Genomic DNA, 140,890 nt, shown 5'->3' with positions numbered 1-140,890 from the left:
AAAACAAATTAGACCCCATTACGCAAATTAGATCCCCATTTGTCTCTTTTTCTCTCTCTCCTGGAGCCACTTGGGCGCGGTTTGAACAGTACCCCCCCCGCCTGCCCCCCCCTCAAAACAGGGAGGAAACAGCAGCAACCTGTGTAATTTAGGCGCTCCAGAGCCTCCGCCTCATTTAAATGAACTCTTTGGAGTAAGAGGCAGTTTCGGGGGGCAGCTGTGGAGCGTCGAGAGGGCTTTGCCAGGTAGCTGCTGCCGCTGGGGGCTGTTTGCTGTCGTGAGGGGCGAGAGTGGCAGACAGAAGCAGGAATCGGACGGAGAAGGTAGATCTGCAGGACTTGGCCCTGCCGACGGGCCCTGGAGCGCAGGGCACTGGGTTGCTGCTAGATGGTGCAGCTGGGAGGTGTTTCCCCTGCCCCATTCTGCATGCTGAAGGATGCTTTCCAGAAAGGCAAATTAACTCCCTCTCCCTCCTGCACAGTCTGTGCGGCTCTCTCCGGGCCCCTCTCCTCCCTGCTCCCCTGAGGCACGCGGGGCTGGCAGGGCTGGGGCCTTTTCAACCAGCCATGGGCAATTCCCAAACTCGGGCGACGCACGGACATTAGAAACAGAGGCCTGGATTCTGCTTCCAGTTGTGCCAGCTTTAGTCCAGAGTAATCCTGCTGACTGAAGTGGAATCACTCCTGATTTGCACCAGTGTAACCCCATTTTCCTCAGTGGAGTCACTCCTGAACGGAACCCAGGAGTCCTGGCTCCCGCCCCCCTGCTCTAAGCCCTAGAGAGAATCCTGGCTCCTTGGCAAATGCTAATGCAAATCAGGAAAAAGAAGGGGAAAGACTCCAATCTTTGAGGGGGCAGGGGCATTGGGGTGCAGGGGAGCGGTTGTAGGGGGCCACCTGGGAACAGATAGTTAAGGGGAGGTTTCCTTGGCTTCCTCATCTATTTGCTATGGGGAGCTGTTGAAAATTTAGGCTCATTCACATTATTTCTGAGCCATTTCACTCGTCCTCTTACACTACCCAGCACATCAACTCAGAAATGGGATTTGTAAAAGAAAAAAAACATTTGAACCCCGTCTCCCCCCCCCCCCGATCCCTACTGTCACTTTGTTATTAACATTCTGAGCTGTTTGCATTACATTGGTAACTAGAGGCCTCAACTGAGACATGGCCCAATTGTTCTGGGTGATACACAGACCCCGACGGAGATCAGGGCCCCCGTCGTGCCAGGTGCTGCCCAGACCCCGACCGAGATCAGGGCCCCGTTGTGCCAGGCGCTGCCCAGACCCCGACTGAGATCAGGGCCCCCATCGTGCCAGGTGATGCCCAGACCCCGACCGAGATCAGGGCCCTGTCGTGCCGGGTGCTGCCCAGACTCCGACCGAGATCAGGGCCCCATCATGCCGGGTGCTTCCCAGACTCCGACCGAGATCAGGGCCCCCATCGTGCCGGGTGCTGCCCAGACCCCAACGGAGATCAGGGCCCCGTCGTGCCGGGTGCTGCCCAGACCCCGACCGAGATCAGGGCCCCATTGTGCCGGGCGCTGCCCAGACCCCGACGGAGATCAGGGCCCCGTCGTGCCGGGTGCTGCCCAGACTCCGACCGAGATCAGGGCCCCATTGTGCCGGGCGCTGCCCAGACCCCGACTGAGATCAGGGCCCCGTTGTGACAATGCTGCACAGACACAGCCTTGCCCCTGGAGTTTACAGTCTAAATAGACAAGCAGGGAGCATAGTAGGGCCTTGCCCAAGGTCACACACCAGGCCAATGGCAGAGCCAGGAATAGGATGCAGGTCTCCCAAGTCTCATGCCAGGGAGACTAACTTGGCACACAGCTGGCCGGATGCCCTGTGACACTGCACGCACAGAGCTGGGCCTGGAACGAGTGATTTGACTCTACCGACTGTTCTGATTGGCCTGGAAAGGAGAGAGCGAGCTCTCAGACCTGTCTGCTTCTCCCAGCTAGAGATCGTACTTGGAGGTCGTGCGAAAAGCGTCCTTGCAGGAAATGGGGCCTCTGACTAGGTGACAGCATGTGAGTGTGAATGTCCCTGCATCAGGCTGAACCACAGCGACGCAGGCATCTGAACTAAGCAACCTTCTCTTTGACGGATTGGAATAGTCCCCTACTGCCACCTCCACCACGCTGCCGCAGGATATACTGGAGCAAAGGACAATCTGTCATCCTATTTTCTGATGTGTTTCATATACGTATTTAATATATTTTGCTGTTCTGCAATATATTAGACTGAATTCCTTTGCCATAAAAAATCCTCAGACGTGCTCATCACTGGTTTGGAAAATTACATTAGCAATATATATTCCATCTGTGTAGCAAGTTAGGCTATTATAAATTTATCCCCCTAATAAATTTAATTCTTGAAACTTTGAGTGGGAATCAAAGAGGAGGTTTCACAGGGGAAAGGGTCATTTCAATTCCAGCTGAACTCTGAACCCTAAGCTGATAAATATTAAAAGGCCTCTCAATTTGCTAATAAAGGGAATCGATTACTGTTCACTGGCTTAATTCTATAGGAATTAATTGCTTTCCTCAGCGCAAAAAAAAGTTTTGAAGGATTTTTATCTCCATTTTAAATTAGTTCATTAAAAGCCAACTTTTATTATTTATTGGTTTAATTTCCAAATATTGCTGAGATATCAGGCTGGACCCAGGAATCCCAGCTCCGCGTGGAAATGTGATGATTTTATTAACCCAAAGTAATTAATTAAAGATGAAGAGAACTTGTTTTTCCTGATTGGAGGATGGCTTTTTAAGGCAGCATCAGTAAAGGTCTTTATGACTCAGCAGAGTCACTTCTCCAGCATTCCCTGCGAAAGGCTGGACCGTCTCCCTATTTCAAAGCCTCTGTTGAGATCTGGAGCCTGATGTGAGATGCCTTGGATGTGATTTTCAGACGTGCTGACATAGCAAAGTCTCAAGTTTCCCACCAGGGCCAGCTCATCTCGAGGGGAATCCCTCTGGGGCAGGGGTGTCTTTGTCGCTGCTACTACCATCCTGACACTAATAATGAGAGTGCTAATGATGGGGGGCAGCACGGCCCTAGCCTAGGAGTCTGGACAGCTGGCTTCTGTCCCCAGCTCTGCCTGTGTCCTTGTGGGAAATGGGGTTAGCCTGGGATCGCGGCATGCGGAGGGGGAAGATCTATGTGCTTCTCTTACTGCTGGACCCAGCGGAGAGCCCGGAGCTGTGCTAACAAGAGAGCCCGCGATGGACCAGGCTGCTGCTTCACTGAGTGGGTTGCGGGCTGGTATCCTGAGCATGCTCAGCCTCCGGCCCAGCCAGCTCGTGCTTGTCTAGAAGTCGGGCCCTGCCAGATTCACAGTCCATTTTGGTCAAGTTCATGGTCGTAGGATTTTTAAAATGGCAAATTTCTTGATTTCAGCCATTTAAATCTGAAGTTTCACGGTGTTGTAATGGATGGGGTCCTGACCCAAAAAGGAGTTGTGGAGGTGCGGGGGGGGGTTCTCAAGAACATAAGAGTGGCCAGACTGGGTCAGACCAAAGGTCCATCCAGCCCAGTGTCCTGTCTACCGCCAGTGCCCAATGGCAGGTGAGGTTCTTGTAGGAGGGGTTGCGGTACGGCTACCCTCCCTCTGCGCTGCTGCTGGCGGCGACGCTGCCTTCAGAGCGGGGCAGCCGGAGGGGGGCGGCTGCGGGGCAGGAGCCCAGCTCGGAAGGCAGAGCCGCTGCCAGCACCAAGGCAGAAGGAAGGAAGGCAGGGTCTGGTATCGCCACCCTTACTTCTGGGCTGCGGCCTGCAGAGCTGGGCCCTCAGTCAGCAGCCGCCGACACTCTCCGAAGGCAGCAGGGGTGCTGAGCTCTGGGCAGAAGGGGTTTGGCAGGGTTTGTGGGGCTCCCCCACATGCGCTTTAGAAGCCAGCAGGCAACCGGGTCTCCAGAGGCTTTCCTCAGGCAGCCGGCATTCCCTGGATGTAGATATTATAACCCAGCTCCTTCCCTTCTCCCCGAAGGGATCGAATGGTGGGTTGATGAGATGCAGGCTTTATTACCAGCAGCTTCCCTGCCTGTGATTGATGGGGTGGTGACGGCTCCCAGGCTGGGCCTGCTCTTCAAGGAAGCTGCGCTTTTGTCGATGCAGCTCATTGCAAAGGAGACACAGGAGCCACCTGGCGGGATAGATGCCTGAGCTTGCCCTGTCCCCCACCCGGCCTTTCCCTGCGTCAGCCAGCCGAGAGGTGCCTTTGGAACAGGATGCTGAGAGCAGCTGATTGGAAGTGACAAACCGCTCAATGCCCAGATGGAAATGGCTCCTCATCAAAGCGGCCTGGTTAGCAGAGATCAATGGTAGTGCGGTGGGGCAGCAGAGGAACTGAGGATGAGGAAATTGGAAAAAAGGAGGGGGGGGATTATCCGCACTGCTCCCACTGCAGTTCTCCCTGCAGCTCCGAGGCCGCACCTCTCTCCTGGGAGGCGTCAGCTGAACTGCCCCCGAGAGCTCACACAGGCTCTGGGATAGAGCAGGGACTTGCACCCCCATCTCCTGAGTCCCAGGGCCTCAATCACAAACCCAGACTAACACGGCTGCTACTCTAAAACCACCTCTGTTAGCCCTTCCTGGGACTCTGAAAACTTTGTCATTGGATCAGGACAGAATTAAGGGCGGCATCAAATGGACTCTCAGACAAACTGTTCTCAGGCCTGTTGTTTCCACAGCTCTGTCCCAGAGATTCGTGGATTTGTAGGACTGAGCTGGGTCTAGGAGCTCCAGGACATGATGCCTGGTGCAACACCATCAGCTGTGGTCCCTCTGGCTGGCGCAATAGCCCTCAGCAGACCCTGCGCGTCTCATGAGGATGGTAACGTCCCCAGTCAGCAACACACATGGACACACCCGTAACTTTCTGCACACGAAACCCTAGCAATGTCGGGCTGGAAGAGACCTGTAGAGGCCAGGTCATCTAGGCTTTCCCACTTGCTGAGGCAGGACCAAGTAAACCTGGATCATCCCTGACAGGTGTTTGTCCAGCCTGCTCCTAAAAACCTCCAGTGACAGGGCACCACAACCCCCTAGGTAACCAATTCCGGTGCTTAGTTAGCCTTAGAGTTTGAATGTTTCTCCTAGTATCTACCCTAAATCTCGCTCACTGCCAACTAAGTCAAGTTTGTCTTCTCCTAGCCTTGCTGGACGTGAAGAGCGATTGCTCACTATCCTGTTTATGACAATCTTGTCCACCTCTGAAGACTGATGTTACGTCCCCCTTTCAGCCTCCCCTTCTCTAGACTAAACATGACCCAGGCTTTTAATATTTCTTCAGAGGTCAGGTTTTCTAAACCGCGGATCAGTTTTGTTCCTCTCCTCTGACACTCCAATTTGTCCCCGTCTATCTTAGAGCACAGTGCCCAGAAGTGGACACAGGTCTCCAGTGCCGAGCAGAGTGGGACAATTACTTCCCATGTCTTAGATACAACGTTCCTGCCCCTACAGCAGCACTTGGGTCCTGCTGGCTTCAGTGGGAGGCATGGTCCCGAATGCTTTGCTGAGATCCAACCCACATCTGTGTGGGAGTCCACCTCAGGTGCATAGTACCAGGCCGTTACGGTGTGTCAGGACAGCTAGTGGAGGTCTCTTTCTTTGCCAACGTACTCGGCGCGTTTTATGAGTCCAGCGCGCTGCGGGGAGCTCCTTGCCAGGCTGCAGGGAGACTGGCAGAGAAATCTCTTGGGAAATAGCCCACATCTCATGCACCGTCCCCTCCATTGTATATTTACCGACTAGCCCCTGCGGGAACCAGAAATTCTCACATGGACCAGGACTGTCTGAGAGAAGCCCCAGAGGCTCCAGGAATCATAGAATCATAGAATATCAGGGTTGGAAGGGACCTCAGGAGGTCATCTAGTCCAACCCCGTGCTCAAAGCAGGACCAATCCCCAACTAAATCATCCCAGCCAGGGCTTTGTCAAGCCTGACCTTAAAAACCTCTAAGGAAGGAGATTCTACCACCTCCCTAGGTAACGCATTCCAGTGTTTCACCACCCTCCTAGTGAAGAAGTTTTTCCTAATATCCAACCTAAACCTCCCCCACTGCAACTTGAGACCATTACTCCTTGTCCTGTCCTCTTCCACCACTGAGAATAGTCTAGAAGCATCCTCTCTGGAACCACCTCTCAGGTAGTTGAAAGCAGCTATCAAATCTCCCCTCACTCCTCTCTTCTGCAGACTAAACAATCCCAGTTCCCTCAGCCTCTCCTCATAAGTCATGTGTTCCAGACCCCTAATCATTTTTGTTGCCCTTCACTGGACTCTCTCCAATTTATCCACATCCTTCTTGTAGTGCGGGGCCCAAAACTGGACACAGTACTCCAGATGAGGCCTCACCAATGTCAAATAGAGGGGAACGATCACGTCCCTCGATCTGCTCGCTATGCTCCTACTTATACATCCCAAAATGCCATTGGCCTTCTTGGCAACAAGGGCACACTGCTGACTCATATCCAGCTTCTCGTCCACTGTCACCCCTAGGTCCTTTTCCGCAGAACTGCTGCCTAGCCATTCGGTCCCTAGTCTGTAGCTGTGCATTGGGTTCTTCCGTCCTAAGTGCAGGACCCTGCACTTATCCTTATTGAACCTCATCAGATTTCTTTTGGCCCAATCCTCCAATTTGTCTAGGAATGTTAATTTCTTTGGAGAGCAAACATCCCAGGCGTTATCCAAATAAACTAAAATAAAAAATGCAGGCCCCAGAGTCGGGCCTGTTGCTGGGGAGTAACTTATAATTTATATCCCCAGCTCTGCCAGCACCATGCCGGGGTAGACTTGGAATGAGCGTCTCATCTATATTCCGGGCTGTGCCCTGCTGGGCCCTCACGGAGCAAATTCCAACTGAAACTCATGAATAAACCCTCTTTGGCACAAGGTAAAGTTTTATTCATAGCTCACTTCGTGAGCCACCGAAATGAAAAAAAAAAACAACCCTAGATTTATTGTTAATCTCAACTGTTAAAGATGAGAGGCTGTGGGTGAATTTCAGGCATAGTTTAGCTCCCAAGGCAGGGGGAGGGGGAGCACCCAAAATGCATCTCTTTAGCTTCATGCTCCCCACCGAGGGCTGAGATTTGCCCAGGACCTGCCCTCTCTGCAGCCGCTGAAGGCAGGTGAAGGAGGATGGAGGGGTCCCCAGGACCCAAGGGGCCCAGCTGCATTTCAGCCCGGCTTTACAGGCACAGTCAGGCCCCGCGTCACAGACCGGGAAGTCCAAGGGGGCAAGAAGCTGTCTTTAGTCTCAGGCGGGGAGGGAGAAGGTGCTTCCTGAATTGTTTCCTTGTGGGTGAGGCCCTGAATTGTGACCCAGGATAGCTGGACTCTGTTCCTGCCTCTGCTGCCAACGCCCTGTGTCTCTTTGGGCCTCCGTTCTGCACTGTGGCGTGGGGGTGATGATCCTTCTGGCAGGGTTTTCTGGGCAGGGATGCTCTCGCGCTGCGTCTTTGTGCCCCTGCCTCTCTGATCCATTCGCAGATACCTGGTGTCACGGAGTCCCTGGGCGATGCTCTGGAACTGCTCCCCATGAAGCCAGTCAGGACTCTGGGGCAGTCACCTTTCTGTGAGCAGCCTGTCTTCAGGACACACAGCTCACACAGCTTCCACCTTCCTGGGTCTGACCTCGGAGCATTCAGCATCCTCTGCCCCTCCGTGCGCTTCCCCCAGTGAGTCCGCTCAGGCGGGGCTCCTGGGGAAGCCAGAGGGTCCGGCACCCCAACTTCGCAGTCAGACGGGACTCTCAGCCAGCCAGTAAAACAGAAGGTTTATTAGATGACAGGAACAAGGTCTAAAACAGAGCTTGCAGGTGCAGAGAACGGGACCCCTCAGCTGGGTCCATTTTGGGGGGCAGTGAGCCAGATGACCACGTCTGCACTTCACTCCATGTCCCAGCCAGGCCCCAAACTGAAACTCCCTCCAGCCCCTCCTCCTCTGGGCTTTGTTCCTTTCCCGGGCCAGGTGGTCACCTGATTCCTTTGTTCTCCAACCCTTTAGCTCTCACCTCGCAGGGGGGGAAGGGCCCAGGCCATCAGTTGCCAGGAAACAGAGTGTTGGCCATTCTCTGTGTCCAGACTCCTGCACACACCGGCCCTCTAGGGCTCTGCAATGATCATACACCCTTACCCCACCACCTAGATACTTAAGAACTGCCTAGGGGAAACTGAGGCACCCCCACACTATTCAGAGGAAACATTAAGAAGAGTCCCACTTCGTCACACCTGGCCTGCAAACCCAGCCAGGTTCATTCATTGGCTTCTGTTGCCGTGAGCATTGTCTGGTGCACAGCACAGGGAGTGACTTTTTGTGCGAACGGCAGCAGAGGGCCTGTCTGGGGCCTGCCTTCTGGTTCTTTTCCCACATGCAAAGAGGGAGCAAAGTGAACATGCTTTGTTCAGCAATGAGGATGTCCCTGTTCTGCAGCCTGAAATGTTCCTGGGCTGTAACGGGACCCCTTGTCCTCAGGGCAAGGAGCAGAGGTGCTGCAGTCTGGCAGCCTGAGCTGCAAACCTTCCCCTGTGCTTGACAAAGGATGCAATTTCCTTCCTTCTCTGCAGGGCACTGAAGTTCATACCTGCCAGGCGCAGGTTACAAGCAATGGCCAAAGTGGTCAAGGGACGAGTGACTGTGGGGGCCTGATTTAGGACACCTTAATGGGGTTTGAGTTCCATAAAACACTGTAGCTCACGAAAGCTCCTGCTCAAATAAATTGGTTAGTCTCTACGGTGCCACAAGTCCTCCTGTTCTTTTTGCGGATACAGACTAACACGGCTGCTCCTCTGAAATAAAACACTGAGCGCCCATCCTTTGGAAATCAGCCTCCTTCAAGGTGTCTGAGAGCTGGCTTCTGTTCCCAACACTCCTCCTGACTCAACGCTTTATCTTTGGGGCTGCCTCCAGGACTCCGGCAGGGATTCCTCATTTCACCTGTTGCCAGCCCTCCGGTGTCACCACGAGAGGAGATCTGGGAAGAGCAGAAGATTCTAACATGAGCCAGGAACACGCTTTGTTTGCGTGTGTCCATTTCCCCGCCACTTCACTTTGACAGGGCTCTATCCATGTATAAAGCCTGACCTGTTTGTCCTCCTTTGAGTCGCTTGCAGCCCATGTTTGTGTGCTCTGCATTTAAAGGGATCAGTAGAGGTCTGGTTATGCTAATCTGCCCAGCAGCACTCTGGATCCTAAACACTGCACCTGGATTAGAAATGTCACACTCAATATTCTGCATCCTTCATTCCCCCCTGTCATAAATATAAAGGGAAGGGTAACCACCTTTCTGTATACAGAGCTATAAAATCCCTCCTGGCCAGAGGCAAAACCCTTTCACCAGTAAAGGGGTAAGAAGTTAAGATCACCTCGCTGGCACCTGACCCAAATGACCAATGAGAGGACAAGATACTTTCAAATCTGGAGTGGGGGGGGACAAAGGGTTCATCTGTCTGTGTGATGCTTTTGCCGGGAACAGATTAGGAATGCAGCCTTACAACTCCTGTTAGTTAGTAAGTAATCTAGCTAGAAATGCCTTAGATTTCCTTTAGGTTAATGGCTGGTAAAATAGCTGTGCTGGAGGGAATGTATATTCCTGTTTTTGTGTCTTTTTGTAACTTAAGGTTTTGCCCAGAGGGATTCTCTGTGTTTTGAATCTGATTACCCTGTAAGGTATTTACCATCCTGAGTTTACAGAGGTGATTCTTTTACTTTTTCTTCTATTAAAATTCTTCTTTTAAGAACCTGCTTGATTTTTCATTGTTCTTAAGATCCAAGGGTTTGGGTCTGTGTTCACCTGTACAAACTGGTGAGGATTTTTATCAAGCCTTCCCCAGGAAAGGGGGTGTAGGGCTTGGGGGGATATTTTGGGGGAAGACGTCTCCAAGTGGGCTCTTTCCCTGATCTTTGTGTAAGACGCTTGGTGCGTCTATGGTGGTGGCAGCATACGGTTCAAGGACAAGGCAAAGTTTGTACCTTGGGAAGTTTTAACCTAAGCTGGTAAGAATAAGCTTAGGGGGTCTTTCATGCCGGTCCCCACATCTGTACCCCAGAATTCAGAATGGGGAAGGAACCTTGACACCCCCCCAGCCACTCTCTCTCTCTCTCTCTCTCTCTCTCTCTGTCTCTCTGAGGCTGTAGGTAACCTTGCAAACTCTGCACTTTGTTCTGGTTTCCAGGACTCCGCGGATGAAAACCAACAGCTGTTAACATTCAGGGAAGCAGCAGGTTCTTTTCACTGCAGATGCAGGCATGACTGGAGTGGCTCATCCTTTCCGAAGGAAACCTGATCCACCAGTCTTTTCAGGAAAGAGAAGCCACTTGGATGTTGCTAAGGCAGAGTGGCTGGTCCCCTTCCCCTCCCCCTGCCTTGGTTAAATCTCAGGGACACAGACAGACAATTATAAAGTTAGCAAAACAGTGATTTGTAGCTCAGTGGCCCTTGCAGAGGGTTTTGTGTCTGAATTCACCAGGAACAGCAGGTCCTCTGGGGCCGCTCCTTTAATCTTCATTTTCTGCACAATTAAGTTTAAGCGCAGACAACATTACAGCCTTCTCAATGGCCTTTCGTCCCTGCTTCACAGAGAGATCCCCTCCCCCCCCACACACACACGAAGTCACACGTTATCCTGGAACTAAAAGAAAAGGAGGACTTGTGGCACCTTAGAGACTAACAAATTTATTAGTCTCTAAGGTGCCACAAGGCCTCCTTTTCTTTTTGCGGATACAGACTCACACGGCTGCTCCTCTGTATCCTGGAACTGTGTGTCTGGTTTCTCACCGAGGAGGTGGAAGATGGTTGGAGAAGAGCCAGCCAGGGAACAGCCAGGCAGGACAGCAAGGCCACTTTACACCATTTTTATGGCAGCACCTAAGGAACCTAATGGAGCTCTGGGCCCCCTGGGGTCGGGTGCTGCACAGCCAGTCAGAGACGGCGCCTTCCCCAGAAAGCTTCCGGTCTAAATATCAATCCAAAGGGAGGGGAAAAGAGCTGTGAATGATCCTGTTACAAATGGAGAACTGAGGCCCTAGACAAGGGTCTAGGTTTGCCGAAAAGCTAAGGAGTCCGAGCATGTGAACAACTTGGACCTAAGTGACTTGCCTCAGGTCACACAGCAAGTCTGTGGCAGAGCCAGGCGTTGCAGCCTGGTCTCCTAAGTCCCAGCCCAGGCCCTTCCCCACAAGACAGGCCTCCATTGCTGCTTGACCAGCCGTTACCCCAGGAAAGTATCATTCTGCGGCGCTCAGGCGCGTATCTGTGATGCAGGCACCTCGGTCCCATTTTCCAAGGGGACCAAGGTGCTGAGCTGCCCTGCATGGCACTGAAAGGCAGGGGGAGTTGAGCTGCCGAGGGGCAGATTTTCTAAAGTATTTAGGCACCTAACACTGCAGTGAGGTGCCGGGGGGGGGGGTAGTGAGACCTGCCCGAGCACTTAAATCCATGGGAGTCAGGCACCCCCATCGGCTTCAGTGCTTTGAAAACCACAAGGGGTGGGTGTATCTCTTTAAGCACCTGAAAGCTATTGAAAGTCTGACCCTTTGGCACCTAAACCTCCCTGACTTTCAACGAGACTGAGGCTCCTAAATCACACCTCAGCTCCTAAATCCCATAGGCATTTTGGGAAACGTTCCCTGCCCTCGAACAGCCTGGCTGGGCTGTTGGGATAATGATGCACGTTCTGCTCTTTGCAAACCTAACAACAATTATGCCATTCGGAGCAAAGGGCACCAGCTCTGTCTTCAGGCTGTCTGGTGCCCTGGCCCCAGATCAGCCACCAGCCTGCTTTGAGAATGAAGCTAACCCCTTCCTTTGCCTGGTGTGACTACATTACCCCCTCCTCTGGCACTGGCCCGGGGCCCCCCCAGGGAGACAGGAGAATGTGATTGCCTTCCCCAGCATGTAGATTGAAATGCATTCAATTTTTTAGTCTTCCCCTAACCAATCTCCCAGCCCTGACAGCTGGCTACAGAGCCTGCATCCTGAGCAGCTCCTCACACCTGCAAACCATCAGGAGAGAGGCTGGCAATAAAGTGGCTGCAGATCTGTTTGCTTATCTATTCCAGCAGCATCCTGGGCCGGGGGGGGAAGCACGGGAATTGTCTCTGAAAGCCAGGGTCCGACCACCCTGCCCCTGCTCACATGTCCTTGTGTCTCCAGCGCGGCTCTGTGCACACCAGACTGGGTCACAACACTCCAGCTCTCTGCAGCCTCACAGACTAGAAGCAGAAGGGGGAGAGAAGAGATTCAAAGTGTTCAAAGGATCTGAAGTGCCCGACTCTCACTGAATTTCCATGGCACTGGTTTGCCAGGCCTGTTGGGAAAGCCCCACCTGAGTCAGGGGCAGAGGTGAACCTGGGGTGGTGTGCTGGTGTTGGGATATCTATCTATCTGTCAATGCACAGTGTGATTGATGTCTCCATGTAATATGTTATCGGGCACTGAGGCCTGGTATGACTGACACATGCTTGGCATGAATGCGTGCGTTGCAAGTTAGCAACCGAAGCAAGGACTCAAGGTCAAGGACTATTAGAACTCTGTGCAAAAACAATCTTCTGTTCCGAGAAAAATACAGGAAATCATCGGAAAAGGAAATAACACCAGCAGGACTGATATAAAATTCCTGTTAGACCCGCAATAGCGGTCTCCCTGCGGGATGGGGAGCAAGCAGATACCAGACACAGTGTTGGTATATAATACTCTAAATGCTCTTTATTGATTACAAAACAAACCTTACTCACTCCACATTCGCACCCCAAACATACCATACCGGAGTCCAAAGGTCAGAATGGTCCCAATGGCCAGTCGAGGTTCCTTCCATCGGGATAAGATCATAAGATGCGGGGAGCCGGTGAAAACCACATCTATATCCACACGGGACTCTGGATCAATAAATGACTCCGATTTGCAGAAATCGTAGGCACCCATTTATAGTCCATTCCGTTGCATCATCGGTTCTTTGCCTTTGTTCGCTAGGCTTTCACCCGCACAACTCCAAAGCGACAATCCTGGGCGAGCTGCCATGATCCAAGGCGTGACATCTCCTGAAATTCTTATACGATTTTATATCCCGCCCTCTACCTCCTTGTGCTTTGTCCTCTACCAGGACCTCTTCCTCTCCCACGGCACCCTGATCGATCAGCACTCTCCTCTGAATATGTTACTGCTTCAAGGAAAGGTACTCTGGGTTTCAATCCTTCCACCTGGCTTCCCCCTTTCATCGTTTGTTGGCACATGCTCCGGCGCGTCCATAACCGTTAACCCCTCATCCTGGGCTGCTGGGTTCACCAACTTAGTAGACAGCGCTAATAAATTTCTGTCCAATCCTTCAAACACATTGTCACGGAGTGTGGGGGAGTCAGGGCCCTGCACCCCCCACTTCTGCGATTCACCCTGACTCTCAGCTAGTAACACAGAAGGTTGATTAGACGACAGGAACACGGTCTAACACAGAGCCTGTAGGTGCAGGGACCAGGACCTCTCAGTCAGGTCCCTCTTGCGGGGCAGGGAGCCCAGACCCAGGTTCTGGGCCTCCCCCCGTCTCCCCAGCCAGCTCCAAACTGCAACTCCCTCCAGCCTCTCACCCAGCCACACACCCCGGCTCCTCCTCCAGCCTTTGTCCAGTTTCGGGGCAGAAGGTGTTCCCTGGCCCCAGCCCCCTCCTGGGCTCAGGTTGTGTGCCGGCCGTCAAGTATCGTCCCTCAGTGAAGTCACCCCCCTGATATCCAGTGGTGAGCTGGAGCCGGTTCGCCCAAACCAGTTGTTAAATTTTGAAGCAGTTTTAGAACTGGTTGTTAACAATTGTTAGGGCTCCCTGAGCTCCCGGCAGGGGAGGCTCCCCCGGCCCCTCCTCCGCCTTCCCCCCTCTTGCAGAGCCCCAGCGTGCCATGCCGCCAGCGCTCTGGGCTGCTCCTGGGCCGCTCGGCAGCTCCTGCCGCGTTGAGCAGCATGGTAAGGGGGTGGGGCTGCGAGCTCCAGCGGGCCACGCGGCATCCAGACACGCTGCCCTGAGCAGCATGGTAAGGGGGCTGGGCCGGGGCTGGGAGTGGGGGGTTGGATAAGGGGCAGGGAGCAGTTGGAGGGGGCCGAGGTTCTGGGGGGCAGTCAGCGGACGGGGAATGGGTGGGGGGGTTGGGTAGGCGTGGGAGTTCCAGGGGTCTGTCGGGGTGGTGGTGGATGGGGTCAGGGCAGTCAGGGGACAGGGAGCAGGGCAAGTTGGGTAGGGGACAGTCAGGGGGGTGGGAACAGGCTGTTTGGCGGGGCACAGCCTTCCCTACTTGGCCCCCGATACAATTTTGCAACCCTGACGTAGCCCTCGGGCCAAAAAGTTTGCCCACCCCAGTCTAGTTTATTATTTTATTAACAGGGGTCGCACTTGCCTCATTCATTATGTTGATATGCATTTAATAAAGTACTACTTTGTGTCTATTGCAATAAACATGTAAAAATGGTTTTTATTTTTTTGATTGTTAAGTATGACTCCCCATGACTCAATGCATCGCCGCTTCTTATGGGGAAAGCTACAAAAAACACACACCATGGCACATCCCTTCAATCAGGACTTTTCATAGGGAACCGGTGGTTAAGATTTTGGCAGCTCATCACTGCTGATATCCCACCACCATCTAGTATCAATGCAGACAGTAAACTAGTAAAACTCCCATGCAACATCACCAGGTTAATACTCCCTGCTCCGTCACATCCATCTTTCCAAATTCCCCCTGATTCAAACCACCTGCCATCAAAGAATCAGCTGTGACATGTCTGATGACCTCCACCCTGGGATTAGTCACCAGTCGTATTTCTCCAGCCAATAATCCCAATGTTATTCTCTTTAACAGGTAATCCCTGGATGAATCTCCAGGCTTCATGTAATCTGCACTGGATAACACCTTCATGGGTCTTTGACCTCTCTCTTTTCCTAACAGCATAATAAATCGTGGTATCAGCTGGTGTGCTTCTGGCTGCCTGTCCAAAACATTTTTCACTTGATCTACTGCCTGTCTAATCTCTCCAGTGGTAGCTGCCCTGATTAACCAACAAGATTCACTCATATTTAAATTCTCTGTTCCTCCTAATTCTGCCCACTGTACTAGACATGTAGCTAAATTTTTCATATTCACTGGGCCTAATGACTTTACCATCAACTGTAAGTGTGACGAACTCGCAGGAATTATTAGTGTTTGCTCTGACTGTATCTCCCCCATTGCATCCTTAATGGTTGATTTCCATTCTACCACTGCTGCAGACTTTTCTGGTTTACGTTCTCCTGGCCAGTTTCTTATTTCTTCCCTCAACTTAGTATAAAACCCCTCTCAAGGTTGCCCAAATTTCCTTTTCTCTTGACCCCCTCGCAGATTCTCTCCATACCAAACATCATTGGAATCCAAATCCAAATCTCTCTCTTTTTGACACGTAGCCGTAAGTCCCAGGTCCTGTATTTTCACTTGTTTTTACAATGCTGCTACAGTTTTCTAGCACCATGTGTGAGCATCGCTTGTGATCTCCTCTTCCTTTTTCTTAGTCAAATCTCGAATTAACTGTTTCATTCCTATCACTTGATGGTCTAATTTATCTTTGTCTGCTTTAATCTTTTCCCAATCCATCATTCTTTTCTCCAATTCCCTATTTTGTTTCCCCATCTGTTCTGAGTTTGCATTATCTGTGCCTGCCTCACTTCCCGTTCCAAATCTTCCTGGCAAGTTTAAAAGGCCCGAGGGCCCCTGGGCTGGGACCTGGAGCAGAGGGAGGCCCCGGATCCCTCCCTCTCCACTCCCCTCCTCTAGGACACTAGTGGGGCAGTTAATACCCCAGTTCAGGGGCAAGAAATGGTGCCCTGACCCCCCCCCAGAAGAGAAAGCGCGAGACCCCCTCACACTAGTGTAGGCAATTTGCCACCGTTTGTAACTCTCAGAACATATGATTGTTTTTGCACAAAGCGTTCTAATGGTCCTTGACCTTAAGTCCTTGCTTTGGTTGCTAACTTGCAGCGCACACATTCCTGTCAAGTGCACGTCATTCGTACCAGGCCTCAGTGACCTATAAGATATTAAAAGGGTACATGAATCACTCTGTATATTGAGATATGTCACTTTGCAGGAGACAGAGGGCAACCTGGCGAGCAGGTGTACAAGCCCCAAAGAGCTTACAGTGTAAGTAGTTTGTTCACGCTGTGCAATGCGAGGCGCATAAATCCCTGCCCTGGGATCAGAAACGTCCTGTCACGGGGTGGATTCCACTGGGCTTTTTTTGGGGCAATCAAGCTCTGCTCGGACACAGCCCCCCAGTCGCTCGTTATGGGGATTTGTTCACATAGACCACGCTTCACTGAAGCTGTCGTGTCCTGGGAACGTCCCTGCGACAGGGAGTCTCAATGACTCCGCTCCATTCCCATAGGTCCCGCAGGGGGGCAGCCACCCCAGCCGGTGCTGACATGCAAACACAGGCTTTTCAATGGCCCAAGGAGCCCAGCGTGAGATCCGCTGCATCAGTGAAGAATGTCTCGGTTAATACGCTGAACCACAGGCAGGTGTGTGACTTTGTGTTTGTGTGTGCTTTTGGGCATGGGTGCATGCACGTGTGTGTGTGTGTGTGTGCCACACACGACTGCCATCTGAAAAATGAGTTGTTGCCATAGAAGTGAGTTGCAGGGGAGAGACCGGAGCAATGGTGAGTGTGTGTGCCCACAAGTGAGCAACACATGGCTGCAAACAAAAATAAGCGCTGTCGCTCCGTACAGCCGTGAAGGCGGTGGGAGTGAAACGTTCGGGAGGCCGTGATCATTCATTTAGCCCACGCAATAACCTGCAGCTGGAGAGAGACCCGCTGCTCAGCCTGGCGTACGGGGGCAGAATGAGCAAGGAGGGTCTGGAAGCAGTCAGGCCCCAGCCCTCCCAGCGTGGAACTAGGTTTCTCTAACTGCGGCCATTCAGCCCAGGTGGGGATCCATAGCTATCAATTACCTACGACGTGCACACCCCCCAGGGCTGCTCAGTCCTTTCGGCTGAACATTCCCTGCTTCTGAAGGATGATAAAGGCCTCACAGCGGCTGGGACTGATGGTGGCCTTGGAAACACAAGGGGGGTCCCTAAAGGGGCAAACAGATACTGGAAGGCAGCGTGAAAAGCGATTTACAGTCCAGCCGAGGACAATTGCTTGAGGTTCGGTGCTTTCCTTTACGGGACTGTTTTAAAGGTGACAGTTATAAGCGCCTGCTGCGAGCTGCTTCCCTTCCATAAATAAGCCTCAATTATCGTGCTCACACTGCATTTTGTTAGGGGAAGGTCCCTGGCGGGCTGTGAAGGGAGCAGCGGCTGCAAACACAACAGTAAGTCTCTGCTGTAAACATGATTAGTGTGCGTCCCCGTGCAGGCGGGAGCGGCGGCAGATCTATGGCTGCTTAACGATGAAGCAGGTTATTAATGGGGAACTCAGTGTTCCGTGAGCTGGGATTCCAGCCGGTCTCGGAGCAAGCATCACACAAGAGATGTTTGGAGTTTGCAAAGTTAACCGCCAGGGTCTCCCAAGTGTCTGAGCCGCAGCAGGGCATGTGGGGAAAACGGAGTGACGAAGTGGGACTGTTCTTAATGTTTCCTCTGAATATTGTGGGGGTGCCTCAGTTTTCCCTAGGCAGTTCTTAAGTATCTAGGGGGTGGAGTAAGGGTGTATGATCATTGCAGAGCCCTAGAGGGCAGGTGTGTGCAGGGGTCTGGATACAGAGAATGGCCGACACCCTCTTTCCTGGCAACTGATGGCCTGGGCCCTTCCCCCTGCAAGGTGAGAGCTAAAGGGTTGGAGAACGAAGGAATCAGGTGACCTCCTGGCCCAGGAAAGGGACAAAGCCCAGAGGAGGAGGGGCTGGAAAGAGTTTCAGTTTGGGGCTGGTTGGGGACGTGGAGTAAAGTGCAGACATGGTTGTCTGGCTCACTGCCCCCACAAATGGACCCGGCTGAGGGGTCCTGTTCTCTGCACCTGCAAGCTCTGTGTTAGACCATGTTCCTGTCGTCTAATAAACCTTCTGTTTTACTGGCTGGCTGAGAGTCCCGTCTGACTGCGAAGTTGGGGGGCAGGACCCTCTGGCTTCCCCAGGACCCCGCCTGGGCGGACTCGCTGGGGGAAGCGCACAGAGGGGCAGAGGAGGCTGAATGCTCCAATGTCAGACCCAGGAAGGTGGAAGCCGGGTGAGCTGTGTGTCCTGCAGACAGGCTGCTCCCAGAAAGGAGACTCCCCAGAGTCCTGACTGGCTTCGTAGGGAGCAGGTCCAGAGCATCGCCCAGGGACTCCGTGACAAGTGTCCAGACCCCTGCACACACCTGCCCTCTAGGGCTCTGCAATGATCATACACCCTTATCCCACCACCTAGATACTTCAGAACTGCACAGGGGAAACTGAGGCACCCCCACACTATTCAGAGGAAACATGAAGAACATTCCCGCTTCGTCACAGGCAGCACAAATGATTCCCCAGCATTAGGCCGGGAAGGCGCCATAAATCACTGGGCGCCACCGTTGCGGAGCTGAGAGGGTAAAGGCCTTGTGCCATGCAAACCCCACAGAAGCCATCGCGCAGCGAGCGCCAGGGGCAGACAGCTGCGGGAGGGAGGGCGCGTCACAGGGAGATGCTGAAGGGACCGGTGCGGGCCGGGCGGCAGAAGACTGAGGGGCATCGGCAGAGCTAGGCGTGGGGGGAGCCCAGGGCTGGGATAGCAGGGGGTTTGTGCGTCAGGATTGAGGGGCAGCAGCAGAGCTGTGTGCATGTTGTGGGGAGAACCCCCCAGCTCTGCCGGTGCCCCTCAATCCTGACCCACAGCCCCCTGCTGTCCCAGCCCTGGGTTCCTTTGGTCTTCCCCGTCTAGACGTCCACCATGGCTCCAGCCCCTTCCTGCCAGTTCTCCCCTCTTTAGGATTCACGGCCCTTTACAGGCCCCTGGGAATTCGTCTCCCATTTCTTACAGCTCCCTGGGTGAGGGCAGGCGGCCTGTGCCCCTCTGCAGAGCGGGGACAAAAGACCTGGGACACATCCCAGCGAGTCTGTATTAAGCCCTGTGGGTGGACGGGGGTGTGATGTTCTCCGGGCTCCCTGCCTAGGAGCAGCTGGGCCACGCCCTGCCTGCTAATGCACACGTGTCTGGGGGGGCTGGCACGTCGTTCCACACAGGGCAGCCACTCTGGGAGCGCGGCTGGAGCCTGGCGGACTGATGGCCTCCACCGACCCCCTATGAAACACCCTGTGCATGGCCCGTGTAAGGCCCCGGCTGCTGCTGGGGTGAGAGGTGGCCATGAGGTCTCCCCGTCTGGCTCTGCCCTGTGTCCCGAGGCGAGAGCCGAGGCTGGCAGAGCTGCGGGGCTGGAGTTTTCACCGCAAGAGAAGGGGTGAAAAGGCTGCAGCTTGGGGAAGCGGCTCCTCTTGCAGGCAGCTCCCGGCAGAGGTGTAGGGCTGCGAGGGTGGGCATGTTATGGCTTGTATGGCGGGGACCACAGGCTGTGGCCCAGGGTTCTGTCTCTGTCCCTCGCTCTCCATCGAGGCCTCTAGGTGTGTCTGTGATCCAGACATGAGCCCTCAGCCATGGTATGGCTCATGCCTGGTGCAGATTCAGCTGCAGCTCTGCAGCTTTGCTCAGCCCCATCCTGCTAATGTGATATATTTAGATCCTGGTCCCGGCTCCCCAAACGTTCCCTGCATGAGGGGCCTCACACTCTCAGCATCCCCCTTCCTCTCACCGCCAGCTGCTGCGAATTACAGACTTCTTCGGCAGCCCATAACACCGGCGCAGCCAGGAGAGACCCGGCAGCGAGGGTGGGTGGCGTGATCGCGGACGCTCTGCCGCAGATGGCTGGTTAAACACTGTCCATCAGCGCTAGGGAGGGGGAGACGTGCTCAGAGACAACAGCTCTGCTCCACGGAGCAGGCAGCAGAGATTACAGAGAGGGATGGGCTGGCTGCATTCAAAGCCACTTAAATGTGGGAAAACCCTCTGTGTCCCCGGCTTATGCACGCGCTGCAGCAGCTCCTCAGCGTCGCGCCTCTCCGAGGGGCGAGGGACCCTGCCCTGACCCACCCCAGGAGCCGAGCGTGGGAGCTGCGATGACATAGACTCGCTTGGGCAATAAGGGTCATTTGCAGCCCAGGTGTCCTGGGAAAGACACGTCCTTCCCCATGCTACCTCCTGGCAGTGGGTGCAGGCAGAGGATGCCAGGGCTAGGTACGTCCTGGCGAGGAGGCCCAGAGGTCAGTGTTCCTGTGTAACAAGGCCCATGGTGGGTATCGAACCCAGGACCACTGGCTCCTGTTTGCGCGAAGCACACAGCTCAGCTGCAGCAGCTGCGAGGGGGCAAGAGTGGGTCCCTGCGCCAGCCAGGGGGATGGGTGCACTGTGCCGTGGGGAAGGCAGGGCGTCAGGAGATGAGCGAGTCCACGGGGGCCCTGGTTTCCAAAGTGCTCAGCTCCCTGCATGCTCCTTCCAGGACACGCTTTGGAAATCCAGCCCTGCTGTGGGTGCTGAGACAGGCTGGGACTCCAGCCTGAGTGCGGGAGCCCGCACCCAACGGGGCCTGTGACCAATTAACCCTGGGGGTTCCAGGCCAAACCAGCGAGCCGCCCACACCCCGACACTCGCAGGTGACAGAGCTGTGCCTGGCTGGGGGGGCTGCTGCCCCTTTGCTAGCACAGCCCCAGGGGTGGAAATCCAGGAACACACTTTGTCCCAGATGCAGTGAGATGAGGCGTGTGCAGTACGCGGCTTGCACTGGGCCTGGGCTGTGGGAAATCTCCTGGCTGATGCGTCCTCTGCGTCTCTGTCCTTCACGCTGGCCTGGTGCTGCGCTCTATCCACCCCGCCTGCCCTGCACAACACAGACAAACCAACAGAGCTAACGAACCCCTCGCTCGCCCTCCCACCTTCCCGGCGGAGCCTTTCCAAAGTCTCAGCCCAATCAATCCTCATGACATAAGCTCAGGATCTCAGCACGGCCCAGAACAAACATGGCATTTGGCGCCGACTTGCAGAGGGCTCCGTCCTTGGGCTGAAGGTCGGGAGTGACCCCGCAGTCAGAGGATGCCGGCCGCGGGAAGGGCAGAGCGGCACTTGCAGGCAGACTGGGGCTGGGTGCTAGGTCGATGGCCAGACAGCAGAGGCCTGAGCGAGGCTGGGGGTCACTTTGATCGGCAGGGTGTGTGGGCTGCTCTCCTGCAGTGCAGGGGCTAGCTGGAGCACACGGACCTTTTCTGTCCACTCAGCAGCTGCTGGAGGCCAAGCCAGAAGGGCCCATTAGCTCCAGCCTGACCTGCCTAACACAGGCCACGACGTGGCTCCCAGGGACTCCTGCCCTGTGTGAGAGACACGCTCACCCCCATCACCTGTGGCCAAGGACTTGACACTCGCCGCTGGGGCTGGCTTTTGCTGCCAGCTCAGCACCCCCCACCCAGGGCTGTTCGGGAACTCAGGTGCGCATGTTCAAACCTGGCTCCCGGTGCGGGTGCTCAGCCCCTCTGGAGAGCTGGGCCCCGGGTGTTTCTGCGCCTTGGGCCAGTGCGGCCCGGTTTGCTGCAAGACACCATCTTTTGTGGCACTGCTAGCATGGGGCTGTTCTGGGAGCAGGGGGCTGGATTGGGGCACAGGACACCTGGGTTCTCTTCCCAGTGCTGACCTGGTGTGTGAGCTGGGCAGGTCCCTGTCCCTCTCTGTGCGTCTGCCCCCCCCAGCGTTGGGGGTGCCGGGTGCCACGGGGGCCTCACCATGCTGCTGCGATGCCGAGACCAAACAAAAACTGAATTTGCATTTAAATCACCAAAGCCCAGCGAGATGCCTCAGCAGAGGGCTGAATCAGCACCGGCGGGCTGCCAGCGTCCTTAGGGCTTTTATCACCTGCAGACGCGACAGCAGGAGAGTTAGAGAAAGCCAGCTGAGGGCTGCCAGCCCCAGCAGCCGGGGCCCGGCCCAGCCCGGCGCCCACCAAAGGGGCTTTATGGCTGCTCCGGCAGAGGAGTAAGTCAGCTTGGAAGGACACGTCGGACTTTTAGGGCCTCTTCCCACAGGCAGGATGCCAGATATGACCCCGGGCCAGGAGTGCTTCTTCCGGGGCCCATCTGCCACATGCGATCTGCTCAGGGCTGGGGCTGGGGCTGCGCACCACCCCGCACCTGAGCCCAGCAGGCCGGACTGGAACAGGAGCCTTGCAGCTGCATGAGGTGTGGGGTAGCGGATACAAGGCGTCCTGGCAGCGTTGGCTATATGGCTCCTTCTCTGGAGCATTCACCTGTCCCCCACGACCAGCCTTCGGTGGCCCCTGAGCCCCACTCCTTCAGCTGCCCCGGTGGCATCGCAAAGGCCCAGGCCATGGGCAGAGCCGCTGGCCCTCGCTCCACGGCGTGTTTATTCAGGGCCCCGCCGGCACACGTGCCGCTGATGCGCTGGGTTCACACCGGAAGCCGCTCCACAGGCCAGAGTTGATAGCGGCTGAAATATGGCCCCATTGCTCCAGCTGGTGAAATACCCGGCAGAACCCGGCTCTGGTGCTGCTCTCCCCTCGCCCGGCACAAGGCTCCTGCACCGCGGCTTGGCAGGACCAGTCCCTTTGGGTGGCTCCAATTCATTCCGCTGTGGGGCTGGGGCTGCAGGACGCCATCTCTGAGCGGGGGCAGCCTGAGAGCTCGCGGGTTGCACATTTCACTGCGCCCACTTGGGGGCTGGCACAGCTGCTTAAACTGGTGAGACTTGCAATACAGAGCAGGCCCTAGACGCCAACCAAGTGTTTCCCTTTGGGGTGCCCGGGGGCTCTGGCCACATCCCAGCCCCACTTGGAGAGACTCTGGGGAAAGCCGAATTCGGGACACAACCCTCCGGAGCGGCCAGCTTGGTGCTCATGTCTCCGGTTCCTGCCCTGCGGGTTTATCCCTGCGAGGCAGCCGTGGAAGCGCCTTGCTCCGCCTGAGCTGGGTCCCTGGGCGATTCACGTGTCCTGCTCAGAGACTGGCTCTCTTCATTAGCTCCTATCACTCCAGGGCTATAAATAACTGTAATTGCTACAGACTGGAGCCCGCTTGGTCTCCAGCTCACGCCTCCTCTCCTGGGCTTTGGGGAGTCCTTCAGCGCCTTGGGCGTGGAGCCGAGTTGGCGGGGCAGGGCAGCGTGCCTGGAGATCTCCTGTGGGACTGGAGGCATGGTTTGCCGCAATGTTTCGACCCAGATCCAGCCTTTGGATCAAGGGCAGAGTCCCAGACTCGCTCCATGTCACTGGGTGTGACGGTGCCCTGAGCGGGCAGCAAACCTGGCACTTTAGCAATGACAGTGCTGTTGATTACAGTTGTTGTGTGTCTGGGCAGCACCCAACATGACGGGGCCCCCATCTCGGTCACTGTGCGTCTGGGCAGCACCCAACATGACGGGGCCCCCATCTTGGTTGCTGTGTGTCTGGGCAGGGCCCGGCACAACGGGGCCCCCATTCCGGTCGCTGTGCGTCTGGGCAGCACCCAACATGACAGGGCCCCCATCTCGGTCACTGTGCGTCTGGGCAGCATCCAACATGACGGGGCCCCCATCTCGGTCGCTGTGTGTCTGGGCAGGGCCCGGCACAACGGGGCCCCCATCTCGGTCACCGTGCGTCTGGGCAGCATCCAACATGACGGGGCCCTCATCTCAGTCACTGTGCGTCTGGGCAGGGCCCGGTGCGACAGGGCCCCCATTCCGGTCGCTGTGTGTCTGGGCAGTGCTGACAGATGGTCACCCGATCACCACCCAGCCTCTGCTTAGAGCTCACAGGTCGAACACTCAGAGGCGGATCAATGGGGGCGGGGAGGCTGTTTTACTGATGATCTGGCGAGGAACAGGCTGATGGATGCGATCATTGCCCTGTCCACATGTCATGGCTGGAGCCCAGAGCAGGCTCCTGGCTCTGCTAGGTGGGGATGCTGTGCCCCCACACCCAGGTGCTGGTCATCGGCCGCCACAGCACTGCCAGGAGCTGGGAACCTGCTGCTATCTGTACCACTGAGGCACCTAGAGACAAAGGGCCTGTCATGCCAGGCGCTGCCCAGACCCCGGCCGAGACCAGGGCCCCGTCTTGCCGGGCGCTGCCCAGACCCCGACCGAGATCAGGGCCCAGTCGTGCCAGGCACTGCCCAGACTCTGATCGAGATCAGGGCTCTGTCGTGCCGGGCGCTGCCCAGACCCCGACCGAGATCAGGGCCCCCTCGCGCCGGGCACTGCCCAGAACCCGACTGAGATCAGGGCCCCGTCGTGCCGGGAGCTGCCCAGACCCCAACCGAGATCAGGGCTCTGTCGTGCCGGGCGCTGCCCAGACCCCGACCGAGATCAGGGCCCTGTCGTGCCGGGCGCTGCCCAGAGCCCGACCGAGATCAGGGCCCTGTTGTGCCGGGCGCTGCCCAGACCCCGACCGAGACCAGGGCCCCGTCTTGCCGGGCGCTGCCCAGACCCCGACCGAGATCAGGGCCCAGTCGTGCCAGGCACTGCCCAGACTCTGATCAAGATCAGGGCTCTGTCGTGCCGGGCGCTGCCCAGACCCCGACCGAGATCAGGGCCCCCTCGCGCCGGGCACTGCCCAGAACCCGACTGAGATCAGGGCCCCGTCGTGCCGGGAGCTGCCCAGACCCCAACCGAGATCAGGGCTCTGTCGTGCCGGGCGCTGCCCAGACCCCGACCGAGATCAGGGCCCTGTCGTGCTGGGCGCTGCCCAGAGCCCGACCGAGATCAGGGCCCTGTTGTGCCGGGCGCTGCCCAGACCCCGACCGAGATCAGGGCCCTGTCGTGCCGGGCGCTGCCCAGACCCCGACCGAGATCAGGGCCCCGTCGTGCCAGGCACTGCCCAGACTCTGATCGAGATCAGGGCCCCGTCGTGCCGGGAGCTGCCCAGACCCCGACCAAGATCAGGGCTCTGTCGTGCCGGGCGCTGCCCAGACCCCGACCGAGACCAGGGCCCCGCTGTGCCGGGCGCTGCCCAGACCCCGACCGAGATCAGGGCCCTGTCGTGCCGGGCGCTGCCCAGACCCCGACCGAGATCAGGGCCCTGTCGTGCCGGGCGCTGCCCAGACCCCGACCGAGATCAGGGCCCCCTCGCGCCGGGCACTGCCCAGAACCCGACTGAGATCAGGGCCTCGTCGCACCGGGCACTGCTCAGACCCAGCCGAGACCAGGGCCCCGTCGTGCCGGGAGCTGCCCAGACCCCGACCGAGATCAGGGCTCTGTCGTGCCGGGCACTGCCCAGACCCCAACCGAGATCAGGGCCCCGTCATGCCAGGCCCTGCACAGACCCCGACCCATAAAGGATGGAAATATACAAACTTCTCCTGGATGATGTTAGATTGCGATTCCTCCAGAGGGCAGCTCGCTTACTTACCAGATCAGCAGTCGGGGTCACCGATGTGGTCCGACGTTGGCTGCGTGTGTTCGTTCAGTGTGGTGTCCCAGCTCTGTGCAGGTCGCGGAGACAGCAGGCCTCAATTAAAATGCCCAATAAATTCCCAGACTCTGTTTTCCGCAAAGATGCCAGGCCAGGTTTATTGTCGATGGAGCACGGTAATAGCCCCTGGCAGACTCTACGAGGAGACTAGGACACGTCTGCCTGTGACAATGGACCAGCTCAGTCAGTGGTGGGACTTTCCAGTCCCCCTCGGGTGGCCAAAGACACCCCCTGTGAGATACCTCTTTATACCCCGGTACAAACAAGTCAGTTCTGCCCCGACATAGTTACTGCCCTGACCTCGCCAGTTATCACCTATCACCTTGTACAGGTCGGTTCAATCAAAACATCTCTATTCACCACGCTGTCATCCTGACTGTATCTTTTAGGAGGGTTCAGTGCATTGCTGTTACCCTTGGGGAATGTGTCTGTACCATCCTTGACATCGGGATGTTCTGGTACCGCGGGATGTGTCTGCCTGAGCACTGTGTGCCTAGCACGGCTTAGGAATGTGTATTTTTGCAATATTAGCCCTGTTCTTGCTAAATTCTGTGAGCAGGTCCTGCCTCATTCCAGGCCTCTAATACAAGGGCTTATGTCTCAGGCTCTCTTCCTACTACCCTTGTTAAATGAAAGCTGCGTATCTGATGTCACCATGAGTTGGGGCCCCGCGCACGGGCCTGTGGGGTACCTGGATTCAGGGGAGGGAGCCTTTTTAGGTACCTAGAGAGACAGAAGCAGAAACATCTCCCCCCCACACACACTCACTGTCTGTAGTGCTGCACTTTCCCAGCTATCCTCTGTCAGGCCCCCATCCTTGCACTACCCGAGCCTCAGACTCTGCCGTGCATTCGTCCCCCGGGGGGCGGGGAAGCGTCCCCCGCATGTTACAGCTGGGCTCGGAGACTGGGCAGACGCAGTGACTCCCCCAAGGTCACACGAACAGTCAGCAGCAGCGTATTGAACCCAGGTGTCCTGGGCCCCAGGATTGATGTTGCTCCCCCTTCAGCAATGATTGGTTAATAAAACTGGTGGAGCCGGGCCACCCTAATCCGCGGGCTGCCTTCCCTGCCCCTTTTCCCACCCCCAAGGGCAGAGGGAGGGGGCCGGGGCAGTGCTTCCTTGGTACCCTGCCATACGCTGCCTGGAGCATGTTCTCCAAATCGATACCTACGAAGAGCAGCTTTAGCCCTTCTCATGCCGCTGTTGCTATAGTGATGCGAAGATCCCTCCGTGCAGATGGGCCTGTGCTGACGTCTCCAGCCGCAAGACGGAGAACAAACTTTATAGCAAACGTGGAGCCTGGGAGAGCCCCCCAGTCCTGCAGTGACTGAGCAGGGACATGACCCCTGGGCTCCCTCGGCTCCGGGCTCTCCAGCACCAGCACCTTGCAGCACTGAGCCAGCATCATGCTGGTGCCAAGGGCGGCACGACAGTCTGTCTGGGTCTCTTGCAAAGCCCCAGCCCCCTGCGCCCAGCCCAAATTTGCAGCTGAGCTTGGGAGTGAAAAACAAACTGGGCAGGAAGTTTCTGCCCCTGGGGGCTGCAGAGGAAAGTGCGGGAACGTGGCCCCGGCAGGCTCAGGAGCCGGACAGTGAGTGGAAGGAACCCGCCACTGCTGATCCGTTTTACGATTTCACGATGTGGGGGCCTGGCTCCTGCCTGTTGCATGCCTGGGGCTGGTGATGTGGGCTCCAGGCACAGGGCAATATAGAACCAGGCCCCGCCTGCAATCTTACCCCAGAGCTCCCAGTCCTTTATCTCCCCCCGGCCCCCCACCCTCCCTGCTAATCTGGGAACACCGGCCCCTGGCATGACCCCGCCACGCTGCAAGGAGCTCACCGGCTCTGCAGCGCTTGGTGATAGAGCGAGTGATGGCTGGGAAGCCGGCGGGGTCGTTCAGCGCCATGGCCAGCACCTGTGTGTAGCCAGCCAGCGCTTGCGTCTTTCGCCAGCAGCACCGAGCCGGCTTGGGAACCCCTGGACTCACGGAGCCCGATTCCCGCCCACCCAGTACCACCCACAGCCATTGCACTAGGACAGGGTGGTCTCGCAGTGCCACTGGTCGCACCCAGGGTCACGTCCTGCCCCCTTTGGCTGGGTCCAGGGCAGCAGTCAGCCCGTTGCACGTCCAGGGCAGAGCCCAGCCCAGGCAGCCAACGCGGGGCCGGGGGCTTGGAGAACCAGCCCCCCACCAGAGCCGGCTGTAGCCACCAACCTTCTGCAGAGACGCGCCGCCCAGGAGCCCTGCCCCTTGGGCCCTTGGCAAAGTGTGAGCGTGTGCACACGTAACGGTGTGCACGCATGCCGGTAGCGTGGACGTGAGCGTGTGCACATTGTGTTAGTGACTGCACAGGGGTGTGCAGGGGCTGTGCATTGTGTCCTGGGGGGAGGGCCCGGGCGGATGCGAGGCACGCTGGTGAGGGGTTTGTGGGCGTTATGCCTGCACCTGCCCTCATTCCCTCCGGGGAGGCTCCTGCGAGTTTAACGTGCTCGTTTGTCATGGGGAAACATAACCAGGCAGCCGCGCTGTGCCAGGCCCCCGGGAATTGCAGAGGGGGAGCAGCCGAAGGCAGGAGCCATTCAAAGCCGAGCCTGATGGGGATACCGTCGGCCAGGCTCCCCGGAGACGCGGGGCTCCGGGGCAGCAGCAGCCAGGGGGGATTCACTCCCGTGCAAAGGCCCCAGAGCAGTCCCCAGGCAGCCCTGGCCCGTTTTGCACAGGGAAGGGAGGTCGGGCTGTCCATCGATAGCGCTGCCAGCGTCCTCATTTGGAAAACAAGGGCCCTGCAGCAGGAGCCTGCGGGGGAATCGATTGGCGGGGGCTGCAGTGACAGGGTGGTCGGTCAGGGCAGCGTGGGAGTGTCACCCCCATTGACCGGCACCGGCTGGAAGGAGCCGCGGGGCCCAAGCCCCTGCAGCCGTCTGGCACCGCTCGGCTGCCTTGCTGCTCCAGAAGGCTGGGCTCTGAGCCCCCCGGGTGCCTGGGGCCGCGTGCCGGGCTGGGCTCTAGGACACACAGGCAGAGAAATGCAGCCGCACCTCCCCATGCTCAGACCCTGCCCTGGGTCCCAACTCAGTTCCAAACGGCCACCCTGGGCAGCCTCGGCTGACCCTGCTGCATGGGCCCGCTCCAGCCCCTCCCACGCACACGCCCTGGCACCCAGGTCTGCAGCCAGCCCAAAGCGAGCATGAAGCACGGCTCTGCTGGCTTTGGTGCAGCATCCCCAGCGGTGCTGGGAGAACCGGTGCCCTGGGCCCCTGGCCAATGCCGCTCGCCCTGCAATGCCACCACCGATAGGGCACAGCCTGCCCCTCCCCCTGCCCCTCCATCATCCCCCCCGCCTCTCTCCCGTGCCTTCGGGGTGGGGGGGAAGCTGTGAACTAGCCCCTGGGCACTCAGGCTGGGGGCATTGCTCCAAGCGCTCCTAGCAGAGCCGGCTGCACAGAGCTCAGCAGCTGGCAATTGGGAACCCCCATCTGTCTGGGCTCCGTGCATGGGGTGGGGGGAAGAGGTGTTAGAGCCCCTGGGGCCCAGACGGGATGCTCCACAGCACCCCCAGCTAATGGGCCAGTTTGCCTGGCCTAGCAGCTGCTTTGCCCCTTGGAAGAGAAGTTCATGAATTCAACTTACCTGCAAATGCTCCCTGGCTCATTCCCTCCCCAGCCCAGCCCCCCACTAATAATGCTGGGCACACACACACGCATGGGTGCATGCACTGTGCACACCCGCCCCGCCTGTGCACACACAGGCCACAGCCCCCCACACACACACGGGGGGGCACACGGGGGGCACACACAGGACACAGCCCCCCCCCACATGGGGGGGCACACGGGGGGCACACACAGGACACACACTGTGCACACAGAGGGCATGCACACACATACACACACAAGACACACACAGGACACACGGGGCATGCACACACACACAAACGACACACACTTAGCACACAAGGACACACATTCCTGCATGGTGCTTTGCAATCACCATTTAATCTTTCCCAGCAGCCAAAAGATAACAAATTAAAGCTCTTTGCAGGGCGGTGGCTCCCTGGAACTCAAGAGCAGCAGCTGCTGCTCCAGCCCAGAGCCAGATTAATATTCATGCCCACAGCTTGTTTAGCTCCCTCAATTACCGAGCCAGGGAGTTTCGGCTGGGCCCTAATTGCTAAACAACTGTCTGGGGGCGTCTTGTTTACTGTGTGCTGCCCGGGAGCAGGAGCGGATTGCCGCGCCGCTGATTACATTTTGAATTTGCCCTTTTACCAGAATGCTGTCCCGGCTCGCAGGGAGCGAGGGGGAGCTGGGATCGGTGCTGTACAGCACAGAGCGGGGATTGCCCTGCATATGCCACAACCTGTCAATGCTCAAAGAGCCTTCCCTTGCAGGAACAGAAGTCATTAGGGGAAAGCAGCCTTCGCGGCTACAGGGCGCTTGCCCCGTTGTTCTGAACTCCCTGGTGAGTGTCCCATGCCCTGGTCTCTTGCCTACCCCTGGTGTTCCTCCCTCAGGTGCTCAGCCCACCCCCTAGGTCCTCTGTCCATAGAGAGCCACTTCCGCTCCCTTATGTCCTGGCTGGATAACCAGCCACCTGCCCCTCTCCCAGCAGGAGTGATGCCTGCTGACAGGCACTGAGGGGTCTTGGGGAAATGCAGCCAGTTTGGTACCGCACACAGCAGGGACACTGACAATTGCCCAGACCGTCTAGTACTGGCATGACTGTGATGCCCAGACACCCCGCTGTGCTGGGTACTGCCTCAAAGAGCTCCCAGCCACGCCAGACCCATTTCACACATGGAGATGGAGGCCCGGAGGGATCCAGGCTGGATTTTCAAAGGCACCTGGGCCATTCTCTGACCCTCAGTGACCTCTCCAAGGTCACCGCCGGGGTGTGCGGCACCATCAGGAATCAAACCCAGAAGACCCAAGAGTCCGTCCAGTCTTATAGCCCCACGACTGTTCTTCCCCAAGGCCGTCAAGAAGCCAGCCCGGGCCATTTTCCCACTGTAGATTTCTCTGCAGGAGGCTGAGTGGGGCTGGGCAGGTGTTTCATGGCCTCGCCCCATCCCGGTGACATTCTAGGCAAGGCGGGCGATTCAACTGACCAAGATTTCATGGGATTCAGAGGGCAAAGCAGCAGCAGAAAGGCCAGTGACCGGCAGCGCCCCATGACTGCAGCCGTCCCTGGGGGCAGCGCGGCTACGCAGAGTTTGCTCCGGCCTTTCCCGACTGGGTGGGAAGTTTCACAGGCAAAAAGAGCAATAAAGAAGTGACAGACACACTGGCTGGCTCTGGGCAAAGTGCTCCCCGCCTCCGCCCGGCTGTGTTTAATAACGGTTTCCCCAAGACGTGAGGAGCTGGCTGGTGTTTCTCTCGCTCACTGTCTCCAGCAGCCCACGCATTCCTGGCAGCAAATTAAACTCCCTGCCTGCCCTGGGAGCCACAGCCCCAGCGGGAATCGGAGCCCGCCCGCGGGGAGCCCAGCTTCCCTGCTAACAGGTGGGGGGTGCGCAGAGAGCCGCAGGGGCTGGGCTGAGCTGCAGAGCGGGAAAGGAGCTGCCAACAGGGATACATGCAAAGTAATGCACTTTGGAAAACATCATCCCAACTGTACATGTAAAATGATGGGGTCTAAATTAGCTGTTACCACTCACGAGAAAGATCTCGGAGTCATTGTGGATAGTTCTCTGAAAACATCCACTCAATGTGCAGCGGCAGTCAAAAAAGCGAACAGAATGTTGGGGATAATTAGCAAAGGGAGAGATAATAAGACACAAAATATCATATTGCCTCTATATAAATCCATGGTACACTCACATCTTGAATATTGCGTGCAGATGTGGTTGCCCCATCTCACAAAATATATATTGGAATTGGAAAAGGTTCAGAAAAGGGCAACAAAAATTATTAGAGGTATGGAACAGCTGCCGAATGAGGAGAGATTAATAAGACTGGGACTTTTTGTCACGGAGTCCCCGGGCGATGCTCTGGAACTGCTCCCCATGAAGCCAGTCAGGACTCTGGGGTAGTCGCCTTTCTGTGAGCAGCCTGTCTTCAGGACACACAGCTCACACAGCTTCCACCTTCCTGGGTCTGACCTCGGAGCATTCAGCATCCTCTGCCCCTCCGTGCGCTTCCCCCCAGCGAGTCCACTCAGGTGGGGCTCCTGGGGAAGCCAGAGGTCCTGCACCCCAACTCCGCAGTCAGACGTGACTCTCAGCCAGCCAGTAAAACAGAAGGTTTATTAGACGACAGGAACATGGTCTAACACAGAGCTTGTAGGTGCAGAGAACGGGACCCCTCAGCTGGGTCCATTTTGGGGGGGGCAGTGAGCCAGACAACCACGTCTGCACTTCACTCCATGTCCCAGCCAGCCCCAAACTGAAACTCCCTCCAGCCCCCCCTCCTCTGGGCTTTGTTCCTTTCCCCGGGCCAGGTGGTCACCTGATTCCTTTGTTCTCCAACCCTTTAGCTCTCACCTTGCAGGGGGGAAGGGCCCAGGCCATCAGTTGCCAGGAAACAGGGTGTCGGCCATTCTCTGTGTCCAGACTCCTGCACACATGGGCCCTCTAGGGCTCTGCAATGATCATACACCCTTACCCCACCACCTAGATACTTAAGAACTGCCTAGGGGAAACTGAGGCACCCCCATACTATTCAGAGGAAACATTAAGAAGAGTCCCACTTCATCACACTTTTCACCTTGGAAAAGAGATGACCAAGCGGGGATATGATAGAGGTCTATAAAATCATGACTGGTGTGGAGAAAGTAAATAAGGAAGTGTTATTTACTCCTTCTCATAACACATGAACTAGGGGTCACCAAATGAAGTTAATAGGCAGGAGGTTTAAAACAAACAAAAGGAAGTATTTCTTCACACAACGCACAGTCAACCCGTGGAACTCCTTGCCAGAGGATGTTGCGAAGACCAAGACTATAAAAGGGCTCAAAAAGAACTCGATAAATTCATGGGGGATAGTGTTATACCAATAAATAAAAACCAGCAGGATCTTATTAAAGGGGAAAAGGCGAAATGCCACATTTATTGTGAATACAGAAAGAATCATAGTAAGCAGTTAGTTATAGCTATAACATTCCATTCAATCTCATATTTATTCACACATTCATTCACAGGTTCTGCAAGGTTGTTATCATCATTACCAGCCTTAGAGTTGCTCATGCCAAGCCACTGGCCAGGCGGCCTGGACATGAGGAGGGAGCAGGGCCTTGTCAGATGCTCATCTGATGCTCCTGGAAGTTGGTTTGCAGAATCAGACCCCAAAGTTCTCACTTTCCAGAGTCCATTTTTATAGGAATTTATTCCTATGCCAGTCTATGGGAATGGCTTCATCATGCTGTTGCTGAATCAGTCAGCAGATGGCACATTCCTGATGGCTCCGTGCTGCCAGGTGTTCTCTTGTTCTTTGGTTCTCCCATCCTTGAGGCTGTTGGGTGGATTCCAGTCTGCCCTTCGGGGGGGGGGGGGGTCCTCTGGTTATTTCCACTTGACGCCTTCTTCAGCCGATGGACACTGGATTCTTAGGCTGGCACCTCCCTGATCACTCAGTTATTATCCACACCAAGCATCCATCCACATACATCCTCTATCTCTATTTTAATCACAATTGTTAACAAAGTGAGATGAATACAACAAAAGGGCGGGGAGTCTCTGGGTGCTGCTTCTGCTGTTACAGAGTATCGCTTTGAGTCTCTCTCTGTGTGAGTAGTTGTTGTTACAAAGAATTGCTTTGAGAACAGACTCTGCCTTAGAATGTACTAACGCAATTAGCAGCTTGCAGGTTTCACACACAGAGGGAGAGAAACAGTACCAAAAACCAAGAGACCTCTGAATTAGTAATACCCTGGAATTGAAACTCTGGGGAATCAAACTCATTTGTGATTTTAATACAGAACTTCTTTAATATGATCCAACAATAGGTCCATCAATGGCTATTAGCCAGGATGCGCAGGGATGGTGTCCCTAGCCTCTGTTTGCCAGAGGCTGGGAATGGGCAACAGGGGGTGGATCACTGGATGATTCCCTGTTCTGTGGCCCGCGTTGTGCAGGAGGTCAGACTAGATGATCATAATGGTCCCTTCTAATGTCTGTGAGTCTATGTTCATTCTCTCTGGGGCACCTGGATTGGCCACTGTCAGAGGACAGGACACAGGGTGAGATGGGCCTTTGGTCTGACCCAGTCTGGCTGTTCTTATGTTCTTATGGGAATTCTGCAGTGCTCTATGCTCCAGAACTGCCCCCATCCTGTGGGGTGGTCACGTCCCCCCCCGCCCATGGCCTCCTCAGTGGGTCTGGAGGAGATGGCAAACAAGCAGCGAGAAAGGAAGGTTTGAAAGGTCCTGCAGGATGGGCGTTGCCGCGAGGCCCAGGCAGACATTGGAGTTGCAGAGAGACTCATGGGAGAGAAGGCTGCTCCTCTGAGTGCCGAGCGATAGCAGTCGAGCGCCTTGCTACTTTACCTGTCGCAGGCGGAGAAGGAAATAACGAAGAGGCTGGTGGGGGCGCGAGTGCGCCCTAGGGAGGCGCAGACCCAGCAGCTGTCTGCCAGGTGACCGCCAGGTGCTGGACTGCAAGGCTGATGCAGGCTCAGGCCACCTCGTCTCCCCCTCTGGCGGCGTAGTGGGGCCAGAAGGGAGTTCTGCCCGTGCTGGCCACACCCTGGCTGGCACCGAAGTGGTGTGGCTGGCTCTGTGCCAGCCATGCCCAGGGTAGGGGGCACGAACGCACTGGCCTGTCGTGCTGGTCCCCAGCACTGGTCCCCTGGGGGGCGCACGGGGAGCAGCCACAACTTAGAGCAGCGAGAGGCAGCGGGCATAGGGGCGCCAGACCTAGGACTCCTGGGTTCTGTTCCTAGCTCCAAGCTGCTCCCCATCCCAGCGTCTCGGTTTCCCCTCCTGCCTTTTGCCTGTTGAGACCGTCAGTTCATTGGGCCAGGCATGTCTGCGTCTCATTCAGCACAGTGGGCCCCTGATCTCAGCGGGGTTCTGTGCCCTGACGCTCTGGTCCCCGAGCCTGCAGTGCAGGGACACGGCCCCGGCACGGATGCTGCTGCGACATGTCGTCGCCGTAGTTAGCACGGTTAGCCTGTGAAAGTGCAACGATCTACAGTCGCACTTGGAAGCAATTTACGCTCCTCTCCTGGCACATTAGGCTGGTGGGAAGCAGAGGGCTGGTTAAAAGGAAATTGATTAATCCTCCGGCCTGCAGTGTCTTTGCTCCAGAGAGCAGCCGCGCAGGTGACACCAAGCTCACAGGGGTCACGTCCACTTTATGTCTTATATTTCAGCAGCACCTACCTAGCACCCCCCATTCAAGACAAGGCTGAACCATGCGGGGAGCTTGCCCAGAGAGAGGATGGGACGGGCCCTGCCCAGAAGAGGCTGCATCTAAGCAGCCAGAGGAAGGATTAGCCCCGGAGAACCGAGCCCCAGAGAGTCACTCGAGAAGCCTAGAACTGAACCCAGCTCTCTGGAATCTCAGCCCAGTTCCTGAGCCGCCAGCAGGCCAGTCTTCCCCTCTTCACAGCCACAGCTCAGCCTCCCCTTCCGTGAGCTGTGCAGTGGGGCACACAGGCCAGCGGGACACTGAAGCCCTTCCACCACCTTAAATGCAAACTTTGCAAACAGTCTCTCTCTGGCTGGTTTCAGAGGAGCAGCCGTGTTAGTCTGCATTCGCAAAAAGAACAGGAGGACTTGTGGCCCCTTAGAGACTAACTGGCTACAGTTATCTGCTGCCCCTGCAGCCCCAGCAGGCTGCTGCGTCTCACGCAGTCAGGGCTCAGCAGGGCTCAGTTGTTTCCTTCCTTGTGCATGAAGCTGGAAGATCAATAACCAGAGACAAGCGAGGCCCTGGTGTAACGCTGGGCGATAATGATTAGTGGGACCACCTGGGGAGCCCGTGATGAAAACCCAGAGCGGCTGTGGAGGCGTGCCAGAGTCATGGGCTGAGCTGTGGCCGGGATCCAAACATCAGGAGAAACTCGGTGCCACAAGGGAAATTTCAGCAGTAGCAGGGGTCTGAAAGCAGCCACCTCACTGCCCAGGGAAAGGACAGTGCCCACCAAGAGCCAGCGAACCAAACTGTAAGCCCTGGAGACGATGGAAACCGCTGCAAGCCAAGGGAGGCAGCCACCCCCCCCAGACCCAGCACCAAGGCACTGGACAGGATCGGCTGTGAGGGGGCAGAAGTCTCTGGCCAGACTGGACGGACAGCAGGGGCAACAGCATTGAGCCGGTGGGCACCCACAGCCGGGGCTTTGCCACGGTGACAGGCCCTCCCTGGCATGAGATTAATGGCTTTCCAGTCACAGCCCTGTTGGGCGGAGAGAACACCACCCCCGCCCCCCAGGCAGTACAACCAGAAGCTGGCTCCAGCAGCTGCCCCCCGAAACGAGAACCAGGCCAATTCTGGGTACAGCCTTGTGCCCCGAGCGCTATGGCTGGGACTCACCCTGGCATGAGGCCAAGTCACCCCCCTTGAGCGCTGATACTTCCTCCCTGGGCACCTCCAGCATGTCCTGGCCGTCTGCAATAAGTGGCTGGGACAGGAGTGGCCCCTGGGGGGTTCTCCCCCTCCCAGTCTGGAACTATGGGGAACATGACCAGGGTGCTTTGCTGTTCTCAGCCTGGAAGTTGGGGTGATTAATTCTGCCCCCCCCGCCCTCCAACCTGCACCTCGGCCCCGCACTAACCACGCTCGCTGCGCCCTGCCGCTATAAAAGGCTTCTGTGGAGGAAGGCAGGAGTCCCAGCTCGCTGGCCCCTCTCCTCCGTTCCTCTGCGCCCGGCATCGATGGCCAGTACCTCGCCTGCTCTAACAACGCAGAGTCACACCCTTTGCACACGCGCCCCTGACTGATTCCTGCCCTCCTGCCCGCACTTAATGGCACCTCCAGTACAACCCCCAGGGCTGCTCTCCTGGGCTTGCACGGGTGGGATTCCTAAGAGAGGCAGACACCCAGTTCAGGGACCACGCTTGGTGTGTATGCGTGTGCACTTCTTGCTCACACGCCTTGAGGTTAGCCGCACCCTCTTTCTTGCACACGCATGCACACTTCCCTCTGCAGTTCTCCCCACAGCCCCTCCCCGCGCCAGCCCTCGCGGCTCACGCTACGGTGGAATTAGCAGCTGGGTGGAGCCACGCTCCCGATCGAAATGCCTCCTCCAGTTTGGGAGTGAGTCCCAATGCCCAGCTGGGCTCTGTGTGCAGACGGCCACGGGGGCAAGCCCAAATCTCGGTCCCTACAACCATCAGGCTGTTGGAAAATGGCATCCTAGTGCCAAGGCATGTGCCCACCACCAGAGTTGCCATCCTGGGCAAAGGAGACAGAGGGGGTTTCACCCATTCCCCCAGTGGCCCCCTGGCTGGGAGGAGCAACAACAAACACCAAGTACCTGGTTTCCATCAGCAGCACCCCCACGATACAAATTGTTCCTGCCTCCCTGCACTCAGCCCTGCCGAGGCCAGAACCGCCCCTGCTTCAGCAAGTGCTGCTGGCCTCGCACATTGCACTGTGACTGAAGCCAGGGCTGGGAGCGGGACAAGGAGCGCTTGGCAGGACTCGCTCACAGATTGCGCGGCCACAAGGGCCCCTGTGATCAGCTGGTTGGTTCTCCTGCATCGCACCGGCCAAAGACCTGCCCAGAATCGTTCCACCCCAACCCTGGGTAAGTTGTTCCTATGGTTCATTTCTCTCACCATTAAAAATGAACACCCGATTTCCAGTCAGAATTTGTCTGGCTTCCACTTCCAGCCGTTGGCTCATGTTAGCCCTTCCCTGGCTAGACTGACCCATTGACATAGTTAGCTATTTATAGAATGGCATCGAGTCACCCCCGAACCTTCTCACTAGATGAAGCATCTTGAGACTGTTACTACTAATAATTTAATCCTTCTCGTGGCTCTTCAGTCTCTCAGCCTCTGTCACTCCAGAACTGGACACGCTATTCCAGCAGGGATCGCACAGCGCTGCAGCCCCGTCTGCCCTCGCTTGCCTGGCTTTCTGCCAACCCCGGCCTCTGGGCTCCACCTCCAATCAGTGCTTTCTTCATCAGCCCTAGGGCTCCCCCCAGGTGCCGCCTAGCAGGTTACTTTGCCCCTTCTGAGCCACCGTAAATTACCCCTTTGGGGGTGGGGTGAGCACGCCGTCACACGGCCAGAAGTGGGAGTGGATGACAGGGGAGGATCGCTTGATAATTGCCCTGATCTGTTCGTTCCCTCTGTGGCACTGGGCATTGGCCGCAGTCAGCAACAGGAGACTGGGCTAGATGGACCCTTGGTCTGACCCAGTCTGGCCCTTTAATAGAACTGGCCCAGGCTGGAACCGCACGTGAGGATTCCCTGTGCGATGCTACACTCCATAATGTTTTACGGAAATATGCTTATGAGTGTGAATATGAGGTGACTGGAATATGCTTCCTGCAAAAGGTCTCTTGTAAGGCACCATTACAAAGCGTGTGATCTACCGAGTGTGGTCACCCCAGTTGTCTGCGTGTGTCATTTCTGTGTCTGGCGTCAGGAGAATAAGAGATAAACGTGTATCACTGATGCAAATATATTAAGTGGAGGCCATTAAGGGGGCTTCAGAAACCGTGACCTGTGAGTGGCTGTTTACTTCCAAACCTGCCTGGGTACGTGCAGGCCAGCCCAGGAAGAACGGAAGCTGGGGTCTCACAGTGACATGCGACCATGTCACCTGAACTGGAATCAATCTTAAACCTGGTGCTTTTCCATTGAGAAGGAGGGGTGGGAACCCAGAGAGAGACAAAGGGTTCCCGCCTTTTGCAAAAGATATAAAAGGGGGTGGAACAGAACAAAGGGAGGTCCCAGTCATGAGAAAGCCCCTAGTTACCACCTGAGATGTCTGCTGGAACTAACAAGGACTGTACCGGGGAAAGGATTGGGCCCAGACTAGGAAGGAGTCTAGTCTGTGAAAGAAGCTTATTGGAACATCTCTGAGGGTGAGATATTATCTGTAATCAGTTTCTTAATGTATCAGGCTTAGACTTGCGTTTTTTGTTTTATTTCGCTTGGTAACTTACTTTGTTCTGTCTGTTATTACTTGGAACCACTTAAATCCTACCTTTTACACTTAATAAAATCACTTTTGTTTATTAATAAACCCAGAGTAAGTGATTAATACCTGGCGGAGCAAGCAGCTGTGCATCTCTCTCTATCAGTGTTATAGAGAATGGACAATTTATGAGTTTACCCTGTATAAGCTTTATACAGAGTAAAACGGATTGACTTGGGGGTTGAATCCCACTGGGAGCTGGGTGTCTGGGTGCTGAAGACAGGTGACCTGCTGAGCAGGTTTTGGTTAAAGTTTGCAGCTCTGGGGGCGTGGACCAGACCTGGGTCTGTGTTGCAGCAGGCTAGTGTGTCTGGCTCAACAAGGCAGGGTTCTGGAGTCCCAAGCTGGCAGGGAAAATGGGCTCAGAGGTAAATTCAGCACATCAGGTGACAGTCCAAAGGGGGTCTCTGTGACCAAACCCATCACACCCTGTGGCCAGTTACTTCAGGCCACCGGTCAGTTAGCTGAGCCAGCTTTTAACCATTCAACGTCTGCCATGTGTCTGGCGGGTTTTTTTAATCAAAATATTGTGCGTCCCGAGACAAATGCCCTATGGAAACCTAAGTGTATTGTGTCAACGCTGTTACCTTTAACAAACAAACTTGAGATCTCATCCAAGGAAGCCAGCCAGTCAGCCTGACAGGCACGATTGTCCACAGACCCACAACGATCCGCTTAATTCTATTCACCTCCTTTACTTCTCCAGGAAGGCTGAGCAAAAGGCCCAGCTCCTGGCAACTCCTCCTCTGCTTTGGCCAGTACGGGTACTGCCCATTCCAGAGCCAGAGGATGAAGAACAAACAAAGCCAAGCCTCTCTATGGCTGCTAAAAAATCCCCAGCTTGACCAGACTCGAAATACAGACGCTGAAATTTCCCTGCCTTCTAATGGGGCTGTGAGCTGAGGCATTTCCTGCCCGGGGATGCTAGGCTGGCCACAGGGCAGAGCACTGTGCTCCCTGCTCTGGCACATCCCAGCCTCTGTGAGAATTGCCGGGAGTCCTCCAGGTGCTGAGAGACAAGGGCAGCCGTAGCCCTGATGGACGGTCCCCGGTCAGGCTGGAGCAAGCCAGACTGGAGGAAGAGGAAGCTGTCCTCTTGCTGCCGAGTAGGGAAAGCCCTGGCCCCAGTGTAGCGCTTTGGTTTGAGGGAGGGGAAGGGTGTGCTGGACTGCTTCCTTCAACACCCGCCTAGACCGTGTCCCTGCTCCTGGGCCTTGCCTGCATCCGCACCCTTTCACCCGCCACTGCAGAATTCTCTCCAGGGAACCCCCCGGGGCCCGAGCCCCAAGGCAGCTGGGCGGGTCATTCCCAGACACACCCGCACTAGCCCTGCTGATAGGGGCACCTAAAATTACAGCACGGCTGCAGCAGCTCAGACCCCTGCGTGCAAACCCAGCTATCTTTAGGTGCTAGCGGAGGTCTTTGCAGGCTGGAAATTGTGCCTCCCAGCTGTGGGGCAGACACGTCCTCAGAGACATGAATTTAGCTTCGCTTGTGGAAGGAGCATGGTCCCCATTTTGGGGACCAGGCCCAGAGAAAGAGTCTCCCGCTGCGGCAGAGCCAGGAATTGAACCGAAATCTCCGGAGTGCCAGCCCACAGCTTTGCACACAGCATCCGTGAGCTCACGCGTGCTTTAACCTATGGCTTTTGGTGCGTGTTACAAATGCTTGTTAGCAGAGCCACCAACGCCCAGGAAAGGAGTCCCTAGTTCTCATGGGTGGAAACTGAGCGGCAGATGGGTAGGTGACGTAGCCAAGGTCACAGAGAGAGTCAGTGGCAGAGATAAAAAATCTCTCTGCCTGCAGCTCAAGTAGCTGGATTTCTGTCCCTGGACACGGCCTTGCAGCACGTGGACAGCTGGGCATTGCTCAGGCATCCCAAGGATTCCTTCCTCTGTCCCGGCTTGCTGATTCCTTGTCAATTGGATTAAATTTTGCATTTAAAGGAGGCTGCGGCAAATACAAGCCAGCACAGCACAGAGGCAGGAAGAGCCGATCTCTCACCAGGGTGGAAACATGCATCTGAGCAGAGTGCCCAGGTCTCCAGTCTCCAAAACCCTCTCAGTTGCTTCTCCAGCACATAAGCACATAATGGGATTAGCAGGGGATTAGCCGCTTGCTCCCCACTCAAATGGGGATAAACAGGCCATGGACCAGCCAGCCTCTCCTTGCTTCAATCCAAATGCAGTAAACTTTGCTCCTGTCTCCTGTGGCCAGGCAGCAGGATAAGGGAGGGGTCCAGAACTCAGCCCACAAGCAGCTGGCGGTACCAGGAGCCCGCGGCATTCCAGGAAAGCCAGAGAAAAGAGTTCCCAATAAATACAAGGGCCGGATTCACCACTGCCCTGCACCTCATTGTGCCACCATTTTCACCAGTGCAAAGTGCGTGCCAAGCACACCCAGCGCAGAACAGCAGGGCCTGACGTCCCCTGGCCCCGTGGCAAACGGGGGCACACGTTGCAGGGAAGTGACAAATTAGGCTCTAAATGGGGAGGGGGGGCAGCCCTGGAGCATTGACTGTAGGGACCCCCCAGCCCTGGGGCCGGGAGGCACGAGAAGAGGCCAGGAGGTGAACTGGGGGTGCTCTCCTCGGCCCACCAAAGGATAAGTCCCGGCTGTGGTGCTGCTCACCGTCGACTGTGCAGACATTTCAGTGCTGTTCTGCAGTGTCAGTGGGGCCATCGGGCTTTGATCCAGAGCCTGTCACAGGCAGACCTGTGCCTCGCAGGCTCCTGCAGGCTCTGAAAGGAGCCTTCCAGCCCCTTTCGGTCGCAAAGCTGCCGCCCAAAGCAACAGGCTGCATGGCTGCTCAGAGATAAGCCAGGTGGACTGAGGGGTTTTCCCTCCTTGCAAACAAAGGGGTGAGGAGATCGGTGGCAACCACTGCGTGGTGGCGAGAGAAAGCCGGAGGAATGGTGAGCAGGCATCTGGAGGAGCCGATCCAGGGAGAGGGGGACTTGGGGTTGGTTCTGCTGCAGGACGTCTCCCCGCTGATGACGTAGGAGGCAGGTGAAACTGGGCTGAGATTCCAGGCCCCGGAAGCAGGTTTCCCTCAGCTTGGAGGAATCTCTCCAACCTCACAGCCCTGAGCACACTCCACCTGGCGGAAATCAGTCACAGGCCTCATTCCTCCCACCTCTGCAGCGGTGCTGGGGGGCAGCCGCACCCCCTGGCTTGCAGCGGTTCCCATCACCTCCAAGGGTTACAGTTTGGTTCAGTGGCTCTCGGCACCCCCCCTGCACAAACGGTTCCACGTCCCTGCCTCTCGGGGTATCAGTGCGCTGCAAGCAGCCAGTGCAGGCTCCACAGCTGGGAAGGGAACCCGACCTCCCCCACCTCTCACCCCATGCCTGGCACCCACCCCAGCGCCCCGCAGTCTGGGCCAGACCGGCTATTCCCCGGCTGCTCCTCCACTGCTAATTGTTCTGTAAATAATTAAACTTTTATCGTGAATTATTCACAGCCTCCTGAATATCAGTGCCCCTCTCTGTGGGAAGAATCCATCATCTCTGCCAAGCCGGCCCGCTGCTGCTGACTCCCTGTGCTGGTTGAGGGGGCTCCGTTCCCCTCCCCACGGACCCCCCCCCAGTTGGCACTAGTGAAAGGTTCTGGATTCTCAGCCCTAGAGGCTGGATCCTGCTGGTCACATCGACTGGGCAAGCTCCCCCTGGCTGCCCCTGCAACAAGAGCCCCACAACCGGGGGCAGCCACCCTGGCCTATTCACCCTTTGCCTTTGCTGCAAAGGCCAAGTGCATCTGGGTGCTGGGGCCCACCCAGCCCCATTCACGTGGGGGCCATCTCTGTGACTGGCCTTCGCAGTGCCAGAGAGGTGAAGGGCGGCCCCTGCTGTCAGTGACCCCCCAGAACCGCCTGCCCACCCGTGCGGCTGCCGCACAAGCCAGTCACTGTCTGAAGGTGCCCCGAATCTCCCTTTAAGCAATTCTGAGGCCAGAGGGACAGCTGTGACCTGCGGCCTGACGTGGCCCCTCCAAGTCCCCAGACTAAACCCAGCTGGTGCCAGAGCAGATCTGGCAGGAGTCCAGCGTCCACTCCCCGGCTCCAGCTCCGACGGGAGCCTTGAACGAACCCTAACCCACCCCCTCGGCCCAGTGCGACACCCCTCAGTGTGTGGCTGCTGTGTTGTCCTCGATAACCGGCCTGGCGCTGCATGCCGTGCAAGAGCTGGTGTTGAAGAATTACCTTCTGCAGACCTCCCCTCCGGCCCACGTGAGCTGCCACTTGGCCCCAGCCTGTTCCTGGCACAGTGCTGCTGGGCCAGCGCTTTCGTTGGGGCCCCGGCCAATCGCCCAGAATGGCAGCGACCCCATTTGGTGACATGCAGCTGCAGTCGTTGCCGTATCAAAACCAGCTGAACCCAAAGCTGAATCTTGCACGAAATAGCAACAAAAGCCACCAACGGATTTGAAAGGACCCATTTATGTTTTGTTCAGCCCAACAGGAACCCCGGAGCCGAGACCCGCCAGAGCTTTGATCATGGGAGACTGAACCCCCAGAGATGACGGCAGCTGGTTATTCCCTCAGCCGCTGGGCAGCGGTCGCAGGCACCTGAGGAGGACGGTACTTAGTGCGTGTCTGCTCCAGCAGGAAGGGAACTGGGCTGGAAGCCAGGACACCTGGGTTCCAGTCCCAGGGCTGCTGCATGTGCCTCTGGCCTCTGTCCCGTCGAGTTAGGGCGTACGATCTCTGAGGCAGGGGCTGTCTCTTGCCAGGTGTGCGTGCAGCACCTGGCGTAATGGGGGGCTGATTTTGGTTGTCCTGCCGTAGTGTGAATGACAACAATTTGCATGGTCAAAGCACTGTGTGGGCATTAGTTAGCTGATCTCCACCAGCCCACTCCTGTGAGATGTCACTATCGCGGTTGCTCCTAAAGGATACTGGGGACCCACTGCACCGTCCCGTGGGGCAGGGACTGTTTGTTCATTCTCTGCACGTACAGCACCTGGCAGAGTGGAGCCCGAGTCTTTGATTAGGGCCCCTAGGTGCTATTGCACTGTTAATATCCCCACAGTACAGACTAGGAAACTGAGTCACGGAACAGAGGCAGGTTAGGAACTCAAAGCCACCTGCCTCCTGACCCTGTGCCCATTCCTCCACAGCATGCTGCCTGAGACAGGGCAGCTGCCCGGGGAGAAACAGCTGCCTCTTTGTCGGGGTGTGGAGAGAGTTTCTGCCTCCCATGTCAGATCTCTCCCACTGCAGACTTTTCTCTCGCTGTGTGAGCAGGAAACAATCCTCAGGGCGGACTTCCTACCAAGAACCCCACTGCGATATCCCCCCGAGAGCTGAGTATCGCAGCCACTGGAAACTCGACCCCGTGGTGCCCTAAAGCCAGTGGGCATCAGGTCTCTCGGAGCAGAGCCGCTCTCAGCTCAGTCACGGCTGGCGAGTTCCAGCCTCCTCAGGAAACCCTTCTGCCAAGGGGCCTGGCAGCCATGAGGGGCCCTTTAACAAGGCTGGCTGGAGCCGCTAGCCAGAGTCTCCCTGGTGTTCCTGCTCTGAGAATGAAATAAACACAACCAAGCGCTCTGGTCACCTGCCCCATTCTGCCCAGAGAACAGAGGGGAAAGGAAACACCAGAGGAGAATGTGGGAAACTCGGGATGATTACGCCCTTGGGCTAAGGAAACCCAGGCTGATTTGTCAGGAGTCCCTTGAACTCTCAGCCCACCTCCTCCACCTGGTACCTGGCTTGCAGAAGCAGTTGATCAGAGCTTTCTGGCTCCTCCTGTCCGGTCTCACCCTATGGTGTGGCTGCAGGCTCAGCTCACCCCCACTTCCGTCATCACTGCCATGTCACCTCCTCGAGGAGTTGGCTTGGCAGGTCCGCCCAGGGCCTCTCAGCCACGCAGATCAGCTCAGCATGGCTCCTACCACCTGCAAGATCTCTGCATTGCACCCATCACCACAGCACCCACACACCTTGCAACGTTCGGTCACTGCTCTGCGTGAGCCAGGCCCAGGCTGCTATCCCTGCTATATAAGCAGGAACTAAGCTACAGAGGGGTTGAACTCAGAGCTTTAAGCAAGATCATGCAAAGTCTACAACACAGAGAAGGGGACACCAATTTCTAAGCCCTAAACTAGTATCTCTACCCACTCCACCAGCCTCCCTCTGACCCCAGCTAACTCATTCAGACAAGTCAACTCAACAAGCCCCTTGTCACCAGGAATGAGCACTCACATCATAGCCCTTTTCTGTTTTACTGCTAGCCACACACCATGGCTCAGCTGTGCGTGACTGGAGTTACGGTTAGGGCGACCCCTCACTCAGGGCATATTTCATACTGTTCTTTGGCCCTTTTGCTGCACGATCAGGAGAACTGAATTCCATTACCTCACCACTCCAAACTTAAATGAATTTTTACCAAAATGACCAAAAATTTCACAGTGGAATGGTGCGTAACAAAAATGCAAATGAAGCCCGGGCCCACACCACTTTTTCCCTTGGACACCAGCAAGGGGGCGGGATAGAGACAGCTGAGGCCCAGATCCTCCCATTGGTTTTCCTGAGAGCTGAGCAACCTCAGAGCCCTCAGAGCCCCAGCTATGGGGCTTGCATTTGTCTTTGGCTAATGGCCATGCTCCCACGCCAGGGGTGTGCATGGGTCAGGACAGTCTCACTGTGCGTCCCTGATATAAGAGGGGGGTGTTGCCTCCGCACAGAGATATTCTCTGGTACCAGCTGAAATCCACTAGCAACATCAGGGCTGGCAGCCCGAGCAAATGTCTCCTTCACGGTTCAACATCAAGGAGAGAGGCCCACGCACGGCGAGGGGGCGGGGGGGGACAGGGTCGCTGAGGCGTAGCAGCAGCAAGGTCTGGCTGGGCGTTTATCACCAGGTAATAACACTGTATCCGGCCCATGCAGTCCAGTCGGCCCTCACTCCTCACCCCACAACAGGACGACTGGCTGGGAAGCAGCGGCGGTCTCAGACTTGACTCCTGGGAAAGTGTGTAAATGTGCATGTGTGCACTGAGCATAGGTGGGCACGTGCATGCATGAGTGTGTGCACGTGTGTGTGAATGCGAGTGTGTCTGCATGTGCACGCAGACGCGTGTGTGTGAGAGGGCGAGAGCCTGCGTGCATTTGCAGGTGTGACAGCATGTGTGCACACAGACAGCCACGGGTGTGTCTATGGGAACAGGTGTGGATGTGGATGTGTGACGGTGAGTGTCTGTTGTCCTGAGGATCCCCCTTGACTGTCACTTGGCTGGGGAGGCAGCAAGTCAGAAATGAGCCGCCTGCCCACAGAGATGGGCCCTGAAATCCCCCTTATTCATTGGCTGTCCCTGAGTCCCTGACAGCCTGGGTAACTGTTTCCTGCAGACCTCACCCTTCACCAAAATCAATTAAAAAGAAAAAATAATCCTGCTCCGACAGTGCCCAGTACCCCACAGCGTCCTCCTTAACAGAGCTGGACTCAATTTTACTACCAGGGAGCCTTGAGGCCCCAGCTGAGACGAGAGCCCCGTTGTGCCAGGCGCTGCCCAGACGCACAGCGACCGAGATGGGGGCCCCGTCGCACCGGGCCCTGCCCAGACGCACAGCGACCGAGATGGGGGCCCCGTCGCACCGGGCCCTGCCCAGACGCACAGCGACCGAGATGGGGGCCCCGTCGCACCGGGCCCTGCCCAGACGCACAGCGACCGAGATGGGGGCCCAGTCGCACCGGGCCCTGCCCAGACACACAGGAACCGGGATCAGGGCTCTGTCGCACCGGGAGCTGCCCAGGACCCCGACCTCCTACACACATAGAATCATAGAATCATAGAATATCAGGGTTGGAAGGGACCCCAGAAGGTCATCTAGTCCAACCCCCTGCTCAAAGCAGGACCAATTCCCAGTTAAATCATCCCAGCCAGGGCTTTGTCAAGCCTGACCTTAAAAACCTCTAAGGAAGGAGATTCTACCACCTCCCTAGGTAACGCATTCCAGTGTTTCACCACCCTCCTAGTGAAAAAGTTTTTCCTAATATCCAATCTAAACCTCCCCCACTGCAACTTGAGACCATTACTCCTCGTTCTGTCATCTGCTACCATTGAGAACAGTCTAGAGCCATCCTCTTTGGAACCCCCTTTCAGATAGTTGAAAGCAGCTATCAAATCCCCCCTCATTCTTCTCTTCTGCAGGCTAAACAATCCCAGCTCCCTCAGCCTCTCCTCATAACTCATGTGTTCCAGTCCCCTAATCATTTTTGTTGCCCTTCGCTGGACTCTCTCCAATTTATCCACATCCTTCTTGAAGTGTGGGGCCCAAAACTGGACACAGTACTCCAGATGAGGCCTCACCAATGTCGAATAGAGGGGAACGATCACGTCCCTCGATCTGCTCGCTATGCCCCTACTTATACATCCCAAAATGCCATTGGCCTTCTTGGCAACAAGGGCACACTGCTGACTCATATCCAGCTTCTCGTCCACTGTCACCCCTAGGTCCTTTTCTGCAGAACTGCTGCCTAGCCATTCGGTCCCTAGTCTGTAGCTGTGCATTGGGTTCTTCCGTCCTAAGTGCAGGACCCTGCACTTATCCTTATTGAACCTCATCAGATTCCTTTTGGCCCAATCTTCCAATTGGTCTAGGTCCTTCTGTATCCTATCCCTCCCCTCCAGCGTATCTACCACTCCTCCCAGTTTAGTATCATCCGCAAATTTGCTGAGAGTGCAATCCACACCATCCTCCAGATCATTTATGAAGATATTGAATAAAACCGGCCCCAGGACCGACCCTTGGGGCACTCCACTTGATACCGGCTGCCAACTAGACATGGAGCCATTGATCACTACCCGTTGAGCCCGACAATTTAGCCAGCTTTCTACCCACCTTATAGTGCATTCATCCAGCCCATACTTCCTTAACTTGCTGACAAGAATACTATGGGAGACCGTGTCAAAAGCTTTGCTAAAGTCAAGAAACAATACATCCACTGCTTTCCCTTCATCCACAGAACCAGTAATCTCATCATAAAAGGCGATTAGATTAGTCAGGCATGACCTTCCCTTGGTGAATCCATGCTGGCTGTTCCTGATCACTTTCCTCTCATGCAAGTGCTTCAGGATTGATTCTTTGAGGACCTGCTCCATGATTTTTCCAGGGACTGAGGTGAGGCTGACTGGCCTGTAGTTCCCAGGATCTTCCTTCTTCCCTTTTTTAAAGATTGGCACTACATTAGCCTTTTTCCAGTCATCCGGGACTTCCCCGGTTCGCCACGAGTTTTCAAAGATAATGGCCAGTGGCTCTGCAATCACAGCTGCCAATTCCTTCAGCACTCTCGGATGCAACTCGTCCGGCCCCATGGACTTGTGCACGTCCAGCTTTTCTAAATAGTCCCTAACCGCCTCTATCTCCACAGAGGGCTGGCCATCTCTTCCGCATTTTGTGATGCCCAGCGCAGCAGTCTGGGAGCTGACCTTGTTAGTGAAAACAGAGGCAAAAAAAGCATTGAGTACATTAGCACAGCACCAGAGCATTTCTCTGCGCACTTCTCCCAGCAGCCTTGCCTTCCCCTGGTCACTGGGGAAATTTCCTGTTTCACGGGGTACAAGACCAGCCGCTGAGCTGGTCTGAGCTCCTGCACAGGGCAGGCCAGAGACGGGCACCCAGTCCCCATGCATAGCGCCCTGTGTTTGGCTGCACAGCGGCAGAGTTAACACGTTTCGGTTAGCTGGTGCGAAGCAGCCCCTGGCTCCACCCGAGGCGGAACGTGGAACAACTGGCCCGCTTGGCTGACACTTCGGCGAGCCCCTGCTTTTTGCCTTGGCATGCCTTGTTTGTCAGCGCAGCCTTTTGCCAGCAGGGCTTGTGCGCCGAGCACCGGGAAGGGGTGCGGGGCTCATCCCTGAGTCAGCATCTGCACCGAGCCGGGACCGTGTCAGCAGGCGACATCTGACCCCCTGGGCCCAGGCTGAGCCCCCAGGGGCTTTTGCAGGGGCTGGGCCGTTCTCAGCCAGTGCCAGGGGGCAGTGCCCAGGCTAACAAGGGAGGTGAGACGAGGCTGATACAGAGCTTAGCCCTGGAGCCTCTGGAACGCTGCAGGCACTGGGATGCCGGGAGAACCAGCCCCGTCCCCGAGCGCAGATGTGACCCAAATCCCCTTGACAACAGGGTGCTTACAGACTCCAGGGCAGGCAGGGCAACCCAAGCGAGCAGCTTGAGCCTGTGCCCTGCCAGCAGCCTCAGCGACTCCTTGTGTGGGACCCAGGAGGCTCCACCCTCCTGCAGGGAGGCTTTGGCTGAGGCCCATGGCGAGAGGCTGGGTCCTAGAACAGAACGCAGCCTCACGCCTGACAAGACGTGGTGCAGGTGAGGTCCCGGGCCGGGCAGTCCTGTAATGCCAGGCCTCAGCTGAGAGTGCCGTGGCCCCAGCTCCATGGCTCAGCAGGGGAGGGCGCAGGGCTGCAGCCATTCCCCCACTGCACTCCAGCAGCCCAGCTCTCTTCTGCCAGCTGCCCAGGGCTCGTGCAGACGCCGGTCTGACGAAGTGGGACTGTTCTTAATGTTTCCTCTGAATAGTGTGGGGGTGCCTCAGTTTCCCCTATGCAGTTCTTAAGTATCTAGGGGGGTGGGATAAGGGTGTATGATCCTTGCAGAGCCCTAGAGGGCAGGTGTGTGCAGGGGTCTGGACACAGAGAATGGCCGACACCCTGTTTCCTGGCCACTGATGGCCTGGGCCCTTCCCCCCTGCGAGGTGAGAGCTAAAGGGTTGGAGAACAAAGGAATCAGGTGACCTCCTGGCTCGGGAAAGGGACAAAGCCCAGAGGAGCGGGGGCTGGAGGGAGTTTCAGTTTGGGGCTGGCTGGGACATGGAGTGAAGGGCAGACGGGGTTGTCTGGCTCACTGCCCCCCAAAATGGACCCAGCTGAGGGGTCCTGTTCTCTGCACCTACAAGCTCTGTGTTAGACCATGTCCTTGTTGTCTAATAAACCTTCTGTTTTACTGGCTGGCTGAGAGTCCCGTCTGACTGCAGAGTTGGGGGGCAGGACCCTCTGGCCCCCCCAGAACCCCGCCCGGGCGGACTCGCTGGGGGAAGCGCAGGGGGGGCAGAGGAGGCTGAATGCTCCGAGGTCAGACCCAGGAAGGTGGAAGCCGGGTGAGCTGTGTCCCCTGCAGACAGGCTGCTCCCAGAGAGGAGACTTCCCCAGAGTCCTGCCTGGCTTCGTGGGGAGCAGGTCCAGAGCATCGCCCGGGGACTCCGTGACAGCCGGTGCCCGCTCAGAGGGCGCAAGAGGCAATGAAAGCAGCCTGGCAGCAGCTCACACCTGCTGGGCGTGGGGGTAAATGTCTGCACCAGCATCTGGCACAGCGTGGGAGGGCAGCCGGGAGGGCAGGGCATTGGCCAGCACCTGCTGGAACTGGGCCTGGTGTACTCTCACGTGGGGCAGGACGAGAGAATCCACCTGCGGGGAGACACGTTACATGCACGGGGGCAGCCGGAGACCCAGACACCTCGTATGCCCTGGGTGTGTTATGAGCTGTACAGGGTTACCACCGAGGAGCCCCAGACCTGGAGCAGGACCCCACTGCGCTAGACGCAGTACGGTATCTATCAGGCGTATTACTGAAGTGCCTGGAAGCCCCAGGCATGGGCCAGACCCCATTGTGCTGGTTCCTCTGCACCGAACGACCACAAAAGAAGAGACATGTTACAATCTCTAGCACAGCAAGGGCTCTGGGTGACACTGGACTAAGTCAATACCAACAAGGCGCTCGTTCTGTTCTCGCACGTCTAGGGTTTCACACTGACCAGCAGTGTACCCGTATTGCATTTTAAAACCCGTCCTTTCGAACACTTGCCAGTATTTTACTTGCACGTATCGTTTTGAACATTTGTCATTTTAGCTGTATACATTTGATCTCTGTCATTTTGAACATTCACCATTATTCTAGCTGGGTGCTTCGGAGCTCAGCTGTGATGACGGCTGTTATTTCAACATTTAACTCTGGCTGTCGAATCTTTACATTTCTCACCCCTCTGCTTCTATGCGCTGGATGTATAATGCACTTTTTGATGTTTGCCATTGTTCTGTGTGCGACTCTCACCTATTTCTGTATTTACAGGGGTGAAGTCCCCACAGGAATTAGAAACCCGTGTCCCCTGCACAGGGGCAGAGAGACATGGCCAAAATCGGAAAGAAAAGGCACAAGCTCCATCAAATGTCAAAGAGATCATTTTTATTTGCCACCCAAAAGAAAAGAAAAGAAAAGAAAAGAATTGACCTTGCCTCCAACGAAAGCAGACGAGATCCATGCGTCATGTGAACCACAGGAAGAAAGAAAAAAACAGCAAAGAAGAACCTCTTGGCTTTCCTTCACGAAAAGAACGGTCGATCCCGAGGTGTAAAAAACGAAAGAGCGAAGAACCGAGTCCGGCAGCGGTTTCACAACTCGCCCGAAGTCTTTATGACGTGGAAGAGCGTGACGTTGTACACGACCTGGTGGCCATTGTTCCATGTGTACAGCACCCTCTCCCGCGGGTTGTAGTCCAGCATGGAGATGTGGGAGTATTGGTTGTGGAACGGGATGTCCGTGTACTCGTAGCTAGAGGTGTTTGTGTAGTAGGCAAAATAGACCTTGGCCCCGGCCAGGTGGGAGTTTGTGACGTAGAGGGTGCCGCAGATCATGAAGGACTCGCCGGCGCTGCGCTTGGGGTAGCCGGTGTCCCAGCTGCGCAGGATCTCCAGCGTCTGCGGGTCCACCTTGCTCACCACGATGTTGCCGGCGTTCTGGTTGGTGGTGTAGACCGCCCACAGCCCGTTCTCGTCCACCATGAAGTCGATGTCGGAGAAGCCGCCCCAGGAGTAGGGGAAGGTGTTGTTGTAGCCGGCGCCGTTGAGGCTGCGTTGCACCAGGACGCTGCGCGAGCGGAAGTGGTACTTCACCACGATGTTGCTCTGGTACTTGTTGTAGTAGAGGGAGCCGTTGAAGACCACGTGGCCCGTCCCGGCCCAGGGGTGCGGCAGCAGGTGCTGCACGAAGTTCTGGCCCGTGATGAAGTCGTTCAGGGTGCGGAACTCCAGCACGCGGCGCCCCTTGTAGTAACCGTCCATGTACCAGACCTGGGCGGGAGGGAACAGCCGCGCGGTTAGACGGGGCGGCGGTTCCCGGGGAAATTCACCCCTGTTTGGGGCCCAGGCCCCTCCTGCCCCCAACCCCTGAGCAGGGCCCAGCACGAAAGAAGTGCCCCCCCCCTCCCAGCAGGGTACTGACTGGCGACACGAGGCGGCCAGGGCAGGAGAGAACAGAGCCCCCAATCTTAGCACAGTTCTACATTGTGGCTGGAAATGCCACTTACCCCCCCGCTGGCCCAGCCAGCCCGGCTCCCCCAGGGCCAGCGCTGGGCTGAGCCCTATTCTTAGGGCAGAGGAGTCCAGGCACAGAGGATGCCCATCCCCACTGGAGGCTGGGGATAGGCACGGGGGCTTGGAGGCTGGTTTGGTCCTTTGGGACGCCCCCAGGCCGCTGCCCATCTGGTCTGAAAACACAAACCCCACAATCAAAAAGGCCGATTTCTGAATCAATGGCTCCTTCCTCGTCGCGTGTTAGAAATCCAATTTCTCCCAGTGGCCATCCATCAGCCCCCGCCGCTCCCCCGAGCCATACACAAAATGTGCCATTTGCAGTGACACGCAGCTCTCCCATCCATCCTGAGCCCTTGTTAATGAGCCAGGCCGCTCAGAGCTGCCAGCACTGGCCAAGCTCCCACGCAGCGCCAGAGCTATGGAGGGCCTGAGCTCTGGCCTCATGGAAGCCTCTCTTCCTTCCTTAATTCAAACCATCAGCAGCATCGGTTACATCTCCACTTGTTACAGCCACGCCCGGTGTGCCTTCGCGCTGCTTTGTGTGGGTGCTGTCTGCGACTCACCCACTGCGCAATTCTTGGGGTCGCCCCGTCATATCGCCAGCACTGGGCTCTGACGTGCCGGGCGCTGCCGACACAGGGCAACAAAGGAACGATGCTTGTCCTGAGGCCCAGAGAAAAGTGACTTGCCCAAGTGCTGGGAACAGAATCCAAGAGTTTCTTGCTCTAAACCCGCTCCCCAAGTCAGGGCCGGAGCCCAGGAGTCCTGGCTTCCTTCCCCCCCTCCCTTGATACAGGAATAGAACCCAGGAGTCCTGGCTCCCCGTTTCACTTCCTGAAGCAGTAGGTTCAGTCCCTCTCTTTGACAGCTTATGGCCTTTGGAGCTGGTGGGGGTCACCGAGGACTCCTCCAAGCCTAGAGGCTCCGGGCTCCAAGGCTCACTGATTAACACTAAAAATGTGATGAGCAGGGGCGGGGAGCAGCGCCCACGCGTGGGCAGCAATGTAACACTGCACCAGCTCGGCAAGAATCCGCCACTGACTTGAGTCCGGAGGGCCTGGTCTAGTGCAGTCCCGCAGCTGCCTGGACGCAGCCTCTGCTCTGGGGCACAGGGTGGGGCTGTGCGTGGCAGGGGGCGGGTGTGCAGGGCTGGCCTTCTGCCCCAGCTGGCACAATCCCTACACAAACAGCCCGGGCTGAGAGTGTCTCGCCTGGAGGGGCCAGGGCAGTGAAGCACCGTCGCATGGAACGGAGGGCAAACACCCTCTGCAAAACGCCAGCTCCCCAGGAACGTGGGGCCGGGTGCACCGCCTCCGGCACAGAGGGCTCTGGGACACGCACAGAACCTTGCGCCCCGCTTGGGTAACTTCCCCCCGCATCCTGCATCCGTGGCAGGTTCCATCACAAGCGGATGCATGACACAAAGCGTCCCCAGGTGCAATGCACAGCCCCATAGAACCCCGCCCCCCGCAGCCGGCTCTAGGTCAGCCGGCTCCAGCTGGAACAGCTCTGCCACCGGCTCCAGCTTGGCTCTGGCTGCGTTCACAAGGCCCTGGCTACGGGCCTGCACGGCCAGCAGGGGCTTCCCCAGCTTCATACAACCAAGGTCCAGTTTGTGTATTGACGGACACACAGAGAAATAAGGCCCCAATTCCCCCTGCACACGGCCACGCGTGCGCCTGCACGGAAGTAACCCACAGCATGAGCTGCAGCCACTGGCATTAGTCTGGCTCCACTTTCCAAGTCGACAAGGCCTAGGATATCTTTAGGCTTCAAGACACCATCTCCGTGGTGAGTGCAGCATGCTTCCCTGCCCCCATCCCCTTCCTAGTCCGCTTTATCCCAACTCCCAAGACCTGCTCCCGGTTGTTCCCAGCCCCGAAGCCAGGGCAAGGTGAAGCCAGGGGAGTCATGCCAGGTTATGCCAGCTGAGGGTCTAAGCCCCTTTGTACCAACGTGTGGCCAGAGGTTACTCCAGGCACCAGGCTCACTCTCCAGCTACGCACGTGTGACATGCTGCTAGGGGGCACCCGACACTGGTTACAGGATGTGCAACAGAAAGACAATTAATGAGAGAGCTGTGGAATTAGAAACAGGATCCTCTGCTTCTGCTCCAAATTGTTAATATCCTCCAGCGTGTGGCCCTAGCACGCCTGGCAGAAAAGCTGGAGTGCATGGCTGCAGAAACAGGCTGCTGTCTCTCACGGGGACCGGGACTTCTCTGCAATAGTAATTGCCTCTCCCGAGCTCTGCTGGGCTCACTGTGCCGAGAAGCTGAGCTCTGCGGAATGAAGACGCTGCACCTTTGCGGGTGTTTCACTGTGTTTTCTTAGCTCTCCCCACCCCCCATTACTCTGCTACATCACACATGGTTTTGCTCTTTCTGCAGAGCGAGCGCATGACGCCGTTTTAAGAGCTAAAGCGGCATCGTGAGAGAAATGCCTGATTTCAGAGCTGTCTGAGCATCACTCCCACCCCGCCGGGCTCCGTCTCCTCTGCCCACGGTTACAGGCGTTTTGTAAGGGGTGCGTGTTTCCCGATGCCTGGATTAAATGCTGGACTGGCCCTGGGCACGTAAATACACAGAGGGGGGCTGGAATTTTCACAAGGGCTCCTTGTCCAGGATCGGGGCTAGCAATCCTTTAGGCCAGGGTTTTCAAACTGGGGGTTGTGACCCCTCAGGGGGTCACGAGCTGTCAGCCTTCACCTCCAGCATTTATAATAGAGTTAAATTTAAAAAAAGGTGCTTTTAATTCATAAGCGGGGTCGCACACACAGGCTGGCTGTGTGAAAGGGTTCACCATACAGGAGTTTGAGAACCGCTGCTTTAGGCACCTGAGTAAGTGGCCAGATTGTCGGAAGCACCCAGCACAGCAGAGCCACGCTGGATGCTGAGCTCCGGGGAAAACCCTGCCTTGAGTGACACATCCGGAGCTGCTGGGAGTGGAGAGATCCGGTCCCGACTGCGGGTGCTGCGGCCTTCTTGGGGGCTGGAGATCAGACCCCTTCCTCCACTTGTGCACCCAAAACAACCCTGGAAACCTTGGCCTGCAGCCATCTGAGGCTTTGCAGAGTGATGCAAGCCAGGTGGCTGGATTGCAAGAGGAGAGGAGCCATGGGAAGGTGAGGCAGCCCCCGGACTCCTCCCGCCCCAGCCCGGCACTCACACGCCAGCACAAGCCCTCGGCACTCACCCTGCTGTCAGCGCTGGGAGCCATGGTGTCGGTCATCCACGAGCCGAACCGGGATCCCGACGCCCGGATGGTGATGGGGTTACTGACACCTGTCAGCTTCCCACAGCCTGTGGCAGGGCAGAGAGAATGGTTACAGGAGAGAAACCTGCCCAACCGCTGCAATGCAGGGATGGAGGAAAGGGGGGCAGGGATCAGTGGGGGGCAGAGCAGGGTGCATGGGAGGGGGCTCGGACTGCAGTGACAGAGACCCCTCCACATTCGGTAGCCTCCTGTCCGGGCTGTGCAGTGCTTTGAGAACGTCCCCTACCGACAGCCAGCCGGTTGGTGCCTCCCTGAGCCAGGCAGATGCTGCTCCTGTCCCTGTCTTCATCCCTCACCAGACACCGGCAGCAAAGAACTGCGTGTGTCTCTAGCACTGAATCCCTTTAAACCCCGATTTCTGCTAAAGCAGTGTGACTTTGGGGGGAAAGGCACCCCCGCATCTCCACGAGGACCCCCAATCCCAGGCCAGAGCTAGACAGGAACGGGCTCGAGTCAGCCCCCCGCTTCAGCGGGTGTAAATTACTGCAGCTCCGGTGCCTTTGAGGGGGCAGTGTCGATTCTGGCCAGCGAAGTCTGACATCTTTACAAGGCTCCTCGCCCTCCCACAGTTGATCTGGACCCCTGGGATTCACATCCGAGCAAAGCAGTGACCTTCTGGGGGGTTGTAGCCCCAAGCCTGATCTCAGTTAATCCAGTGTAGATCTGGAGTAACTGGGTTCACACGAGCGTAATTCCAGTCCGGGTCCCTCTCCATCGTCACTGACCCGGCTGAGAGCTGGGTCCCAGATTTTGTTCTGCCTGGTGAAATCAAACCCTAAAAGCGCAGCTCAGAAGGGAGCAGGCCCAGGAGCCTCAACAGGCAATGTACGAAGCCTCCAAAAAACACCAGCAAGATTGGGCTGAAAATCCGACATGCAAATATCACTTTGCTTCGGGAGAATTCGTCCACCCCTGGAGCCTTGTGCCCGACTTCCACTGCCTTGGGCACAGCTCCTCACCGCCTGCCCCGGTGAGGGAGTGGCAGGGTCTGAGCCGAGGGGACAGGGTGCAATGGTCAGGGCATGTCCCCGGCCTTGGGGGCCCTGGGTTTAAGACCCTGCTCTGCCACAGGCTCCCTGTGTGACCTGGGGCAAGTCAGTTAACCCCTCTGTGCCTCAGTCCCTGTCTGTGCAATGGGGACACCAGCTCTGCCTGCCTCACAAGGGAGCAGAACCGCCCCCAGACCCCCATCTATCACCCGCTCATATTGCCAGGGGTCAGAGCAGCCCGCAACCAGGCTGCCTTGTATACAACAGCCTTCATTTGACACTCCCCCCCACCCACTGTCCCTGTGCAACGACGGTAGCCAGCGAGCCCGAGCAGGGCTGGGGGAAAGCAGCTGAGTCCTGCCTACCCTGGTTATTACACTATTACGCAGAGACTGGAGCCCCGCTGTGCTGGGCGCTGCCCAGACCCCGGCCGAGACCAGGGCCCCGTCGCGCCGGCTGCTGCCCAGACCCTGACCGAGACCAGGGCCCCGTCGCGCCGGGCGCCGCCCAGACCCCAGCCAAGATCAGGGCCCCGTCGTGCCGGGCGCTGCCCAGACCCCAGCTGAGACCAGAGCCCCGTCGCGCCAGGCGCTGCCCAGACCCCAGCTGAGACCAGGGCCCCGTCGCGCCAGGCGCTGCCCAGACCCCAGCTGAGACCAGGGCCCCGTCGTGCCGGGCGCCGCCCAGACCCCAACCGAGACCAGGGCCCCGTCGTGCCGGGCGCCGCCCAGACCCCAACCGAGACCAGGGCCCCGTCACATCAGGTGCTGCCCAGACCCCAGCCGAGACCAGGGCACCAACTGTGCCAAGTGCTGCATGGGCCCAGCCACGACTAGGTCCCCCATTGCACGAGGTGCTGCCTGGATGGAGAGCGAGGGACAGCCCCGGCCCCACAGGGCTCACAGGCTAAGCAGGCATCAGGTGGGAGGGGAAAGAGGCCCAGAGAGTGAAGTGTCAGGCCTAGAACCCAGCTCTCCCACTTTCCAGCCCAGCACCACGCTGGCTCATCACACACACAGGTTAACTGGGGGATGCGCAGCCTGGGAGATGCCAGGGGACCGGGGGAGTTTTAAGGAAAACGGCCTGATTCCCTCTGGCTCTGCACGGGGGCAGCGCTTCCTGCCAGCACAGAGCGGGCACAGAACAATCCCGTTCCACTCCTGCTCTGCGCGGGTGCGGGGGAATCGGGCCCCAGGGTCTAAGCATTAGCACTCGAAAGGGATCAGCAGAGCGGCAAACCAGCCATGTGGACGCCGGGTTGCACTGGGACAGCTCCCAGCGCCTGCTGCCTGCATACAGACAAGGGGTTGGCACCAGACCGCAAGCACAGCAGCGGCCCGGAGAGGTGGCGGAGTCCTACCCGCAAACTGCCTCTGTCTCGAGAACCAGGCCTCAGGGCGGCATCCCAAGGCCAGCCCAGCCCAACCGAAGCACCTGCAGCCCTTGGCTACTGATGTATTTGGATTTCTAGCTTGTAGCAGCAAAGCCCGTGGGCTGGGGTCCAGGACAACGAGACACGGGTGAAAAGCAGCCGTTCCCAGCCTGCATCGGAGGGCAAGCAGGGACCCAAGCTGAGAGGGGAAAGCCAGGCAGCCCGACAGAGCTGGGGAGTCATATGCTCATCAGAGCTCCATGCAAGGGCTGCCCCTGCTTCATGGGGAACATGGCGCCCCCTTCTCCCCCCCCCACTCCTCCTGGCTCTCATCCCAGGCTGGTCTTGCCCAGGGAAAGCACTCAGGGGACAGGAGACCTGGGTTTCTTGTCTGCTGGGTGACCTGGGGCCCATCACTTCCACTCTCTGTGCCTGCCCCCTGCCACGCCCATTGAATGCCCAGACGGGAAGGGATGGTCTCGCACTGCGCCTAGCATGGTGGACCGCTGAAGGCTGCTGTAATGGTGATGCAAATAGCACTGTAGGAATAAACGCTGGGCTGCTCTCAGCATGGGCCAACCCCGTACAATAGAGTCGTCTTCCAGGGCAAGGCTCAGCTGGATCTTCTGGTCTCCCTATCTCATAGCAAAGGGACGCTCAGTGAAACAAGAAAGTGGCAAGTTCAACGGTAGTGAGAAGGAAACACATTTTCTGTTGGCCAGTGGAACTCTCTGCCACAAGGTGTCACTGACACACAGCTCAGCAGCGTTCACAAAAGGGTTGGACATTCATACGATACAGAGACTATCCACTAAACAAGCAGATGTTCTGGAAGGCTAGAAATCTTCCTGCTTCAGGGTATAACTACTGGGGGTCAGGAGGGGTTTTCCCTGAGGGCAGATTATCCCATCGCTGCCTCCTGCAGAGCTCCATACAACTTCTGACACTGATGGAGACGGGACTGTGACGAAGTGGGAATGTTCATAATGTTTTCTCTGACTACTTTGTGGGTGCTTCAGTTTCCCCTAGGCATTTCTTAAGTATCCAGGTGGTGGGATAAGGGGGTGTGATTGTCCCAGAGCCCTAGAGGGCCAGTGTGATGCTGTCTGCACAGAGAATGGCCGACACCCTGTCTCCTGATGGCCTGGGCCCCCCCTGCCAAGGTGCCAGCTGAAGGGGCTGGAGAACAAAGGGATCAGGTGGCCTCCTGGGCCGGGAAAGAGACAAAGGCCAGAGGAGCGGGGGCTGGAGAGTTTCAGTTTGGAGCTGGCTGGGGAAATGGAGGGAGGCCCAGTTGCGGCTCTGGCCTCCTGGCCCCCAAGAGGGACCCAGCTGAGGGGTCCTGTTCTCTGCACCTACAAGCTCTGTGTTAGACCATGTCCCTGTCGTCTAATAAACCTTCTGTTTTCCTGGCTGGCTGAGAGTCCTGTCTGACTGCGGAGTCGGGGGGCAGGACCCTCTGGCCCACCCAGGACCCCGCCTGGGCGGACTCGCAGTGGGAAGCGCACGGAGGGGCAGAGGAGGCTGAATGCTCCGAGGTCAGACCCAGGAAGGGGGAAGCTGGGTGAGCTGTGTGTCCTGCAGACAGGCTGCTCCCAGAGAGGAGACTCCCCAGAGTCCTGCCTGGCTTCGTGGGGAGCAGTTCCAGAGCATCGCCCGGGGACCCCGTGACAGGGACACTGGGCTGGTACTTCCTGCTCCTCGCTCTGCATGTGTCCGCTGCGGAGTCTAACCCGGCTGTCTGGCATCAGTCCCTCGGCTGGGGCTGAGCCTGGGAGCATGTGGGAATGAATCAGTCACAATGGAGATGGCATGAGGGTGACACCGTCCCAGGTGCTTTGCAATGGGAGCTGGCACTCCCGGCGCCCTTTGCTGTGGGAGCCCAGGGGAATTCCCGTCACCCTCCTGGTCTGGCCCAGGCGTCCAAAAGTGAGAGAGGACCGGGAGCATCCCCAGACTCAGCCCACTGGCGTTGAGCTCCTGGAACCAGACTCAGAAACCTGCATCACCTTCCCCAGCAGCAGGCGACACCTCTGCCTACTGTAACACCTCAGCCCCTGCTTCCCTCCCACAGCTGGGATAGAACCCAGGAGTCCTGGCTCCACCCCCTGCTCTAACCTCCCAGAGCTAGGCAGAGAACCCAGGAGTCCTGGCTCCCAGCCTCCCTGCGCTAACCCACCAGACCCTGCTTCCCTCCCAGAGCCAGGGATGGAACCCAGGAGTCCGGGCTCCCAGCTGTGCTAACCCCTAGACCCCATTCCCCTCTGTGCAGAAACAACACAGGGAGTGAGATTAGCGAGACCCTGGCAGGGAACCCTGTGCTCACTCAGCAAGCGGAAACCACACCCAATGGACGTGAAAGAGGCACTTTCATGCCACCCCCCAGAGCTCTCCCTCTTGGCCCTTTGCGAAGCAGAGAGGGGAGCCCCTGGGTGCTGTCCCAGGCATGCGAGAGGGAGAGGAAGGAAAGGGGAGGGAAAGGCGGCTGGTTCCATACCCAGTTTCTGCATACAGGCATGTAACCGGGCCTCCAGGACCAGCACCCTCCGCTGCAGCTCCTCATAGTCATACGCGCCCATCTCCTCCTGGATTGCCAGCAAGCTCCCTGAGACGTTCCTCACCTCGTCCTTCAGCTGCACGATCATTTTCGTGTCCGCTTTGTATTGATCCAGGACGGGGATCAGAGGCAGCAGCTCCGTCATTTTGTCCTTCAGCTCCTGTCAACATGGCCAAAGGAATCGGTGAAGGGAAAAATGCAACTTCCTGACAGCAGCCAGGTCCCTCTCCCTGTGCCCCCTTTGGACAGGCAAGCATCAGTCATCCCCTGCTCCCCCCCAGACACTCCCCCTACCTACCTACCGCCCGCCCGGGTGCCTCTGCTTCCCGGCCAACGCCAGCACCAAGGGCTTCCAACATCCCTTACTAGCCTTCATGCTTTAGCTTCCAGACTAGACTTAAATTATGTGTATGTCACTAGTGCCTGGTCACCCCACATCCCAGCTCCACGGTGCCGGGCGCTGCCCAGACACACAGCGACCGAGATGGGGGCCCCGTCGCGCCGGGCACTGCCCAGACACACAGCAACCGAGATGGGGGCCCCATCACACCGGGTCCTGTCCAGACGCACAGCGACCGAGATGGGGGCCACGTCGTGCCGAGTGGATGGGATCAGGACAAGGCTGGATGCCCCCTGCTAGGCCATGGCGCATCTTAAGACTCCTCAGGGCTGAAGTGGGATTTAAGTGGTGCCCAGACCTCCCATGGGGCCTCTGCCCAGGGCCAACGTCCGGCTCAGCACAGAGGGAGGGTTCCCACGGCCTCAAGTCCCCCCAACCCCTCCCCTCTCTGGCTGACTCCCTCTTTGAACCCCCCAGCCTCCCTGGGTGGCTGCCCTTCACTCCTGGCTCACAGGAAGGCAACTCCTGTAACACAGAACCCCTGCAGCTCTCCCACGCTCCGGGAGACGACAGCAGTCCCTCTCTCATCTCCCCCTAATGAAGATCAAGAGGCTTGTGCGCTGTTTACCTCAGACACGATAATGATGACAGAACTCTGGCACCATCGTTAAGGGCTCATTAATATGCCAGAGGCAGGTTCCGGCCCCTGGGTTAGAAATTAATAATAATTACAAAACTTAGCACTTTGCATCTTCCAAGGAGTCGGTGAATATGAGCTAATTAATATTTTGCGATCTGTGTTGTTGTCTCTGTGTTACAGGGGAGAAGGGGCTCACCCAAGGTCACAAAGGGAGTCAGAGTCAGCGTCGGGATCCACTCAGCCTGGATGGCTCTTTCGGAAAAATCCACGCGAGCTCCATCACAAGATATGGGCTGGGTACATAAATCACAGAGTGAAATTCTGCATCCTGCATTCCACAGGAGCTCTGACTAGGTGATCTGAATGGTCCTTTCTGGTCCCAAAAAGCGATGAAACTCAGCACCTCCCAGAGCACATGACTGGTGAACAGCAAACCACTGGCAGCGTTGGCCAAGGTTTGGAAGACAGCTTACAACGAGACACAAGCTGCTCACTTTGGGTGGTTTCTCAAAGAGAGATGGTGAAGAGCTGACTTGTCCCCATCTGGAGAAGATTCCCTGTAGCACAGGGCTCTGGAACCCAGCAGACAAAGACAGACCGGAATCCTGGAGCTGGACGCTGAGGCCCGACACAGCGGGGAGGAATTAACCCGGCAGAGTTTTACTAACGGGTGTGGTAAATCCATGGACGCTTTTCTTGGCTCACTTGCACCTGTATTTCCAGTGACACCGCTCTCAGGGGACATCTGCCTGGCAGCTGGAGGGGAGCAATGGCTGGCTCGGGGAGACCCCCGGACACTAGTTTTGATTGAGCTAGAGCCCTAAAAACAGCAGGGCTGGCTGCCCGAGCGCGACCGCACCCGCGACCCTCACTGCGTTCGCCGGGGGGAGCCCCGGCTGCCGCCTGCACCACTGTCATGGCACGGCGGCTTTCGTGCGCGCCAAGCTGAGCGGGCGCGGGAAACGCTATATCTCCAGCGGCAGAACCGGCTGCGGCGTCGCACGGGCCGGGCTTTCACCTCAGACTGGGGGGGGCGAGCAGGTTGCTGTCCTTCCCCGTTTACACCAGTGCAAAGCAGATCAGAGCAGCAATGATCTGCACTCACTCGGCGCTGGTATAAGGTGCCAGGCACCGGAGAATCTGGCCTTTGGTGGCTGGCTACAGGATCTGTGCTAGCCCCTGGGAGGGGAGCTCTGGCCTGCGCTATGCAGCCAGCCAAGGTGCTCCCATGGGCCCGTCTGCACTCAGGGGCCGGTCCTCCCCTCCCGACGACCCCAGGAGGATGGTGGTGTTCCCAGGGGTGAGCAGAGGGAGGGGAATCGGGCCCCAGGGCCACGGGCTTGCTAGTCCCCACTGCTTCTCTGAGTCCAGATGCTGCTGTGTGTGCTGCTTTGTGCTCTCCCCCCCTGCCCACGCCGGCGGCGAGACACGGTGCAGGTCCTGCCTGCTGTTGGCCTCCATTATTCCCCTGGCATTTCCTCTGCCCTCCCCAGCTCCCTGCACCTTGCAGACCTGCACTGAGTTCTGGGCAAGGTTGGCTGCACAGAGAGACGCACGCCAGGCCCTGGAAAGCCGGCACAGTAATTGCTGCTGCGTTTTTTATGACCGCTGCTGGAGTGCCGAGTGTGAAAGAGAAGGCCCTGGAACGAGCTGAGCTGCCAAGATCCAGCCTCAGGGACAGGCGGGGGGCGGGCAGTGCCAGCAGGGCGGGGATGGGGGCGTCCAGTGAGGCGGGGGCAACGCAATAGCACTGGGTGCGTGCATGCGGCTCTGACCTGGATGCCTGACTTAAATCACAGAAAAATACCCTTCGACTTGGGGAGCCCAAAGCCAGTGACCAAAATCACCGTCCAGATTGACGGGACCGAATCCACCCTGGAGCTAAATCCAGGCGGCTGCAGCTGAGCGGTGCTTAGCGCTGGAGATGGGAATGAGTCAGACTCATGGCCGAAAGTCCCTCTGCGAGTCAAAAAGCCCCGGCTGGGCTGTGCAGGCAGCCGGCAGCCCTGAGAATTAACGGCCACCCCGGGGGAGTAACATTCCCAGCAAGAGCTGGGGTGGGGGGGAGAGAGCGAGTGAGGGACCCCATCCTGCGGATTAACCCCTTGGCACTCCACCCCCACGCGGCCAAACCCGGAGACCTTGCGTCCGAGCACAGACACAACCCCCGCTGAAACCAACGGGAACCGCGCGTCCGGACCCCCAGGTGGCTTTGACAATCCCGGCCCATGGGGACAGGCGCTTCCAGAACATGCTGAGCTCTCAAGGGGACAGCCCGAGCCCTGGGCTCTGTGGTGCTGCACGGACATCCCAGGCGAGATCAGGGCCCCACCGTGCCAGGCGCTGCGCCGATGGAGAATGAGAGACAGTCCCTATGCCAAAGAGCGCTCAGTCTAATCAGACAAAGGGTGGGAAGGGAAACTGAGGCATGGAGGGAGGCAGTGACTTGTCCAAGATCACCAGCAGAGCCAGGAATAGAACCCAGAAGTCCTGAGTCCCTTTGCAGGGCCCCACCCAAGGGAACACGCGCCTCCTGCAATGCCAGGAGCCTGTGGACAGCAGCAGAGATGGTTTAACCGCTGCAGAGCTGGGCAGCCACCGGGAACTCCGGGGCTGGAGAAAGGCTTTGGGGCACGTACTGATGCTTCAGGAAGCAGCCGAGCAAAGCTCCTGCCAGGCACGAAGCCGGGGGGAAGGGGGGGAGCTTGTCATTGAGCTCCCCACTGACAGTCTAGAAGCTGCGATTCCAGGCCATCGCCCAAGGTTCGTGTCACTCGCCCTGGGCTGCTCCACAGAGGCCCCCTTGTGCCCGAGTGCTGTGGACAGAAGCACAGACACCCCCGTCCATCCATGCCAGCCTCATGTGCCATCTCCGGGCTTGCCAGGGCACGGGTCTGGCCTGGACTCAGTGCCACAGGGTCGGCGACTGTTGCTGCATCAGCTGCCTCCCCCTCACCTCACACGCCTGCCTCTGCCCAGTGAGTTACCGCGGCCGGACGCTCGTCTCATCGGAGATGCCGTGGGCTCCCCAGGAACAACGCCCGGCTCGTGCCACGCACCGGAGGCACCGTGTGCGACTTGCCCTCTGTCTCGGGGCCTGGAGACTCGCGCCCCTGGAGCGCTGCTCTTAGAAACCGGGGTGATAAACCTGCCAGCCAAGAGCACAAGCCAGATGCAGGGGTGAGGGGAAAAACGAACAAGTGACTCCCCGGCGGGAACCAGCTGCTCTGCTCGGGGCAGTTCTCCAGCCTGGGCACAGCACCTGCGTACGTCTACACTGCAATTACAAACCCACGGCTGGCTGGAGCCAGCTGACTCAGGCTCCCGGGGCTGTTTGATGGTGGTGTGGCTGTCTGGGCTCTGGGACCCTCCTCGCACTCCTGGACCCTGCAAGGTCAAGTGTTCCCGGTCAACACCTCGACTCACACGCACAAACCGATTCGCTTGGTATAGCCTCCTCTGGTTTTATTGCATATGTGAGGGGTGGGGGCTCGGCAGGGATCTCGGCCTGCGAAGCAGGGTCACCTTGGGGGAACGTGGAGAATCACCGAGCAAGAGGAAACACTCTCGTTTGTTGATTGATTTCAGGTTCTTGGTGGAGCCGTGGGAGGTAGGAAGGACGTACTGGTGAAGAGCTGGCAATTTCACTGCCAAGAAGGAACCCTTGTGATTATAGAGCCTGCCCTGAACCACCCAGGCCAGAGAACTCACCCCGAGAGGCTGGCACCCAGCCCCAAACGTCCCTAGTAAGAGCAGTTGTTATTTACTCCTTCTCATAACACCCAATGAAACTAATAGACAGTAGGTTTAAAACAAACAAAAGGAAGTATTTCTTCACACAACGCACAGTCAACCTGTGGAACTCCTTGCCAGAGGATGTTGTGAAGGCCAAGACTATCACAGGGTTCAAAAAAGAACTAGATTAGTTCACGGGGGATAGGTCCATCAATGACTATTAGCCAGGATGGGCAGGGATGGTGTCCCTAGCCTGTTTGCCAGAAGCTGGGAATGAGCGACAGGGGATGGATCACTTGATGATTCCCTGTTCATTCCCTCTGGGGCACTGTCAGAAGACGGGATACTGGGCTATGCGGACCTTTGGTCTGACCCAGTCTGGCCGCTCTTACGTTTTGAGCTACAGCCTCGAGCACAGGCTTCCTCTTCCACGCCCGCCACCAGCCGCTCTGGTCAACGGCAAATGCTGCCCGCCTGTCCTAGGGCGCTGGGTTTGCGGAGGGCGGGTCTGCACTTCAAACGCTGCATCGCGCCGCGGCAGCACGTCGCAGAAGACGTGGGAGGTAGGAAGGACATACTGCTGCTGCCAGAGCGCTGCGCACACCAGGGGCAGGTCGGGATAACGATGCCGCTCGTTTCTCATCCCCCTGAGCGGCCCAGTTGTACCGATGTACGTCCCAGCGCAGACCCGGCCTGAGAGTCACCTCCCCTGGGCTGAGGCAGGAGGGTTGCCTGAGCAGATCTCGGCCTTGGCTCCCCCTGGGCCACGCTGACCTGCGCCTGGCTGGAAATTGCTCTCCAAGTCGCCTTCACTCAAGGACTCCGTAAATCCACCTGCCTTTCAGCGAGCGTCTCCTCGCCCTCAGCAGCCGCACAAAGTCAGGAGACACAGCGATTCCCCTTTTCTTTCCTGCATGTTACTGCGTTTTGGGGTCCTTAACAGTGAGTGAGCCAAGGCCCACGGCTCTCACCTCCCGCTGCTGCAAAGCAAGCTGGAGGGACCTCTCTCCTGGCAGCGCTCGGCTCCTAGACCTGCCAGGGCCTCTTCCCTTGATTTGTGCTTTGACAGCTGGCCCTGGATATGACCATCAGCCCAGGAGGGTGGTGAGGTTTAGCCAGCACCATGCCATGCTCCCTCTGGAGCTGGGCAGGAGGAATTGCTCAGAGGAATGGCCTGGGATCCCGTCGCCACCAGGGGCCAGCACCAGCTGCTCCAGAGACAGGTGCATGAAGCCCCACGGAGGCAGCACTGGGATTATCTGCCCTCTGGGGAAGTTCCCTCATGACCCCTGGCTGTTAGAGGTTGGAAGCAGGAGAGTTCAAGGCCATTCCCGAGTGCCTGTTTCCATCATTCCCACCGGCCTACGAGATGTGCCCCCTTTGGGAATAGCCACAGGACTCTCCTTTTGGTTCCTCTGTCCCTGCAGCCAGAACAGACACGGCTGGCTTCAGGCTCTGGGCATCTGCCTACAGGGACGCATGCACTGACCCAACTCAGCCTCTTGCAGGGTACCAACCTGCCTGCCTCACCCTGCCCGCTGCCCCTCACCCCCCCCATCCCTCCACATCTCACCCTCTGCCCAAGGCGAGGCCAAAATGAGAGACATGTAAGAATAGGTGTCTGCATATGGCACCTTGTTAGCACAGGGATGGGCGCATCCGTATCCAATGGGACAGACAGATAGCAGGGGTGCGTGGTGACAGACAGACAGCTAAAGAGGTGTGAATGGGGATGGACAGCCAGACGATAGCTGTACCCAGCTGAGGTTCCTTTGCCAGTGAATTGACGGATCTGTACAACCCCATTCTCCTACGCTGGGCTCCCTCCTGCAAGCAGCTGGTGCTGGGGGGCTGTGTCCTGCCCGGTGGCCGTGGGTTTGTGCTGACCTCTGCCCTCCCTGCAGCCTGGCAGACCTGCTTCAGTGAAGCAGGAAGGGATCCCAGAGAGCAGGGAGACCTTTCCTAACCAAAGCTTGCAGGCTTTGCTGGGAGAATGGCTCCAGCTCCTCTCTCTCCCACGAACGCAGGCAGCCCATGTGAATCCCAGCCCCACCTTGCTCAGCACCATCTGCAGAACGGCTGGTCCCCCCCGCCCCAGCTCCTGGCAACGCCAGTGCCAATAACCACGAGGCAGTAGCAGGGGGCGGTCACGCTTGCAGGCCCGCGGCTGCTTGGTGGCAAGCAGCAGGTACCTGGGCCCCGGCGTCAGCTGGGAAGGGTTTCATCCATTCCACTGCGCCTGGCAACATGCAGCCTTCCTCAGGGCCTGACCCACCAGGACTGGGAGCAGTGGGCCCTGCGGGTAATTAGCAGCTCTTCACGTGCCCCGGGAGGTGGGCCAGAGTCCCTATCCCCACCCTACAGGGGGAAACTGAGGCACCGAGCAGTGATGTTACTTACCCATAGTCACAGGGGAAGAGAGTGGAAAAGAACCCAGGAGTCCTGACTGCAAGCGCCTTGCTCTTAACCACTACAACACGGCCCCCACCGGAGCAGAATTAGAGCCCAGCAGCCCCCCATTGCTGGTCCCTGCTCTAGCCACTAGACGCACGGGACCCATCCCCCTCACGGACCTCATACCTCCCACCCTTCACAGGCCGGGCGGGCGGCTGGGGGGTTACTGCGGCTGGTGCGGCTTGATGCAGATCTGGGAGGCCCAGACGACAGACAGATGGATAGATGGGCATGTTAGGGCTGGACAGACGGACACTGGCCTGGGGAACGGGACTGGCCAGAGCACCCTGCGGGGAAGGCTATTTAGGGTTTTGGACTTTAGGACAAAACCCCAGCTGCAGAGGGGCCCAGCAGGCTCTGACCCTACTCAGCCCCAGGCTAATACCTGGGTCTTGGGGCACCCCCCGCAGCGCCCGTATCAGCACAGGGTGCACCTCACATGGGGTCAGTTGGGCTTGGGTGCCTGGGTCACTGTGAGTTACCTCCAGAGACCCCCATGCTCCCGTCCCAGCTGCAGTGGGGAGATTGCAGCTCTTGGCAGCTCTGCTGCCCGGTGGGTCTGGCTGGGTTACAGTTCCTCTCCCATCTGCTGCAGAAATCAACAGCCATCACTCCCAGCAAATGGTTTCTAATCACAGCGGCTTCGGAGCACCTGAAAAATGACTTGGGGGGGCGGGGGGGGAAGGGAAGGTGATTGAATGGAGAAGAGGCTGGGGAGGCGGCCGGGCTGCAGTCATTTATCAGCACAGATTCCTCCCCAGGGGCTGCAGGAAAGCCATTTGTTTGTTTACTTATTTTTAATTGCAAATGCCAGGCCCTTCTCCTGGTGTCAGCCTGGCGCTGGCCCATGGCCCTGCCTCCCCCGCTGACTCCTGAGCGGAGCTGATGGAGGCAGGACCAAAGGGCTCCTGGCAAGAGCTGAGCGGCAGGGGCTTGCCTGTAAAGGTGCAGCATCAACTCTGGCCCCAGAGGTACCAGTCTAGTGTCACCTCCTGCGGGCCAGAAAACACCCCCACGAGCCCGGCATCCTGCCCAGGGGCCTGCCGTCTGAGGAGACCACGTCATCCAGAGTCCCCTGCACCTGAGGGTCAGCTGCTCCTGGTCAGTCCCCTCACTGGTATCAGCGCGTGCCTTTGTTCTACACTGAATTCGTCTCGCGCCGCCTGCCAGCCGCTGCCTCTCGCTCTGCCTAGTCTGGGATCGGAAATCTCCTCCCCACGTAGGCAGCGCCGTGATCAAGCCGCGCTGTAACCTTCTCTTCCGTAAGCCCAGCAGATTATCCTTTCGCTGTCGGGCAGGTTTCTCAGACCTCGAGTCCGTCTCCTGGCTGATGCTCAATTAAATGGGTTCGTCTCTAAGGTGCCACAAGTCCCCCTGTTCTTTCTGCGGATACAGACTCACGCGGCTGCTCCTCTGAAACCTGGCTCTCCTCTGAATGCTCTCCAACTTCGCAACTCCCTTTGCCCAAGCTATGAGGCCAGCAGTGGATGCTGCTTTTTTGCAGCTGGGATTTGCAGTGCTGTGGAAGGCTCGCGGCAATGCAGAAGACGTTAGAGATGCAGAGGCCACAGACCATGGAGAAGAAGCAGCCGGGAACAAGCCCGTACTGCCAGCAGAAATGGGACGAGGTAGCCCGGCAGGGTCTCTCCACCTGTAATGTCCATGATCCTCCACAGGCATCACTGCAGACTTCCCAAGGGAGGGGCTGTTTGTGTGGGGACCTCACCTCGCCACCTCCCATGTGAAATCTGTTCCATGCAAGGGGCTGGCAAGACGGCACCTTTCACCAGACCCCACCATGCCAGGCTCCATGGCACCGCCTCCAGAACGAACAGCGATCCACACGAACCCAGCAGGGGTTTTGTCCCTCTTCAGCGGACACGGGAGGTTAACAGCTTACTATAGATACTAGCCAGAGGATCTGCTCCCTTGGCTTGTGTGGCAGCTCAACGACTGACATTTTCAGATGCAACTAGTAGTTTTGGGTGGCCCCATCTGGGGCACCTTAAAGGGTCCTGATCTCCAGGAACACGTACTTACCACATAGTCCCTTTAAGGCAGCTCACCGCTCGGGGTCCCGAACCGCGGCTTTCACAATCAGGCATTGCTTTTGAAAACATCGCACGCTGAAGGCCGCGGGTTCAAACTCTGCTAATGATGCCGGCTGAAGTTTGCCAGGCTGGGGGGGTGAGAAGTTCTGAATGTACGTCTCAGCTGTCGGAGCATCTCTCGCTGAGCTGTAAAATGCTGCTGAACCCCAGGCGTCCCCTGCTTGCGGAATAGACGCCCGCCTCTGCGGCAGAGAGGAATCGCGGGCTCCTGAAGAGTCTGTCTGTACCTGCGACGCTTTGATTCCACCGAGCAGGACTGTTCAAAGCACCATCGGGGGAGAAAACAGGATGAAATATTCATGTGTGCGGCTCGCGAACAGGCAGGTGGCAGCTCTGGGCAAGGATGCCACAAGCTCTCTCATTAGGGAGGAAGAGATGAGAAAACAACTTTCCAGCCAGCATCTCCCTCTCGGCAGCTCCTGCCCGTTCTGTGGGAGACACCTCCTCCACTGAGCAAGTCCGACAGCACTACGCTTTCCTGGCACGGGCACAAAGGACACAGGGACGGCCAGACCGGAGCAGCTCCGGGTGCCATCTACCCTGGTATCCCATCATCTACAGTGACCAGCACGAGCTGCTTCGCAGCTAGGCGTGACCCCTCTTGCAGTCGGCAGAGATGGGGGGCAGCAGGCAGGGGTGGGCCTAGGGCAGGCCAGCCGCAGAGGGTGCAGGGAGCTTGTCTTTGGGGCGTGGGTGATTGGAACGGGCCCACAGCCAGGGAAGCCACATTACAGGTCGACTGAGATCCCTGGGCCTCCCAACTCAAGGGCACGTGAAGACGCTTCACTCTGCAGCATTCACTGCCTGTTGCTTCTGCTCGTGTGAGGTGAAATTGACCCCCAGGCAGTGGGGCAGCCAAAGGCCTAAACCCAGCAGGACTTAAGTGATGCCTGGGTCTGGAGCTGGGCCCTGCCCCGGGGTGAGGAGCTGTGGGGGGAACAAGGCCTCATGCCAGGGCCTGCCCGGGGTTTGTGGGGGGTGCATGCTGGTACTTCTGGAACGGCATGGGCCAGCCCCGGTGCATGTGCAGTCCTGCAAAACAGCATCCCCCAGAACCCGTCAGGGACAAACTCCTCCAGAAACAGGCCTGGCCGGTTTAAACCTGGGTAATTGGCCTGCCTATGGGGGCACTGGACCATCACCGCTGTACCAGCAAGGACTCCAGATGGACACGTCTGAGATCCTGCTTCGTCTTCCCCTCCCTCGGGTGGCCCTTTCCAACCCGCCAGCCCAACACATCCCTCCGTGATGGAGCAGCCGCCCTGCATTTGGAGAACAACAAACCCCATATTTCCCCATCTGTACTGGCCTAGTGCTGCTCCCCCTCCTGGGTCCTGTTTGTCAAAAGCAGGCAGGTGCCCATTGCTCCCAGCCCAGGACCGACCACCACCACGGAGGGCTGGACAGCACGAGATGCTCACCGATGTCCAGTCTCTGAGACCACGATAGGCAGGGCGTACGTTTGCTTTCAGTCCTCACTCAGTTCAATTTCAACCGGCCTTTTGTTTGGGTTTCATTCCTTGCCCCAGCACATTTGCCATGGCGCTGAGCAGGCTGAGGTCTCTGTGCCAGCCCCGAACCCTGGGCAGCGACAGGGTCGTGTTAACACCTTCCACTCTTTGGGCCTTTATTCCGCTCAGTTTAATACAACAGGCTCAGGCCCGGGGCTGGCCCATCCCCTGGGGTGAAGGGTGGGAGGCCAGGCCTGGTGCTGGGCCCTGCCTGGGGGTGAGGAGCTGGGGGGTGGCCCTGGGCCTGGTGCTGGCCCATCCCCTGGGGTGAATTTCACTCACCAGGTGCAAGGCCCCACCCTACCTCTTGTCCTCCTTCAAGGCATGTTTTGGTGCCTGCAGCCACCCCTCAGGAGCTTCCCCGCAAGCCAGGGTCTCCTGGAAGCCGCTGACCAAGACCAGTCCTCAGCCTTCAGCTCCCATCAACTGGGGTTTTTCTCTCCGGTTCTCGCCAGGGCCATGATTCCCAGCCGGTGTCCTTGGGCCACAACTCCTGCCTCTTGACAGGATCGTATCCCAGTCCCAGGGGCCTGGCACCAGCCGCTGTGATTAAACCCACGAAGACATTTGCTACAGCTCAGATGTTTGATCAACGCCTCGTCTCTGCGACTGTCAGCTCCGGGTCCCTGCTCCGCCTCCGCTTCCTTGGGCCAGGTTTCAGCATTTGGCACTGGCCGCTCCCGAGACACAAACACACTTTGGCTGTCAGGGCTCAGGCTGACAGCTTCAGAAAGAACCCCATTTCCTCGAGGGAAGGTCCCTGTGTGTAGGGATCAGCCTGGTGCTTACTCGGTGTTCGGTCACAGAGTCCACCCATTATGGCACATGGGAGCTGGTTGTCACTTGCTGGGTAGCAATTGCACATTTGCCGGGACAGAGCCCTATTTCATTGACTCATGCACTTATTTAGGGACACCTCAATGTGGCTAAGGCTCTGGACTGGGAATAGAGACCCGGGCCCGGTCATTCCACTCCCTGCACCTTCTCGGTTAGGTGTGATTTTCCCACCGACATCTCTCTGCTGGGAGAAGCTCCAGTGCAGAAACAATTCTGCCACCACGAACGCACATAACCCAGCACAGACCAGAATAAGGGACACTAGCATAAGTGCTTTTAGCCCCGACAGAACTGTCTACATTGTCACGGAGTGGGGGGGAGTCCGGGGCCTGCACCCCTCTTCCTGGCATTCACTGAGACTCTCAGCCAGCCAGTAACACAGAAGGTTTATTGGACCACAGGAACACAGTCTCAAACAGAGCTTGTGGGTACAACCGGGACCCCTCAGTCACGTCCTTCTGGGGGGCAGGGAGCTCAGACCCCAGCCCTGGGGTTCCCTGCGTTCCTCCACCCAGCACCCAACAGAAACTAAACCCCCACAGCAGGCTCCCTCCTGCAGCCTCTGTCCACATTCCCGGGCAGAGGTGTCACTCCCCCTCCCCCTCCCGGCTCAGGTGACAGGCTCTCAGGTCTCCCCTCCCCAGGTCAACACTCCCCCCTCCCTGCTGCCTCACATCGTCACAGATGTGCCGGGGCGTTTGAAGATGCTCCCTTCGGCCAAAGGCCGGGGTCTCCCACTGACGCAGGCACGGAGGCTGACAGGAGAATTCGGTCTACACCAGGGGCCAGGTCGGTTTAACCACGTTGCTCGTGGGAGATGAGGGCGGTGGCGGATTTTTCACGCCCCTGAGCGACGCAGTTATCCGGCCCACATTCCTAGAGCCGACCAGGCCAAGGGCAGGTTTGTGGCTGGCATGTTACAGCAGCAGGACATGGGCCTTGGCCTCGTCCATTTAGGCTGTGAGCTCATTGGGCAGGACGGTCTGTGCAGCCCCCGGCGCCATGCGGCGCTGGTCACAGCTGGTGCCTCTGGGCACTCCTAGCAGACGCAGAATGGGATTTGCAAAGCCACCTTGTCACGGAGTGTGGGGGAGTCCAGGCCCTGCACCCCTCTTCCTGGGATCCACTGAGACTCTCAGCCAGCCAGTAAAACAGAAGGTTTATTGGACAACAGGAACACAGTCCAAAAACAGAGCTTGTGGGTACAACCAGGACCCCTCAATCACGTCCTTCTGGGGGAGCAGGGAGCTTAGACCCCAGCCCTGGGGTTCCCTGTGTTTCTCCACCCAGCCCCAAACTGAAACTAAACCCACCCAGCAGGTTCCCTGCTGCAGCCTCCGTCCACATTCCTGGGCAGAGGTGTCACCTCCCCCTCCCCCTCCTGGCTCAGGTGACAGGCTCTCAGGTCTCCCATCCCCAGGGCACATTCCCAGGTCAACACTCCCCCCTCCCTGCTGAGTCACATCGTCACATCTCTCCCCCCTTTGAGACTGAACTGAGCGGGGTCACGCTGACCAGTGACCTGGGGAAGTTCGGGGCCCCCTCTCCGGGACAGCGCATCCGCTATCAGGTTGGCACTTCCCTTCACGTGGACCACGTCCATGTCGTAATCCTGCAGGAGCAGGCTCCATCTCAGGAGTTTGGCGTTGGCTCCTTTCATCTGGTGCAGCCAGGTCAGGGGAGAGTGGTCGGTGTAGACGGTGAAGTGCCGCCCGAAGAGATAGGGTTCTAGTTTCTTGAGGGCCCACACCATGGCCAGGCACTCCTTCTCGATGGCCACGTAGTGTTGCTCCCGGGGTAGCAACTTCTTGCTCAGGTACACGATGGGGTGTCTCTCCCCCTTTTCATCCTCCTGCATTAACACCGCCCCCAGTCCCGTGTCTGAGGCGTCGGTGAACACCACAAAGGGCTTGTCAAAGTCTGGGTTTGCCAGAACTGGGCCACTGACCAGAGCCTTCTTCAGCGCCCGGAAAGCCACCTGGCACTGTTCGGTCCAGACCACCTTGTCTGGCTTCCCCTTCTTGCATAGCTCCGTGATGGGGGTGGCGATGGCGCTAAAGTGGGGCACAAATCTTCGGTAGTATCCTGCCATCCCAATAAAGGCTTGGACCTGCTTTTTGGTGTGGGGAGCGGGCCAGTCTCTGATCACCTCCACCTTGGCTGGTTCCGGCTTTAGGCGGCCGCTCCCCACCCGATGGCCCAGGTAAGATACTTCCGCCATCCCCACCTTGCACTTCTCCGCTTTTACAGTCAGCCCAGCCCCCTGGAGTCGGTCCAGCACTTGTCTAACCTGGGACACGTGGTCCTCCCAGGTCTGGCTAAAGACACAGATGTCATCAATATACGCCACGGCAAAACTCTCCATCCCCCTCAGGAGCTGGTCCACCAGGCGCTGGAAGGTGGCCGGTGCTCCCTTGAGGCCGAAAGGCAGGGTCAGGAACTCATAGAGCCCCAGAGGGGTGATAAAGGCCGATTTCAGTCGGGCATCTGCATCCAGCGGCACTTGCCAGTAGCCCTTTGTAAGGTCCCTGGTAGTAAGGTACCGAGCTCCTCCCAGCTTGTCTAGGAGCTCGTCCGGCCTGGGCATGGGGTAGGCATCAGATACAGTGATGGCATTGAGCTTCCGATAGTCCACACAGAACCGGACCGACCCGTCCTTTTTGGGGACCAGCACCACCGGCGAGGCCCAAGGGCTGGCAGATGGCTGGATCACCCCCAAAGCCAGCATGTCCCGGACCTCTCTTTCCAGGTCCTGAGCAGTTTTCCCTGTGACTCGGAAGGGGGAGCATCTTATCGGCGGGTGCGACCCTGTCTGCACCCGGTGGACAGTCAGATTAGTGCGTCCAGGCTGGTTGGAAAACAGCTGTCGGTACGGATGCAGCACCCCCCTGACCTCAGCTTGCTGGGCAGGGGTTAGCTGATCCGAGAGGGGAATTGTTTCCAGGGGGAAACCAGCTCTGGTCCCAGGGAATAGATCTACTAAAGGGTCATCTCCCTGCTCCTCCCACTGTCCACACACGGCCAACACCACATTCCCCCTGGCATAATATGGCTTCATCATATTCACATGGTACACCCGGCGGTGGTGCGCCCGGTTTGACAGCTCCACCACATAGTTTACCTCATTGAGCTGCTTGACGACCTTGAAAGGGCCCTCCCAGGCGGCCTGTAGTTTGTTCTTTCTCACTGGGATGAGAACCATCACCTGATCCCCGGTGGCGTAGGCACGGGCCCGTGCCGTGCGGTCATACCAGACCTTCTGCTTCCTCTGGGCTCTGGCCAGATTCTCCCTGGCCAGGCCCATGAGTTCAGCCAGTCTCTCTCGGAAGATCAGGACATACTCCACCACTGACTCTCCATCGGGAGTGGCCTTCCCCTCCCATTCATCTCTCATCAGGTCCAGGGGGCCCCTCACCCTCCTGCCATATAACACTTCGAAAGGCGAAAATCCGGTCGACTCCTGGGGCACCTCCCTGTACGCGAACAGCAGGTGCGGTAAGTACTTGTCCCAGTCCTGCGGGTGCTGGTTCATAAAGGTTCTCAGCATCATCTTTAGCGTCCCGTTAAACCTCTCCACCAGCCCATTGGACTGGGGGTGATACGCTGAGGCCCAGTCGTGCCGGACCCCACATTTCTCCCACAAGCACCGGAGCAGGGCCGACATGAAGTTGGAGCCTTGGTCTGTCAAGACTTCCTTGGGGAACCCCACTCGGCTGAAAATGGTCAGGAGCGCATCGGCCACGGTGTCTGCTTCAATGGAAGCTAAGGGCACTGCCTCGGGGTAGCGGGTGGCAAAATCTACCACCACCACCACCAGAATGTATTTCTTCCCCGACCGGGTCGTCCTGCTGAGAGGCCCCACGATGTCCATGGCCACCTTCTGGAAAGGCTCCTCTATGATGGGCAAAGGTCTCAAAGCCGCTTTCCCCTTGTCCCGGGCCTTCCCCACCCTCTGACAAGGGTCACAGGATCGGCAATACTGCCGGACCGTGGTAAAGACCCCGGGCCAGTAAAAGTTCTGTAGCAACCTCTGCCGGGTGCGCCGGATTCCCTGGTGCCCTGCGAGGGGGATGTCATGGGCCAGGTACAGGAGCCTGCGGCGATACTTCTGGGGGACCACCAGCTGCCTCCTGATCCCACAGGACTCTACTTCCCTTGTGGGAGCCCATTCTCGGTACAGGAACCCCTTCTCCCACAGGAACCTCTCCTGGCAGCCTCTCCTCATGGTCCGTACCACACTGAGGTTGGCCAGGTCCCTGAGCTTCCGCAAGGAGGGATCTTTCCTCAACTCGGCCTGGAACTCAGCGGCTGGGGCAGGGACGGGGCCCGGTTCCCCCTCATTGGCCAGGTCTGAGGCCTCAGCCTCTCTGAGCCGTGCCCCTCGGCCCTCCCTCCCCACCAGGGTAGGGTCCTGCGCCTCCGGTGTGATACCCTCCCCGAGGTCAGGGCGCAGTGCCCCTCGCCGGCTCTGGCTACGCGTCACAACCAGGGCGGCCTGGGGCTTGCTTGGCCAGTCCTCTAGGTCTCCCCCCATCAAAACTTCAGTGGGCAAATGGTGGTGTACCCCCACATCCTTGGGGCCCTCCTTGGCCCCCCATTTCAGGTGTACCCTTGCCACGGGCACCTTAAATGGGGTCCCGCCCACCCCTGTCAGGGTCAGATAGGTGTTGGGCACCACCCGATCTGGGGCCACCACCTCGGGCCGGGCCAGCGTCACCTCCGCGCCCGTATCCCAGTATCCATTGACCTTCCTCCCATCCACCTCCAGGGGAACAAGGCACTCTCTCCGGAGGGACAGCCCCGCGCCCACCCTGTAAACTGAGCACCCTGAGTCCAGAGCCTCCAGCCCTCTGGTGGAGCTGGCCTGGGGTACTCTTCCCTCCGGGGCAGGTGGTAAACTGGTAGGCCCCCTTTCCTGGGTCGTCTGCCCCTCGTCCAGCTGGGTCCCTACCCAGTTAACCCTGGGTAGGTTGGGTCTGCTCAGTTTGTCCCTGAGCCCGGGGCACTGGGACCGTACGTGGCCTCTCTGGCCACAGTGATAGCAGCTCAGGTCACGTTGGTCCCCTCGAGCGGGTCGGAGGGGCCCGACGCCAGGCGTTCCCCGTGGGAGGGGGTTCTCCCTATTTCCCCGCTGGGAGGCCCCCTGGTGACTCTCTCTCTGCATCGGGGGGGGCCTGTTCTTTTGGGACTCCTCCCGGCTACCCCCTGACCGACTGTTCACAAACTCGTCGGCCAGCTGCCCTGCGTGCTGGGGGTTCTCGAGCTTTTTGTCCACCAGCCACAGCCTCAGGTCGGACGGGCACTGTTCATACAGTTGCTCCAGTACGATTAGGTCCAGCAGGTCCTCTTTAGCTCGGGCCCCAGCTGTCCACTTGCGGGCATACCCCTGCATCCGGTTGGCCAGTTGTAGGTAGGTGACCTCAGGCGTTTTACGCTGACTCCGGAACCTTCTCCGGTACATCTCGGGGGTCAGCCCAAACTCACGGAGCAGGGCCTGTTTGAACAGTTCATAGTCCCCTGCCTCCGCCCCTGTCATTCGGCTGTACACCTCCACGGCTTTGGGGTCCAGTAAGGGGGTGAGGAACTGGAGCCTGTCTGCAGGGTCAACCCTGTGCAGCTCACAGGCATTCTCAAAGGCCGTCAGGAAGCTATCTATGTCCTCCCCCTCCTTCCGCTGGGCCAGGAAGCACTTATCAAAGCTCCTTGCAGTCTTGGGTCCCCCCGCACTCACCGCAGCCGCAGCCGGGGCCCCACTGCTCCTCAGCCTGGCCAGCTCCAGTTCATGCTGTCTTTGTTTCTCCTTCTCCTGACGCTCATGTTGACGTTGTTTCTCCTTCTCCTCCTGCTCATGTTGACGTTGTTTTTCATGATCCTCCAGCTCCCTCATTTTCATCTCCCTCTCCCATTCCAGCCGCCTCCGCTCCAGGGATGGGGAGCTCCGCCGGGAGGATCCCCTGCTGGGTGCCGGGGTCAGGGTGCCCTCGGTATTCGCTGGGCTTCCCCCAACCCCTCCCCCGGACATAGGTAGGAAGGGTCTCGGGATGTCTTCAGCAGCAGTCTGACCCCTCCCAGCCCGGTCAGGCCCCAGGGCCCACGCTGCGTCTGCCGGGCGGCTTCCCTCAGGGACAGGGATCGGGTCATCCAAGCGATCCCTCTCCTCCAGCTGGGCAATCAGCTGTTCCTTGGTGGACCTCCCGATGTGCAGCCCCCTCTGCCTGCACAGCTCCACCAGGTCGCTCTTCAGGCGTTTAGCGTACATCTCCCTGCTGGCCCCTCGCAGGCCGGGCAGCTTCCCACGGTTTCCAGGAAAAGCCCCTCGTGTGCCAGTCCTTCTCGAGGTCACCACCTCTTTGCCAGGGTCGAGCTGCAGATTCCTCCGCCCCTGGGACCGCTCGCTGCAATCCCCCGGGGGACCCTGTTACTGCAAAAGTCTTTCTCTCTGGTCACACATTCCCAGGGGTTAACCGCCCCCCGAAACCGTCTCTCTCTGAATCTTCAGCACGCCTGGTCCCCGTCAATTCCCCTTCGTTTTACTGCTCCCCAGTCACTTACTGCAGGAAGCGCCGTTCACGGGGTGCAGTAGATCCCACCGCTGCCACCAGTTGTCACGGAGTGTGGGGGAGTCCAGGCCCTGCACCCCTCTTCCTGGGATCCACTGAGACTCTCAGCCAGCCAGTAAAACAGAAGGTTTATTGGACAACAGGAACACAGTCCAAAAACAGAGCTTGTGGGTACAACCAGGACCCCTCAATCACGTCCTTCTGGGGGAGCAGGGAGCTTAGACCCCAGCCCTGGGGTTCCCTGTGTTCCTCCACCCAGCCCCAAACTGAAACTAAACCCACCCAGCAGGTTCCCTGCTGCAGCCCCTGTTCACATTCCTGGGCAGAGGTGTTACCTCCCCCTCCCCCTCCTGGCTCAGGTGACAGGCTCTCAGGTCTCCCATCCCCAGGGCACATTCCCAGGTCAACACTCCCCCCTCCCTGCTGAGTCACATCGTCACACACCTCGACGCCCAAATCCCGCCAAGGCCTGGGCATCACTTATGCCTCTCTGCATCTTGCCCCATAGCCTCAGCTGGACCCACGTAACAGCAGCACCATCCCTATGCTCCAGGCACTCCTGGCATCACTCAGAACCACAGCGCTGACTGCACCCAAGGGCAGCAGTACCAGACAGCTAGACCACTGGCAAACGGGAGTCTGCAAAGGGTTACCTGGAAGCTTTTAGTGTTCAGGCTTTTCTGGCTTTCGGTGGCCACCTTCAGCCTGGAATCCAGCCCCTTCATGAGGGACTCCGTGTGGCGCACGTACTGCAGGTCGCGGTAGGTTCTCAGGTCCAGCACCTCCATGGACTGGGAGACGTTCTGCACCTGGAAAAGCAAAACAGAGCGGTGAGAGCAGGTGCGCTCTTGGGGGTACGGCCCCTCCTTCCCAGAGCAGCCCTGGGGACTGGTACAGGCGAGAGCACGCGGTGTGGTCGTGGGACACGTGCTCTCTCTCTAGGTACATTCGTCACCTCTATTGCTGTTCCCGGGGGATTTCCCTCCTACAGGAACTCAAGTTCTGCTGAAGTTCAGCAATATTTCTACTTCCCAAAGCCCGGAGCTCAGGACCCGCAGGATTGTCCAGCTCCTTCCCCATCACGCAAAACAACCCAGATCCATGCAATATAGATCCCGAAATCAGAGCTCAGCACGGATGAGAGCGGAGGAAGAGTTGGCCACCGGAGTTGTTCTGAGTGTTATTAATAAGGACCTGGGAACAGAACGAAGCTCTGATTTAATACCAGCGCTCCAGGGAGATGCCTCATTAGCAGCGCACTCTTCTGCCTTCCCTGGGAAGGCTGCAGGTGACTTTCCCATTTGGATTCTGCAAAGAGTTGGCCAGAATTGATTTGATACGCCCTGCTCCCTTCCCTGATCTCTGTTTAATTAATGAGGCCCTCTCCCAGCTCTGCACCTCCTGCCCATAATGAAAAGATGATTGTGCTAAATGAATTACAGGCATGCAAGCAGAAAGCATTTTCGCTCTGCACCAGAGAGATGGGGAAGCGAGCAGGCAGCTGGCCTGGCAGCATCAGCAGCCATTAGTCACTCATTCGAGCATAGTCACTGCATCCAGCTCCCCTCCTCCTTTTGATCACACTCAGTGTGGGAGCAGATTCTCACTTACAACCAGGCCTGTTTGTGCTGCCAACACCATGTAAAGGGGTTACCAGGTGAGTGACAATGAGGCCCATTATATGCCGAGCCACAGGGCACCAGGAGCGGTGTGCATGGGGGTTTGTTTCAATACATTCATATCCACGAGTGGATGGCAACTGGGTTACAGCCAGAAGCTTTGGGATTGTTTTTTTTCCAAATAAATGTTTAGATTCTGGGCACCGCACTGGAACCTGCTGGCGAGCCTTGTGCCTGGGGAGGGAGCGCGAATTAGCGGGGAGGGCGCTGGATTGAGACTCAGCAGATCTGCCTTCTATTCCCAGCCTCTCTGGGCCCGTTTCTCTTTTGTCCGTCTTATCTAGCCACCCTGCGTGTTTGCTACGGCACAGAACCGTCTCTCCCTACCAGGGCTGGGCACGTTGCTGCCTGGAACAGCCATGGAACGGACCCACGAAAAACCTTTCACTTTGGGTCAAACGGAATCAGAATTTTTGGTGACTTTGGGTCTGTTCCAGAACGAGAATTTCAACCTGCGTCGCCCACCTCCCAGGTGAGCGCCCTAACCCCTGGAAACCGTGAGCCTAGTGGGTTAGGGTGCGAGCCCCCCCCATCTCCTCCTCCTGCAGCCCTTTCACGAGTGGCCGAAACTATTCATGTCAGAGTCACGAGTCAGTTCAAGTCGACCACAACTGCATTTTTCGCTGAATAAAATATTTTCTGACAAATTTCACCCAGGGCTACTCCGGCGCGTGAGCAGGCCCCAGCGCACGGGGCCGGTGTAGCTACTGGCCAGCGGACTGCAGGGGAGCGCTCCCGCCCTGGGACAGCCGGCACCACACTGCCCTGCTGGCTCCTACCGCACACGTCACACAGCACAGGTGTCTCCAGGCGGCAGGGGCAGCGGGCGGGCTGGGGAGGGGAAACGAGGCAGCACAGGGTACGTCACCGGTTCCCAGTTCATCAGCCCGCACCGCCCAGTCTCGATGCCAGCTCTTTAATTCCCAGTGTGGCAGTGACATCTCCGGGATGCCTCTGCCCCAGTGCCCCGCTCCCACCCTGCACCCCGTGGGAGGAGAAAGGGACCGCGGCAATGTTCTCCACTACCGCCTGGGCTGGAGAACGAGCAATCCCCACTGCCCAGCGTTACGGACATGTAAACCCTGCGATAAGTGGCTCCAAACCCCAGGCACGGCACGGCCAGGCTTCCTCAGCACCTGGGTAGACACTGACATACGCCCAGCAACGGTGACACTGAAACTGCCGGGCCCACCGTTCCGGCAGAGGGAAGTTTGCCGTAATCACACAGCAGCAGAACACAGGTGCTGGCCACGGATCTCCAGCTCTGTGTCCTGTGGGGAAGGGTCACGCTACAGCCTGATTTCCCTAACCTCTGCCTGCCCGGGGCTCTCTCTTTTCCTGCTTTCCTCCGCCAGCATCCGCTCCCCCGTCACACGCTGCAGCGCAGTGTCCGTAGCCCGGGGTGCATGCGAGACGTGTGTGAAGATCTTTGCAAATGCAATTTGCTTGCTCACTTGGCTGCGCGCGGTGTCTCGGCCTGGCTGGTGCGTCACCCCCGTGCACCGGTTCTGGATAGACAAACTGCCTGCTGAACGAGAGGTAGCTCTGAGGGGACTGCTCACCGCAGAGAGCAGCACCGAGGTCACTAGTAAAGCCCATCCAGCCGCGGGTATTTAACAAACACCCAGCTTACCTCCCAGAGGCCAGGACAGAGCAGCTATAGGAGGCTAAATAAATACAGCACTGACTGATTGCACACTACGGTCGCACCGACAGGCTCCCGGGAGACCAGGGGCCGGTTGTGCCGGGCGCTGCGCAGACACGGAGATGGACAGAAAGTCCACCCCAACCGGAGGGACTGAATTCTCCTGCAGGTCTGTCTAAGGCACCACGCCGCGCCAGGCAGAGAAGCTCTCCAGCTCAGGCAAAACAGGATGATCACAATCCCGGCCTCGGAATCTCTGCAGCCCAGCTGTCCCAATTCCTGGTCTCGCGCCTAGGGTGCATAGTTAGGCCACTTACATAAACGCGGCCGAGAAGACTCCTCTTCCTGCAGCTTTCATGTATAAACTCCCATCTTTTGTTCAGGGCTGCCGCTGTTCTTTGGCTCTTAAACCACCCGAGTGCACATTTCTTGTGGGCTTCGGTTCTTTCATTTCATCGGCCGCCGCCACTAAAATTAGTTTATTTCAGCGCCTTAACGAGACGAGAACGCAGCCACGTTCCCTCAGTGGTTATTTATTTATTGACAGGGGCCCTTTTGGTGTTTACAGCTGCGGCTGCAGCCTCGGAAGGCTTCAGAGCCGTTTTGCAGCAAGTTATAATAAAAGTTTAATCATTTTTTTGTGTGTGAATGTATAAAAAGCTGAGAGGAAATGAAAGGAAAGCCGCCTCCTCGTGGACTCTGCCCACCGCAGATGGGGGAATTGAGACCAGTTAGAAAACTTAACAGCTTTTATTAACATTTACCGCGGTAAAGCGACCCAGGGGGCGATTCCTACGTGGGGAGAGAGGGCAGGTCTCTCTCTGCAGCACCTCGCAGAGATGCAACGTCATCTCCAGAGGCTGCATCCCCCTGTGGAGCACTGCCAGGCACCCCGGGATGCCAACCTTTGGGCAAAGCCCCCCGACCTCCCAAGCTAAGCCGGAGGGGAGACCTCCAAAGGCAGCGAAAGTCTCGGTGGCACATTAGCACCGTGGGCAGGTCTGCACTGCGATCAGAAGCCTGAACGCAGCCCAGGGAGCCACAGCACAGTTAGCTCGGAGCCAGCCAGCTCCGGGAACAGCAGCGGGGCGGGGTGACTGCTCCAGGGCGGGGCAGGGTCCCAGGCGGGGCTGTGTGCTCGTGCGGCATGCTCGTGCGGCTGTTGTTTTCCATGCTAGCTAGGGCCAGGTCGCAGCTCACATGGCAGCGGAGACAAGCCCTGTGTCTCTGCTGGAAGTCCAGGGGGAGCAGGTCATTGGAGCCAGGTCCTGGGGGGCACCCCAACCCCTCCACCCCCCTTCCCCTGGAAACGTCAGCTCTGCGTGCACCCTGGTGCCCCCTTCCCGGCTCGCCTCTGCTGGAATGCTGCAGAGAGCTGCCATCAGCGAGCGCTGGGCTGTGGTCACAGCTCCAGACTGGGACTCCTGCACATCCTGCTAGCTTTGGGACCTTGTCCCTCCCACCCTGGGCAGGTCTCGTCTTTGGGACTGTAGTTCAGTACGTGTTTGTACAGCTCCTAGCACAGCAGGGCACCATCGTGGCTAGCCTCTGGCACGACTGCAATGTGGACATTAAACAACCACCACCAACACCCTCGCACTGGTGTGACCACTGCCTCGCCAGGGACCGGACTGGGGGCTAAGCACTTGAGCTGCTTCAGCTGTAACCGCCTCTCACACTCTGAAGAACAGGCACTCGGGGGACCCGTAACACCCGCTCCCTAGCAGCTCACACTCACACCTTTGCTTCTGCCGCAGCCTTCCTCTTGCAACCAAAACCCACTCACGCCGATGCAGCCCCAGGCAGGGCAGAGAACAGTGTTCATAATTCATCGGGGGCCCCCCACCCCCAAGTTGGGTCTGACCTGCTGCTTCAGCACGCTGCTAGGGGGCCTTTCAGGCCTGCTGTCAAACTGAGCCCCTGCCGCCCACTTTCCACAAGCGCTCACGGGGTTAACCCTAATGTCTTCATAGAATCATAGAATATCAGGGTTGGAAGGGACCCCAGAAGGTCATCTAGTCCAACCCCCTGCTCAAAGCAGGACCAATTCCCAGTTAAATCATCCCAGCCAGGGCTTTGTCAAGCCTGACCTTAAAAACTTCTAAGGAAGGAGATTCCACCACCTCCCTAGGTAACGCATTCCAGTGTTTCACCACCCTCTTAGTGAAAAAGTTTTTCCTAATATCCAATCTAAACCTCCCCCACTGCAACTTGAGACCATTACTCCTCGTTCTGTCATCTGCTACCATTGAGAACAGTCTAGAGCCATCCTCTTTGGAACCCCCTTTCAGGTAGTTGAAAGCAGCTATCAAATCCCCCCTCATTCTTCTCTTCTGCAGGCTAAACAATCCCAGCTCCCTCAGCCTCTCCTCATAACTCATGTGTTCCAGTCCCCTAATCATTTTTGTTGCCCTTCGCTGGACTCTCTCCAATTTATCCACATCCTTCTTGAAGTGTGGGGCCCAAAACTGGACACAGTACTCCAGATGAGGCCTCACCAATGTCGAATAGAGGGGAACGATCACGTCCCTCGATCTGCTCGCTATGCCCCTACTTCTACATCCCAAAATGCCATTGGCCTTCTTGGCAACAAGGGCACACTGCTGACTCATATCCAGCTTCTCGTCCACTGTCACCCCTAGGTCCTTTTCCGCAGAACTGCTGCCGAGCCATTCGGTCCCTAGTCTGTAGCTGTGCATTGGGTTCTTCCGTCCTAAGTGCAGGACCTGTCTTCTCTTCTTAATCCTTAGCCAGCCAGGGGCAAGAGTTACACCTTGCCAGGAACAGGTTACAGGGCCCTGGGCGCGTCCCGGCTGGTGGGATCCTACTTCCCCCGTAGCGCATTCCGAATGCCGGAGTCCCCTCTGCGCCCTGCCCCGATGCCCGGCTGTTAAACTGACACTGCTCCTCACCCTAGAAGTAGCTGCATGTTAGCGGTGGGGGAAGTGCCCCTCGTGTGTGTCTGGGAGGCTCCACCTGACTGGGCTGGGTGCTGCGCACGTTGCCCAGAGTTTACAATCTAAGCAGACAAAGGCAAGATACTGGGTGGCCCCATGCTTACACCGAGGGGAGCTGAGACCCACCGTCACATACACAGTCAGCGCAAAGCTGGGAGCTGAGACCAGATCTCATGCATCCCCGCCCACTGCTTCAATCCGCCAGGCCAGCCGGCCCTCAGCCGAGGGCCCTGCCTGGAAAGAGCCCACAGGGCGAGCGGCGCTGTAAACGTCCACGAGTATCTTACATCGGAGGCTGCACCAGCAGCAGGATCTCTCGTCCGTCTCCCCTCCCCGCACGTGGAACACGGGTCCTTCCTTTCGCAGCTCTCCCATCTCCTGCCATCCCAGCTGCCGCTGAGAGGAACAGACGGCTGGCAAAACGGGCAGCGTGGCTGCAAAGAGACTTCCCCTTCCAAGATGCTGTTCCCCAGCCCCCTCTGCTCGCTGGGCATGTTGCATCACGCAGCCAGGGCTTTGCACGCACGCAAATGGGCGGTTCGGGCGACAGCCTCTGATCGATAGCTGTGCTTAGCCGAGATGTTACTGACGGAGCTGAGCAGAGGCCAGCTCTCTCGCTCGCTCACTGCTTCCAAGCTATTTTAATTCCCGCCAAGGTCAGGAGCTGACTTCTCTTCACCACCACCTGAGCCCTCCTGCCACTCAGGGAAGATTTATGGGTCTTTATTATTTATTTTTGGCTGGGAGCATTTATCTGGGTCTGTGCAGACGTGGGAGCTCATCTCCCTGCCAGATCTCCTGCCGTCAGTGTCTGCAGCCCCTTACGTGAGCAACAGGCACCCAAGGAGCAGAGCTGACTAAGGAAAACCACCTTCCTACGTTCCACTCTGACTTGCCGTCCAAAGCCTGGAACGCGAGGCCCAGGCTCCCAGTGGGCGAGGGCAGAACAGATCCAGGCACCTCGGTCACTCAATCTTCTCTCCATGCCGCGTGGAGTCGGGCTGGATGGCTCCGCAGGGGATCCGCGCTGCCCAGGGCTGTCCTGAGCTGAGTGAAATGAGGGCGTTGGGGGGTTGTCACGGAGTCCCTGGGCAATGCTCTGGAACTGCTCCCCGTGAAGCCAGTCAGGACTCTGGGGAAGTCTCCTCTCTGGAAGCAGACTGTCTTCAGGACACACAGCTCACCCGGCTTCCACCTTCCTGGGTCTGACCTCGGAGCATTCAGCCTCCTCTGCCCCTCCATGTGCTTCCCACAGCGAGTCCACTCAGGCAGGCCTCCTGGGGAAGCCAGAGGGTCCTGCCCCCCAACTCCGCAGTCAGACGGGACTCTCAGCCAGTCAGTAAAACAGAGGTTTATTAAACGACAGGAACATGGTCTAACACAGAGCTTGTAGGTGAAGAGAACAGGACCCCTCAGCTGGGTCCATTTTGGGGGGCAGTGAGCCAGACAACCACGTCTGCCCTTCACTCCATGTCCCAGCCAGCCCCAAAATGGAAACTCCCTCCAGCCCCTCCTCCCCTGGGCTTTGTTCCTTTCCCCGGGCCAGGAGGTCACCTGATTCCTTTGTTCTCCAACACTTTAGCTCTCACCTTGCAGGGAGGAAGGGCCAGGCCATCCGTTGCCAGGAAACAGGGTGTCGGCCATTCTCTGTGTCCAGACCCCTGCACACACCTGCCCTCTAGGGCTCTGCAATGATCATACACCCTTACCCCACCACCTAGATACTTAAGAATGGCATAGGGGAAACTGAGGCACCCCCACACTATTCAGAGGAAACATTAAGAACAGTCCCACTTCGTCACAGGGGTAAGGAACAGTTTGCTCCACACAGTGGTGAGATCTAGCGGCCTGGGACTCCAGACCCCTGGATTCTTTCCCAGCTCTGTGACCGTAGGCCAGCGCTCCTCCTCTTTGGAGCGGAGCCTGTCTCTTCTCGGAGTCTGGGCAGCTGTGGCCACTGGGTTTGTTGTAATGCAGATGTGCTAAGATCTCCGAGCACATGGCGATGTGGGACAAGGCTTTCACACATGGCTGCGTGACGATGAACACATTAAAGTAAGCGTGCCCCAGTTTCCAGGGGAGCGGCGTGCTCACACCTCCAGCGAGGGCAGTGGCAGCTCAGAGAACTGGGACACGTGTCCAGCCAGGCACCTGCATTTGGAAAAGGTTGACCCTGTCCCTCAGGTAGAATCTGCTTTCCATGGAGCAAATATAGCTTGACACACGAAAGCCAGTCGAGATCACAGCCTGCACTGCAATCAGCAACAAATGCCCAACGCTCAGCCCTCCACCAGAGCCACAAAGGATTTAAACCCGCTTAAAAATACCCACACCCAGGCCCCTGCCAGTCACCCATCGTGGGAGAAGCACGCATGACCCTGCACAGGGCCCAACTATGGAGTCATCCCAGGTCCCACCCATCCCGCAGGGGAAAGAAAACTGCCCTGTTCTCCTCACTCCAAACCAAACCCACTGACTCCATCCAGACAGGGCTTGTTCCCCTGCTCAGCGCCTGGGACGCACCCCCCGGTGGGGCTGCAGGCACCACTTCTGACCTTGGGCAAGGTCATCTGGAGAAACGTCACTCCACTGGTCCGGAGGAGCTCCGAGGCTGCGAGACCAAGGGGGCCCTGCATCTCTGAGTGCGGCACTCCCTCCACCTCGCCCATGGCGCACAAAATGATAGCAGTGTCTCCATGGTGGGGAGCAGCCATTCCAGAAACCATGAAGGATCCCTCCCCGCAACCCACCCAACCCTGGCAGCAGGGATCAGAGCCACCCGCTCCCGAGACATTCAGCACATGACTCTCCAGGCTAGAGGGCTCCCCGGTGCTCACGCCGAGGGATCAGGTTAACGGGACGTTCTACCCAGCGCTACCCAACGTCTCATCTGCAGCCGCACACGGCAAGATGCGGCGCACTTGCAAGGCATCTCTGCAGCAGGTGCAGCCCCCCCATCCGCATTGCTATACGCCTTACGTGGGCGTCTGAGAGTCCCCAGGGGAGCTCCGAGCCCTCGCCAGAGGGAGAGCCAGCCCTGCCCTGAAGAGGTGATGGTCTAAGGGTGCGAGGGACAGAGAAGTGCAAAGCGGAGAAGTGACTTCCCTCGGGTCACCCAGCAGGTCAATGGAGAGCCCAGCTCTGCTGTGCCCATCGGACTGCCCTGCCTGCAAGCGTCGCACCCAAGAGAATGACAGGGTGCATGGTGGGGCGTCACACCTCCCTCTGGGCAAGCACCAGGCGTCATGGGCAAGAGCAGGACCCAGGGTAGCTGGCACACGTGTGAAAGCCTTGTCCCGCATCACCGGGTTCTCGGAGATCTTCGCACATCTGCCTTACAACGCGCCCAGCGGCCTGGCCCCGCTGCGGCCCTAGATAAGACTCCCTCTGTGGCAGTGCCTTCCACCGCCTACGAAGCCCGGGGCTTCAGGCTGAAGCTCCTTGGGGCAGGGGCTCTCTTGCCATGTAGCTGCTCAGCGCTGGGTGCCAGGGGCCCAGGACGCTGCCAGGGCGCGGATGCTCAGGGCTCAGCACCGGGCTGGGCTGCAGGGGCAGCCGCTTGGAGGCAGAGGGTGGCCCCTTATTAAACCACGTGTCCCGCCAGCCTCGGCCCTTCTCCGTCCCCCCTCCCCCCTTTGCCCCCTGCCCCACGGCACCGACAGGGAGGGCTCTGCGCCTCTTCCGCAGGCTCTGGGCTCCTGCTTCCGTCCATGGAGGCTAAGCAGGAACACGTCCTGCGCGGGGGGGACCGGAGTGCGGCACGCGGCCGCTCTCTGAGTGACAGGTGACCTTTGCCGACTCCCCTGGTGGCGCAGGCCGGGGGCTGAGCATTGCTCCTTAGCTACGGGTCTGGGGGAAGGCAAGCGGCGTTCCACCTTCCCTGTAGACACTGGGGCTGCCGGAGCTGCTGCTTCCCAGAGAGATTCAGCTCGCCCCCTCGGCTGCCCGCTGCCCTGGGTCCCAGCAGCCAGCCGCGTCTCTGGTAACGTGCAGGGACAGAAGCAGATGCTCATCGCCGTAGACCGGGTGGGTGGGCGGGCGATCCCCCACGGCAGGAGGCTCTTAACCCTTCAGCCATAGGGGGCTTCGCTCCCCCACCCCGACGCATCCCTCAATGAACGTCTCCAACATTCCCGGGCTCCTGCAGCTGCTGCCTCCGAGAGGCAGCGGGAAATGAAATGTCAAGCGCGTCTAAGCGCCAGGCCCCTACGGCTGCAGAGGTAACGGCTGTCCAGCTAGGGGGCCCAAAGGATGTTTATAAAGCCAGGAGCAAAACTCCCCCCAGCCTGTTTTACCCTCTTTTACCAGTGTTTCTGCACGCCTCGCCATCTCCAGTGGATTCATCCTCACAACCCCCCGGGAGGCAGGGCAGAGCTGTTGACCACACTGTGCAGATAGGGAAACTGAGGCACAGGGAGATGTTGGGTTTGTCTACACTACACTCAGAGGTGTGACTGCATACCATGCTACCTTTCACCAGGCCACCCCGGGAATAGGCAACAGGGGATGGATCACTTGGTGATTCCCTGTTCTCGTCACTCCCTCTGGGGCACCTGGCATTGGCCACTGTCGGTAGACAGGACACTGGGCTAGGTGGACTTTTGGTCTGACACGGTCTGGCCGTTCTCATGTTCTTATGTAAAAAGAGCAGGGAAGATATTCCACATAACACCGACCAACCCGGCCTCGCGGGGTCCTGTGCCCCCTCCCCAGTCTGTCCGCGCCCATCATGCCGACCAACCCGGCCTCGCGGGGTCCTTGTGACCCCCGTCTGTCCGCACCCATCACACCGACCAACCCGGCCTCGCGGGGTCCTTGTGACCCCCGTCTGTCCGCACCCATCATGCCGACCAACCCGGCCTCGCGGGGTCCTTGTGACCCCCGTCTGTCCGCACCCATCATGCCGACCAACCCGGCCTCGCGGGGTCCTTGTGCCCCCTCCCCAGTCTGTCCGCGCCCATCATGCCGACCAACCCGGCCTCGCGGGGTCCTTGTGACCCCCGTCTGTCCGCACCCATCACACCGACCAACCCGGCCTCGCGGGGTCCTTGTGACCCCCGTCTGTCCGCACCCATCATGCTGACCAACCTGGCCTCGCGGGGTCCTTGTGACCCCCGTCTGTCCGCACCCATCACGCCAACCAACACGGCCTCGCGGGGTCCTTGTGGCCCCAGTCTGTCCGCACCCACCCTTTTTCTCTAGGGCTGGCAGCTCTTTGGGGCAGGCCTGTGTCTTTGTTCTGTGCCTGAGCCGCGCCCAGCACAGTGGGGTTGTGGTCTGAGCCCGGGGCTCCCAGACGCTACTGTAGCACACCTAATAAATAATGTTCGGGGCCAAGTCCAGGGGGCCCTGGGCCATGACTAGAGCTCCTAGGCACTAGGGTAACCTTCCCCAATGGCCCCCTGCCCCCCCACGCGGGGGTGCAGTACGGGGGCCGTGAGATACACTTACTACATAATTATAAAGATGCAGGGACATCGGCTTCATCACGGGTGGCACAAGCCAGCCCAAGAGAGCCAGCGCCCAGCGAAAGCAGCGTAAACAATTGCTTAGGGCCCCGAGGAGCTCAAGGAGCCCCCTGCTAATTGTTAGTGGGTGTTTTGGGGCGGGGGAGGCGAATACATTCCTGCTTCGGGCCCCAGGGGCCGAGCCCCGACTCTGCAGCCCAGAACACTGGGCACGTTCTCGCGGTGCCGCGTCTTCGCCGCCAGCTGCAGCTGGGCTCCTTGGAGTAAAGCCGGCAGGGATGGGCCAAGCCGCACTGCAGCCCACCTCTAACAGCAGTTGAGATGCCTCTGAGGGACTCAGCCAGAGCAGCCGTGACCTGGGGCTCCCGAACCTCGGCACTGGCCTTTGACGCCGCGCTCTGTGCTTGTCTGCCGGGAGGGAGGGGACACCTCTGCCCGGGAACGTGAACAGAGGCTGCAGGAGGGAGCCTGCTGGGGGGGTTAGTTTCAGTTTGGGGCTGGGTGGAGGAACACAGCGAACCCCAGGGCTGGGGTCTCAGCTCCCTGCTCCCCCAGAAGGACTGGACTGAGGGGTCCTGGGTGTACCCACAAGCTCTGTTGTGGACTGTGTTCCTGTTGTCCAATAAACCTTCTGTTTTACTGGCTGGCTGAGAGTCTCAGTGAATCCCAGGAAGAGGGGTGCAGGGCCTGGACTCCCCCACACTCTGTGACATCAGAGCTGCTGAGCACCCACAAATCTTAAGGGACGGGAGCTGCGTGTGCTCAGAAATCAGCTGCTGTTACCGAGGGGGCAGAATGTGGACTTAGAGCCTGAGGCTCCAGCGGGGCTCCTGAAATCGGTTTTGGAGACCGGGCCCCAGGCTGGGAAAGCTTGATCCAGGCTCTCTTTTCCCCGAGTAGCCACAGAGGCAGGGTGTCTTCATTCCGTCACCACGCGCTGGGAGGCGGTGGGGTGCAGCGGGTAGGGGTGTGAACCTGGATTCTACACCCAGCTCTGACGCCCACCCACTGGGCGAGCTTGGGTAAGACACCTCCCCTACGTGTGCCCGCCTCCCTTCCCACCTTTTGTCTGCCCCGTGAGCATCTCGCCCCGGGGTCTGCCAGCATCTCGCACAATGAGGCCTCTGGAAATCGCCTGCTCTTTTATTGCACATGGTCAGTCGTGATTTGACTCTAATCTTCCCCTTCGCTGGAGATGCGTCCGTGTCGCTGCCTGAGATTCCCGGTCTTGAAGGCAGATGATAGAAATCAGTGGCTGCCTTGTTCAACCCCTTCCCTGCGAGGCCCGACCCGGCCGCCAGGAGGGAGCGCGTTGCCTGACGGGACTGCGGCCTGAGAACCGCTTCGGGTTAGCTGACTGTCAGGTTGATCCATTATAACACCATGGCGGGCTCACTGCGCGCAGGGCTGATGAACAGTGTGTTACTGCTTCGCCCGCCAACCTTGTCACTCCCATGCTCCCAGACACACAATGGCCCGCGCTGGTGGTCGTAACAACTCACTGCAGTCACGTTACATCTCTGATAGCAGCTCTCCATCATTCGAATGGCTCTGGGGAACCAGGACATTCCCATCTCCGCATCTCAGACAGAATGTAAAGGCACTAAAGATGCTCATGCCGGCAAATAGCCACTTTCCCCACAGATGGGAGGGCAGGGGGGCAGAGATAGAGAGAGCACTGCCGTCATTTTTAGCATTGAGGAGTGCTCAGCTACAGTGAGGAAGGGGCCACCCAAAGACAATCGCCAGCTAGCCAGAGGGCCTGAGGCCAGGTGGACAGATCAGAGAGAGGGGTGCGTATAGGCAGGTAGAGAGGGAACTGGAGAACTGGTCTGAATTCAACAAGGTGAAATTCAATAAAGAGAAGTGCAAAGTACCGCACCTGGGAAGGAAGAATCAGATGCACGATTACAGCATGGGGACGCCTGCCCAGTACTGCTGCAAAGAGCTGGGGCTTCTCGTGGATCCCACACCGAAGGAGTCAACAACGTGATGCAGTTGCAAAAAAGGCAAATGTCGTTCTGGGCCGTATGAACAGACGTGTCGTCTACAACGCATGGGAAGTCACTGTCCTGCCCTCAGCTGGAGCCCTGCACCCCTGTCTGGGCCGCAGGCTGCAGGAAAGCTGTGAACAAACTGCAGAGCATCTAGCAGCAAAGATGATCCAAGATTTAGAAAACCTGACCCATGAGACAAGGTACAAAACCCTGGGCACATTTAGTCTTGAGACAAGAAGGTTCAGCAGGGATCTGACAAGTCTTCAAACCTGTGACGGGCTTTTATAGAGAGGACAGTGATCAATATTTCTCCATGGCCACTGGAGGTAGGACAAGAGTCTGCAGCCAGGAAGATGTAGGCTCGATATTCGGAAAACCTGCCTAACTCCCCAGGGTGTGAAGCTCTGCGAGAGGTTCCCAAGAGGGCTGGGGAATCCCCGTCACTGGAGGGTTTTAATTACAGGTGGACAAACCCGTGTCAGGGCAGCTCTGGGTTTTCTTGGTCCTGCCTCAATGCCGGGGATTGGATGTGACTTCTCGAGGTCCCTCCCAGCCCCACATTTCCAGGATTCGGCGGGAGCTCGCTCACCCTGTGAGCAGGGGCTGTCTCTCGCTCTGGGTCTGCCCAACGCCCAGCACCACAGGGCCCTGATTGCTGACTGGCCCCACCAGCCGCGACTGCAACAGCAGTCACAAGGGTGAATATCTGGCCCCTGGGGCTAAGTGGGGCATGGGCCTTTACCTGCACTCTGCGGGGGGCTGCTTCTCACCCCCACCAGACCTGGCTCTAGTGGGGAGGAGGCCGCTCCCCACTGTTTCACCACATCACGCTGACAGAGGGGCTTACGCCCACCCCAAGCGCCACCCACCCCTCTGCTCCCCGCCAGCTGCTCCCCTGCACTGGTGCTGACATCAGTAGCTCCAGGCACAGCCATAAATCCGGGGACTCGCCCCTCCCTGATCGGACTAATAAATACCTTATTTGCAGGTTCAGAGTCAATAACAAGTTGGCTTCCTTGGCAGGAAGCGACGGGATTAATTGCATTCAAATCAGCTAGGATGGATTTGCTGCTCACCCTCCATTAGGAGCAACACAGACCCCATTTGAATGTCATTAGCGGAGGGAAGGGAACTCCTGCCTGGCTTCCCCCACCACCCTCTCCGTCCGTGGCTGCACTGGGCTTTCAGCTCAAAGCAGCCTGCTGCCAACATCTGCACGGGGCTGGAGAAAAACCATTGCAATCAGGTGTTGGGGAAGTGGGTGCTAAGGACTTCCAGGGACATGAGCATTTCCCAGGACAGAGAAAGACCAAGCCGCTGCTCCACACCCATTCCTATTGGTGCAGAGGGGAGGAGGCGCGCCGCGGCACACGGCTGCAAGGAGCAGCTGGGACAGGCTCAACACCACCCTGAAGGCCGGGGAACTCGGACAGCCAGTCCGTCCAGAGGCAGTGTAACCCCAGGTCTGCGTGCAGGAGCAAAGCCGAGTCTCTTACCTTTTCCATCAGCTGCCGGAGCTGCCGGCTGCGCAGGTCTCGGGAGCAGGTGCCCTGCACTGGGATGACCGCTGTGCAGAGGCATTTGCCATCGGGGGCTTGAGCGGAGGTGTAAACTTGCCAACCATCATCGGGGCTTTGGAAGAGAGTCTGCAACAGAGAGGGAGGAGACTCATCGGCCTGACTTATCCCATGGCTGCTACTTGGCTTCAGAGCCTTTGGGGAGGGACCTTGTCAAAGGCTCCCTTGAAGTCCAAGGATACTCTGTGCATTGGATCCCCCTGGGCCACCCCTTTGGTGACCCCCTCAGAGAATTCGAATAGATCGGTGAGGCGCGATTTCCCTTTTACAAAAGCCGGGGCGACTCTTCCCCACCACCCTGTGGCTACCTACGCCGCTGATCACTCTGACCTTCACTACAGTGTCAATTGATTGGCCTGGTACTGAAGTCATGCTCCCTGGCCTGGGATTGCCAGGATCCCCTCTGGAGCCTGTGTAAAAACCAGTGTTACCTTAGCTCGTCTCCCGTCATCGGGAGCAGAGGCTGTTTAAGCGAGAGGTTACACGTTACTGTCAGTACTTCTGCAGTCTCAGATCTGAGTTCACAGAATCAGAAAACATCAGGGTTGGAAGGGACCTCAGGAGGTATCTAGTCAGAACTCTGGCTTAAATACCATCTGTTCCTCATGACTTCCTACTTCAGGTTGTTCTAAAATCTCCTTTACTGACACCTCAGTCTGGGACAGTTCCTCAGATCTGTGACCTAAACAGAATGGCTCAGATGTGAGAGTCTCCCTCCCATCAATCTTCTGCAGTGAATCCTGATGCAAAGAATTCATGTAGCTTCTCTGCAACAGCCCTGGTCTTCCTTGAGGGCTCCTTTAGCACCTCGATTGTCCAGGGGCCTCACCGATTGTTTGGCAGCTTCCTGCTGCTGATGCACTTAACAAGTTGCCCTTCAAATTCTTTTTTGGCCTGTCTTGATTATACTTTTACACTTGACTTGCCTGAGTTCATGGTCCTTTCTATTTTCAATTTGACTTACAGTTTTTACAGGATGCCTTTTTGCCTCTAACTGCCTCTCCTACTGTGTTGTTCAGCCATGGTGGCATTTTTTGGTCTTTTCTTTTTAATTTGGAATATGCATTTAGTTTGAGCCTCTATTATGGTGTTTTTAAGATGTTTCCATTCAGCTTTCAAGAATTTCACTCTTGGGACTGTTCCTTTTAATTTCCCTTTAACTAGCTTCTTCATTTTTGTGTAGTTCCCCTTTTTGAAGTTAAACGCTACTGTGGTGGGCTTCCTTGGTATTTCCCCGAGTACAAGGGATGTTACATTTAATTACACCATGGTTGCTACGACTGAGCCGTTCAGCTACGTTTACCTCTTGGATCAGATCCTGTGCGCCACTTAGGACTAAATCAAGAATTGCCCCTCCTCTGGTGGGTTCCAGGACGAGCTGCTCCAAGAAACAGCCATTAATGGGGTCTAGAAATTTTACCTCTGTATCCCATCCTGAGGGGACGTTCCCAGTCCATATGGGGATAGCTGAAATCCCTCATTATTACTGAGTTTTCTATTTCTGTAGCCTCTCTACTCTCCCTGGGTATTTCACAATCACCGTGGCCATGCTGGTCAGGGGGTCGGTAGTACATTCCTACTGCTAGACTCTTACTTTTCAAGCAGGCAATTTTCTATGGTACCGTTAGATTCATTTAAGATTTTTGCTACATTTCACTCTATGCTTTCGCTTGCACCCAGTGCCCCATCCCCACCAGCACAACCTCCTCCGTCGTTCCTGCACGTTTGGTACCCTGGCACTCCCGTGCCCCACTGATTATCACTGTCCCACCAAGTGTCGGTGACGCCTGTTATATCAGGATCCTCAATTAGTAGCAGGCACTTGGGGTCACCCAGCTTGGGGACTCCTAGCATTTGTACACAAGCGTCTATAAAATGTGTCAATATTCCGGTATCTGCCTTCACGGGATGTATCGGACTGGGACTGGTTTTCGTTCGACTGTTTCTCTTCAGTTCCTACCAGTCCTCTATCGACTTCTATCCTCTCCTCGTTACTAGGAAATAGAGAAGCCCCTTCAGTAAATCCTCCCCTCTGGGATGGCTCTGTCTCTGCGCCCCTGTGCCTGTCGGCTTTCCCCTAGCCCTTCGGTCAAAAACTCCTCTTGGGCCTTTTTAATTTTCCAGGCCATCCAGCTGGTTCTGGTTTGGTTTAGGTGGAGCCCATTGTGCCTTTGGAGGCTCCTCCTTTGCCAAAAGAGTCCCCAGTTCCGAATAAACCTAAACCCCTTCTCCCTACACCATCGCCTCACCCGCATATTAAGACCCTGCAGCTCCGCCTGTCTGCCCGGCCCTGCGCATGGAACTGGAAACATCACCAGATACTTGCTATCCGCAAGTCCCTAATCCTAGGGGTGACGTATGGGCAAAGCTCTCATGGAGTCTGTCCCACAACTGTAGGCTTTTGGCTAGAGCTGGCATCCAGCACCTTGGATCCCGGCACTCCATGGACACCTTGTGGTCTTTGACGTCACGCTAAGACACATCACTGATCCAAAGTGGAGCTGAGGGTTGACGCAGGGACTGGCAGCAGGGAGGAGGAAGAAGGGGAGGGTAGAGTTATGCTAAGAGAAGGTGTGGGCAACAGAGGTGTGGTTGGCAACCTAATGCATCATAAATCCCCTGGCCGCAACACAGACTTCCTAGTCAATCCATCTCTCTGTGCCTCTGCGGATACCAGCCCTGCCCTGCCCCAGGGATGTCAGGGTCAATACGGTAGAGGTGGTGAGGCTCAGACAGCAGAGAAGGGGGGGGGGGCAGAGATAGAGTTAGGGGCTCAGCTTCTGACAGAATTCTCAGGTGAGCTGGATTCTTCACTGGGAACCTTTTAAATCCCTCCCACCTCTGCCAATGTATTGTTTTACTCTGTGTGTCAGACCCACACGCCTCCATCCTCCCTTTCCGGGCAAGGAGCAAGGTGCAAATTAACACCGGTTGCTCCTGCAGGGCCAAGCGCACGGAGAGCCCGGCCCAGACACAGTGCAAGTGCAAAGAGATCTGTGATGTGTGTACCCGCCCACTCTCGGTGCTGTACAATAAACAGGAACGTCACGCAGGAGCCAACGGTGGGATAACATCCATGGAGCAGGCTACAAATATCGTACAGGGACCACGCGAGGCCGGGGACCACGCGATGATGGGCTCACACAGAGCAAGAGGAGAAGCCGGACTAGCCAAGGGAAGGATCAGTTCCCCATTTTACAGAAGGGGCTCAAAGAGATGCAAAAAGTCCCAGCCACGAATCAAACCCAGGTTGCCTGCATCCTGATCCAGCTCCTTCTCCTCACAGCGGCCAGGAAGCCAGTGGGAGCCTTTGCCCGGACTCCTGCGAGGTTTGGCCCAGGGCCGAAGGACAGGAACAGGGAGCGACGGCCCCATGGCACTGACTCTGCGGCCTTTATCGTAGTTCCCACCAGGCCCTTTGGCTCTCCAAACACCGGTGCTGCACTATGCTCTGTTACTCAATCTTTGGGGGGGGGGCCCAGTCTTGGGCTGGGTGAAGGACGGGCGTTATTTGCCACCCAAAGTTCTAAACAAAGAATAAATTCATTTGCTTTAAAGTTTTTCATGGAACATTTCAATTTTTCAAATAAATGCTGGTTTAGCATCGAGGGCTGAACAGTTGTTTTGGTTTGGTTTTTTGCATCTCCGGGGGGGGACAAAAGGGAAAGAAAGAAAAGGGAGAAAAACAAAAAAACAAAATGAAAAATGAAACTTTTCCGGTTTTCAAAAACTAACTATTTGATTTGAAACAAGAGAAAAGGAAAGTTTTCACTTTGCTTTTACCTAGTATTGAAAAAAAGCAAAGAGCATCATATTTTGGTCAGAATTTATACTTTGTCCTAAAAGCCTTTTTCTGCCCCAAAACCACCCCAAGAGATTGGGGCAAATGCTATGCAGCATCACAGGACCAGCACCCCCCTTCCAGAGCTTCCAGCAGCCTAGAACTGGGGAGACCTGGGCTATACCCTACTCCACCACCAACCCCGCGTGGCTTTGGGAAAGCCACTTGCCTTTCTCTGCTCCTGCCTGTGAGAGATATCACACATCTTCGCTGACAGTGCAGAGAAACACATTACACGGGTGTGAGGTGCTCAGATCCGGCAGTCACGGGGCCTGATAAGTACCCACAACACCGAGGCTGCAAACACCATGGTTTAGCTCATTGGCAGGACCAGACCCACGCAATGCCCCCTCTGTGTTTTAAACATTCCCACCTCTATTCCTGTGCTTGGGACCCGGTTCCCATTCAGCTTGGATGGATTATCGCTTTCCTGTTCCCAAGACCTGTTCCCACTCAGCTGGGGCGGATTATCACTTTCCCATCCCCGGGACCGGTTCCCACTCGGCCGGGACGCCAGGGCGGATTATCGCTTTCCCGTCCCTGGGACTGGCTCCCATTCGGCCGGGACGGATTATCGCTTTCCCGTCCCTGGGACTGGTTCCCATTCGGCCAGGACTCCGGGGTAGATTATCACTTTCCCGTCCCTGGGACCAGTTCCCATTCGGCCGGGACGCCGGGGCAGATTATCGCTTTCCCATCCCCAGGACTGGCTCCCATTCAGCCGGGACTCCGGGGCGGATTATCGCTTTCCCGTCCCCAGGACCAGCTCCCATTCGGCCGGGACGGATTATCGCTTTCCCGTCCCTAGGACCAGGCTCCCATTCGGCCGGGACGCCGGGGCGGATTATCACTTTCCCGTCCCTGGGACTGGTTCCCATTCGGCCAGGACTCCGGGGTAGATTATCACTTTCCCGTCCCTGGGACCGGTTCCCATTCGGCCGGGACGCCGGGGCAGATTATCGCTTTCCCATCCCCAGGACTGGCTCCCATTCAGCCGGGACTCCGGGGCGGATTATCGCTTTCCCGTCCCCGGGACTGGCTCCCATTTGGCCAGGACGGATTATCATTTTCTAACAAATGCCGACAAGTGGGACACAAGCGGGGCTGGAGCTCTCCTTCCAGGCCAGCTCTGAGAGAGCTGCTAATGGGGGCCTGACCTACTTTGTACGTCCCAGCCCCCCGCCCCGCTAAGTGCCGCAGCTTCCGTCCCTCTGCTCCTTCGCCCCCAACCCAGGCCTTTCGCAGGCCCCTGGAGGACGAGCTGGGGGTGGGGGACCGGCCAGCCCACCTACCGGAGGACGCGCCCTTGTGAAGAAGCACGGCCTGTATTCCACAGCAAACGTCTGGGGGGAACCCCCAAGCCAGGGCACGGGACGGAGAGGTGCTGAATGGGCAACAGAGCTGCACTGAACGGGAGAGGACAGAATAGGTCACGCCTCAACTCGTTGCGCGAGGGCAGCGCGTCCCGGAGCAGCAGCAGCAGCTAAAAACAGGGGCGGCTCTGTGAACAGCGGGATTCCAGTTATGGATCAGCAAAGCCCCCGACTGCTGCCGCGTGCACAGGGCTGGCCCCTGCGGCTCTCTCGGTCCGGCCACCCCCCCAGGCGGACGCCCCTCAGCTGCGCGTCCCGGCGTGCTGCGGCTCCCCAACGCGGGCTGGGGCCGACGCAGTAGCTCCCCAAGCAGCAGGGCCTTTAGCACTATGCCAGAGGCAGGCTCCTTACCGAGGCAGCAGGAAGGGCGGATACCCGTGTTTCAAGCCCAGCATGCCCAGCTCGGAGCAGGGCTGCCGACGCCAAGCGCTCAAAAGCTGTGAGCCAGCTCCCCCCCGATCATGAGATTGGCTCAAAAGCCAAGAGATTTTATAAACACCACTGGGGTTCGGCACACTCGCCACTTCGTTTCAAGCCTCTACGGCCACGTTTCCAGGCGTTCCTCCCCAGATTCGCCCGCGCCCGGGCCATGTTTCCGGGTGTTCCTCCCCAGATTTGCCCACGCCACATTTCCGGGTGTTCCTCCCCAGATTCGCCCGCGCCCGGGCCACGTTTCTGGGCGTTCCTCCCCAGATTTGCCCGGGCCACGTTTCTGGACGTTCCTCCCCAGATTCGCCCGCGCCATGTTTCCGGGTGTTCCTCCCCAGATTCACCCGCGCCCGGGCCACATTTCTGGACGTTCCTCCCCAGATTCGCCCGCGCCCGGGCCACGTTTCCGGGCATTCCTCCCCAGATTCGCCCACGCCACGTTTCCGGGCGTTCCTCCCCAGATTCGCCCGTGCCTGGGCCACGTTTCCCGGCATTCCTCCCCAGATTCGCCTGGGCCACGTTTCTGGGCGTTCCTCCCCAGATTCGCCCAATTTTTTTTGCCAAATCAAGGAGCAGGGGCTGGGAGGGGAATATAACGGATGGTTTTTAATATGAAACATGGATCTGTCCTTCATCCCGATGACTCCGCATTAACGGCTGGCCAAAGCCCCCCACAAGCTGAACAACGACTTTCCCTACGATGCTTCTGCTGCTGCTCTGCTGCCAGCCGGCTCCGAGAAGGCAGCCGAAAGTTGTCCTGTACTCCAGGAAGTCCTGGAGAATTCACGGCTTGGAATTCCTCATGGAAGAGCAGTTAGGTGAAGTTGCTCTATCCCACCTGCCTTTGCATAAAGTCACTGGGGCAGACAGAAAACAGCCTTATGCCTGGAATCTCTCAAGGCTGGCTGTGAGCTCCCTTTCTCCTTGCCGGGGCTGGGCAGACAGCTGTCGTTGTGAAGTAAAGGAACGCTGCCCTTTGCCAGTACGTGACAGACGCAGGTACGGCGTCCGTGCAGTGCTAAGAAGAGTCGCGCTCCCGCGGTGCCTGGGGCTTTTGGGTGGGTAGCTCCGGCAGCACCTACAGTCACAGACACGCAGGGCTGCAAAGGCCCTCAAGGGGCCATGCACCCCCCACACACTGCGGCAGGTTCCGGGAGCAGGTGGCCCCGGTTCAGCAGCGCAGCACAAGGGGTGAAGATCACCCTCCTTCGATGCACGCTCCTGCCCACGACGCCGGACGGGAGCTACAGGAGAAGCCTGGGAACTCTGTGCTGCATGGCTTGCTGACTGTTTGGGTCGCACCTTCCAGAGCAGAGTCTGTGTGCGGTTTTCTTCCCTTTGCTCAATTGTGGGGACTCCCCCCCGCACGACCTGGGCGAGTCGCTGCAGCTCTCGGTTCTCCACCTGTACCGCACGGATGATCATTCTGCCTTGTCCACGTAGGTCGCAAACTCCCTGGGGGCCAGGGCTCTTTTGGAGTTCGTGCAGAGCCTGGCACCAGGGGACCCCAGTGGGACCACAGGGCTGCTGCTAACACCACCTCAGGGATGTGTTTCTCGGCCAGTTTCCAGACTGGTGTAACTGCACTGACTCGAAGGGAATCTGGCCCTGTGTTTCCCTGGTGGCGACCGTCTGCACCTGGTAGAGGAACGAGACAATTTCCCCACCGCCCCGAACCGTCCGTGTCTCGTGCTGACACATGAATGACATGCGGTGCCTTCGGGGGAGAGGCACTGAGCGAGCCCTCTATCAAACTGCAAAACTCAGACCCTTTTATCTAACCGTCATGGGACTGACGTTTCGGTAATTCCCTGTGCTGAGGTGACTCTCCCCGCAGGGGAGAAAAGCTACACGAACAATTGCTAATTTATTTCCTCTAATTTCAGGTCCCTTTGGACCTACTTGACGAGTCCGCCAGGACTGAAGTGACAAAGAGCCCTGCTCGTCACAGACCGGCGGAGAGGTGAACAGACGCCACCCCGGAGCCTGGGCAAACTCTTCCCTGCCTGCGTGGAGGCCACAAGCAGTGAGAAAGGACTGACGAGGGAATGGCAATTAGGACGGAGCCTTCTAGGAGGAGGCAGGGGACCAATCAGCTGTTTCAGCCTCTGCTCCGGGAGGGTGAGTCCAGGGCCTGGCGCCCCAAGGCCCCTCACCCCTGGGAAGGGCCCAGCACGAGCTGCAGCAGGGCTGAAGTGGGGCCTAGCCCCTGCCCATGGGTGAAGGGCTGGGTGGGCTGAGGCTTTGTGCTGGACCCTGCCCCGGGTGTGAATTTCTGCCCTATGGGGCCCATCCTATTGCATTATATCGGCTGGGGGTGCTGCCCACAGGCCGAGCGGGGTGACCAGACCCCTGCTGCCACGCACTCACTGCGAGACGCCCACAACAGGGAGCCAGGTGGTGTGAACAGGATCATGAAAACGCAGCTCCCCCCCCCCACACTCCGATTTCCCTCATTCACCCCCCACCTCCACACTCCCTGTCCCCCAACCTCCCCCGATTGCTAGGCACAGACACACCAGACTCTCCTGCAGCAGTGAGCGATCGGGTCCCCCATCACGTTGGTCAGGACAACGCTTCTGCCCCACCCAGCACTGCTGCAGGCCTTGCGCCCGGGCCCTCGGGGGCTGTCTGCACGCCCGGCGCGCCTGTCCTTCATGCTCTCGCCCGTCCGTCACGCTCTCGCCCGTCAAGGTGGAGTCCTCCCCAGGTCACACATATGGCCTGGCTCAGCTGCCCTGCCTAGTCACAGCGTGTCCCAGCAGTCCGCCCTGGGGGTCAGGCAGGCGTCTGGGACCAGGGAGATGGTTCAGTTCCTGGCTCTGCTGCTGATTCCCTGTGTGACCTCGAGCAAATCATTTAATAGCTCTGTGCCTCAGTCCCCTCGTCGGAAAAAGGGGTAAGAATCCTTCCCGTGCAGTGAAATCAAGGCGAAAGCACCTGGCACAGGGGCCAGAGGGTAGCTCTGTGGGAGTGCGAGCTACAGCCTCAGACCAGCCCCATGTCCCCTGCTCAGAACGACATCGGAGGCTCTCACTAGGCAGAATTTTCCAAAGCACCTTTGGCACCTAAATCCCATTCAATCAGGCTCCTTAATCCCTTAGGCACATGCAAAAATATTCCCCGTTCCCCAGGGAGAGACCAGAACCTCCCCATGCTGAGTGGAGGACTGGGCAGCCCGCAGGAAGGGCCTCCGACACTGGTCCCTGCTCAGCGGGCACCAGCAGAGACGAGGAGTTTCGTAGGAAGGAGAATATCCAGAGTTACCCCAGTGAGCGTTAAAACGACAGGACACACAGGAGTCCTGGCTGGGCTGCTGCTCTGGGGTGCAGGCTGACCCCTAACCACTAGACTAGGGGGGAACTTCCACCAGGCCCAGGTTACCCCAGGCACTTTCCTCGGCAGCCGGAGAGCACAGACTAGGCTGGATGGCCCCTGCTCTGAGCCGATCTGGCAAATCTCTGCTCCCGTCTCGAGGCTCCCATGAGGCTGCCTCTCCCCCGCCCCGATCTCCCTGTTCAGGGTTCCCGGCCAATCCCAGCGTCTTTTCTTTGCTGATGGCTGCAACTGAGCCGCTGACCAGGCCCCGCTGGGCTGGCAGGGGCTACTCCCTGTGGCAGCGTGCATGCCAGGAGATGCCCCTTCCTTCCCCGCCTGCCTGATTCATTCAGGCCATAAGCCGGCATTTCTGCGCTGGGTCGTTTAACATTTCCTGGGCAATTCATCATGATTACTTATGAAAATCAACAGCAAACTCATCTCTCTTGGCTGCCACTGCACTGGGCCGGGCAGAGACAAATGACCTGGTGCCTGTAATGAGCCGGGGACGATACTTTGCTCGGCGCACAGTGGTTTTAACATCGTGTTTCACATGGGAAGGGACTGATTGGACACGGCGCAGGATAAAACTGCTCTCAAATCTCCAGCCCAGTGGGTAGAAATTAGCAGGCAGTGGGGTAACACGCTCCCTGATGATATTGCACCCCGGAGTCATCGCAGGGGGAGCAAACGCCCGAAGACAGGAGCAGAGCGACTACCCTATTCCTCCAGCCCAGGCCTGCCTCTGTCGGCAGCACATGGGAAACGACGCCTCTGAGACCTCGTCCAGGCTGGGAACGAGCCCCGCTTTCCCCACTCGACGTCGGGCATCAGTGGAGTTCAGCCCCGGGCTAAGTCTGACCGATGTAAATCACCGCTTTCCTGGCCCCTGGCAGCGTCACTGCTGGGCTGATGTCAGGGCAAACCTCCCATGAGAGCTGCCAGGAGGCTGGACAGTTAAAGCACTAGGCTGGGGCACAGGAGATCCGGGTTCAAGTGGGGCAGAGCCCTCTCTGCTTCGTCTGTGAGCTTGTGGGGGCAGGGGCTGTCTGTCCCCCTGTCCGTGCAGCGCCCGGCCCGACGGGGCCCCAATCTCAGCTGGGGTTTCGAGGTGCGACCATCAGGGAACGGGCTTTGAACTCTAACCCTGCCTGTCCCCTTCTCCAGCCAGGGGCTGCTGCAGAAACAAGCGAAGGAGATTAAGTCTCTCCGGGGGTCTCTTCGCTTCAAGCTGCCGTCTGAATGGTCACAAGGGTGGGGCTGCGGTTTCAGCACACGAACAAGGACGGGGTGGATTTCACAATGAACCTTTGGGGGAAAAGTGAGATTTCAAACCCAGAGCGCTTCTGTTCTCCACCCCACCAGCCCTTCTCCTATCTATAGCCCCTTCCCCTGGGGCGTCACCTCACATCTGGCTGCACCATCAGCACCTGCAAACAGATGGGGCCAGAGTCAGGCACCGCATTGTGCAATTCTGCCTGGAATCAGCGTTTGCTCCCAGAGGAGGGGGTCACAGCTGTGCGGGCAAGGCCCAGCCCACACAAACACAGCACCAACCCCCTGTGCGGACGCACCTACTTCAACTCAAAGCAGGCTACTTGTCCTGTGATCGTCGAGCACCCGGCACTGCTGGGCTGAAGCCTCTGGCTGCTGCCACGGTAGAGAAATAATTAAAAGCTACGCCTGCAATTGAAGGACCGTTACACAGCAACCAAGGGCAAGCGGCTTCCTGCAGCAGCCTCCCACCAAGTTACTCCTCCTCCCTGTCCTCTCTCCACCCAGTTGTGATGAGTTGTGTCGGGCAGGGAAAGGCAGGGAGGGACTGGGTTGCTGGTGCTGGGGTGTGTTTGTGCACACTCATGGTGTGTGCGTACAGCAATCCATGCAGAAATAACCCTGCCCAAGTCCTCCCCGCAATCTCTGCGCAGCGCTGTCAAGCCGGGGAGCCATGTCTCCGGGTAATGGCTGTTTAGGAAGGAGGCAGATCTCCTGAACAGCGATGTTCACTTACTGCTATGACAGGTGAATTAATATGATGCATGATTATCAGATGTACTTGTCAGGAAAGACTTAATGCCGACAGCGCTCTGCCTGTCATCGCCGGGGGGCTGGAGAACAGCGCTGTGCCCTTTCTCGTGGGTGTGGACGCACGACACAATTCCTCTCACTGAGAAGCCGCCGTGTCTTACGGAAGGTACTAACCAACACGGCAAACGGGGAAATGTCGCCCACGCCCACCCAGCCTCGCTGCCCCGTGTGCGGGCCGATGCGCAGGGGGGCGCTGGCAGGCTGGTGATGCACTTGGAGAGGAAAGTGCCACCAAGTTTTCCCGAGCCCCACGTGCGCATGTTTGCACGCGCCCTAGGGACACAAGATGGGTCCTGAACTGGCTGCAAAAAGTTCGCCACACAGCAAACTGGGCACCATGCGGATCGACACCAAGATCCGCCTCCCAGAGCTGGGAGCAGAACCCAGGAGTCCTGCTCCAGGCGTTACAGCACATGGGCCCCCAGTGTGGTACAACAGACAAATTAGGAATCAGCAGTTGGGGCCTGTCAGAAATATAAAGGGAAGGGTAAACCCCTTTAAAATCCCTCCTGGCCAGAGGAAAAATCCTCTCACCTGTAAAGGGTTAAGAAGCTAAAGGTAACCTCGCTGGCACCTGACCAAAATGACCAAGAGACAAGATACTTTCAAAAGCTGGGAGGAGGGAGAGAAACAAAGGGTCTGTGTCTGTCTGTATGCTGCTTTTGCCGGGGACAGAACAGGAATGGAGTCTTAGAACTTTAGTAAGTAATCTAGCTAGGTAGGTGTTAGATTCTGATTTCTTTAAATGGCTGAGAAAAGAACTGTGCTGAATGGAATGACTATTCCTGTCTGTGTGTCTTTTTTTTAACTTAAGGTTTTGCCTAGAGGGATTCTCTATGTTTTGAATCTAATTACCCTGTAAGGTATCTACCATCCTGATTTTACAGAGGTGATTCCTTTACTTCTATTAAAAGTCTTCTTGTAAGAAAACTGAATGTTTTTTTATTGTTCTAAGATCCAAGGGTTTGGGTCTGTGGTCACCTATGCAAATTGGTGAGGATTTTTACCAAACTTTCCCCAGGAAGTGGGGTGCAATGGTTGGGAGGATTTTGGGGAGAAAGATGTGTCCAAGCTACGTTTGCCAGTAAATCCAGTTAAAGTTTGGTGGTGGCAGTGGATCCAGGGGCAAAGGATAACATTAATTTGTACCTAGGGGAAGTTTTAACCTAAGCTGGTGAAAGTAAACTTAGGAGTTTTTCATGCAGGTCCCCACATCTGTACCCTAGAGTTCAGAGTGGGGAAGGAACCTTGACAGGGCCCCAAAAGTCCCTTGATCCAGACTCGCTTGGACAGGGGTTCCCCCATACCTGTCTCATCCTGGTATCAGCCACCCCAGAGCCCGAGTAGCCAGAGGGCTGCAGTGCTTTCCGGTCCTCAGGCCAAAGCCTGTGAGCTTCCTGTGCCCTGAGCTCCAGCCAGGGCCAGCTCACCCAGCCACCCCTCCAGAACAGAACACAACCGCCTTGCACTTGGGGCAGGTGTAAAAGGCTTTAAGCCTGCCCTTGGTGCTTCATGTCTGGGACCAGCAATATAAAGCAGAGCAGCCTCAGGGCTGCTGTAACTCCAGCTCTGTTCCCACTGGAGGCGCGGGGGAGCTGAGAAGACCTGCAGACTCTGAATCTGGGCCCAGCATTTTAAGAAGGAGCTGAAGTGCCCCAGACTGCCATGCTTTGCTGAATCAGCTGCCCCCCTGTGCTGTGGGGTGGGGCCTTTCAGACAGCTCCAGGGGGGAGGGTTCTCAGGGGGTCGTGTCCACTCCCCAGAGTAGGGCCTTTAGCGTCACTGACAGTTGGTCCTGGTGATTCCCTTTTAACCCCCGTCAGGGGGTTCCCAGCACACGAAGCTCTGAAACCAGCTGGAGACGCTAGACCAGGGCCACGGGGAGCGGCTCGTCGCCCTACGCCCAGGCCCAGCCTCTGCACAGCGCTAGAAATTCCTCCACAGCGCGGACTGGGCCCCAGCACACAGGTCCTCCAGCCCGTCGGGCCTCTCTGGTCCCGGGGTCAGCTCCCCTCTGACCGCCTGCGCCCGAGCCCAGCTGCACCGTGCCCCCAGGAGCTGCCGGTGCGGTTAGGATCTAGCAGACGGTGCGCGAGGTTGCCTACAGCTCATCTCGCTCGCTGCTCTCCGGACGAGGCGGGGAAGGCGACCGCGGCTGCAGCAAGAGCTCAGTGCCCCGGGGGCAAGAGCCCCCGGCACAACGCCGCACCACCCCCCAGCACAATGCCACCCCCCCCCCCCCCCCCCGCCAGCCTCCCGCCAGCAGCCTCGCGCCCTCCAAGGGCCCGGTCCTGTCGGAAGTCTCCTCCACTCCTCACGTGCTCAGGGCGCGTCTGAGCAGCAAACCAACCCCTGAGGTGCCGAGTCTCAGAGCCCAGAGTGACTGGCTGGGCCGCAGGGCTAACGGTAGCCACGGGGCCATTCCCGCTCGGGCAGGGCTCTGAATCTCAGACGCCAGGCTCCAGCCCAAGCAGCGCTGTCCACACGGCTTTCAGCCCTGCAAGCCCGAGTCAATCGACCCAGGCTCTGAGACTCCCTGCCCCAGCTTCCCTTTGCAGCATAGACGCGCCCTGATGTGACGTTATTGACATAATCTGGGCCCCTATTGATCATTGTTGCAACCAAGGTCCTGGAGTGGCACCAAATCCTGTATAAAGGGGGTCAAATCAGGTGCCTAAGACAAGGTTAAGGTTTGCTGGTTATGATTATGCTGTCCGTGTGTGTGTGTGTGTGTGTGTATCATTTTTGTAGTTAAAGTTATGAATAGTGGCTCTATAGTGTCTGTATTTCAAACTTATGCTCTGCTTCTGGGGGACACCCCAGACAAGTCGGTGTCAGCTCTGCCTAGCCTGCTGGGTGGCCCACTAAGGACCATCAGCTACACAACTGACCCACTGAGGGAAGGCAGACACACCTGGGGACTCAGCAAGGCGTGCAGGGACCTGCTTATGCACAGAGCTCTGGGGTGTTTCCAGGCCATGGGATGGGCAGCTTGGCTTTGGGACAAAGAAAGCAGAGACCACATGGCAAGAGACTATAAAAACCTGCTGCAGCTCCTCCATCTGGTCTTCAATCCTGCTTCCTGCCTCTGGAGGGACTTTGCTACACTGAAGCTTTAAACCAAGGACTGAAAGACCCATCCCAGCTGTGGGTGTTTTCCAGAGACTTGATTTGAACCTGCAATGTATTCTATCACTGCTACAAGCCTGAACCAAGAACTTGGCTGTTACTGTATGTCACTGATTCCATTTAACCAATTCTAGCTCTCGTCTCTATCTTTTTCCGATTATGAGTAAACCTTTAGATTCTAATGGATTGGCAACAGCGTGATTTGTGGGTAAGATCTGATGTGTATATTGACCTGGGTCTGGGGCTTGGTCCTTTGGGATCGAGGGAACCTTTTTTCTTTTACTGGGGTATTGGTTTTCATAACCATTCGTCCCCATAACGAATGGCACTGGTGGAGATACTGGGAAACTGGAGTGTCTAAGGGAATTGCTTATGTGACTTTGGCTTTACCCCACTGGCTAACCAAAAGTCCTCTCTGTCTGGCTGGTTTGGTTTGCCTTAGAGGTGGAAAAACCCCAGCCTTGGGCTGTAACCGCCCTGCTTTAAGCAATTTGTCCTGAATTGGCACTCTCAGTTGGGTCCTGCCAGAACCAGCATCGTTACAGTGTCCTGCCGACTACACCACTGTAACGATGCTGGTTCTGGTGGGACCCAACTATCATAATAGGAAAAAGATACAGATGAGAGCTAGAATCGCTTAAATGGAATCAATGACATCCAGTCATGGAGAAGTTCTTGGTTCAGGCTTGCAGCAGTGATGGAATAAACGGCAGGTTCAAATCAAGTCTCTGGAGAACATCCCCAGCTGGGAGGGGTCTTTCAGTCCTTGGTTCAAAGCTTCAGTGTAGCAAAGTCCCTCCAGAGGTAAGAAGCAGTATTGAAGACAAGATGGAGGAGCTGCAGCAGGTTTTTATAGTCTCTTCCCATGTGGTCTCTGCTTTCTTTGTCCCAAAGACAAGCTGCCCATCCCATGGCCTGGAAACACCTCAGAGTTCTGTCCAGAGGCAGGTCCCTGCACACCTTGCTGAGTCCCCAGGCGTGTCTGCCTTCTCTCAATGGGTCAGTTGTGTAGCTGATGGTCCTTAATGGGCCACCCAGCAGGCTAGGCAGAGCTGACACCAACTTGTCTGGGGTGTCACCCAGAAGCAGAGCATAAATTTGAAAAGGATACACACATATAGACAGCATAATCATAACCAGCAACCCCTAACCTTGTCTTAGACACCTTATTTGGCCCCCTTTATACATGATTTGGTGCCACTAGAGGACCTTAGTTGCAACAATGATGGGTACGGTCCCAGATTATGTCAATAACATCACACCTGAGTGATGCTCACCACTACTGCAGCCAGAGGGGCCATGGTGCCAGGCCCTGCCCAGACACAACCCCCCACCCAGAAGAAATTACAAACCAATTAGACAAAGGGCACAAGGTGAAACTGAGGCACAGGGAGGGGAAGGGACATACTCCAAGTTGCCCAGCAAGTCAGTGGCAAGGCCAGGAATAGAACCCAGGTGTCCTAGCTCAGTCCCCCATGGCCCCTGCCCTGGAGCAGGCTACATAACTTGCCCAAGGTCACCCAGGGCAGAGCAAAGAACCAATCTCAGGCCCACGCTCCTAACCCCTGCCCCATCCTGCTGCTCAGCTGGCTCACGTCCAATTCCTGGCTCTGCCAGTGATGCCCTGAGCGGCCTTAGGCAAGTCCCTGCGTCTCTCTGTAGCTCAGCTCCCCCCATGCACAATGCATGTAACAATCCTGCCTTTGTAGACTGGGAGCTCTTTAGGGTAGGGACTGTCTCCTGCTCTGCCTGCAGCGCTCAGCCTGCTGGGGCCCCCGCTCTGGGCGCTGCTGGACACTCAGCACCTCTCTCCTCGTTATCGCCAGCCGCCCCGTTGGGGTGAAAGCTGCAGTCGTCACCCTCAGCAGCCAGAGGCCCCAGCAGCTCATGGCCTGCACTGGGCAGGCAGACCCGGGCAGCAAGAGGACGAGAGGCGTGGAGGCTGGGTGCGGCAGACCCCGAGCCAAAGCAGAACGCCAGCCCCACTCGGCCGCACAGCTGCTCTCGGGGGTAGACAGCCTGCGGCAGCTCCCACCATCACCAGCGACTTGTACTGTGTGCGGTGCCCCGACAGCTGGAGCGGGGGGGAGGCCCAGCCTCGCCTCCGCCAGATGCGGAGTCCTCCCCAGCCACGGGCTCCCCCACCCGCCTGTCATTCCTCTCCCGCATCTCACCTGGCAGAGAGCAGTTTAACCTTGTTCTCGGCAAACAGGGCAGTTTTCCACGGCAACGTTCTTCCCGCCTACCAACGGGCTGGGAATTATTCTGGTGCCTTGGCTGCGGTAGCCGCAGGCAGGGGCGCTGGGTGACCTCGAGCAGAGGAGGAAGCAGTCCCTCTGCCCTCGCCAGACGTACGGACACCGAACGGCCCCGTGCCCCTCCTGGCCCCGCGCCCCACGGCTGCAGAGGCAGCTGGGAAGCGACAACCAACCACTGTGCGGGAACTCGTTTCTGGCTGGGACACCTGCCAATAGGCCGGGCGAGTCCCTGCCACGGGCTGGGGTGGGCAGCTGCCACCGGCTGCCGGGCCACGGTGCTGCCCAAGCCCAAGGCGTTGGCTGGCTGCAGGAGCCCTGTGAACTCCACAGGCTGCACCAGGCAGGACGCCAGGCCAGTGTGAATCTCGCACAATCGGTGAGCTTCCTCCACCAGATTCCGCTCCCGCATCAGGGGTTCGCCCGCCACCGGCAACCGACTCCCAGCCCTCTGGGGAATGGTCCTGCACAGCCCACTTGGCCCCCAGGAGGCAGGACAGCTGGGCAGGGGAGGCTCTGGGCCGGGACCCAGGATGCCTGGGTTCTATGCCAGGCTCCCCACGTGACCTTGGGTGAGTTCCCGAGGGCCGGGGTCTCGAGAATTCAGCTCCCAAGCAGAGGTCGGGGTTCCCTCTCGGGAGCTTCGGGAAGCCTGGCCCTTTTACTGACTGGGAGCTGAGCTTGCGGGGCGGGCGCCGAGCCCCTGGTAACCCGGCCTGGGGGCTCTGGGGATGCTGCGGGAGGAAGCTCATCCGGGGGCACTGGGGCGACCAGAGCCAGCGCAGCACAGACATAGAGCGAGCTTTGCAATACAAACTCCCGGCCAGAGCCAGCCGCAGAGGGCTCTTCGGGCCCAGCCCGCTGGTTCCGCCCGCTTTCGCAAGGGAACGGAGCGTGCGGGACGTAGTATTTATCCCCCCTAAACCCCCACCCCTTCTGCCCGCGCTCTGCTCTGCCGCAGCACAAGGGCCCTGCAACAGCGGCTCGTCACATTACCGGGACAGGGGGTATCGATTAGCAGCCGCCAATGGACGGGAAATCAATCCGGGAGGGAGCGGCACGCAGGCCCTTTCTCAGCCAGGCTGTTGGCAGCCAGGCCAGAGAGATGAACCCACCGCTGCATTCGTCAGCGTGGGAGAGCCAGGAACGTTCACCCCTGCGCATAGTGGCAGGGCTGGAAGGAGCCAGGCGGCTGCTGTGCGATTGCTCATACGGATTTTCCCTGCAGGTGAGCTGCAGCCAGGGCCCCTCTATTGGCTAATTGCCTCCAGAGCAGCATCAGAGCACAGGCACGAGAGACCCCATGCCTGGAGTCCCACCATCACGGCACGGTTGCTGCTTTCCTCTGAAAACGTCAGTCCCATGCGCTTGAGATCGTGAGACTGAAAAACATGAACTGAGCGTCACTAATGCACTGACCCTGCCTGGGTCTGCAGAGAGCCTGAGCCCATCGCTCTGGGGGGGGAGGGCTGCCCCAGATGTAACTGACATAGTTACCCTGCCTGGGTCTGCAGCCAGCCTGAGCCCATTGCTCGGGGGGGGGGGGGGCTGCCCCAGATGTAACTGACAGTGACCCTGCCTGGGTCTGCAGAGAGCTTGAGCCCATCACTCTGGGGCTGCCCCAGATGTAACTGACATAGCGACACGGCCTGGGTCTGCAGCGAGCCTGAGCCCATCACTCTGGGGCTGCCCCAGATGTAACTGACATAGCGACACGGCCTGGGTCTGCAGCGAGCCTGAGCCCATCACTCTGGGGCTGCCCCAGATGTAACTGACATAGCGACACGGCCTGGGTCTGCAGCGAGCCTGAGCCCATCGCTCTGGGGGGGGGGGGGGGGGGCTGCCCCAGATGTAACTGACATAGCGACACGGCCTGGGTCTGCAGCGAGCCTGAGCCCATCGCTCTGGGGGGGAGGGGGGGCTGCCCCAGATGTAACTGACATAGCGACACGGCCTGGGTCTGCAGCGAGCCTGAGCCCATCAGTCTGGGGCTGCCCCAGATGTAACTGACATAGCGACACGGCCTGGGTCTGCAGCGAGCCTGAGCCCATCGCTCTGGGGGGGAGGGGGGGCTGCCCCAGATGTAACTGACATAGCGACACGGCCTGGGTCTGCAGCGAGCCTGAGCCCATCAGTCTGGGGCTGCCCCAGATGTAACTGACATAGCGACACGGCCTGGGTCTGCAGCGAGCCTGAGCCCATCGCTCTGGGGGGGGGGGGGGGCTGCCCCAGATGTAACTGACATAGCGACACGGCCTGGGTCTGCAGAGAGCCTGAGCCCATCACTCTGGGGCTGCCCCAGATGTAACTGACATAGCGACACGGCCTGGGTCTGCAGCGAGCCTGAGCCCATCGCTCTGGGGGGGGGGGGGGGGCTGCCCCAGATGTAACTGACATAGCGACACGGCCTGGGTCTGCAGCGAGCCTGAGCCCATCGCTCTGAGGGGGGGTGGGGGGGCTACCCCAGATGTAACTGACATAGCGACATGGCCTCGGTCTGAGAGAGCCTGAGCCCATCGCTCTCAGAGGAGGAGCTGCCCCCAGTGTGACCTCAACGTAGCAATTATTCTAGCCCTGGTCCGATCCAGTCCAGCGGGTCCTACCCCGTGTCTGTATTACGTGCTCCCAACACAGCCCTGCTTAGCCGTGCTGTGCATACAGCAATAAAATAATCCACATCCCAGCTGACAAGTCCCAGGGCACCACATCCCGGCAGGCCATTTCCTGTCACATCCCTGCACACCAAGTGCCAGGCTGGGGTGTGACAGGAGCCTGTAACGTGATGCGACAACGTGGCAAAGAGATGTGCAGAGACAAGGGCTTGCTAAGAAATCCAGCTGCTAGGCAAGAGATGTCTTGGGGAGTCTGTTGCCTGCCAAGCATCTTTGTGACAACTCACCATGACGGGGGGCTGGGGGGTGGGGCAGCTGCAGAGAATTAAGGACTCTCGGTGCTCCACAATCCGGGGCATCAGCTGGGACAGGGGGAAAAATTTTCCTGTGGGAAACTTCAGGGGGGAAAATGGTTTTCCCCCCTAAAATTTCCAGCATTTTCCCCTTTTTTGGATGAAAACCCCCAAACTGAAAACTTAGATGAGGAAACCAGAAAAATTCATTGGGGGGTTAGAGGGGAGCTGTTTTGTTTTCCCCTCCTTCCTCCTCCCCCATTTCTTTCTAATTTTTGGAAACAAAAAGATTCAGTTCAAACAGAATGGAACTTCTCTGATCATTTTCTTTCCTTTCAGCCATGAACCAAAATATCCAGAAAGATGCAAACCTTGCCACAGAAATGCTCCTTTCTTCCAGAAAGCCATTTCACGCTCTAACCCGGGCTCAGACGAGCAGCAGCTCTGGCAACAAGGAGATATTTGCTTTGGGGCTCCTTCAGGTGCATGCCGGAGAAGAGAGGCCATTCCTCGGCAGGCGGGAACCGTTCTGCTGTTGCGGGGGGGGGGGGCTCGTTGTAAGGGACCCATGTCCAGACCGTTTACCGAGGGGTAAGAAATGCCAAGCGCTGGTGGAAGCACATTGCAGACGGGGCAGCCTGTGTCCGGAGAGGGTTCCCTAGGAACACGGGACTGGGAGGGGCCCTCTCGGGTCACTGAGCCCTGCACCCGCAGGCAGCCCCGTTGCAGCCGCCTGGTCAGAACCTCAGCAAGCCCCATCCTCCTGGAGTCACGGATTGCCACGGGCACCCTCCAGCCCAACCCCCTGGGTAGCACAGGCCACAGAATCTCAGCCGGCACCCCTGCACCGAGCCCAGTACCAGGGAAATAGCATCATTCGTATTAATTAGCTGTACAGTGGAAGCACCCGGGAACCCCAGCCATGGCCCAGGCCCCCCATTGTGCCAGGCGCTGTACATTATGTATTAGGTGTATTACAGTAGCACCCAGTAGCCCGATTTAGACCAGGCCCCCCATTGTGCAGGGTGCTGTACGTTAGTTATTAGGTGTATTAAGGTAGTGCCCAGGAGCCCCAGCCATGGCCCAGGCCTCCTCCCTTGTGCCAGGTGTGACAATGTGATGCAGCAGGGAGGGGCGAGTGTTGATCTGGGAATGTGCCCTGGGGATGGGAGACCTGAGAGCCTGTCACCTGAGCCAGGAGGGGGAGGGGGAGGTAACACCTCTGCCCAGGAATGTGAAGACAGGCTGCAGGAGGGAGCCTGCTGGGTGGGGTTTTAGTTTCAGTTTGGGGCTGGGTGGAGGAACGCAGGGAACCCCAGGGCTGGGGTCTAAGCTCCCTGCTCTCCCAGAAGGACTTGACTGAGGGGTCCTGGTTGTACCCACAAGCTCCGTTTTGGACTGTGTTCCTGTTGTCCAATAAACCTTCTGTTTTACTGGCTGGCTGAGCATCTCAGTGAATCCCAGGAAGAGGGGTGCAGGGCCTGGACTCCCCCACACTCCGGGCCACCAGGTGCTGTACATTATGTATTAGGTATATTACAGTAGCACCCAGTAGCCCGTTATAGACCAGGCCCCCCATTGTGCAGGGTGCTGTACGTTAGTTATTAGGTGTATTATGGTAGTGCCCAGGAGTACCAGCCATGGCCAAGGCCCCATCGTGCTGGGCGCTGCCCAGAAAATTACCGGCACCCCCTGGCCCCATTGCACTCGGCAATCAGAGGTTTATGGTCATCCCCAGCATGCGGCTGCATCCCTGACCTGGCTAGCAGACACTAATGGACCTATCCATCATGAACTTATCTCCTCCTCTTTCAAATCCAGTTATACTTTTGGCCTTCAGAGCATCCCCTGGCAAGGAGTTCCACAGGTCTTGTGTTGTGTGAAGAAATACTTCCTTTTGTTTGTATTAAAACTGCCTGCCTGTCCATTTCCTTGAGTGACCCCAGTTCTTGTATTTTTGTTTCCAGTGCCATGATGCCCTTTCTGAGATGAGGTGGAGGGGTAGGGGATCAGAACTGGGCATAGTATGCAGGCTGCGGGCAAACCAGGGATTTATACAGAGGCATAATGATATTTTCTCTCTTGTCTAAGAGTTCCTACTGAGTGTTTCTGACCACTGCTAGGCACTGCCCGGCCACTCCCCCAGAACAATCCCCGTTGAGTCCAAGACCTTTCATGTGGGTGCTACCAGCTAATTTAGAATTCAGCCCTGTCCTCTTCAGAGCTACCCTTTCCATAACGGTCAACTCTGACCAGCCCCCTCCTCCTGCCTCCTCGAGACTAGACAGGCCCAGTTCTCAGGCTTTCCTCACAGGTCATGTTTTCTAAATCGCTGCTCCCTGGAGCCTTCCAAAGGCTGACACCGAATGCCCCTTACTCCAGTGGGTCAGAGAATCAGCCTCTTCCAGGGGCCAGGACCCACCATTCACAGTGCTGGTCCTAGAGAGGCACAAACTAAGATCGGGGCCCTGTCATGCCGGGCACTGCACAGACACTGCAGGGTCTCAATGCGTGGATGAGACGACGGTGTAGGCAGGAGGGGTTCCAATTTATTAGGAACTGGGGAAACTTTTGGGAAAGGAGGTGCCTATACAGGAGGGATGGGCTCCACCTAAACCAGATTGGAACCAGATTGCTGGCACTTAACATTAAAAAGGTTGTAGAGCAGTTTTTAAACTAAGGGCTGGGTGAAAGCAGAGAGGTGCAGAGGAGCACATGGTTCAGACAGAGCCATCCCTTAGGGGGAGGATCTATTAATGGAGATTCTCTATGTCCTAGTAAGGGGGAGAGGATGGAAGATGATAAAATACAGGTAGGATTTTAATGATGAGAAACAGTCAAATGAAAAAGAAAGAGTCTCATTCAATCACATCATGCAATGGCAGACAGCTAAAAAGTGACAAGTTCTTAATGTGCTTATATCCCAATGCTAGAAGTCTAAATAACAAGACAGGTGAACTCAAGTGCCTCGTATTAAATGAGGATATTGATCTAATAGGCATCACAGAAACTTGGTGGAATGAGGATAATCAATGGGACACAGTGATACCGGGGTACAAATCATATGGGAAGGACAGAACAGGTCGTGCTGGTGGGGGAGGGGCACTATATGTGAAAGAAAGCGTCGAATCAAATGAAGTAAAAATCTTAAATGAACCAACCTGTACCATGTGTCATGGGGTAGCCATGTCAGTCTGTATCCACAAAAACAACGAGGAGTACGGTAGCACCTTAAAGACTAACAGATTTATTTGGGCATAAGCTTTCGTGGGCTAGAACCCACTTCATCGGATGCATGGAGTGAAAATTACAGATGCAGGCATTATTATACGGATACGTGAAGAGAAGGGAGTTACCCCAAGAGGAGAACCAGTGTTGACTGAACCATAGAGTCTCTCTGGATAGCAATTCCGTGGTCGAGTAATAAGACTATAGCAGTAGGGATCTATTACCGACCACCTGACCAGGATGGTGACAGTGACTGTGAAACGCTCAGGGAGACTAGAGAGGCTATTAAAATAAAAAACTTAATAAATAATGGGGGATTTCAACTATCCCCAGATTGGTTGGGTCCATGTCACCTCAGGCCGGGATGCAGAGATAAAGTTTCTTGACACCTTAAATGGCTGCTTCTTGGAGCAACGAGTCCTGGAACCCACCAGAGGAGAGGGAATTCCTGATTTAGTCCTAAGTGGACCACAGGATCTGGTCCAAGAGGTGAATATAGCTGGACCGCTTGGTAATAGTGACCATAATCTAATTAAATGTAACATCCCTGTGGCGGGGAAAACACCCCAGCAGCCCAACACAGTAGCATTTAATTTCAGACAGGGGAACTCCACAGAAATGAGGAAGTTAGCGAAACAGAAATTAAAAGGGGCAGCACCAGAAGTGAAATCCCTGCAAGCTGCATGGACTTGAAACTTTTCAAAGACACCATAATAGAGGCTCAACTTAAACGTATACGCCAAATTAACAAACATAGTAAGAGAACCAAAAAAGTGCCACAGCGGCTAAACAACAAAGTAAAAGAATCAGCGAGAGGCAAAAAGGCATCCTTTAAAAAGTGGAAGTTAAATCCTAGTGAGGAAAATAGAAAGGAGCATAAACTCTGGCAAGCGAAGTGTAAAAACACAATTAGGAAGGCCAAAAAAGAATTTGAAGAACAGCTAGCCAAAGACTCAAAGTAATAGCAAAAAAAAATTTAAGTAGATCAGAAGCAGGAAGCCTGCTAACAACCAGTGGGTCCGCTGGATGATCGAGATGCTAAAGGAGCACTCAAGGACAATAAGGTCCTTGCAAAGAAACTAAATGAATTCTTTGCATCGGTCTTCACGGCCGAGGATGTGAGGGAGATTCCTAAACCTGAGCCATTCTTTTTAGGTGACAAATCTGAGGAACTGTCCCAGATTGAGGCGTCATTAGGAGGTGGTTTTGAAACAAACTGATAAATTAAACAGTAACAAGTCACCAGGACCAGATGGGATTCACTCAAGAGTTCTGAGGGAACTCAAATGTGAAATTGCAGAACTGCTAACTGTGATCTGTAACCGATCATTTAAATCGGCTTTTGTACCAAATGGCTGGAGGGGAGCTAATGTGATGACAATTTTTAAAAAGGGCTCCAGAGGAGACCCTGGCAATTACAGGCCGGTAAGCCTGACTTCAGTACCGGGCAAACTGATTAAAATGATAATAAAGAACAATATTGTCAGACACAGAGATGAACATAATTTGTTGGGGAAGAGTCAACATGGTTTTTGTGAAGGGAAATCACGCCTCACCAATCTACTAGAATTCTTTGAGGGGATCAACAAACATGTGGACAAGGGGGATCCAGTGGATATAGTGTACTTAGATTTTCAGAAAGCCTTTGACAAGGTCCCACAACAAAGGCTTTTAAGCAAAGTAAGTTGTCATTGGATAAGAGGGAAGGTTCTCTCATGGATTGGTAACTGGCTAAAAGACAGGAAACAAAGGGTAGGAATCAATGGTCAGTTTTCAGAATGGAGAGAGGTAAATAGTGGTGTCCCCCAGGGGTCAGTTCTGGGACCAGTACTATTCAGCATATTCATAAATGATCTGGAAAAAGAGGTAAACAGTGAGTAAAAATTTGCAGAGGATACAAAATTGCTCAAGAGAGTTAAGTCCCAGGCAGACAGCAAAGAGCTACAAAAGGATCTCACAAAACTGGGTGACTGGGCAACAAAATGGCAGATGACATTCAATGTTGATAAATGCCAAGTAATGCACGTTGGAAAACATAATCCCATCTATACATATAAAATGATGGGGTCTAAATTCGCTGTTAATACTCGAGAAAGAGATCTTGGAGGCCTTGTGGAGAGTTCTCTGAAAACATCCACTCAATGTGCAGCGGCCGTCTAAAAAGCGAACAGAATGTGGGGAATCATTAAGAAAGGGATAAATCATAAGACAGAAAATGTCACATTGCCTCTATATAAATCCATGGTACACTCACATCTTGAATACTGCATGCAGATGTGGTTGCCCCATCTCCAAAAAGAGAGATTGGAATTGGAAAAGGTTCAGAAAAGGGCAACAAAAATGATGAGGGGGATGGAACGGCTTCCGTATGAGGAGAGATTAATAAAACTGGGACTTTTCAGTTTGCAAAAGAGACGACTAAGGGAGGGGATACGATTGAGGTCTATAAAACCATGACTGGTGTGGAGAAAGTGAATCAGGAAGTGTTATTTACTACTCCTCCTAACACATGAGCTAAGGATCACCAAATGAAATTCATAGGCAGCAGGTTTAAAACAAATAAAAGGAAGTATTTTTTCACACAACGCACAGTCAACCTGTGGAACTCCTTGCCAGAGGATGTTGTGAAGACCAAGACTATAACAGGGTTCAAAAAAGAACTAGATAAAGTTCTTGGAGGACAGGTCCAAGAATGGCTAGTAGCCAGGATGGGCAGGGAAGGTGTCCCTAGCCTCTGTTTGCCAGAAGCTGGGAATGGGCAACAGGGGATGGATCACTCGATAATTGCCCTGTTCTGTTCATTCCCTCTGGGGCACCTGCCATTGGCCAATGTCAGAAGACAGGATATTGGGCTAGATAGACCTTTGCTCTGACCCAGTCTGGCCCTTCTTATGGCACAGGGAGAGCCAGAGCCTGCCCCAAAGGGTTGAGAGAGGTCGCCTAGGGGCACCCAGGAGCAGACCGGTCTCCTGATTCCCAGCCCAGTGCCCTGCACTCGACCACATCATCTCACGTGAAACAGCTGCTCTGTCCTAGTCCAGCACGGGCTGCATGTCAGTCATGGGCGACACACTTCACCAATCTCGTTTGGGGTGAAGGATGCTATATAAAAAGGTGGGGCCAGACCCCCCACTGCCCTCCCCCTTTGTTTGCACTAGTGCAGAGGGGGCATAATCCTTCCACTCGTGTGAATAACTGCACAAGGCAACTGAGACTCTGCCCCCAGAGCTAAGGGCCGAACACTGCTGAGGAGCACGCGGGCAAGATGGCCCGTTCCAGCCACATCAGCAGCGTTACTTCATCCTGAGCAATGATTTTGCGAGGAACACCACTGAGTGCCCAGCGATTAGCCAACTACCGTAAAGCAACAACTGCTTCCCCGGGAGTGACACTAATGACCGGGCCACACAAGCACTGACCGTGTAATACCGGGGCGGTTCCGCTTGACATGAGCCAGCCCTGGGCCAGATCCACAGGCAAAGCTGCCCCGGACGAGCCGGCTGCATTCAGGCCCGAAACGCGACTCTGGGCACGTGGGAGCTGGGGGTTGGGCATTCCCAGGGGCGCACACGGGACATGTTTGCCGCATGAGCCAGCAGCGTGGAAGCGACTGGGGCGAGCAGTGGCCAACGCCAGGTGCCCCAGAGGGATTGAACAGAACAGGGAATCACCAAGTGATCCGTCCCCTGTCGCCCACTCCCAGCCTCTGGCAAACAGAGGCTCGGGACACCATCCCTGCCCATCCTGGCTAAAAGCCATTGATGGACCTATTCTCCATGAACTTATCTAATTCTTTTTTGAACTCTCTTATAGTCTTGGCCTTCACAACATCCTCTGGCAAGGAGTTCCACAGATTGACTGTGCATTGTGTGAAGAAATACTTCCGATGAAGTGAGCTGTAGCTCACGAAAGCTCATGCTCAAATAAATTGGCTAGTCGCTAAGGTGCCACAAGTACTCCTTTTCCTTTTGCGAATACAGACTAACACGGCTGCTACTCTGAAACCTTCCTTTTGTCTGTTTTAAACCTGCTGCCTATTAACTTCATTTGGTGACCCCTAGTGATTGTGTTATGAGAAGGAGTAAATAACGCTTCCCTATTTACTTTCTCCACACCAGTCATGAGTTTATAGGCCCCATTACAGCAACGAAATACACCGAGCAAGATCTGATTGAACACAAAGCCAACGACACCTCAACCATGAGTTAGAAAATGGGAGAGGCAGGATGGTCGGCTGGCCTGGGACTCAGGCCCCCTGAGTTCTACTCCAGGCTCTGGCAGTGCCCTGCTCTGTGCCTCAGTTTCCCCTTCCATCCTCTCTCTTTGGACTCTGAGCTCTTTGGGGCACGGTCCATCTCTTGCTGTCTCTGCAGCACCTGGCATAACAGCCCCCCCCCATCTCATTCAGGGTCTCTAGGGGTCACTGGAATATCTACAATCTCATCTCCTGTGTCGAGGACCCTGCCAACTCCAAAGAGGGGCTCATGCAAAGGAGCTCAGTAATTACAAGGTTAAGAGGCACAGCCCAGGTTCCCACCCGGCACCCAGCCCAGCCAGCCAAGGGGTCCCGCTTGAGGGGGCAGGCAGCAGCCCCGCCCCGCACTCTCCCCCAAGCTGGTGGCTTCCCAATACTTTCCCATTTGGGCAGCACGCAGCCTTCCCCGTGATCTGGAGGTATTTCCATGCAGAAGGAGGGCGGCCTGCAGGCTTTTAATAGCATTCGCACACAGCAGCTCTCCGGGAAAGGCAGGAGCTGGCATGGGGTCGCCTGCGTCAGCTCTTAATGTGGAAGGAAAATCTCTGCCAGGAGCAGTTATTGGCTGGCTGGAGCCAGATGCTGGGAGGATGTTTGGCAGCAGGAGCAGCCTGGGGCATGGAGGCAGGCACCGGGCTGGAGGACGGGCACAGAGCCGGAGCTCCCATAGCCAGGAGAACTGAGAGGCTATCAGGGGTACGACTGTGCTGGCCCCGTGTGCCCAGTCAGAGGGAGAGCCGGCGGGCCGTGTTCCCCCTGGCGTCTGACCAGAGAGCCGAGCACGAGAGGAGGAATCCAAAGGCAAACCCAGCTGGAGCCGCAGCTGGAGCCGCGTTGGCTCCTGGAAGTTGGAATTACACAACGCAGACAGCTTTGAAGACAAGTCTGATCATCTGGAGAAGAACCATCCAACAAGCCCAACGCGTGGCCATGGAGGAGACCTATTTCCCCTGCGTAGCTCTCTACCTGGGGCGGCGCAAGCAGGGGATCCGGAGATCAGGACTCCTGGGTTCTTCCATGCTCTGCCAACAACTCCATCTGTGCTCACAGGCAAGTCACTTAACCTCTCCATGGGGACAATGGGCTGATCCAGCTTTGAGGGCTCTGGATGAAGGCTGCCAAAGCTACCAGGGGCACCCAAAACTCCTCCTCAGGCCTACTTGGAAACTCCAGCCCTAGCCCCCGGCTGCGTGGGGGTCTCAGGCCATTTCTGCTGTAATGGGACAGCCAGCAACTCAGAGCTCAACAGAGCTGCTAGCTAGGGAACCAGGCCGGCCTGCATTACCTCAGTGGACCCACAATAACAGTGGGTTGTGGCTACATGGTCTAGACAAGGACTGAGACCCAGGACACCTGGGTCAATTCCTGGGTCTGCCACAGGCTTATTTACATTGCAACAGCATCTAGACAACCAAGATGGGGGCCCCGTCGCACCGGGCCCCGCCCAGGCACACAGCGACCGAGATGGGGGCCCCGTCGCGCCGGGCCCCGCCCAGGCGCACAGCGACCAAGATGGGGGCCCCGCCCAGGCGCCGGGCCCCGCCCAGGCGCACAGCGACCGAGATGGGGGCCCCGCCCAGGCGCCGGGCCCCGCCCAGGCGCACAGCGACCGAGATGGGGGCCCCGCCCAGGCGCACAGCGACCGAGATGGGGGCCCCGCCCAGGCGCACAGCGACCGAGATGGGGGCCCCGCCCAGGCGCACAGCGACCGAGATGGGGGGCCCGTCATGCTGGGCCCTGCCCAGACATACAACAACCATGAAGTCTCTCTCTCTCTGTTTTGTCACAGTGGGGCGCTGATCCCCACTTATGGCTGCTGCAGGAACGCAGGTAAGGGAAGCACCGGTGGGTGTTTGCGTGAGAGCCGAGTTTACTGGGCCCGTCCTGCGGCATGCTGGCTTCTGGCCCAGAGACGCACCCCAGGCTCCTGCGCCGGGCTCCCGCGGCCCCGAGCAGGGAGACAAGAGGAGCTGTCCAGAGCACGGTGGTCCTGAAACGCTGAGTTAGCACCAACAGCCAGAGCCACCCACGCCTGCCAATGCCAGGGCAGATGGGACCAGGCTCCCGACTGAGCCCAAGCCAACAAGGGGGTGTGGGGAGGTGGGGGAATCTAGCTCTGCCCCCGCAGGGCACCCCATTGGGAAACATGCCAACTCCACTGGCATCACCCCATCAAACAGCTTCGAGCCGCCGGCCAAGTCAAACCATAGGTGCCCTGGCTGGGGGGGAGGGGGTGGTTTCCCGAATGTCGGCGGACGCAGGTCCCCCCAACAGGGCGCTGCAGGCAGCCCCAAGGGGGGTCCAGACCCAGAGCCCAGTGAGGCGTTTCTGGCTGAGCTCGCGGCAGGCCAGCAGGCATGGGAACAACCCGGGAACACACCCAAGGGCTCGTGTGCACGCCCCGGTCTGTGTGCACCGCGTGTGCACACACGTGCGTGCCCATGACCCACTCCTGCTGCCCCGTCTCCCCCTCACACCACAGCCATCGCCATGGAAACCTGCCACAGGCAGAGGGCAGCAGAGGGGCTGCCCTACACCCAACAGCGAGCTCTGAGTGACCCACGGGGAGGGACTGTGAGCAAAACGCCTGATCCGGAGGCTCCCCGTTACAGTGAGAGATTTTACGATGGACGGACGGGGTGGACAGACAGCAAGCAGAGCCCCGCTTGCCCCCCAGCTCTGCTGGCAGGGAACGGCAGCAAAGCCGGGCACAGGGGGTCAGAGCACACAGCATGGTGCCCCCCCAGACCCGGCGGCTGCTGCCCTGCTCTGCATGGCCACAGCTGGTGCCCAGTCGCTGTCCGGGCGAGGAGCAGGGCTCAGGACACTGCCTCCCAGGGCCCCGCGCTCCAGCCCCGGCCGACGGGTGCATTAACTCAAACTCACTCACGGCAGGCAGCCGCCAGCACCGGGGAAGGAACCCAGGCGTCCTGCAGGCAGGCAAGTGGATCATTATTCCCTGCGCAGCCCCAGCGCGAAGGCAGCCCGCGCTGCAGGGTGCTGCCAACCACCAAGCCGGCAAACCAAACCGCGCCCACGGAGCCGGGGCTTCAGACCAGCCTGGGCTAAACATGCCGACCCCCACCCCGAGCGCTTCCCCTCAGTGCCGATGCCCCAGGAAGCCGCCTGCAATGTGTGACCCCCCCGCCCCAGCAGAGCCAAGGGAGTGGTGCCCATTCACACCGGCGCAGCCCCCAGCCCCCGCCGGACCAGGCAGCTTGCACAGGAGACACAAATCAGCAATTTAGGGCTTGGGTGAGGGCTGGGGGTGGGGGGAAGCACGGGGCGGCCATTACAATCACTTTCCCCCCTGCCAGCCCCAGGGTGCTTTGCTCTCCAGGCTGTGCTCTGGGGCAGGGAAAATTCCCCCCACAGTCACTGCCCCACCCTTCCACAGGGCCAGCACCCACACAGCCCAGCTCCTTGGGGGGGGGGGAGCAACCTCTACCACACCCTCCACACTCGTTAGGGCCGTAGCTGGGGTTAACGAGGATCTGAGCAAGCTGGGCCAGCTTCACAGCAGCCACTTTCCCTGAGCTGCTCCCAATCCACACAGAATCGGGGCCATTCCCTCCTCTCCAGCAGCGGCGGCAGGTCCCCTTGCAAATGCCACACGGGACCCGCAGTGGGCCCAGAGTCCACCCCCCACCTCCCTCATCCCCAGCCCCTCCAACTCCCTGCAGTCCCCTCACCCCCAGCTCCTCCAATCCCCCCTCCAGCTCCCCAAACCCCCTGCAGTACCCTCCCCAGCTCCTGCAGCCCCCTGCAGCCCCCTTATCCCCAGCTCCCCATCCCTGACTCCCCCAGCCCCCTGCAGTTCCCCCCACCTCCCCCAGGCCCCTGCAGGCCCCCCCCAGCTCCTCCAACCCCAGATCTCCCAGTCCCCTGCAGGCCCCCCCTCCCCAGCTCCTGCAACCCCGGATCTCCCAGTCCCCTGCAGGCCTCTGCAGTTCCCCCCACCTCCCCCAGTCCCCTGCAGGCCCCCCCGCCCAGCTCCTCCAACCCCAGATCTCCCAGTCCCCTGCAGTACCCTCCCCAGCTCCTGCAACCCCGGATCTCCCAGCCCCCTGCAGCCCCCTCATCCCCAGCTGCCCATCCCTGACTCCCCCAGCCCCCTGCAGTTCCCCCCACCTCCCCAGCCCCCTGCAGTTGTGTCCCACGCAGTTCCTCAGGGCAGAAAAGGTGGGGGAGTAGCACTGTATGTAAGGGAGCAGTATGACTGCTCAGAGCTCCAGTACGAAACTGCAGAAAAACCTGAGTGTCTCTGGATTAAGTTTAGAAGTGTGAGCAACAAGAGTGATGTCGTGGTGGGAGTCTGCTATAGACCACCGGCCCAGGGGGATGAGGCTATCTTCCGGCAACTCGCAGAAGCTACTAAATCGCACGCCCTGGTTCTCATGGGCGACTTTAATTTTCCTGATATGTGCTGAGAGAGCATTACAGCAGTGCATAGACAATCCAGGAAGTTTTTGGAAAGCGTAGGGGACAATTTCCTGGCGCAAGTGCTAGAGGAGCCAACTAGGGGGGGCGCCTTTCTTCACCTGCTGCTCACAAACCAGGAAGAATTAGTAGGGGAAGCAAAAGTGGATGGGAATCTGGGAGGCAGTGACCATGAGTTGGTTGAGTTCAGGATCCTGACGCAGGAAAGAAAGGTAAGCAGCAGGATATGGACCCTGGACTTCAGGAAAGCAGACTTTGACTCCCTCAGGGAACGGATGGCCAGGATCCCCTGGGGGACTAACATGAAGGGGAAAGGAGTCCAGGAGAGCTGGCTGTATTTCAAGGAATCCCTGTTGAGGTTACAGGGACAAACCATCCTGATGAGTCGAAAGAATAGTAAATATGGCAGGCGACCAGCTTGGCTTAACGGTGAAATCCTAGCGGATCTTAAACATAAAAAAGAAGCTCACAAGAAGTGGAAGGTTGGACATATGACCAGGGAAGACTATAAAAATATTGCTCGGGCATGTAGGAATGTTATCAGGAGGGCCAAATCGCACCTGGAGCTGCAGCTAGCCAGAGATGTCAAGAGTAACAAGAAGGGTTTCTTCAGGTATGTTGGCAACAAGAAGAAAGCCAAGGAATGTGTGGGCCCCTTACTGAATGAGGGAGGCAACCTAGTGACAGAGGATGTGGAAAAAGCTAATGTACTCAATGCTTTTTTTGCCTCTGTTTTCACTAACAAGGTCAGCTCCCAGACTGCTGCGCTGGGCATCACAACATGGGGAGTAGATGGCCAGCCCTCTGTGGAGATAGAGGCGGTTAGGGACTATTTAGAAAAGCTGGACGTGCACAAGTCCATGGGGCCGGACGAGTTGCATCCGAGAGTGCTGAAGGAATTGGCGGCTGTGATTGCAGAGCCATTGGCCATTATCTTTGAAAACTCGTGGCGAACCGGGGAAGTCCCGGATGACTGGAAAAAGGCTAATGTAGTGTCAATCTTTAAAAAAGGGAAGAAGGAGGATCCTGGGAACTACAGGCCAGTCAGCCTCACCTCAGTCCCCGGAAAAATCATGGAGCAGGTCCTCAAGGAATCAATCTTGAAGCACTTATATGAGAGGAAAGTGATCAGGAACAGTCAGCATGGATTCACCAAGGGAAGGTCATGCCTGACTAATCTAATCGCCTTCTATGATGAGATTACTGGTTCTGTGGATGAAGGGAAAGCAGTGGATGTATTGTTTCTTGACTTTAGCAAAGCTTTTGACACGGTCTCCCACAGTATTCTTGTCAGCAAGTTAAAGAAGTATGGGCTGGATGAATGCACTATAAGGTGGGTAGAAAGTTGGCTAGATTGTCGGGCTCAACGGGCAGTGATCAATGGCTCCATGTCTAGTTGGCAGCCGGTATCAAGTGGAGTGCCCCAAGGGTCGGTCCTCGGGCCGGTTTTGTTCAATATGTTCATAAATGATCTGGAGGATGGTGTGGATTGCACTCTCAGCAAATTTGCGGATGACACTAAACTGGGAGGAGAGACAGATACGCTGGAGGGCAGGGATAGGATACAGAGGGACCTAGACAAATTGGAGGACTGGGCCAAAAGAAATCTGATGAGGTTCAATAAGGATAAGTGCAGGGTCCTGCACTTAGGACGGAAGAACCCAATGCACAGCTACAGACTAGGGACCGAATGGCTCGGCAGCAGTTCTGCGGAAAAGGACCTAGGGGTGACAGTGGACGAGAAGCTGGATATGAGTCAGCAGTGTGCCCTTGTTGCCAAGAAGGCCAATGGCATTTTGGGATGTAGAAGTAGGGGCAAAGCGAGCAGATCGAGGGATGTGATCGTTCCCCTCTATTCGACATTGGTGAGGCCTCATCTGGAGTACTGTGTCCAGTTTTGGGCCCCGCACTACAAGAAGGATGTGGAGAAATTGGAGAGAGTCCAGCGAAGGGCAACAAAAATGATTAGGGGTCTGGAACACATGACTTATGAGGAGAGGCTGAGGGAACTGGGATTGTTTAGTCTGCGGAGGAGAAGAATGAGGGGGGATTTGATAGCTGCTTTCAACTACCTGAAAGGGGGTTCCAGAGAGGATGGTTCTAGACTATTCTCAGTGGTAGAAGAGGACAGCACAAGGAGTAATGGTCTCAAGTTGCAGTGGGGGAGGTTTAGGTTGGATATTAGGAAAAACTTTTTCACTAGGAGGGTGGTGAAACACTGGAATGCATTACCTAGGGAGGTGGTAGAATCTCCTTCCTTAGAAGTTTTTAAGGTCAGGCTTGATAAAGCCCTGGCTGGGATGATTTAATTGGGGATTGGTCCTGCTTTGAGCAGGGGGTTGGACTAGATGACCTCCTGAGGTCCCTTCCAACCCTGATATTCTATGATTCCTCCAACCCCAGATCTCCCAGTTCCCTGCAGCCCCCTCAGCCCCAGCTCCCCCAGCCCCGGATCTCCCAGTCCCCTGCAGCCCCCCCTCAGATCCCAGTCCCCCCCAGCTCCTCCAACCCCAGATCTCCCAACCCCCTGCAGTCTCCCCCAGCTCGGGATCCCCCAAGCCCCTTGCAGCCCCCTCATCCCCAGCTCCCTCATCCATGGCTCCCCCAGCCCCCTGCAGTCCCCCTGCAGCTCATCCAGTCTGGGATCCCCCCAGCCCCCTGCAGTCCCGATCCCCCCCGCACTCATCCAGTCGAGGATCCCACAGCCCCCTGCAGTCCCCTGCCCCCCCCCAAGCTCGTCCAGACCGGGATCCCCCAGCCCCCTGCAGTCCCCTGCCCCCCCCCCCCAAGCTCGTCCAGACCGGGATCCCCCAGCCCCCTGCAGTCCCCTGCCCCCAGTGCGTTGAATTGGTTTGAAGCAGACAGGTTTCGGACGCCGTATCTGAGCAGTCACGGGAGGACCTGACACCCGGCTCGGGGAAGGACACACGAGCCAAGACGGCTCCAGTCCACGAGTGAACAATTCACCCCAATGAGGCCCCAAGGCGCACAGGAGAGAGGCGGGGGCGCATCCCATCGCAAAGCCTGGATCACGTCCCCAGCCCATGGCTGCCCCGAGGGGCCCGGCTGCTGGCTCTCTGGCTGGCAGAGCCGGGACCCCCTGGGCCGGAGCCCATAATTCAAGCCAGAGAAAACGCAAAGTCTCTGGCGCATCCAGTGGGTGCAGAATCGACTCGGGCAGGCGCGAGGTTGCCAGTGCGAGGGGCTGGGGGGCACGGACGGCTGTCCTCCTCTTTTCGGGGGAGGATTTTTCAAGCAATTAAGGAGCCCCAAGCGGACCCCGCCCAGCAGTGCCCCACTCCAAGCCAGCTGCCAAGAGCCGCGAGCGGCCGGCCGAGCCTGGGGGAGCTCCGGGCGCCTCGGGAGACGGAGCTGCTCAGCCCAGCGGGAGTCATTTAACGAATGGGGGGGGGGGCTACAGTTCGTTCAATGCCTGCAGCACCTGCCTCCCAGAGGGGCCGGCTGGCAGGGTCACTAACACTGCCCCATCGGCCCCCCTGCAGCAGCCGGGGGGCCACCAGCCCCTCGCCTGGTCTCCCGCAGGGGCCAGGGCCGGCTGCCTTGCGGGGGGGAGCCACAGCAGGGACACGTCTCTCCACCATGCCATGGGTGCAGGAGGGTCTGAAAATCCCGCTCCACCCCACAAAGGGAACCGGAGCCAAAGGGGTCTGGAAACGCAGGAGCGTGACCGCCGGGGCCCCAGCCGGGCTCAGCACCGCGCTCAGACAGATGGGAGCGAATGCTGCAGCCAGTAAACCTGTAACAACCAGCCCCTGCCACCCACAACGACGGGGACCCGCAGCACAGAGCAGTCGCTCGTCTGTTGTCCCCCCAGGGGTCCCGCCCTGCTCAGCCCCAGCGCACTGCTCTCCGGGGGGGGCTCTCCAGGCAAAGCGGGGGGGGGGACATGGAGATCAACGGCAGGGGGGCAGGGAGCAGAGAGGCTGGGGCATCCCCCGCCAGGCTGGAGCTGGGGCAAAACGCAGACGGCCCCAATAGGGTCCCTGCACAGGCAGCCGGACACAGACAGACCCGGACTCCCCCGAGTCAGCCGCCCGGCAGCGTGCGGGGCACCCGGACGGAGGGACAGACGGACGGACAGACACCCCATCCTCCCCCCCACACACACCCACACCCCCAGCTGCTCACGTGGGCACCTGGCCATAGGGACTCACAATTTTCTCTGAGGTGCCAGCCCGGGAGATCGTGGTGCCGTTGAGCCCCACCAGGGAGGGCAGCGTCTGCGACATCCAGTTGGTGACCATGGCCATGGTGCTGAGCACAGCTCCGATCTTCAGCAGCGGCACGGTCATGTCGGCCCCTGCCTCATCCCCCCTCGGTGGGGCGGCAGCCTGCTTCCCGACCCTCGGCCCCCGGCCTGGGGAGCCCCCGCGAGTCCCCGCTCACCAGCCGGCCCCCCAGCCTCCTCCGGGACTGAGAGCGAGCCGGAGAGAGCCGCGCGGCTCCGCTCCCGTCCTTATAAAGCGCCCGGCTGGAGCGAACCCCCGCTCCGCTCCCCATCTCTTCCAGCCGAGTGACGTCAGCTGGGGCTGGCCACGGGCCGGCTGGGCGGGGGGGCCTGAGCAGACATGGCATCGGGAAGCCCCGGCCATCTGGCCCGGTCTCAGCGGAGCCCCCGGGGGGAGGGGGGCTCCTCTCTGAGCCTCTAGCACCAGCCGGGAGCTTAGGGGGTTGTCGAGGAAACGGGGAGGAATCCGGGGAGGGAGGTTACGACAGCTCAGCCCTGTCCGGGGGGGGACGGGACACATCAGAGCGGTGAGATGCGGGGGGCTGGTCACTGGGAGAGCGTCGCACGGGGGGCCCGTCAGTCACCTTGCCAATCGTCAGCAGGCTGCAGGGAGAGGCCCCGGCCCCGCGTGGGGTCTCCGGGGGGGGCAAGGCCCCGGCCCCGCGTGGGGTCTCCGGGGGGGGCAAGGCCCCGGCCCCGCGTGGGGTCTCCGGGGGGGGCAAGGCCCCGGCCCCGCGTGGGGTCTCCGGGGGGGGCAAGGCCCCGGCCCCGCGTGGGGTCTCCGGGGGGGGCAAGGCCCCGGCCCCGCGTGGGGTCTCCAGGGGGGGCAAGGCCCCGGCCCCGCGTGGGGTCTCCGGGGGGGGAGCGGGGGAAAGGGGTAGCAAGAGGCCGGCAGGATGGGAATGGCCCGGCCTGGGTTGCCCCCAGAGCAGGAGGGAGGGCGAATGGCAGGCAAGGCCGGGACTCCTGGCCTTTGCAGCCCCCACAGCCCTGCCGCCCCCTCCCTGGAGGGAACCCGAGCCTGCCCTTGCTGCTGACTCCCCACCCCCCATGCAGGGGAGAGGCAGCGGCTTCAGAAAGTGCCCAGACGCCATGGTGGCGAGCACCGTATAAGCCCCAGACAGAGGAGAACAGCACAGGCCACCGGGCCAGGGGAAGCAGGGGCTGCTGCCAGAGTCCTGCCGAGCCCTCCAGAAAGAGGGGGGAGGTTTGCTTCATTTGTAAACTCCCCCCTCCTCAGCTCTGCTGGTGCCCTTCACTCCTGAACCCGCAGCCCCTGCTAGGCCAGCCCTGGGTTCCCCCCATACAGTTCTGCCTGACCCTGCCCCAGACAGTGGCCCTGGGGCCCGCACGTGCCCCATCCCTGTCATTAGCGGGACTGGCCCCTTTGCCCCCGGGCTGCGGCTGCTGTGACTGCAAGAGCCGGTTCAGAGGCTACACGATCGTCCCCCCCACCCCCCGTTCCCCGGCACCTGCCTCAGCCCAGCACCCCCCCCCCCGCCCCCCAGCGGATTATTCCCAAGCCCGGCGTCTCCACCTGCTGGCCACACTGACGTCTCGCTACCTCGCCGTCCTACAGGATCGGCCACAATTAGAGACACTCCTGCCAGGGGCCCAGCAGCGATCGGGGCCAGAGAGCAGCTCCCTCTTCCTGCTGGGACAGAACCCACGAGTCCTGGCTCCCAGCCCCCTGCTCCAACCACTGGACCCCACAACCCTCCCAGAGCTACAGCCAGAACCCAGGAGTCCGGGACCCTGCATCCACAGAACTCAGTACACAGGAAGGAGTTTCAGAGTAGCAGCCGTGTTAGTCTGTATTCGCAAAAAGAATGCATCTGATGAAGTGAGCTGTAGCTCACGAAAGCTTATGCTCAAATAAATTGGTTAGTCTCTAAAGTGCCACAAGGCCTCCTTTTCTTTTTACAGGAAGGAGTGTTTCCTTTGTTCACATTAACGTAATTTCTGTGATGGGAGCACTTGGAGGCCCCGGCGCGCCGGGCCCTGCCCAGACGCACGGCGACCGAGACCGGGGGCCCCCGGCGCGCCGGGCCCAGCCCAGACGCACGGCGACCGAGACCGGGGGCCCCCGGCGCGCCGGGCCCTGCCCAGACGCACGGCGACCGAGACCGGGGGCCCCCGGCGCGCCGGGCCCTGCCCAGACGCACGGCGACCGAGACCGGGGGCCCCGGCGCGCCGGGCCCTGCCCAGACGCACGGCGACCGAGACCGGGGGCCCCGGCGCGCCGGGCCCTGCCCAGACGCACGGCGACCGAGACCGGGGGCCCCCGGCGCGCCGGGCCCTGCCCAGACGCACGGCGACCGAGACCGGGGGCCCCGGCGCGCCGGGCCCTGCCCAGACGCACGGCGACCGAGACCGGGGGCCCCCGGCGCGCCGGGCCCTGCCCAGACGCACGGCGACCGAGACCAGGGGCCCCGGCGCGCCGGGCCCTGCCCAGACGCACGGCGACCGAGACCGGGGGCCCCGGCGCGCCGGGCCCTGCCCAGACGCACGGCGACCGAGACCGGGGGCCCCGGCGCGCCGGGCCCTGCCCAGACGCACGGCGACCGACAGTCCCTGCCCTGAAGAGGTGTCGGTTGTGAGACTTCGGGCCCTGGCTCAGCACGATGTAACGCTCGGTGCCTCCGTCCTGAGTCAAGAATCCGCATTCCCAGTGCCCGGAGCGCCGCTGTGGCCCTTCCTCGGGCAGAGGGGCTGGACTGGGCTCCGGCGCCGTTCCCCGTCCCCAGGGGCTGCGTCTCTGCGCTCCGAGGTGGGGCCCCTTGGGGCTGAGGGCGCTTTGGACGTGGTGCGAATGCCCTGGCCAGGTAGGCACCTCCGCCCAGCCTAGCGCCGGGAACCCAGACCAGACCAGACCGGACCGGACGGTCCTGCAGTGCCACCTTGTGGGGACTAGCCGTCACTGCGTGCGCACGCCCGCCCACGCCCACGCCCGCCCACGCCCAGCATCCCGGCTCCGACAGCACCACTGCAGTGGAGAAAGGCGCCCGGAGCCCTGCAGCCGGCAGCGATGGGATTCCCGGCCCCGGGGAAGCCCCCGCTGACCCCTGGGAATTAGACGTCTCCGGCCCAGCCAGGCCTCTTGGGCCCGTTCTGCCCCTCGCTGCTCTAAATAGGGATGTTCTCGTTAGCCACAGAAACGGCCGGGCCCTTTTCTCAACCCTGCCCAGCTCTCAGCTGCATGGAGACTGTCGGTTCTTCGGGGCAGGGCCCGTCTTCATTCAGTACCTGTGCCGTGCCCTCACCCTGGGGCCCTGGGCCCTGGCCGGGGCTCCTGGGCGCTGCCATAACTCCCGTAAACAGCACTCCTCAGCCTGGGTGAGCCCTTGGGGCAGAGTCTTCCACCGGCCCAGCGCACGGCGGTGAGGCCACGCAGCTTCCTCTGCCGCCTTCCAGCCTCACTGAGCCTCGCCCAGGCCACGCGGACAGGAGTGAGACAGTCACCCCCCCACCCCCCCCAGCATTTATTCATCACGCGAATCCCTGCACCAGGCACCAGCACCAGCTGCGTGGGCTCCGGCTCCCCACATTGGTGGGGGGAGTGGAGATGGCCCCAGGCCAGGCTGGCTGCAGGGATGGGGGCTCTTCCGAGTGCTGGGGGGGTGCAGCATGGAGACGGGATGAACCTGGGGGGGGGGGCAGACTCCAGTGGGCAGAAAAACAGAGCACAGGGGAGCAGGAGGGGAAAGGTGGGTGCAGCTCTCCCCCCTCAATCAGCCCCCCCAGCTGGGCAGAGCTTGCAATGGGATGAGACGCAGGGTAAGGGGGGATCGGCGTCCCTGGGCTCTGCAGCCGCTTCCAGGCAGGCGGTGCCCAGATGCTGCAGGCGGCTCCCCCCAAGCCCCCTGGAACCGGCACCCTGAGGGTCGAGGCCCTGCCCCACGTGGCGAACACCAGAGACCCCAGGTCTGTCGCATCTTCCCTGCCCTGCGCCAGGCTGCACGCCAAGGACGCTGCCCTGTGCGTGGTGGGCTGCAGCGCCCGGCGCCCCAGCACTGCCCTGCCCTGACTGAGACGGGGCGGCCTGGTGCCTGGCGCAGGCAGGGAGCCAGTGAGCATCGGGGGGCGGCCGCAGCCCGCGCCTCACACGCCTCCCCACGGGCGCCAGGCAGGGGCTCAGCAGCCACCGAGTGCGGGCAGCACCAGGAGACCGTGCCGCTCAGCCCTGCCCCTGCCCCGCCCTCAGCCCCGACCCCGCCCCTCCGCCGGCTCCCTCCCAGCCCCTGCCCTGGCCCCGCCCTTGGCCCCGCCCCAGCCCCACCCCTCTGCCAGCTCCCTCTCAGCCCCTGCCCCAGCCTCGCCCTCGGCCGCACTCCTCTGCCGGCTCCCTCCCAGCCCTGGCCCTGGCCCTGACCCTCTGCCGGCTCCCTCCTAGCCCTGGCCCTGGCCCTACCCCGCTGCTGGCTCCCACCCAGCCCCTGCCCCGGACCCTTCAAGCTGCTGCTGTTCTGTGCCCCGTGTCGAGCTCAAGAAGGGACCATCCCTGCCCCAAGTGCCCAGCCCTGGCCCACTCTCTGCAGGACTCTGGCCAGATGGGGAAGGGAGTCCCCCTAGGAGGGAAGCCCCTTGTGCCACCTGGGGCACCCAGCTCCCGACGGGCATCCCAGCAGCACCCACAATGCCCGGCCTCACTGAGATACGCACTCTCCAGGTCGCCAGCACCTCCGGGAGCACGAGGGCCAGGCCTGCCGGCGGGGAGATGGCACTGCCCGGGGGGCCAAGGGCGCTGGAGGTACTGAGGTACCCGCCCCACAGAGGGGGGCACAGACACCCAGACGGGAAGTGTGTTTTGTTATGCTACAAGCCAGAGACAAGTGACGCCCCCCGGGCCCAGCGCTGAGTTCCGGCCCCCGCCCGCCCACCCCTCGCTCATTCTCTTCTCATTTGCCCAACCACAGTGCAGTCACTGGGAAACTGCATGTAAATTGCTCGTTAATTCAGGCTCGTTATGTGGCATTTAGCACCGTGCTGGGGAATGAAACACGGTCATAAGGAGAGAACGAGCAGGGAGGCTGCGCAGCTCCCAGGGGAGGGAGGAGTCAGACACATGCATATCCCCAAACGTGTCCATGGGCACCAGAGCCAGCGTGGGGCAAAGGCGCCCTCAGGAGACAGAGGTAGACCCTGGCGGCCCAGCAGCTCTTCTCGCTAGAAGGCGGGGTAACAAGGACACACTGCTGCAGGGTTCACAAAGAGTTGGTGGAACTCTCTGCCACAAGATCTCTCCGAGGCTGAGAGCCCCACAGGGTTCAGGAAAGAGCCAGACGTCACTACAAGTAACTAAAAATACCCAGAATTAGCTCATGCATCCTCCTGCTTGAGGGCATGAGCCCCAGCCTCTCCCGGGGGCAGGTCACCCCATCACTGCCTCCTGGTGCTGCTCCTCTCAGAGACGGATACCAGACTAGAGGGGCCCTGGGCTGCCCCATGACACACACACACACACACACCCCCGCCCTCGAAATTCCTGAAGTCTGACCCTGTCTCCCAAGAGCTCTGCAGCAATCCGCAGGCGCAAGGCCGTGGGAGTGGGGCACTGGGGTATTATGCACTGTGATAGCACCTACAGACCCTGACTGGGGCCCCCCGTGGCACCAGGCGTCGCACAGACCCAGGCCAGGACCAGGGCCCCCTGTGGCACCAGGCGACACACAGACCCAGACCAGGGTCCCCCAGTGGTGCTAGGCACTGAATAAACCCCTGGACCAAGCAGGAAATTTCCATGCTACGTCTATGAACCATGTGTGCCTCAGTTTCCCCTATATTTTCAATGGCTCCCTGTGGGGGGCGGGGGGGCTGTTTGTGCTCAGGTCGCCCGGCTGCAGAGCCCGAAGGGATTACCGAAACAGACGGGCTGAGACAAACCCACATCACTGGAGAAACGGAGCAGCCAACGGCCACGAACACTCGGAGACCCAGTGGGAGACTGAGCAACGTCCCTGGTGAGAACAAAGGACGGGGGGGGGCGAGGTGGGGGAGTTGGGGCTCCCCCCGGGAACTGGCCAGCGAGGTCAGATGGAGACAGACGGATGGAGTTGGAACACGGGGTGGCTGCAGCATGGACAGGTCTGCCCTACGGACACCACGCTGTGTCCGGGTGACTGACTGGGCGAGCATCCCTGCACGAGCTGCACCCTCGCTTTGCACACCAGGCCCACCCGGCCCTCGTGCACCAATCCCAACCACCGCACCCTCGCTTTGCACACCAGGCCCACCCGGCCCTCGTGCACCAATCCCAATCACGGCACCCTTGCTTTGCACACCAGGCCCACCTGGCCCTCGTGCACCAATCCCAACCACCGCACCCTCGCTTTGCACACCAGACCCATCCAGCAGCGAGTGACAGGCTCACTTTGCATAGGGGTGCGAGCAACAGCAGAACTAGGTGAAATCAGAGCAGGGCACTAACTCCCCTCCCCGCACCTGAGGGCAGAGAGGGGGGCAGGGTGGGCTGAGCAGGGGCTGTCTAGCCAACCAGAGCCCCAGGCGCATGATGCATATTCAGCCGGCAGAGCTGGCCAGTGGTGAGCAAGCCTGCCCTGGTGCATATTCAGCAGGCCCAGCAGTCTAATCAGGAGCCTGGGAGCAGCTGCAGCCTCCACGCCCCGGGACAGGGCTTGCAGGTGTCAGCTCTGCCAGGCTGACTCAGCCACCGCTCGGGGGCGTGGGGCGGGAGCCAGGGCTGAGGCTGGGGGACCAGAGTCTGCAACGAGCAGCTCAGGGGACCCCACCCCCAGGGAATCCAGCCCTGCAGGCAGCTGAGCCTGAGCCCAAAAGGCCACTGCAGGCGCCCACTGCAGATCCCGGCTCTCCAACGGCTGCTCCCCGACAGAGCCCTGCCAGCCCCAGGCCGGGGACATCCCCTCCTCCCCGACCACAGCCCCTCTCAAGGGGCTCCGGGCCTGGGCAGCACCCGGATTCCCCGTGGGGCTTACAGCCTGGCTTCCTGCGTGGACGTCTGCACCGGTGCAGCCTGGGCACTCAGTGCCAGCGACTCGGGGGGATTGGGGGTGGGGGGGGATTCCGGTGCAGCACCGCGGGCGGAGACCCAGGGCGAGGCGTCGCTCGTGTTTACAGCCAGGATCCCCCTTCTCTGGCAGCTCCTCCGGCCCAGGGACCCCCAGGCACTGGGGCTGGGAGGGAGGGAGACCGGAGGAGTGGGGGGCACAGAGGCTCAGGGAGGGAAGAGCAGGGGAGGTTGGCTGTCAGCAGAGATGGGTGTCACGGAGCGTGGGGCAGTCAGGGCCCTGCACTCCCCACTTCCTGCAATTTCCCATGACTCTCAGCCAGCCAGTAACGCAGAAGGTTTATTAGACGACAGGAACATGGTCTAACACAGAGCCTGTAGGTACAGAAACCAGGACCCCTCAGTCAGGTCCCTCTTTGGGGGTGGGGAGCCCAGACCCCGGCTCTGAGCCTCCCTCCATTTCCCCAGCCAGCTCCAAACTGAAACTCTCCCGCCCCTCCTCTGGCCTTTGTCTCTTTCCCGGGCCAGGAGGCCACCTGATCCCTTTGTTCTCCAGCCCCTTCAGCTGGCACCTTGGCACGGGGGGCCCAGGCCATCAGGAGACAGGGTGTCGACCATTCTCTGTGCAGACAGCATCACACTGGCCCTCTCGGGCTCTGTAATAATCACACCCCCTGATCCCCCCACCTGGACCAGTGTCCCCAACCTTTCTGTGGGAATAGCACATTCCTATTTTCAGGAGACTGTGGCGGGCGCCAGACACCCCGCCGCCGAGAAACTGCAACGCTTCTTGGCGGCATTTCGGACGGCGGTTCTCCGGCGGCCGTGCTCGGCGGTGGCTTTTCAACGGCACGGTGTCCTGCGGGCACACACGACTGCCCTGGCGGGCTCAAGCACTAGAGACTGATCTAGAGACTTAAGTACTGCCTAGGGGAAACTGAGGCACACACCCAGCATTCAGAGAAAACATTAAGAACGTTCCCACTTCATCACACCGGGCCTCTGGGGTCACGGCTCCCCCTGGGTGGACTCCGCCCTGCCCAACCTCCCCGGGGAACTGACAGATGCTGCCCCCGCTGGGCGGCCTGGTCACTGCAGACGCTCAGCTGGACTCACCCCAGGGCCAGAGCCCTGGAGGCCGCGTGCTCGCCAGCCTGGCCTCTGGGATCAGAGACGCAGCAGCTGCTGCACCCAGGCCCCATTTCCTCCCTCGCCAGCCCCCATCGTGAGCCGGGCCCACCCGTCACCGACACAGTCTGGGAGCGCCTCCCACCCAGGGTCATATGGGTGGGAGTCGGCCCCCAGGGGAACCCGTGGCACCCCCAGCCCTGACCCCTCCCCCTGCAGTATGCAAGCACAGGGCCAGGCTGCAGAGACCCCCCACACAGCTGTATGCATGGGGGCCCTGGGCTCAGCCCAGCTGGGGAGGGGCCGCTGCACCCACTGGGGGGCACACGGGAGCAGAAGCCTGTGGGCAGAGCAATGATGGCTGGGACAGGATGGGGGGATGGGACTAGAGGGGGGGGAAGGGAGATGGGGAAGGGGCTCCTGCACAGGGGTTAGCCCCCTGTTTCAGACATTGCAGCCTCACAGAGCATCCACCCCCAAAACTCCGGTTTCCCTCTCCCCGGAGAGTCCCTCCTCCCCTTACAGCTGGGGCACCAAGAGACTGGGCCTGGCACACCCCCTGGCTCCTGGGGACAGAGACACCCCCACCATCAGCCCAGTACTGAGGCCCTGCTTTCACCCTGGCGTGGCCATTCCCACACGGAGGGACCAGAGCCCCTTGCTCTCAGCCGGGATCCTGCAGCCTTGGGAAGCTGGAAAGAGGAACCGTGGGGCAGTGCCCAGGGTCCCGGGGGATGGGCACGGATTTCCCCCTTCAACAACGGAACAAGGTAGGAATTTTCTGTAATACTGTTACGAAGCGAATGCATGCCTCAGTTTCCCTCTGTACTGCTACCCAGCGGGTGCAGCAGGGTTAAAGCTGCTCTTGGGGCAGAGCAGGAGACGGGAGGGACCATGGGATCACACACACCCAGCCCGGCCCCTGCCCCCGAACTGAACAATTAACCCTACTAAGGGATTTCCAGAAGGCAGCACATGGGAACAGGGCCAGGACGATGGCCCGGGAGGTGTCAGGAGGCAGGGGATGAGGACGGGCCCGCAGAGGGGCTCAGCAGCTCTCACCGGGACTGACAGAGTCGGAGATCCAGCCCAGACGGACCCCACGGCGGCTTGTCCGGGCGGAGCCCTGGCTCGGCCGCACGGACCATGTGTCTGATCCTTCGCTGCTCTGCGCCAACCTGGGGCCTTCCCGGGCCGGGGGCTAACGAGCCCATCACTGCTTGGGGGCCGGGGGTCGCTGCCAGTCCTGGCTGAGCCGCGCTGGTCCCGGCAGAGGGGCCAGGTCTGTGCCCAGGCATCTGGCTCAGCCGGACCCACCAGGCAGAGCTCACAGGGGGCAGCAGGAGGGCTGGGGCCCAGAGGCTCAGCCTCGGAGGCCGTGGGGCCACGTGGTCAGGCCTGCAGGAAGAGGGGGTCCCCTGGGGGCTCTGGCACGCCGAGGGGCTCCTGCCCGGGACGGCTGGAAGCCGGGGCTCAGCACAGAGCCTGTGCATCCTCGACCCTGGCGGCCTTTTGCCATCGGGTGGCACGGGTTACTGACTCTCCCGTGGGAACGGGAACTTCTGCCAGCCCCAGGGCGGGGCGGGAGGAGGCAGGGAACCGTGATGGGGCCTGGCCTGGGGGACAGCAGGTGCCATTTGGCCCGGGACGTGGCACAGGTGCCAGGGACAGGCCAGCAGGACAGTGACAGCCTGCCGAGCCCTCCGCAAGCTGGAGGAACCCAGGAGTCCTGGCACCTTTCGGCAGCTCTGCCTGAAAACACGCCCCGTCCCCCTCAGTCCGCTCGGGGGCCAGCAGCCCAGGGCACTCACCAGCCCGGCTGAGAACAGGCACCAGAGGGGCCCCAAGCGCCGGCGGGAGCCGAGCTCCCCTGGGAGCCACCCAGCGCCCTGGGTCCAAGCCCCCACCTCGGCCCGGCCCGGGGCTCCAGCCGCACACCTGGGCGGGGGGGGCTGAGAGCCACTGACCCGAACTGTCACCCTGGGGTGTGACGGGGCTGCGCCCCCGGCACCCCTCGGTCCAAGGGGAGCCCCCCGCAGGGAGCTGGGGGCCCAGCCCCCTGGAGCCACACCCCGCCCCCCCGCGGGCCGCTCGCCCCCCCCGCGGGCCGCTCGCCCCCCCCGCGCCTACCTGGGCTGCCCGGGACCCGGCCGCCAGCAGCAGGCAGAGGCTGGGGAGGAGGCGCATGGTGCAGACGCGGAGCCCGGCCCGGGCGGCTCCGGCTCCGGCTCCCCGCGGCCCCGGCGGGGACCCTCCGCCCCGCGCGGCTCCACGCGGCTCCGCCTCGCGCGGGGCCCCGGCCGGGCTCGCTGCGCGCCCCTTGCGCCGCGCACCGCGGGGCTGCGCCGAGCAGGGAGCGTGCGCGCGGGGGGCGGGGCCGGCCCGGCCCATTGGCCCCGCGCCTGCCGCTGCCGGGGGGGCCAGGCCCCGCCTCAAACACCTGCAGGGGGGGGCGCTGCCCGGCTAGTGCTTAGCGGGGCTGGGCGCCGGACTCCTGGGTTCTCTCCTGGGGTGGGGAGGGGAGGGGCTGGGCGCCGGGCTCCTGGGTTCTCTCCTGGGGAGGGGAGGGGAGGGGAGGGGCTGGGTGCCGGACTCCTGGGTTCTCTCCTGGGGAGGGGAGGGGAGGGGCTGGGCGCCGGACTCCTGGGTTCTCTCCTGGGGAGGGGAGGGGCTGGGCGCCGGACTCCTGGGTTCTCTCCTGGGGAGGGGAGGGGCTGGGCGCCGGACTCCTGGGTTCTCTCCTGGGGAGGGGAGGGGCTGGGCGCCGGACTCCTGGGTTCTCTCCTGGGGAGGGGAGGGGCTGGGCGCCGGACTCCTGGGTTCTCTCCTGGGGAGGGGAGGGAGGTCTGGTGGTTAGAGGGGAGGCCGAGAGTTTCACGGGGGCGTTGAGACCCCTCTCCCTCCCTCCACTGTTGTTGTGGCCTGGGCTGGGGGGGCCCTGCTCCCTGTTCCTCTACCCAGCTCCTCGTGCCCATCATTGTGGCCTCTGGGTGCCCCCTGCTGGGGCTGCACAGCGGGACCTGGCCTAGAGTCCAGCCCCCCCCCCCCCCCCGAGGACTGTGCCCTAACCAGGCCCGTCTCGTCTCCCAGGCGGCCGTGAGGGGTGAGCACACAGCCCCAGAGGGGTGAGCCAGGCAGATGACGACACCCGGGGGAGCCGAGGGAGCTGGAGCCGGCAGGGAGGGTGCAGCTGGCCTGGGGGCGTGGGGGGGGAGTGCTGTGAGTGGCTCCACATGGCCCCCACCATCTCACGCAGAGCCAGGGCTGGGGCCTGGGCCAGCCAATGACAGGACGCGCCCTGCAGGGCTCTGAATCCGGGGGCCGGTGTGTTGCCGGTATCACAGGACCGGCACCTCCGTGTGACCACACGGCACCCAGAGCCGCCGTCTGTGTGCCTGGGGTCGCTTGGGTTGGGGGGCAGGGGAAAGGCCTGGGGATGGGGGGGGGCTGCCGGGGGGCAGGTGGGAACTTGTCCTGGGGGCAGGTTATCCCATCGCTGCCTCCTGCAGGGCTCCATCCACCGTGCTCCGGAGCAGTGGGGGCTGGGGGCTGTTGGAGACGGGATGCTGGGGTAGATGGGCCCCTGGGCTGGGCAATTCCTGCGCTCCTCAGAGGAGTGGGAGCCTTGTGCCCCAGGATTTCCCGTGCTGCTCGGGGTGTTCTTCTCTGCTCTGAACAACCCCAGCCTGTAATTAAGCTGCATGGCGCAGGCTGCTATGAACTGCCGGGGAGCCTCGTGGC

At 58.5% G+C, this 140,890-nt stretch overlaps 1 protein-coding gene across 2 annotated transcripts; it reads right to left on the bottom strand.

The window, feature by feature from the left end:
* Window positions 1–50,675: 50,675 nt before the first annotated feature.
* OLFM2 (olfactomedin 2) lies at window positions 50,676–139,414 on the bottom strand. 2 transcript variants are annotated; one of them, XM_073318420.1, is made up of 6 exons: window positions 139,280–139,414; window positions 93,446–93,595; window positions 78,857–79,012; window positions 59,956–60,175; window positions 55,017–55,123; window positions 50,676–51,579 (listed from the first exon to the last, which is right to left on the bottom strand). In XM_073318420.1, exons 1-6 carry the CDS (start codon window positions 139,334–139,336, stop codon window positions 50,902–50,904), a joined length of 1,368 nt encoding a protein of 455 aa, XP_073174521.1. In that variant the 5' UTR covers window positions 139,337–139,414; the 3' UTR covers window positions 50,676–50,901. The 2 variants fall into 2 exon arrangements, with proteins under 2 accessions (XP_073174521.1, XP_073174520.1); XM_073318419.1 differs by lacking the exon at window positions 139,280–139,414 and adding an exon at window positions 128,963–129,432.
* Between the last annotated feature and the right edge of the window lie 1,476 nt (window positions 139,415–140,890).

The sequence above is a fragment of the Lepidochelys kempii genome, chromosome 20 (assembly GCF_965140265.1).
Source record: "Lepidochelys kempii isolate rLepKem1 chromosome 20, rLepKem1.hap2, whole genome shotgun sequence".
Lineage (NCBI taxonomy): Eukaryota > Metazoa > Chordata > Testudines > Cheloniidae > Lepidochelys > Lepidochelys kempii.
Note: the sequence above shows the minus strand (reverse complement) of the source record. Positions and strands in the feature narration are given on the sequence as shown.

Excerpts from the sequence above, each read along its gene's own strand:
- OLFM2 (XM_073318419.1), bottom strand. The coding sequence starts at position 129,100 with ATGACCGTGCCGCTGCTGAAGATCGGAGCTGTGCTCAGCACCATGGCC. Across the intron at positions 55,124-59,955 it reads TGCCTGTATGCAGAAACTGG|GCTGTGGGAAGCTGACAGGT; the intron begins GTATGGAACCAG and ends GCCCTGCCACAG. Across the intron at positions 51,580-55,016 it reads CTCCCAGCGCTGACAGCAGG|GTCTGGTACATGGACGGTTA; the intron begins GTGAGTGCCGAG and ends CCTCCCGCCCAG.